Source organism: Cibotium barometz, chromosome 51, assembly GCF_041138505.1.
Source record: "Cibotium barometz isolate CiBa-2024 chromosome 51, ASM4113850v1, whole genome shotgun sequence".
Lineage (NCBI taxonomy): Eukaryota > Viridiplantae > Streptophyta > Polypodiopsida > Cyatheales > Cibotiaceae > Cibotium > Cibotium barometz.
The window spans coordinates 21,915,765-22,059,943 of record NC_141096.1 but is presented as its reverse complement, the minus strand read 5'-3'; positions in this window follow the sequence as shown (position 1 = coordinate 22,059,943).

The following is a 144,179-nucleotide window of genomic DNA, read 5'->3' as shown; positions in this document are numbered from 1 at the left end:
AGTCATAAGTATAGTTCCTATAATGAACTCTCATCTTTCACATTGTTCCACATCCGTCCACATTACTTAATCCATATCCAATTCATATGTATACCCATTCTCATTTAATCACATCATTTTTTATCTCATCACATCTTTCTGCATTTATTCTCATCACATCTCATCCACTCGCATCAACCCATATTCACATCCCATCACACCTCATTCATTTCACATCAATCTCAATTTACATCTCATTCATTTCACATCTCATCTCATTCATTCTTATCCTGATTCACATCTCATCCATTCACATCCCATATCATACATTCACATCCGATTCGCATGACATCACATCTCATTCATTCTTATCCTGATTCACATCTCATCTCATTCATTCTTATCCTGATTCACATCTCATCCATTCACATCCCATATCATACATTCACATCCGATTCGCATGACATCACATCTCATTCATTCACATCCCGATTCACATCACATCACATCACATCTCATTCATTCACTCACATCGATATCACATCCTTTCACATACATATCCACATCCATTCTTCCACATACACAACCACATCCATTCTTCCACAACCACATCCTTTCACATACATATCCACATCCATTCTTCCACATACACATCCGCATTCATTCTTCCACATACACATCCGCATCCATTCTTCCACATACACATCCACATCCATTCTTTCCACATACACATCCACATCCATTCTTCCGCATACACATCCACATCCATTCTTCCACATACACATCCACATCCATTCTTCCACATACACATCCACATTCATTCTTCCGCATTCACATCCACATACATTCTTCCGCAACATACACATCCACATCCATTCTTCTACATTCATTCTCATTACATCACATCTTATCACATCCTATTTTCATCTTATCACATCCCATACACATCTTATCACATTCATTCACATTCTATCACATCCCATACACATCTTATCACATCCATTCTCATCCTATCGCATCCCATTTTACATCTTATTACATCCCATACACATCTTATCGCATCTTTTTTTCACCTTATCTCATCCATTCACATGCTATTCCCATTTAATAGCTTTTTCTAGGTTGATCCCGATAATGGGACTTTTTTTCTAAATTTATGCCAACTGCTTGGCCTAATTAAAGGTTCTTTTTCTCGACGACTATTTCCATATTCATTCTCAATTTCTCAAATGAATTATATTCAATATTCCTCTTTTGAATAAAAGAATTCATGGGATTTACAGAATTCAATTCTACCCATATTTCCACTTTTGATAATTAATCCTAAATTGAATTATACTAAGAATTTATTTTCTTCTCATTTAATTTCTTGGATCTCAAATACCATGGGAATTCCTCTTTTTGCATTTTATTAATTGCATTCCAATGTCATGGGTATTCCTCTTTTAGCATCAAATATTTCTCATAAAGTAATTTAATCTAAAATAAAATACCCATTAATTCAATACGCTAGGAATTTCTCTTTTCCCATCTAAATGATGGAATTTCAAATTTCATAGGAATTTCTCTTTTAACATTTAAATATTTCTCATAGAGAAAATAAACTTATCTAAATTTTATCTTTGAATTTAATTAAAATACTCATTAATTTCAATATACTAGGAATTTCTCTTTTCCCATCTAAATGATGGAATTTCAAATTTCATAGGAATTTCTCTTTTGACATTTAAATATTTCTCATAGATAAAATAAATCTATCTAAATTTCATCTTTGAATTTAATTAAAATACTCATTAATTCCAATATATAGGAATTTCTCTTTTTTCATCTAAATAGTTGAATTCCAATATGGTGGAAATTCCTCTTTCATCAATTAAATTTATCTATGCCAAAAGATAAATTAAACAAAAATCCTTCTTTAATTTTTAAGTAAAATACACATTATTTTAGCATCCCAATTTTTCTCTTACTTCATGGGAATACATGGATTTCCATTGTCATGGGGATTACTCTTTTAACATAAAAATGGGTTACTAGAAATTTCTCTTTTTCCTAATTAACTATTTATGCATAAACATAAAAATTAATTTTTCCATGATTATAATGAGAATCATTCAATTAATCTAGGATGATTAATCCTAGAATATGGTAGGAAGTCCTCTTTTCATATTATGAATTAAAATGATAGAAATTTTACCACAGCTCCGCTGCTATTACTGATAATTCTCAAATAATTTGAAAGCATAAAGTTTAGTAATATCCCTATGATTAGAATAATCAATAATTGGATCATTATCCAATTATGGATTGATTCTTAATTTTACTACATAAATTTAATAGCATAAAAGTATTAAAAAGCCATTATTTTGGCCTCCAATTAAACAAGCATAGAAATCACTTTTAGATTAGAGAAATGCTTCATGAGAAGCTTCATTCGAATTGAGAAAGCCATTCAATTTAATGCTTCTCAAGCTTGAGAGGGGTTAAGAAGAGAAACATTTGGAGATTTAAGAAAAAAAAGATAATAATCCACACTTTACCTCCTAAATTACTTGATTCTTTGATCACAGTAGAGGCCCCCAACCAATCAATTGGTTTGGTATGTTGATGAAGTCTCCAAGGAAGATTGAAGAGAGAGAGAAGCTCCAATCTCTTCAATTTGTAGAGGATTTTTAGAGGATAATAGAAAATATCATTATTTCAGTATAATACTAGCATGGTATAGTTCTCATATTTTTTTACAAAGGGCTAAGGATCTATTTATAGGTGAGGGAGGCCTCTAACCAAGTCCAACTAGTTTCTAGAATTTTCTAGGTTCAGTTTGGCTGAACCTAGAAAATTCTGCCAAATTTAGTTTGGCTGAATTTGGACAAGATTTGGACCTAGTTTGGCTCCCTTTTGATTTGGTTTGATCTAGGAGAGAGGAGAGATAAAAATATCACAATATTTTTGAGTTTAAAACTCCACCACACATGTGAAATAGGCGCCTCCTTGAAGAGCTCCCTTCTCCTTACTAAGGTGTCAAAATTGAATCATTATACCCAAAATATCTCATTTTTTTTAGTAATACTCATAGTTTTTTACTAATAAACCTTGTCCTTAGTCAACTCTTCATCTTATGTGAGTATTTACTCATTTTTAAGGGTTTTGATTTTAATTCTTCAATTTATCTCCTCCCTACTATTAAAGTCCATAGGAACCTTAATTGGACCATAATCCAAAAATTTCTGAAAATCTAGACCCTTAGGCTAAGGTCCTTTATACTTATTTTCAGTTAATTCCAAATGCACATTGGAAAGTTCTTTTTGAATTTCTGTTTCAGGGGAAACCATTTTAGACACTAGGAGGATTTTTATATCCAAAAATATCTCAATTTTGGATTATCTCTCTCTAGATATTTTCTCTCTCTAGGTCAAAACAGGGTAAAATAAAATCTTTCTTTTATTTCAAAGAGGGAAATAATTACAAGATCAGAAGGGGAGGTTCTTACACCTGTACACCTCAAAAGATGGAGGGAGGAATCTTACATCCTACCCCACTTAAAAAATGCGAGATGTCCTCATCTCGTAGGTGGAGTATGATCTCGTTTGTCCTCTTCTTCTTCTTCAATCACTTCCAACGTTACTGCCTTGGAAGTGGATGGCCAATTTGGGAACATCACTCTTTGACTTCCCCTATTCTGAGGTAGAGGTCATGCATTACTTTGGATTAAAATTGCGGGTTGGTTAGACGGTCTACCTTTGGGATTTCTCTGATTTTGGCGGAAAGAAACCTGATTACTCTGGAAGGAAGAAGCTGGAGTCTCGAATCTTGATCCCTGATTTTACCGCCCTGAAAACCTTGTTCCAAAAGGTGTGGGCAATCCATATTGCGATGTCCAAATCCTTGATAGTTATAGCATTTCACTCCCTTGTTCAAGGGTGGAATTCTGAAGTTGAATTCCAAGGGATTGAGTTCCGGGAAAAGGACATTTCTTCCATTCTGGAACTTACCATATCCTGGGCTTGACCCTTATATCTCTTAAACGGTGGAAGGTTGGAATCACCTTCTAGAGCTAAAAACCTTTTGAAAGGTGATGGTGCCGAAAGACTCTCTCACTTGTAGCATGAGTAGTATGATCCGTGTGTAGCTCAATCCAATGGGATTTGCATCCCTTTCGGAGCTAGGGATTCAACCCGTACCGGTGCACGAAAGCTTATCCACGAATGGAGAAAATGCTATGAACAATATTACCTTGACATAGACTTTACACACACAAGCTCAATCTTGCCATAACTCATTCACTCATCATCCCACTCATTCATGCATCCAATACAAGAAGAAAGCTAAGCTAATGCATACACAAGCTCAAAGCATACTTCATTCTCAAGCTCTTACTTCCTTAGCATGCACACAAACCTTGAAGCTTAATGGGACTTGAAATAAACATGCATTCTCAATCACTACTCAAGCAATGCCTTGCCCATGGATAAGCTACAAGCTATGGATAAGCTTAAGCTTGAATCCACTACCACACAAAGCCTAATAGAGAATCCACAAGCATCCACAAAGAAGCATGCATACTAGAGAAATAGAGATGAGAAGAGAGACAATCATCATCTCATTGCATTGAATTAAAAAGAGCATTGCTCATACAATAGTGTAGATGGGGAGAGAGAAGAGCTTGCACCTCTTTGAAAAAGAGGGAGAGCTAGTCTCAAGAGAGCTCAAAGATGAGTGTAGCCCAATGTGTCCCTAAGCTCTCAAATGAGCCACTTTTTATACTAAAACTCCTAAAACTCCCAAAACTTCCCATGTGGGATTATTCTTAAGCCCACTCCCACACTCATCTACAACTTGGAACTCTTTACAAGAGCCCTAAATAACAATGTCAAGTCTCTTGTTTTCCTGCTTGCATCTTTGTGTTGCATCCTTGCATTGAACAATTGTAGAACATTGAGACTACGGTCATAACCTGCGGTGTACAAGCACACTTGCCTTTGCATAGCACTATCTACCACCTAGTCTCACTTTGACTAGTCTTTACTCACCTCTTTTAGCACTCTTTAAAACTCTAATCAGCCTTTCACTTGTATGCTCACGTGTGAGATTGTCATTGCTCGTTTTTTTTTAAATAAAAGGCTTTACTTGTATCCATTGTTTTTTGCTTTTGCTTCTACCGCGCTCGAGGACGTGCGCAAAATAGGAAGGGGGGAGTGTTGCGTGACGAGTGGTGATCAATGCAAGGATGCAACACAAAGATGCAAGCAGGAAAACAAGAGACTTGACATTGTTATTTAGGGCTCTTGTAAAGAGTTCCAAGTTGTAGATGAGTGTGGGAGTGGGCTTAAGAATAATCCCACATGGGAAGTTTTGGGAGTTTTAGGAGTTTTAGTATAAAAAGTGGCTCATTTGAGAGCTTAGGGACACATTGGGCTACACTCATGTTTGAGCTCTCTTGAGACTAGCTCTCCCTCTTTTTCATAGAGGTGCAAGCTCTTCTCTCTCCCCATCTACACTATTGTATGAGCAATGCTCTTTTTAATTCAATGCAATGAGATGATGATTGTCTCTCTTCTCATCTCTATTTCTCTAGTATGCATGCTTCTTTGTGGATGCTTGTGGATTCTCTATTAGGCTTTGTGTGGTAGTGGATTCAAGCTTAAGCTTATCCATAGCTTGTAGCTTATCCATGGGCAAGGCATTGCTTGAGTAGTGATTGAGAATGCATGTTTATTTCAAGTTCCATTAAGCTTCAAGGTTTGTGTGCATGCTTGCTAGGGAAGTAAGAGCTTGAGAATGAAGTATGCTTTGAGCTTGTGTATGCATTAGCTTAGCTTTCTTCTTGTATTGGATGTATGAATGAGTGGGATGATGAGTGAATGAGTTATGGCAAGATTGAGCTTAAGCTGTGTAAAGTCTATGTCAAGGTAGTGATGTTCATAGCATTTTCTCCATTCGTGGGGATAAGCTTTCGTGTGACCGGTACGGGTTGAATCCCTAGCTCCGAAAGGGATACAAATCCCATTGGATTGAGCTACACATGGATCATACTACTCATGCTACAAGTGAGAGAGTCTTCCGTCTCTCCATTAGCACCGCTGCCGGGGAGAAGACTCAAAACCGATTGAGAAGCTTGCATTACTACCACTAATTCTTTTTGTTTTTAGGTTTAGGGTTAGCATGAGGGTGGAATCTCGGAGCTAGTGATTAGAAGAGAAAAAGTAGATTAGTACTTACTTGTGCGGTTGAGATCTACTCCCACTAATGTTTTCTCATTCATGTTTATGCTTTCCATGGTTGCTTTCATCGTTGTGTTCATGTTTTGTTCATAGATTAGAAACGAAATTTGAATAATACATTAAGCTCAATGCAGTATGTGTGAGCTTATTTATTATGCATTAAACTTGTGCTTAATGCAATATTATATAATGCATAATGCACTACCCGCAGTAGTGGAGGCATGAAGGAGAGGCCGGTGCGAAGGTTGGCCGGAGGTGGTGAAGGTGGCCGAAAAAAAGAAGCGCTCAAGGGCTGCAAGGTGGTGAAGAGGCCTAAAGACAAGGTGAGGCTTCACCCGCAGAGCAAACGAAAGAAGGGTGGAGGGAGCAGGTCAAAGCCGATCCGCAGTCCCATTCAAGATCGTGACGGAGGAGGTGAGAGGAGGTCACCGACGAAGTTCACTGGCTGCGGATGCGCGAAAGGCAGGGGCGACAGAGAGGGCCATCTCTGCGGGCAGAAGTGGCGCCATAGGGTCACGTCCACGGCGGCTGCTCTCTGCCCATAGCTTGCAGGTAAGCGCACAACTCACAACGCCCGCAGGGCTCAACTGCACGAAGATCTTCACCAAAACATCCAGGCACTCCAGGCTGTGGCAAGCATAGGCAGCGATTGCCATTGCCACGCTGCCTCCCTGTCCCTCCTGTGTGAACTCTCTGCTCCAAAGAAGAAGAGGGCGAGAAGGTGAGGGGCTGCAGCTGAGAGCAAGGAAGTTGGTGGCATCAGCTCAACCGTGGGTGGTGAAGGCGAAGCAAAGGGCAGCGAAGGCGATGCCAAGCTGGTGAACTGGCCGAAAAAAGAAGGCGAAGGAGGTGGCCGAAGGCCGACAGAGCAAGAAGAATGACTGGCTGCAAGGAGGCGTAAAGAGGAGGCGAAGAGAGGCCGTGTGGCTAAAGGCAGCTGAGAGCGTGGAAGAGAAGGCGAAGTGTCGCGCCTGGCAGCTGAATACAGCTGAGCGAAGGCGACGGAGAGGTGGTTGGCTAGATAAGGCTGCAAGCTGGCGAAGGCTGTGCGCTGCAGAGAACGCAAGGCTGTGAAGAAGATAAACTCCGACAAATCCGCAACAGAGAGAGCGCGTGGCTGTGAAGAAGATAAGGTGGCCGGCCCAAAAAGGTAAGTGTTCTATTTTTTTTATTTTTTTATTTTATTATTTTTTTTGGTTTTTTTGTTGTGTTAGTCTTTAGTTTTTTTAAAAAAATCTACAATTTCTGCATACTAAGTAATTTTTATTTTTTTTGCATTTAAAAAAAACAAAAATAAAAAAACATAAAAAAATAAAAAAATAAAAATAAAAACAATAAAAAAATAAAACTAATTTTAAAAAAAAAGAAAAGAAAAGAAAAGAAAAGAAAAAATTCTGTAAATTATGTGTTTTATTTTGAGTCTCCATTTTTTGCATAATCTGTATTTTTTTAAATTTTTTATATTTTTTTTGCATAATTAGTGTAACTTGCATTTTTTTAAATTTTTGTAATTTTATGCATAATTAGTATTTTTGTGTAATTAGAAAAAAATAAAAAATAAAAAAATAAAAAAATAAAATATGTATTTACACACATATTCATGTTAGTTGCATTTAGTGATTAGGTAGGGTTTAAAAATATATATATATATAGATATTTTAAAAAAAAACCTTAAAATTTAACCTTATGCACTTGCGGTCGGGACGTCTTATAGACACTGCCATAGGGCCTAGGGCACCTTCTAGAGTACCTACGCAAGAAAGTGGGACCCAATCGGTAGGAAATTTGGCAAATATTGCTGGCAGATATTGTTGAAACCTTTTTCGAATCCCAATCTGATACCCTTTCCAGAACAACTAGCCCATTTTCCATGGACAATCTAGGGCCGTCAAATAGTCATCCCTTAGCCCCAAATAGGACACCCACAAGATCTTTTAATCCATTTGAAGTCGACACCATGGGGTTACCACTCAATGTGAGACTTCAATATGTCTACAGGAATGCTCAAGGAGCTGAGATCTTTAGGGATCCACAACAACGGTATCTTGTTAAGATCGCAGATTTTTTCTCAGAGCTTGATAGAGCACCTCTAGTCAATGACCAGGGTAACATGTACATGGGTGGAGATGGTGTTCGCTACGAAGTCACCTATCATCCAGAGAATGTAGACAAATTAGGGGAGCTCTCTAAAAGCGAGTTCTTAGACTTATCAAAGCTTTCCAGAGCAAGGGAGTCTAGAGATGATTGGCTCATTGAGCCGGACATGCTTGGACCATCCAATTCCCAGTCCTCAAAGCCATCCATAGATGATTTACTTTTTGTAGATCTAAATTTAGAAAGGGATAGGAAAGGCAAGAGCAAAATGGATCAGGGGGCTGAGAACCAATGGGAGTTTGTACGACAAATTCTAGTGACAAAGGTCTTACAGGATGACCCACTTCAAAAGGTCTATAAGGACTCTTTAGAAGGATATTATGCCACAACTAGATTGCCAGAGCTAGATCTTCCTCTAGCACTTGTGGTGGTAGTCGAGAAGCTTGCAGAATACAAGAACCGAATCGTTGTTGTTGATAAATGGGCCAATGAATACCGAACCTTAGATTGGAAGGAGATTCGGGAGCTCATGTGGAAAGGACAACCATTATTCATGGAAGTGTTCTCAACAAATACAGATAAACCAGGAGAGACAGCCTTTCTTGGAGAAACTGCTGCTCCTCCCCTACGAGAGCTCATTAGAGAGGGACCCTCAACATCGAAGTGGACCACTGCAAGTAGCCCAACTCTAGCACCAAGATATTATCCTACACCAAAAGTGTGACCACAGATCACACCACAACAATGTTTCTCTCACTATGACAATCGGAGGGTAGGGGGGCCAACTCGGCCTCCCATAAATGCACCTCCTGAAATGCAGGTAACAAGATCTTTGGAGGGGGTTGGTGAGGCAGGTAATAGGGGACCCACACCAATTTGGGATGCATGTGGACCATCTTACCAAAGAGAGGAACAATTCCCACTGAGAGTGAGAGGCCGTAGGCCCTATGATGAGTATTCAAGACAAGTAAGGCCTTCAACTCTTCAGAAACTGGTAAAGAAGTACGAAGGGTCGAGAGATCCATATGACCATGTAGTAGCATTTAGGCAAGCAGTTCGAGCTGAGCAAGTGACTGACAAGCATACGCAAATTGAAGGATTTGGGTTCACTCTTGAGGGAACGGCCCTTGCTTGGTTTCAAGCACTAGAGGCTTCAGACAAATCTCCTTATTACGAGTTCTGGAAGAGAGATTCATTGCTGCTTTTTCCTTGATGGGGATTCAACATGACAGGGTAGCAAACATCTACTCTTTCAAGTAAGGCAAGACCGAGAGTGTTAGAGATTGTGTAAATAGGATGAAGTAGTACATTAATCGTTGCCCAGAAGATGAGAAGCCCACCCAGAGTCGATTAATTTCTCTCTTCTTAAAAGGACTCAAAAATTCAACACTGCATACACATCTCTATGCAAAGAAGCATACAAATTTCAATGAGTGTTGCCGTGATGCTATGGATTTCACAAATAACTTCAAATTCCAAGATGGTTCTGGCACTGAGGTGCAACCTAGGGATCAGTGGGGTGATGACCAAAGTTCAAGGTCTAGTGCGCTAGTAAATCCAGACCAGATAGCTAACCTAGTACTAAGGAGATTGGGACAACTCTATCGCGCCCACCCATGCAGCCACAACAACAGCAGCAGTGTACTACCTACAGGTCCTCATCTTTGTGGAGCATGTGGCGGTAACCATAAAACCGAAGAATGTAATACCTTTTCTCCTCTAGTCACAAACCAACCCACAAAGAAGTGGTGCCAGGCCTGTGCTTGGAACTTTACCCACACCACACAGGAATGTACTCACATTGCAAGAATGAGATAGGAGCGTGAGCAGCAAAGGGGTGGAGTGACTCCACAAATGCATCAACAGTATACTAATTTTGAACGTAAGCCACCGATGGCACAAGAGCAAGCATAACCTGTTCTTGGAGCTCAACCTCCTGCTCCTGGGACTGCTCCTCTGACGGTTCTTGACTACGACAATTCAAATATGTGTAGAGACTTGGTAAACCCAGGCTATGTGGAGGAGGAATATGCATCATATTCATCTAAGGAAAATCTCTTTGAAAGTCCCGCATATCCAAGCTAAGCACTGGAGGCCCAGCGGAACAAAATTCTTTGATGTTGCTAGGCGGCTACCAACCTAGGACTCCAGGCCCCTCAGGTCAATGGCTGCAAAGGAAAAAAGAAGCCTGTAAGATCCCTGTTCCCACCGAGCAATAGATTCAGGATACTAGCAGCGGAAGTAGCACTTCTCGCGCGGGACAGGGGTCCCACATATCCGGATAAGAGACTAATCCGTCGGTTGTTCCAAAACCGAACCCGGAAAAACTTCCTTTACCGGAAAGCACGGGCAATTCCACCAGGATAAATTTATACTCTAACGTAGTCAAGATCATTTCTGATCGAGCTGATCCAATTACATCTATAAGATACTTGGTCAGATCAAGGGAGAAACTTGCACTTGGATCATTGGGATCAACGCTTTTTTCCCATTCAAGAGGCACAGCCGTTGATTCCTATCCATAGAACAGTTACTGTCCGGGATTTATTTTATCTAGCATAAAAACAAAAGTTTGAGTCTCGATTTACGGATCCATCAGTCCAGCCTAACCCCATCCGATCCCATGGGTTAGCCAACCGCCCAACCACTGTCGTGATGGGATCCAATTAAGAATTTGGTTAGGTTTTGTCCCGGGTACCAAGGAAAAGAGTTCCAAGGCCCCCTAGCCGGATGTTTATGCAAAAATAAAACTAGTCACACCACTCACACACCCAATATGAAATTGCCTTTTCACAGATTCAACCAGTTTAAAACAATCCTTTAATAAAACCATAGTATCACTGATCACAATCTTCCAATTTATCTGGTTGATTCTTAATTTTCCCAATCATTCCTTCATCAGAGTATCTATGGCCTCATTGGCAACTAGGACGCTCACCACCTGTCCACACAGGGGCCGTTTCCTAATCCCTACCCCATAATACTCGACAATATAATCTCTTATCAAGATGGACTCTCGTTGAAGATCAGCAAGATCAACCAACAGATCCATATAAAGAGCCATGGACTCATCCATTGAAGACCAGCAAGGTCAATCAACCAGATCCATGCCCGATTTCAAAAAACAACTCCTACTCTTGTTCCAATATCTTCCTCGACGCACGCGTGGGTATCCTAGGCGATCGAGAGCCCGAGCACCGTATGGTCAGCACCCTCTAGGATCCTTCGCAGTTGACCTAGCGCTTCACTCATAGGCCGCTTCCTTGGCCCCTCATCCACCGTACCGAAAGCTCACCATTTTAATCGCACCGAGGCTGGTCAAGACCTCGGCCGACCTTGCTACGCGAGACGTCCTTCATTGACTCTCTGTCAGCAGTTACAACTTTTTCAGTTAGGTCTCCACGACCTTAATCACAAGATGGTCACAATGCTTTCCCAGTAATCTTGACATAAAACAGTCATTTACAAACAGCATTTACAAACAGTCACAAAATACAGTTTCTATATTAACTCTCATTTTTCCACATTATCCCTCATCAATCCACATTACTTATTCCACATTCCAGTTATATGTGTACTCATCCCATCACATCATTTTCCATCTCATCACTTCAGATTCCTTCACATCACATATCATATATTCACATCCATACATATATCTACATCCACATCCACATTCACATCCATACATCCACATCTACATCCATACATCTATTTTCACATCCACATCTACATGCACATTCATGCATACACATCCATACATCCACATCTACATGCACATTCACATCCATACATCCACATCTATATGCATACATTCACATCTACATGCATACATCCACATCTCTATGCATACATCCACATCCACATTCACATTCACCTCCATACATCTATATCTACATGCATACATCCACCTCCACATTCACATCCACATCTATACATTTACATCTACATGCATACATCCACATCTACATCTATACACCTACATCTACATGCATACATCCACATCTCCATTCACATCTACATCTTTACATCTACATCTACATCTATCCATCCACCTCCACATCCACATCTACATCTATACATCTACATCTACATGTATACATCCACATCTCCATTCACATCTACATCTATACATCTACTTCTACATGCATCTATCCACCTCCACATCCACATCTACATCTATACACCTACATCTACATGCATCCATCCACCTCCACATCCACATCTACATCTATACATCTACTTCTACATGCATCTATCCACCTCCACATCCACATCTACATCTATACACCTACATCTACATGCATCCATCCACCTCCACATCCACATCTACATCTATACATCTACATCTACATGTATACATCCACATCTATACATCTACTTCTACATGCATCCATCCACATCTCCATTTACATCCTCATCTACACATCTATTTCTACATGCATACATCCACATCTCCATGCATACATCCACCTCCACATTCACACTCACATCCATACCTCTACATCTACATGCAAACATCCATATCTCCATGCATAATAATATTCTTTTAATTAATCTAGGATGATAGTTCCTAGAATATGGTAGGAAGTCCTCTTTTTATGCTTTGAATGAAATTATTTTATGCGTAATTTCTATAAAAATTTTGCCATGGCTCCGCTACTATGACTGATAAATCTCAATTTTTTTCTAAGGGATAAGCCTCATTATTAAAGAAATAATTAGAATGGTCTCTAATTGGATCATCAATCCATAATGGTCTCTAAGTGGATCATTAAGAAAATAATTAGAATGGTCTCTAATTGGATCATCAATCCATAATGGTCTCGAATTGGATCATTAAGAAAATAATTAGAATGGTCTCTAATTGGATCATCAATCCATAATGGATTGAATCATCAATATACATAAACTAAAAGCATAGGAAAAAGCCATTAATTTGGCCTCAAGCATAGCTTAATCTTGGATTAAGGAAAAGCCTTATGAAAAGCTTCATTTGGATTGAAGAGGGTCATGAGTATGACCATTTCTTAAGTGAGAAAGAGAGAAAAACCATTAGAATTAAATATAAATAGAATTTTATGTAATTCTTTACTATCATTAATTAATTAACTTCAATAGCATTTCAAAAACCATACCAATTAAGCTTCTCAAGCTTGAGAGGGGTTGAGAAGAGAGAATCATTAAGAAATTATAGAAAAGATCATAATTCACTATACTTATCTTATAATTTGCTTGATTCTTTGTTCACGGTAGAGGCCCCCAACCAATCAATTGGTTTAGTATGTTGATGGAGCCACCAATGGGGATTGAAGAAAGAGAGAAGTATCAAAAAACTAGTGAATTATTAAAGAATTCACAGTTCTTGGCTTAGGTAGAGTAGAGTAACAATGCATAAGACATTCTATTTTTTTCAACAAGGGGAGGCTTTTATTTATAGGAAAATTTGAGCTTCTAACCAAACAAACTGATTCTAGAATTTTCCAAGTCAGTTAGGTCACTTTTTGACCATTTTTAGGTCAGTTAAGCTAACTTTTTGGAACTAGACTTGAATGAGAAGAGAGGAGAGATGAAATATCTCAATTTTTATGAGTTTAAAACTCATTCAAGCATGTGAAATATGCACCTCCTTTAAAGAACTCTCCTTCCTTACATATGTGTCATAGTTTTTTTTTACTCATAAACCTTGTACATTTTCAACTCTTCATCTTATGTGAGCATTTACTCATTTTTGGGTACCCAAAATATCTCATATTTTTAATATTGCTCATAGTTTTTTACTAATAAACCTTGTACATTTTCAACTCTTCATCTTATGTGAAATATGCACCTCCTTTAAAGAACTCCTCTTCCTTACATATGTGTCATAGTTTTTTTTTTTTTACTAATAAACCTTGTACATTTTCAACTCTTCATCTTATGTGAAATATGCACCTCCTTTAAAGAACTCCCCTTCCTTACATATGTGTTTTTTTTTTACTAATAAACCTTGTACATTTTTAACTCTTCATCTTATGTGAGCATTTACTCATTTTTGGATACCCAAAATATCTCATATTTTTAATATTGCTCATAGTTTCTTACTAATAAACCTTGTACATTTTCAACTCTTCACCTTATGTGAGCATTTACTCATTTTTGGGTATCTTCTTTTTACAAATTGGATTTATCTCCTCCCTACACATGTATTGATGCTATTGGCCCATAGGAACCTTAATTGGACCATAGTCTAAAGATTTCTGAAAATCTAGACCCTTAGACTAAGGTTCTTTATACCTATTTCCAATTAATTCCAATTGCACATTTGAAAATTCTTTTTGAATTTCTGTTTCAGGGGAATTCATCTTAATTATATGAGATATTTTTCTATCCAAAAATATTCAAAATCTGAATATTCTCTCTCTAGAATATTTTCTCTCTCTAGGTTAAAACAGTTAGAAACAAGGTCTTTATATTTCTGAAGAGGGATTGATTACAGGGGAAGATACTAGACATCAAAAAGGGGATTGGGGGAGGAATCTTACATTCTACCCCACTTAAAAAATGCGAGATGTCCTCATCTCACAAACTGGGATAATTTCGCAAGATGCACGAATATGAGACTTAGAGAAAAATTTTAATCAAGATTAACCACCAAGAAAAGTCTTAAAGAGAGCAAGATTCAAAATAAGAACAAGATTTAAACTTTTTCATTCTCGGAACTTATACAGTAAAGATAGAAGAACTCTTTACACTTCCATAAGCCCGTCCATCATATGGTCACAAAAGCAGTCCTCACAAGCTGCACAAGTATAGGGTAACTCATCTATGGGAATGATTCTGCTGGTTATTGCCGCACCTATCTCAGTGGTATGAGGTGATCTAACAAAAGGACCTCTGAGAGGCAAGCCAAAAACGGGGTAAAGGCATATCTTCTCATGAGGAAGAAAACACGCCAGTAAGAAGACCCGCTCAGAAAACCCAAGATGCCTTGATCTCATGACGCAATAGTATCGGGGACCCAAACCCAAAGCTTCAATAACCATGGCCAAGCAGACATTATTATGAAAGTGCTGCTGACCCCAGGGTGTTACCCTAGTTATGTCTTGATAGGTTCGCCATTTGGTCTACGCTACAGAAGTTCCCAAGTGAGGAAAAAGTGAGCGCTCATACTGTTCTATAAAATCTTTCTCCACAGACTCTCTTGCATCTTGAAGGTGAGAAATCATCATGGATAAAACTAATTCCTGTTGCCAAGCCATGAAGGAGATTAAGAAAGAAAGGAGATTGATGGGAGTAAGATTACTGTGAGCGACAAGTAAAAGTTATGACTTATATAAAGGAAGGAGCTAGCGTAACCTAGAAGCCAACGGTAACTTGCCACTGAAGTTTTACCGTCTTTCCATGATTTGTGTTTGACACATTTTTCTATAGAAGGCATTAAGAATTTTGAGATGAGGAGATAAAAGAAGCTTGTAGGCTAAGTCACCTACTTTCATATTGAATTCAGATATAAGGGTCACAATATCTGGGGGATAACTTCTTATACTCCCCAAGAGATAAAGAACTTCTGGCCCCTCATCCACCGTATGGAAGTTCACCATTTTAATCGCACCGAGGCTGGTCAAGACCTCGGCCGACCTTGCTACGCGAGACGTCCTTCATTGACTCTCCGTCAGCAGTTGCAACTTTTTCAGTTAGGTCTCCACGACCTTAATCACAAGATGGTCACAATGCTTTCCCAGCAATCTTGACATAAAACAGTCATTTACAAACAGCGTTTACAAACAGTCACAAAATACAGTTTCTATATTAACTCTCATTTTTCCACATTATCCCTCATCAATCTACATTGCTTATTCCACATTCCAGTTATATGTGTACTCATCCCATCACATCATTTTCCATCTCATCACTTCAGATTCCTTCACATCACATATCATATATTCACATCCATACATATATCTACATCCACATCCACATTCACATCCATACATCCACATCTACATCCATACATCTATTTTCACATCCACATCTACATGCACATTCATGCATCCACATCCATACATCCACATCTACATGCACATTCACATCCATACATCCACATCTATATGCGTACATTCACATCTACATGCATACATCCACATCTCTATGCATACATCCACATCCACATTCACATTCACCTCCATACATCTATATCTACATGCATACATCCACCTCCACATTCACATCCACATCTATACATCTACATCTACATGCATACATCCACCTCTACATCCACATCTACATCTATACACCTACATCTACATGCATACATCCACATCTCCATTCACATCTACATCTTTACATCTACATCTACATGCATCCATCCACCTCCACATCCACATCTACATCTATACATCTACATCTACATGTATACATCCACATCTCCATTCACATCTACATCTATACATCTACTTCTACATGCATCCATCCACCTCCACATCCACATCTACATCTATACACCTACATCTACATGCATCCATCCACCTCCACATCCACATCTACATCTATACATCTACATCTACATGTATACACCCACATCTCCATTCACATCTACATCTATACATCTACTTCTACATGCATCCATCCACATCTCCATTTACATCCTCATCTACACATCTATTTCTACATGCATACATCCACATCTCCATGCATACATCCACCTCCACATTCACACTCACATCCATACCTCTACATCTACATGCAAACATCCATATCTCCATGCATAATAATATTCTTTTAATTAATCTAGGATGATAGTTCCTAGAATATGGTAGGAAGTCCTCTTTTTATGCTTTGAATGAAATTATTTTATGCGTAATTTCTATAAAAATTTTGCCATAGCTCGGCTACTATGACTGATAAATCCCAATTTTTTTCTAAGGGATAAGACTCATTATTAAAGAAATAATTAGAATGGTCTCTAATTGGATCATCAATCCATAATGGTCTCTAATTGGATCATTAAGAAAATAATTAGAATGGTCTCTAATTGGATCATCAATCCATAATGGATTGAATCATCAATATACATAAACTAAAAGCATAGAAAAAAGCCATTAATTTGGCCTCAAGCATAGCTTAATCTTGGATTAAGGAAAAGCCTTATGAAAAGCTTCATTTGGATTGAAGAGGGTCATGAGTATGACCATTTCTTAAGTGAGAAAGAGAGAAAAACCATTAGAATTAAATATAAATAGAATTTTATGTAATTCTTTACTATCATTAATTAATTAACTTCAATAGCATTTCAAAAACCATACCAATTAAGCTTCTCAAGCTTGAGAGGGGTTGAGAAGAGAGAATCATTGAGAAATTATAGAAAAGATCATAATTCACTATACTTATCTTATAATTTGCTTGATTCTTTGTTCACGGTAGAGGCCCCCAACCAATCAATTGGTTTAGTATGCTGATGGAGCCACCAATGGGGATTGAAGAAAGAGAGAAGTATCAAAAAACTAGTGAATTATTAAAGAATTCACAGTTCTTGGCTTAGGTAGAGTAGAGTAACAATGCATAAGACATTCTATTTTTTTCAACAAGGGGAGGCTTCTATTTATAGGAAAATTTGAGCTCCTAACCAAACAAACTGATTCTAGAATTTTCCAAGTCAGTTAGGTCACTTTTTGACCATTTTTAGGTCAGTTAAGCTAACTTTTTGGAACTAGACTTGAATGAGAAGAGAGGAGAGATGAAATATCTCAATTTTTATGAGTTTAAAACTCATTCAAGCATGTGAAATATGCACCTCCTTTAAAGAACTCTCCTTCCTTACATATGTGTCATAGTTTTTTTTTACTAATAAACCTTGTACATTTTCAACTCTTCATCTTATGTGAGCATTTACTCATTTTTGGATACCCAAAATATCTCATATTTTTAATATTGCTCATAGTTTTTTACTAATAAACCTTGTACATTTTCAACTCTTCATCTTATGTGAAATATGCACCTCCTTTAAAGAACTCCTCTTCCTTACATATGTGTCATAGTGTTTTTTTTTTTACTAATAAACCTTGTACATTTTCAACTCTTCATCTTATGTGAAATATGCACCTCCTTTAAAGAACTCCCCTTCCTTACATATGTGTTTTTTTTTTACTAATAAACCTTGTACATTTTCAACTCTTCATCTTATGTGAGCATTTACTCATTTTTGGATACCCAAAATATCTCATATTTTTAATATTGCTCATAGTTTCTTACTAATAAACCTTGTACATTTTCAACTCTTCACCTTATGTGAGTATTTACTCATTTTTGGGTATCTTCTTTTTACAAATTGGATTTATCTCCTCCCTACACATGTATTGATGCTATTGGCCCATAGGAACCTTAATTGGACCATAGTCTAAAGATTTCTGAAAATCTAGACCCTTAGACTAAGGTTCTTTATACCTATTTCCAATTAATTCCAATTGCACATTTGAAAATTCTTTTTGAATTTCTGTTTCAGGGGAATTCATCTTAATTATATGAGATATTTTTCTATCCAAAAATATTCAAAATCTGAATATTCTCTCTCTAGAATATTTTCTCTCTCTAGGTTAAAACAGTTAGAAACAAGGTCTTTATATTTCTGAAGAGGGATTGATTACAGGGGAAGATACTAGACATCAAAAAGGGGGTTGGGGGAGGAATCTTACAAAGCCAAACTAATGGGTCCCTGTTATGAGTACGGAGAACCCCATTAGGCTCGTGATTGTCTACATTGCTTAAGGCAAGCAGCTCGATCCAATACAATAGTACCACAGTTTCCACTAATTGAAAGATGTTGTCTAGGGTGTTGTGTAGAACACTTCCCAAAGGATTGTTTGCTGAAACCACATGAGGAAGGTACCTCTCAACCAAAGGTCTCACTCAACTTTGTAGGGGTAGTTCCATCGCCACCTTCATCAGAGAATGAGGATGTCGTGCCACTTAGAGTCATGACTAGATCACAGACACAAAATGCCGAAATGCAGACTGATGAGACACCTCGAACTAGGGATGCAAAGGCAAATCTAGTGGACAAGACCCTACATTCCAATAGAAAAAGGACCACTAGGAGGAAAAAGAACCGCAACAAGCGAACTAAGAGTGCATCCACTAGTTCTCAAGAAGTCTCTAAACAAAACATGAGGGATCAAGCTTTTACATCCCAAGAAGTGCATGAGGAGCATCAACCTCTAGTGCTAAACAAGATAAGGCTAGTACGACCGAGGATAGTTCTGGGGGTTCTATTTTTGTGGATAAGGTGAACGAGACTCTAGATGCCATCATTGATGCTCATAGAAGTCGCATTGCAGCTTTATCTGAGCTACCCAAGAAGCTTCAAGAATACCCAACCCCTCGTGAGTGAGGAGAAGATCAATCTAGCTATACATCAGCAACTCATTAGGGAAGCTCAATCAATACTTGAGGAACCACCTCCACCTATCCCTCGGGGCCCAACCTCTCTTAAGCCAACATTAGAAACCATACCAAAAGTGTCATCAAGTTGGGAAATGAAAAGTGAGCTCATCTCACAATCTCATAGTGAGAAGTCTGCACCAATTGCCACCCCATTGAAAGAAGGTATTCTGCCACCACCCCATTGAAAGAAGGTATTCTGCCACTACCTAGCCTTGCCTTCCCATGCAATGATGAAGTTATTGATGCTAATGAGGACATGGCAAATGAGATGTGGGCAGCAGTTCATGAGAAAGTTAATGAGAATATGTCCTCTATTATTTCACCTCCATTCTCTGAGGTGGATTTTACTAGGGGCACAGAAAACAACTTTAGACACCCAAGCATCTAGGAGGAAGTTCAAACAATTGTTTCTCCTAGAAGTAAGCATATAATGAAAACCTTACCATCATATTTGGGAGAATATGAGAACTGTTCTCAAACCTTGAGGATACCCTCCATGCATAGAAGGTTGACAAAGGAGATGGATATGGGTATCGTGCAAGCTATTTTGTCGGCACCAGTGGCTTGTACCTTACCTTTTCTTGATTTGATAAAACTTCGACTTGAGTTGTGGAATGATATTGCCACATGTTTGTCAGAGCAGGTATTGCTACAAAAGGGTCACCATCATTGTACTATACACCCTGAGACAAAGCATGTTATGCCAGTTCCTATCAACAAAGTAGGAAAATTTTGTGAGGACGATCAGGGAAATGCTACCCTCCCATTAGAAGTGCGAAAAGTAGCTTCAACTGCAATACTTGATAGTGGTGTAGGAGTGGGCATTGTGACAAGGTCCATTTGGGAAAAGTGGGGTAAACCAGCTATTAGGAGTACCAGGATGTGCTTGCAGCTAGCAGATGGAAGCTTAGAACATCCCCTTGGGCTGCTTGAGAACATATTGGTCACCACTTGTGGGATTGAATATGAGCACACCTTTGCAGTAGTTAAAGCTACTTTTCACACTTCTAATGGGAGGGTAGCATTCCCTGATCGTCCTCACAAAATTTTCCTACTTTGTTGATAGGAACTGGCATAGCATGCTTTGTCTCAGGGTGTATAGTACAATGATGGTGACCCTTTTGTAGCAATACCTGCTTTGACAAACATGTGGCAATATCATTCCACAACTCAGGTCAAAGTTTTATCAAATCAAGCAAAGGTAAGGTACAAGCCACTAGTGCTGACAAAATAGCTTGCACGATACCCATATCCATCTCCTTTGTCAACCTTCTATGCATGGAGGGTATCCTCAAGGTTTGAGAACAGTTCTCATATTCTCCCAAATATGATGGTAAGGTTTTCATTTTATGCTTACTTCTAGGAGAAACAATTGTTTGAACTTCCTCCTGGATGCTTGGGCGTCTAAAGTTGTTTTCTGTGCCCTTGGTAAAATCCACCTCAGAGAATGGAGGTGAAATAATAGAGGACATATTCTCATTAACTTTCTCATGAACTGTTGCCCACATCTCATTTGCCATGTCCTCGTTAGCATCAATAACTTCATCATTGCATGGGAAGGCAAGGCTAGGTGGTGGCAGAATACCTTCTTTCAATAGGGTGGCAGTTGGTGCAGACTTCTCGCTATGAGATTGTGAGATGAGCTCACTTTTCATTTCCCAACTTGATGACACTTCTGGTATGGTTTCTAATGTTGGCTTAAGAGAGGTTGGGCCCCGAGGGATAGGTGGAGGTGGTTCCTCAAGTATTGATTGAGCTTCCCTAATGAGTTGCCGATGTACAGCTAGATTGATCTTCTCCTCACGAGGGTTTGGGTATTCTTGAAGCTTCTTGGGTAGCTCAGATAAAGCTGCAATGCGACTTCTATGAGCATCAATGATGGCATCTAGAGTCTTGTTCACCTTATCCACAAAAACAAAACCCCCAGAACTATCCTCGATCGTACTAGCCTCATCTTGTTTAGCACTTGAGGTTGATGCTCCTCATGCACTTCTTGGGATGTAAAAGCTTGATCCCTCATGTTTTGTTTAGAGACTTCTTGAGAACTAGTGGATGCACTCTTAGCTTGTTGCGGTTCTTTTTCCTCCTAGTGGTCCTTTTTCTATTGGAATGTAGGGTCTTGTCCACTAGATTTGCCTTTGCATCCCTAGTTTGAGGTGTATCATCAGTCTACATTTCGGCATTTTGTGTCTGTGATCTAGTCATGACTCTAAGTGGCACAACATCCTCATTCTCTGATGAAGGTGGCGATGGAACTGCCCCTACAAAGTTGAGTGAGACCTTTGGTTGAGAGGTGCCTTCCTCATGTGGTTTCAGCAAACAATCCTTTGGGAAGTGTTCTACACAACACCCTAGACAATATCTTTCAATTGGTGGAAACTGTGGTACTGTTGTATTGGATCGAGCTGCTTGCATTAAGCGATGTGGACAATCATGAGCCCAATGGGGTTTTCCGCACTCATAACAGCGGCCCATTAGTTTGGCTTCTACTTTCCTTTGCTGCCATTGACCTGAGGGGCCTGGAGTCCTAGGTTGGTAGCCGCCTAGCAACATCAAAGAATTTTGTTCCGCTGGTTGAGCCTCTAGTGCTCGGCTTGGATATGCGGGACTTTCAAAGAGATTTTCCTTGGATAAATATGATGCATATTCCTCCTCCGCATAGCCTGGGTTTACCAAGTCTCTACACATATTTGAATTGTCGTAGTCAACAACCCTCATAGGAGCAGTCCCAGGAGCAGGAGGTTGAGCTCCAAGAACAGGTCGTGCTTGCTCTTGTGCCATCGGTGGCTTACGTTCAAAATTAGTATATTGTTGATGCATTTGTGGAGTCACTCCACCCCTTTGCTGCTCACGCTCCTGTCTCATTCATGCAATGCGAGTACATTCCTGTGTGGTGTGGGTAAAGTTCCAAGCATAGGCCTGGCACCACTTCTTTGTGGGTTGGTTTGTGACTAGAGGAGAAAAGGTATTACATTCTTTGGTTTTATAGTTACCGCCACATGCTCCACAAAGATGAGGACCTGTAGGTAGTACACTCCTCATTCGCTGCTGCTGTTGTTGTGGCTGCATGGGTGGGCGATAGGTTTGTCCCAATCTCCTTAGTACTAGGTTAGCTATCTGGTCTGGATTTACTAGCGAACTTTGGTCATCACCCCACTGATCCCTAGGTTGCACCTCAGGAACCATCTTGGAATTTGAAGTTATCTGTGAAATCCATAGCATCATGGCAACACTCATTGAAATTTGTATGCTTCTTTGCATAGAGATGTGTATGCAGTGTTGAATTTTTGAGTCCTTTTAAGAAGAGAGAAATTAATCGACTCTGGGTGGGCTTCTCATCTTCTGGGCAACGATTAATGTACTGCTTCATCCTATTTACACAATCTCTAACACTCTCAGTCTCGCCTTGCTTGTTGAAAGAGTAGATGTTTGCTACCATGTCATGTTAAATTCCCATCAAGGAAAAAGCAGCAATGAATCTCTCTTCCAGAACTCGTAAAGAAGATTTGTCTGAAGCCTCTAGTGCCTCAAACCAAGCAAGGGCCTTTCCCTCAAGAGTGAGCCCAAATCCTTCAATTTGTGTATGCTTGTCAGTCACTTGCTCAGCTCGAACTGCTTGCCTAAATGCTGCTACATGGTCATATGGATCTCCCGACCCTTTGTACTTCTTTACCAGTTTCTGAAGAGTTGAAGGACTTACTTGTCTTGAATACTCATCATAGGGCCTACGGCCTCTCACTCTCAGTGGGAATCGTTCCTCTCTTTGGTAAGATGGTCCACATGCATCCAAAATTGGTGTGGGTCCCCTATTACCTGCCTCACCAACCCCCTCCAAAGATCTTGTTACCCGCATTTCAGGAGGTGCATTTATGGGAGGCCGAGTTGGCTCCCCTACCCTCTGATTGTCATAGTGAGAGAAACGTTGTTGTGGTGTGATCTGTGGTCGCACTTTTGGTGTAGGATAATATCTTGGTGCTAGAGTTGGGCTACTTGCAGTGGTCCATTTTGATGTTGAGGGTCCCTCTCTAATGAACTCTCGTAGGGGAGGAGCAGCAGTTTCTCCAAGAAAGGTTGTCTCTCCTGGTTTAGCTGTATTTGTTGAGAACACTTCCATGAATAATGGTTGTCCTTTCCACGTGAGCTCCCGAATCTCCTTCCAATCTAAGGTTTGGTATTCATTGGCCCATTTATCAACGATTCGGTTTTTGTATTCTGCAAGCTTCTTGACTACCACGACAAGTGCTAGAGGAAGATCTAGCTCTCGCAATCTAGTTGTGGCATAATATCCTTCTAAAGAGTCCTTATAGACCTCTTGAAGTGGGTCATCCTGTAAGACCTTTGTCACTGGAATTTGTCGTACAAACTCCCATTGGTTCTCAGCCCCCTGATCCATTTTGCTCTTGCCTTTCCTATCCCTTTCCAAATTTAGATCTACAAAAAGTAAATCATCTATGGATGGCTTTGAGGACTGGGCATTGGATGGTCCAAGCATGTCCGGCTCAATGAGCCAATCATCTCTAGACTCCCTTGCTCTGGAAAGCTTTGATAAGTCTAAGAACTCGCTTTTAGAGAGCTCCCCTAATTTGTCTACATTCTCTGGATGATAGGTGACTTCGTAGCGAACACCATCTCCACCCATGTACATGTTACCCTGGTCATTGACTAGAGGTGCTCTATTAAGCTCTGAGAAAAAGTCTGCGATCTTAACAAGATACCGTTGTTGTGGATCCCTAAAGATCTCAGCTCCTTGAGTATTCGTGTAGACATATTGAAGTCTCACATTGAGTGGTAACCCCATGGTGTCGGCTTCAAATGGATTAAAAGATCTTGTGGGTGTTCTATTTGGGGCTAAGGGATGACTATTTGACGGCCCTAAATTGTCCATGGACAATGAGCTAGTTGTTCTGGAAAGGGTATCAGATTGGGATTCGGAAAAGGTTTCAGCAATATCTGCCAAATTTCCTACCGATTCGTGCGTAGGTACTCTAGAAGGTGCCCTAGGCCCTATGGCAGTGTCTATAAGACGTCCCGACCGCAAGTGCATAAGGTCAAATTTTAAGGTTTTATATATATATATATATATATGTGTGTATGTATGTATGTATGTATGTATGTATATATATATATTTAAACCCTACCTAACCACTAAATGCAACTAACATGAATATGTGTGTAAATACATATTTTATTTTTTTATTTTTTTATTTTTTACTAATTACAAAAAATACTAATTATGCACAAAATTACAAAAATTTAAAAAAAATACAAGTTACACTAATTATGCAAAAAATATATAGAAAATTTAAAAAAAATACAGATTATGCAAAAAATGGGGACTCAAAATAAAACACATAATTTATAGAATTTTTTCTTTTCTTTTCTTTTTTTATTATTTTTATTATTTTTATTGTTTTATTATTTTTTTTCTTTTTATTTTTATTTAGTTTTTTAATTTTTTGTTTTTTTTTTAATGCAAAAAAACTAAAAATTACCTAGTATGCAGAAATTGCAGATTTTTTTTAAAAAAACTAAAGACTAAGACAACAAAAAAATAAAAAAATAAAAAAATAAAAAATAAAAAAATAGAACACTTACCTTGTTGGGCCGGCCACCTTATCTTCTTCACAGCCATGCGCTCTCTCTGCTTCGGATTCGCCGGAGTTTATCTTCTTCACAGCCACGCGTTCTCTGCAGCGCACAGCCTTCGCCAGCTTGCAGCCTTATCTAGCCAACCACCTCTCCTCGCCTTCGCTCAGCTGTATTCAGCCGCCAAGCGACACTTCGCCTTCTCTTCCACGCTCTCAGCTGCCTTCAGCCACACGGCCTCTCTTCACCTCCTCGCCTTCGCTCAGCTGTATTCAGCCGCCAAGCGACACTTCCCCTTCTCTTCCACGCTCTCAGCTGCCTTCAGCCACACGGCCTCTCTTCGCCTCCTCTTTACGCCTCCTTTTCAGCCAGTCAATCTTCTTGCTCTGTCGGCCTTCGGCCACCTCCTTCGCCTTCTTTTTTTCGGCCAGTTCACCAGCTTGGCACCGCCTTCGCTGCCCTTTGCTTTGCCTTCACCACCCACGGTTGAGCTGACGCCACCAACTTCCTTACTCTCAGCTACAGCCCCTCACCTTCTCGCCCTCTTCTTTTTTGGAGCAGAGAGTTCACATAGGAGAGGGACAGCAAGGCAGCGTGGCAATGGCGATCGCTGCCTGTACTTGCCAGAGCCTGGAGTGCCTGGATGTTTTGGTGAAGATCTTCGTGCAGTTGAGCCCCGCGGGCGTTGTGAGTTGCGCGCTTACCTGCTGCAAGCTGTGGCAGAGAGCAGCCGTGGACGTGACCCGTGGCGCCACTTCTGCCCGCAGAGATGGCCCTCTCTGTCGCCCCTGCCTTTCGCGCATCCGCAGCTAGTGAACTTTGCCAGTCACCTCCTCTCACCTCCTCTGTCTCACGATCTTGAACGGGACTGCGGATCGGCTTTGACCCACTCCCTCCACCCTTCTTTCGTCTGCTGCGGGTGAAGCCTCACCTTGTCTTCAGGCCTCTTCACCACCTCGCAGCCCTTTAGCGCTTCTTTTTTTCGGCCACCTTCACCACCTCTGGCCAACCTTCGCACCGGCCTCTCCTTCATGCCTCCACTGCTGTGGGTAGTGCATTATGCATTATATAATATTGCATTAAGCACAAGTTTAATGCATATTAAATAAGCTCACACATAATGCATTGAGCTTAATGTATTATTCAAATTTCGTTTCTAATCTATGAACAAAACATGAACACAACGATGAAAGCATAAACATGAATGAGAAAACATTAGCGGGAGTAGATCTCAACCGCTACTTTTTCTCTTCTAATCACTAGCTCCGAGATTCCACCCTCGTGCTAACCCTAAACCTAAAAACAAAAAGAATTAGTGGTAGTAATGCAAGCTTCTCAACCGGTTTTGAGTCTTCTCCCCGGCAGCGGCGCCAATGGAGAGACAGAAGACTCTCTCACTTGTAGCATGAGTAGTATGATCCGTGTGTAGCTCAATCCAATGGGATTTGCATCCCTTTCGGAGCTAGGGATTCAACCCATACCGGTGCACGAAAGCTTATCCACGAATGGAGAAAATGCTATGAACACCACTACCTTGACATAGACTTTACACACACAAGCTCAATCTTGCCATAATTCATTCACTCATCATCCCACTCATTCATGCATCCAATACAAGAAGAAAGCTAAGCTAATGCATACACAAGCTCAAAGCATACTTCATTCTCAAGCTCTTACTTCCCTAGCATGCACACAAACCTTGAAGCTTAATGGAACTTGAAATAAACATGCATTCTCAATCATACTCAAGCAATGCCTTGCCCATGGATAAGCTACAAGCTATGGATAAGCTTAAGCTTGAATCCACTACCACACAAAGCCTAATAGAGAATCCACAAGCATCCACAAAGAAGCATGCATACTAGAGAAATAGAGATGAGAAGAGAGACAATCATCATCTCATTGCATTGAATTAAAAAGAGCATTGCTCATACAATAGTGTAGATGGGGAGAGAGAAGAGCTTGCACCTCTATGAAAAAGAGGGAGAGCTAGTCTCAAGAGAGCTCAAACATGACTGTAGCCCAATGTGTCCCTAAGCTCTCAAATGAGCCACTTTTTATACTAAAACTCCTAAAACTCCCAAAACTTCCCATGTGGGATTATTCTTAAGCCCACTCCCACACTCATCTACAACTTGGAATTCTTTACAAGAGCCCTAAATAAGAATGTCAAGTCTCTTGTTTTCCTGCTTGCATCTTTGTGTTGCATCCTTGCATTGATCACCACTCGTCACGCAATAGTGCTAGCTTCGGTGGGACCTCCCAAACCTATGGTTTGAGCTCTCACTTGCCTAAAAACACCAAGAAATGAGTGAATTAGAGGCCTTTTATAGAGATGGTTTTTAAGAGCAGAGCCAATTTTAAAATTCAATTTGCAGCTTTGATTAGCTCACCAAATGGGGTGAAACTTGCACTAGAGGGATACTCCAAATATACTCATCTAAACAATGGAATGCTCAATTGTTACCAAAGGTGTTGAGAATTTTTAGAACATACTCTCTCCTACTATAGTTTTCATCTCACTAGTAGCTACTATAGCTACTATTGAGATTTGGAGCTTTGTAAGATGAACATGAACTTTCAAAACATACTCTCTCCTAGTGCAATTTTCATCTCACTAGTAGCTACTATTGAGATTTGGAGCTTAGATGGTACAGTGCTGGTGAATCTGATCAAAACAGTTTGTCAATCTGAGTTCTGAGTCAAAAGTTAGGACAGTTCAGGCAAACTACATCTAAAACAATAAAATAGGTTCTTTGTGAGAGCAAACAGGTAGTTGTCTCTGAGTCGTAAGCAGGATTTGATGGTCAAAGCTTTTCATGAAAGCTTCAGACGGATGCTTGCTGTACAAGCTACAATTAGATACAAAACTTGCCGTGCAAGTTGCGTCATAACATGGTGCTTTTTCTTTTTATTATTTTTGTTTTTTATGGAACTCTAAGTTTTCTTACGTGTATGAGACATGGATCTCCTCTTTTAGAGTTCTAATTTTGGTTCATGTTCTATTCTTTACATGATTACTTTATGCTCGTCGTCTGGTGCATGCCTATTTTGGCTACGTTTCTCATATCTCGTACATGGTCTTCAAGTTTTACAATCTTATCTTGTACGTGTTCTCATAACGTGACATGGCAAACACCATACTTGTTAATGGATTTCCTTCTCGGTAGTGTTCTGTTCCTCTTTTCCAAGGCCAAGCATTCCCTAGTTGGAAATACAAGAAGCTATTAATTTTGGAAGGAGACAAATTGGCAGATAGTGTTCTTGGTATTCTTGCATGCCCTCCTCAACCTATTGATCCACTTCAGAATGATGTTATTATTATCGAAGGTCCTATTTTTGAACAGTGAAAAATTGATCATGCACACTGGATTCGTTCATGATGATAAGGCTACTCGTCGGTATATACTTTCTGCCCCTTAACGATTCACTCATGCTAGATGTTTATCCGTTCTCCATGTCATATGCTATATGGGACTATCTTCTCTATGTTTGAGAAGAAAACTATTACAGAGATTCTGTATCTCCATAATCTGCAAGTTTCAATTCAAGGTAGGTACATCCATGTCTAGTCACATTGAATCATTCAAAGGTATAATGAATCAACTTTCAGGAGGGGATCCTATTCCTCGAACTCAATTGGTTACACACCTTCTTGATATGGTGAAGGATCCTTTGTATGATAATATTTTCACTATATTATCTAACAAGGATTGAATTGACTTTGAGCATACATGTATTTCTTTGATTGAATATTGAGCATACATGTATTTCTTTGATTGAATATTCTCAACGTCATGATCGTCAGATATCAGTAACTCATAAAACGGTCATGATTGCCCAAGAGTACCTAGAATCAGAGACAGCCTTTGCTATCCAGAGACGTCCATTTCAGCAACGCCCTTCTTCCTCCTCCCAATTTACATCTCGTGGCTTCCAAAGAGGAGGTAATTCTTCTTGTTTGAGATTTCCTCAAAAGAGTTGTTCTTATTGTGACAAAACTAGTCACTTGGTATCTGAGTGTTGGGCGCGAGAGTACAATGAAGAACACGGTATTACAAATAAGCAACCTCGTTTATCATGGGTTTCTTCCTCTTTTGTAACCTATGAATATTGTGGGAGCATAAGGCATTCATCCAGTCGATGCTTCAATCAAGAGGCTAATTTGGTTCATTATAATGTCTCTCTAGAAAAGGTACTACATGTTCGTGATGGTTCTCTCTTTATTGTTGATTGTGGTGCTACTGGTAACATGACATATCAATTGCAATGGTTACACAATTATCATAAAATTCCTATCAAGAAAGTGGTTTATCTTGCTGCTGCTGATAATACAACTTGCCAACAAGTAATGGGTATTGGCGACTTATATTTGGGAACTTCTTCCTCAACCAAAATACTGCGAGGAGTTTTATATGTTCCTGATTTACAAAGAAACTTACTTTCTATTGTGCGGCTTGTGGATCTTGGTCTATTTGTTGAATTTGATAATACAAAGTGTCGCATCGAAAAGAATGGCACCACTATTGTAGTTGCTCCTCGACATGGTAATCTCTCTAAACTTTCATTGAATGAGGATGTTGCAAATGTTGTTACAGCTCTAGGAGATCTGGATTGTAAGCTATGGCATCATCAGTTTGCTCACTCAAATTTCTCAAAGCTTCTTGATATTCATCATCATAATCTTGTGAGAGGTATGGACCTCAAATCTCACCTGCATATGGGGATATGTGAATATTATGCTCTAGGCAAACATCATCATAATCCATTTCCAATGTCTACAGATATTCATTCAAATAATCTTTTGGATCTCATTCATACTGATATTTGTGGACCCTTTCCTCCATCCAAGTCTTTCTGTTGTTACTTTATTACTTTTATTAATGATTATTCATGGTATACAAATGTATTTTTGCTACGACATAAATCAGAAGCATTGGACACATTTAAGAGGTACCAAATATCTGTGGAGAATCACATTGGTTGAAGAGTTAAAATTCTACGAAGTGATAATGGTGGTGAATATATTTCCAACTTATTTCATGATCATTGCATCAACCACAACATCCACCATGAGTATACCATTCCATATTCTCCTCAATAGAATGGAGTTGCAGAGCGAAAGAATCGTACAATTTTGAATGCAATCAGATGCATGCTTATTCATTTTGGATTATCTCGCTCTTTTTGGGCAGAAGCAGTATTGACACCGTTTTTGTTCAAAATCATCTTCCAACTACTGCACCTTCTGGTAAGATTCCAATCATAGCTTGGACAGACCAAACTCCTTCTCTTGCACATTTCAAAGTAACTCAAAGGGTTACAAGTTTTGCGATCCAAGTTCTCAAAAGGTAATTGTTAGTCAAGATGCTATATTCAATGAGCAATTGATGGGAGGCTCGTGGTCCGCAAATGATGCTGATGATATAAAAACATTACTCACTTCTTTTCCTTTTCTACTTTTGGACAATGATTTGCATGATGACAACACTCCTTTTGATGGATATTGGAGACAAGTCTATTAATGTTCATCCTACGGTTTCAAAGGAGACTGCTACAGATCTTGATATCTATGTTGATCTTCCTACTTGAGCATAGTGCAAATCATTTATATGGTGATGATCTTGAAACCTTTAATCATGTATTGGCTGTTTGTGAAGATCCTTCAACTTATGCAGAAGCTATGTCCTCTCCACAAAAGGAACAATGGAAGGAAGCCATGGAAGCTGAATATGAGTCTATGATCTCGAAAGGTACATGGGTTCTTACCAATCTACCTTCTGATCATACTCCTATCAAATTTAAGTGGGTTTACAAGACTAAAACAAAGGCAGATGGATCCTTTGATAAATTCAAAGCTCATTTAGTTGCAAAGGAATACTCACAAATTGCAAGGACTGACTATCATGACACTTCTTCACCCGTAGTTCGTAGTACAAGCATTCGAGTACCTCGGGGGGGTCACTATATGTAAAATATCCCTATCGCGTGCGTTCAAGGCCTATATTTTAAATCCCTTATTTGTGAATTTTTAAATCTATATAATATCCCCTTTTCTTTATGAATCTGTAAATTTTTTTTAAAAAAAATTAAATCATACCCTTATGTAAATATATTTCTGTAAGTTTCATAAATTAAAATTATGCTTCTGTTGAACGCACGTGATATTCACATTTTTTTGTGAGTGACCCCCCCCCCCCCCCCCCCCGAGTCGAGTACTACTAGCTTTTGCAACTTAGTTTGATCTCGAAATATATCAAATGGATGTTAAGAGGGCTTTTCTTAATGGAGACTTATAGGAGGAAATATATATGGAGCAACCTAAAGGATTTACAGTCCTGGAAAGGAACATCTTATATGCCAACTTCACCGTGCTAATTTGTATGGACTAAAACAAGCTTCACGGTCATGGTACATCAAGATTGATCAATTTCTCACATCTCAGGGGATTGTTTCTTGCTTCTCTGATCCAAATCTTTATATCAAGCGCAATGTAGATAACCATTTTGTGATATTGGCCCTTTATGTTGATGACACTATACTTATGTCTAATAAACTATCTTTCATGCAACAAGTAAAAAAGGTTTTATCCTTAGCCTTTGATATGGTGGATCTTGGAAACATTGTTGGTATTCAAGTTCAAAGGTATCGTCACAATGGTATTTTGCTTCTTTGTCAAACAAAGTTTATCCAAGATATTGTTCAAAAGTTTGGATTGGCTAATGCAAACACTCCTTGTCTTGCAAGCTCTACTAGGAGTACTTCTACAAATATTGAGGCTGAATCATTAGCTTCAAATCAACCCTATGCTAATCTTGTTAGTTGTCTTCAATTTGTGGACATGAGCACTCATCTTGATATTCTATTTGTAGCAAATCTGTTAGGACAATACTTGTTCTCTCCATCTACAAGACATTGGTCTCAAGCTAAATGTGTTTTGAAGTACTTGAAGGGCACTACAGATTTCGGACTTGTATATCGACATTAAGAAGACATATCTTCATCAACTTCTCTTAATCTTTTGGGTTATTCAGATGCTGGTTGGGCAAGCTCTAACTTGTCCATGCAATCCACCAGTGGTAATTGCTTCTTTATCAATGGTTGTTTGGTATCTTGGGCTAGCAAGAAACAACGTTGTATTGCAGTTTCTACTAGAGAGTCTGAATATGTAGCTGCATTTTTAGCAGCTCGTGAATTTGTTTGGCTTCGACAATCGGTTGTTGATATTGGTCATTCTCCTTCCTCAAGAACTCCTCTTAGATGTGACAACCAAAGTGCTATTAGTCTAGCCAAGGACTACGTGGAACATAGCAAGTCCAAGCATATTGCAGTTCATTATCACTATGTTCGACATGAAGTAAGGAAAGTAGCAATAACGGTAGAACATTGTCCAACTGATCAAATGATTGCAGACATTCTCACCAAAGGACTCCATGAAGCTCGGTTTTACACTTTTGCAATCAGAACTTGGAGTTACGGGCGGCCTCTCTTTTTGGAGATTAGCACATCTCACGTCATGTCAATTTTGTCTAGACTTGTACATAGCCTATAGACTTTAGGACGCTTCACACATTACTTCACATCATGCACATTTATTCTTTGTACTTTGTATGTAGAAGCACATTGCACATGGACTTTAAGGTGGCATTGTACATTTATATGTAGGAGCTCGGGTTTTTCCCTTGTGCTTTCAAGGGTTTTTTTTAACTCGCAGCTCGAGACCTTTATTTGAGTGGGGGTGTTGGAGCTATATATAGCTAGCTCTAACTCACTCTAGGTCTTGCCTATATATATGTTACTTGTTTGTGACTAATATGATTCATTCTTGTGGAGCGTATGTGGTGTCTCTTGTCTCGTGTCTCTCCCTCTCTCAACATGCAATTCTACTGAGTGTCTTCCTCATCTTCCTTTCCACGCTCTTCATTCAATATCACTTTAGGACGAGCGACCAGGACTTCTAGATTGTATCTCTGCACAATCCTCTCAAAATCCACCGCAAATAGTGACAACAAATCTGGATTTTCTTTCAGGATCAAGTCTCTTCTTCGTTGTCTTCTACCCCTTCCAGGTAATTTAGGCCTTCTTCATGTAGCGCTTGGTGGCCCTAGCCAAATTCACATTTCCTGTTGGGATGTAGACCTTCTTTCCCCCCCTCCAGATTATGATCCTATCCGTATCCCAATTGTGCTTGGTCCTTCCACTTTTGAGCCATGGTCCTCCTAATAGCATGGGATATGCACTCGCTATCTTAGTCATTTTGAGGACTATGAATATAGCAGTGAACATGCAACATGACACCAACCTTTTATGGGTATCTTCCTGCTCCCCTACCTGGCATACCAGTTCTCGAGAAGGATTTCCATAAGTGTGTTGAAATATACAAGTGAATAGGGTGTGTGCAAGAACAAGCCCTTGGCAAAACAAGAGGCTGTAAAAGAGAATCTGTAAATGTGAGAGAACCTGTGAAAAGGTGAGAAGTATCTACTAGGAGAGAGAATAAAGGGTAGCATGAGGAGATTTAGGAGGTGTGGAGATATTCTGGGAGAGGTGGAGAGAATCAAGAAAAAGAGGTGGAGTGAACCAAGGAGAAATAAGTGGGATTGGATGCTTGGATGTAAACTCTATAAATTGAGGAGAGAATTAAGAAAAAGAGGTGGAGTGAATCAAGGAGAACTCAGTGGGATTGGATGATTGGATGCTTGGATGTAAACTCTATAAATTGAGAATTTGCTGGTTTTTGATTATCCATGCGTACATTAAGCTATCAGTTAATTGCTCACTAATCACATCTTAATTATCGTCTAATCTCTTTGTTAATGATGTTGATTCTAGCATTTGATCCACCATAGCTCATCACATTGCTACAAATTTAACATGGTATCAGAGCCTAGCCTAGAATCCATTAATCTTATGAGCCCATTATCTTGCTAATCACTTAGCTAATTAGGATTAGTAGATAATTAATATGTTTACCTCTTTTTCAACAACAAGCTCTCTGCACCCCAAGCTAGTGGAGGAGCTTTCTCTCCCTTCATACATAAAATTGGCCCAAACCACTTTAGCCACACATAGCCACAAGCCTTGTGCTTTAGCCCATCAAGACAAATAAGCAAACCGCCAATGCAAGCAACAGAATTTTGCAATTTTTTCAATGCCTCTTTTTCTGAAGAAAATGGAGATCTTGTCTTCCACAGATGCAATGGGTCTAATTCCTCTTGGCCCTAGGGGTTTTCAAGGTGCTCTACAAGCTGGTGAAGAGAGTTTTTTATTTGATCAAGTGTACAGTGAGATCTAAGCTCTTCATCAAATCTGCAGGTGACTTTGGTAAAATAGAGATTAAGCATTCAATGTTTGGTCAAATCTTGTGTTTCTTGGCTTAATCCTCTACTAGACTAATTGCTATTGATGAAATTGAATGGATTTGAGCTTATTTGAACTCTAAGGCCTTAGATCTAGACTCCCGCATACTCTATTTTTTGCACACAAAATAGAGGATTAATTTGCTAATCAATGAAGATTAATCAATACTAATCACTCTATTTTGGTGCAACTGAGGGTTCAAATTAACCATTAGGTATCTGATACAAATCCCTATAACTTCATATTACAATTCGGAGATGGTTTGATACTCCAACCATTCCGTACAAATTTGTTACCGTTGGTTTAATGTAATTTTTTGTAAATTTATGCTGATAAATCTGTTGTAGAAGAGAAATCAAGCTACGAGAATGTAGCGGACTGATAACTTAGTTTACGAGCTAGAATCATGGGAGAATATGGAAACATCTCATTAGTGTCTGGAGAAAGATTAGGGTAACCTAATCATATGTACCCAAAGTCTATATAATGATGCTCATATTCATGAATACATAATCCTCACACTTTATGTTATTATTCTAGTTCTCTGTTAATTACTTTACTTATTGTTAATCACTTGATCATGTTCTTACTTAGGATTAATCCTCTATGATTATGCTTGTGTTTGATCCACCATGAACTTTAACAATGTTAAGGCATTCTTTGGCTAGGATAAGGCAATCTTCTCCAAAGAAGATTAACCACGTACAAGCTTCTAAAAAGCATAAGATTTAAGCCCCTTGACCAAACTCTTTGTTATTTATCCACCTTAGGGTTTGTCGGGTTCATTTCTTGAGTTTTTTTGGTCTTTATTACTTATGCATTACTATTATGCATAATGCATTAAGGTTATTCCATTATGGATTCATATATTAGGCTTCTGTATTATTGCATAAAGCTTAATGCATAATGAGTTAATGCATTAAGCTTATGCTTAATTCATTATTGGAAAAGCTCTATGTAGTTATGCATTAAGATTTATGTAATAATAGATTAAGAATAAGCTTAATACATAATGCATTCATAAGCTTAAACTTAATGCATAGTGCCTAATGCAATAAAGGTTATGCTTAATGCATAATGCATTCATAAGCTTAAACTTAATGCATAGTGCCTGATGCAATAAAGGTTATGCTAAATGCATAATGCAATCATGTATTAAGCATAAGCATAAGCTTAATGCATACTGCTTATGTTTAATGTATTGCATTATGCATTTATGCATTAAGCTTATGGTTAATGTATTATTGTATAATGCACTAAGTTTAATGCATAATGCATTAAGCTTATGCATAATGCATTAGCTTAGTTCTTTATGATTTATTCTTAATACATAATGCTTATACTTTTAATGTATTAGTGTTTTAATGCATTATTGCATAATGCATTAATCTTTGGTGACCAAACGGGCTGATTGGCGACCAACAATTTTTAGAATCCATATTTAATTTTTATAAGTGGAAAATACTTGGGGGACATAAAACATTAATTTTGTTCACAAATTGAGTGATTTTAGAGATGTCAATTTTTGGTCAATTTTGGGGTTTTTCTACATGTTTTGTGCTATCATTTGTAAGTGATTTCTATAACATACCTAACCATGCTAGATAATTTATAAGAGGATCATAGTGGGTAGTTTAGACTACAAGAAAATCGTATGGGGATCTATATAGTAGACATAGCGCAACCAGCATAACTGAAACAGGGCCCGGACAACAAATCGACCCTTAGTTTTTACTAATGGCTTCGTATAAGGGGTAAGATAACTTTATTGTTGTTAGAGACAAGAACTAAAGAAATATAGATCATCAGGAACAAAGTCTGCCATTGGACCATTTTGAGATTCTATGCGGTTTGGATGGTATTCACAAAACAAATCCAACACCACTTTCCAATGTTATAGATAAAAAAACGCATCATCTCTATTTTGGTTAAAGGATGTGTTTTTAAAAAAGATTGCTATCTTTATCTTGTTTGTGCATGGTAATCTAACTAATTATGTGGGATTTTTTTGGGCTATCTTTTCAGAGCCTTGATGTGATTCTATATAGAAGAGAGAGAGAGAGAGAGAGAGAGAGAGAGAGAGAGAGAGAGATTCGGGCCGCTTGGTATTGTTTACCTGCTAGACAGTAAACGAGATTCAATCCCTATGGGAGCCTTATGGTGGAACCTAGAGAGGAGGAGATCGAGAAGGAGGCATACTCGAGAGAGCGGGCGACGTCCAGTGCGGAGGTTGGGTGGACGGGCATCTGAGAAAGCCCTAGATTTTCTATTGGTGAATATCTCTCTAGATTTACATAATTGTACTAGCGATTTTTTTTATCAAACTTAGAAATGATTATGGTTATTTTTTATAAATATCTTCTTTCTCATGAAGTGTGATGTAATTTCTAAATATTTGAGAAATATTGTAATTTTTTATGATTAATTAAATGGAACAGCATATGGGGTACCTTACACCAACCAATCATTCCACCAAGGTAGAGAAGGGGAAGGCAGCCTAGGATCAAAGAAATCTAGGAGATATGAAAATATAAAAAAACCACAAATTTGTTATTGCTAAAGGCATCTTTCATGAGAGTAGTAAAAGAGGTCATGGACAAGGTAGGCTTGGAAGACCACAAAGTCTAAGAAAATTCTCTAATGGCTCTTCATGCCTCTTAAGAGATTTGATAGGGATATTTGAGGACTCTGTCTTGTGCCACATCCATGCTAAGTGGGTCTCTCTAATGTGCAAGGTTCTATAGCTGGCTAGGTGACTCCATGGTGATAGGTCTTTAAATCCTAGTACTTAGTCTTTCTAGTTGTAATGTAGATATGGCTTGCTTTGTAATCACTTTTTGAATAAAAGAATCAATATTGTGGTTTTAATATCTTGTGGAATACTATCTTAAATTTTTTGTTTTCTCAAATTCCTATCTGGTTTGTGTGTTTAAAAAATACCATCACATAAAGCATTAGTTTTTTAAATATTATGGTATATAAAATGACAAATATAGGTGCAGACAATCAATCATGGAATGTTATATGCACCTAGGAGGCCCGAGAGAAGCAGTCAACATTTTTTAATGAAACAAACGCTAGTTTGGCCCATTTTGAGCCCAATAAGTACCAGGGAGGGTTGTAGGGGCTAAATTATGGAGCTAGGAGCCAGGACGATACAACGCGACTTCTTGTTGTTTGATTAGCCCCACAAATGTTGCATCATACCAACCCGACTCTCGGATACATAATATGGCCCCTTCAAATCTCCTTGGTTAAACAACTAGAAGTTACATCGCACTGGTCGGGCTATTGGCTACATAAGATAGCCCCTCCAACCCTCCCTAGTGCTTGTTGGAATCAAAATGGGCCAAACTGACCTTTGTTTTATGAGAAATTATACCTAGTTCTTTGAGGCGTGGCAGGTGTGTTGTCTAGTACGCCATGGGCTTGCAAATGTATAGAACTAAGGGATGTATACATGGAACAACAGACATAAGAAATATGCTTTAACATTGCTAGGAATATGTAAATGGTGCGACATACGCAATGATTACTATGAGTAGTACTTGTCTGGTTGAAGAGGGACAAAGGGGGATTAGTCCGTGTGTCTTAGAAGATAGAGAAGACTTGATCTACCCGGTTGAGATTATAGGAAGAGTTAATTTTTACTTGGATAGTTCAAGAATCATGCAGGTCTACTTGATCTCAAAGGAGACGAATATTTACGGAATAGGAAGATAGGAGAGTTGAGTGAGCAATTCATGAGAAAAGCTCTTGCTAAGGCATTATATTATATTGTTCAAACTATTACTCAAGAATGATACATGGGTTGGACTTTGTCTTGTTTCTGTTTCTGTTTCCTTTTTCAAATCTTTTTATATCTTGCATTCACTCTTAGGTTAAGTGTAGTACTATCTGGATGTGGACTCATGTCTAGATTCAGGGGACGACAGACCCATAAACTAGTCTGCTTGTAGTCATGATGAACTCCCTAAGCTTAGGCAGATAGGTAGCTCAATGTCCTAGTGTTGGCTTATTGCATTGGGCGTAGTTGCATTAGGTGTCGCTCTTCTGGAGCTAACTAGGTGGTCTGAAAACACATAAGTGCTGAGTCTTGTTGACCGGACACCAACACTTTGTTAAATTTTCAGCAATGTGATGAGCTATGGTGGATCAAATGCTAGAATCAACATCATTAACAAAGAGATTAGATGATAATTAAGATGTGATTAGTGAGCAATTATCTGATAGCTTAATGTATGCATGGATAATCAAAAACCAGCAAATTCTCATTAGGCCAATGCCTCAATTTATAGAGTTTACATCCAAGCATCCAATGCCACTGATTTCTCCTTGATTCACTCCACCTCTTTTGCTTGATTCTCTCCACCTCTCCCAGAATATCTCCACACCTCCTAATTCTCCTCATGCTACCCTTTATTCTCCCAGTAGATACTTCTCACCTTTTTACAGGTTCTCTCACATTTACAAATTCTCTTTTATAGCCTCTTGCCAAGGGCTTGTTCCTGCACACACCCTATTCACTTGTATATTTCAACACCTCCCCTCAAGTGAATACTCCTAGCACACCTGGACCCTATACCAAGTTTCCCTCTTACTTGATAGTCCGTGACGAGCGCCTCATCCCTAAACTCATAGTCCTTGACACTCTCTCTCTCTCTATGTGTCCAAGGCTACTACAAGTGTCCGTGACCTTGACTAAAGTGCTCACACATACATCTACCACATGGCCTACATCATCAGTGGCTAAGAGAGGTGGTTTTACTCTGTTGGGGCAGGTTACACTCTCTCTCTCTCTCTCTCTCTCTCTCTCTCTCTCTCTCTCTCTCTCTCTCTCTCTCTCTCAGAAAAGATGATCTGACTCCACTTCCTTGGGAGCCTCCATGAAGTTTGCTTATGTCGTTCCTTCTCCACTGGGTTTGCTGTAGAGCAGTCTCTTTCCATGTGTCCTGGCTTTCCACAGTTGTGGCAAGTGAAAGTCCTTCCTCCTACTCTACCTCTTCCTTGTCCTCGTCCTCGAGAGAATCCTCCTTGGGTGAAGAATGCTTTTTCTTCTCCTGCTGTTGAGTCCAGCCATTTCTTCTCTTTTCCTCTAGTCTCTTGCTCTAGTAGAGCTCCTTCTATCTCGTGTAGCTTCAATTCAGGTACATTCTTTAGTGTTGCTACAATGTTTTCATATTCACCTTTGTCCACACTCTTCAGAAGCACTGCTAGTGCCTCATCATCTTCTACCTTTTTGCCAATAGCTGCCAGTTGTTACTTAATGCTTTTATATCTGTTCAAGTGTGTGATTAAAGGTTCACTTTCCTTCATATCCAATTTGTAGAATTGCATTAACAAATTTATCTTTGAATTTTTAGCTTGTGAGCCAAATAATTTATTGAGTTCATCCCATGCATCTTTTGCCCATTGTATCCCTGTGATGTGATGAATGATTTCATCATTTAAACTAAGTGCGATAAGTCCCAATGCTTTTTCATTCCTTCTCTTCCACTCATTTTTCCCTCTCATCTCTGGGCATTCATCTCTTCCCTTAACTAGCCCCCACATATTTTTCCTCATGAGCAAATACATGGTTTTTGTCTGCCATGTGTAAAACTGCTCCCCATTAAATTTGGCTCTCTTGTGCCGTACTCATGATGATGTGAAGGGGGTCTTACCTCTTGATCCAATTTCAAGATTCAAGGGCAATCTATTGATTGCATCCTTGTATCTTCCAATCCTCTTCTCCATGATTGGACTATTTAGAATCGAGAATGTATTCACCTTTTAGCATAATGCTTCACCCCATCTTCATTGCCTTCCTTTTCCTTGTGGCACATTAGTAATTATTCAATCATCCTCCTCATTGCTCCACAATCGTGGCATGGAAGGATCTATGCGAGAGAGATGTTTATAGATATACATAAGAGACTTACATCAACCATGTCTCTCCATTATTACCTCTAGCCTTGCTCTTTGTCTCATAAAGTCCTTTAAGGTTTTCATGAACCTTTCAAGAAAAACATCCATTGAGCATGAACAACACCACTTCATCACACAACCAAATGCACCAGAAAATGCGATTTGCTAGTGAGAATTACTCTAGGAAAGTTTTCCTTGATCATACACACTACCTCAATAGCATTGATATGAGCCATCTCAATGGATATAGGATCTATATCCTTTAAGTATATGTACCTACATACATAGCAATCATGTGTACTACTTATTATACATAACTTGTGATTGCATGAGAATACCAAATATTAAATAATGTGTCGCCTTTTGTGAGTACCCTCCCTAGCTTCATTCTTTGCCTTCTTCCAGTCCTAAACGGTGTAATTAGTGGACATTTGTTTCCCAATCTTTCATGCAACTCCTTGCGCAAGACCCCTATTATTACTAGTAGATCTCCTGTCTGAGATGCTACCTGCCCAATCTACATCTGTGTACCCATATAGCTCCAATGGTACACTTGCTGCATAAACAATGCATAATCAACAATGGCCCTCAAATACCAAAGTGTGCATCGCACACTGTGAAGATGTGGTTTGTGCGGAACCTCCATAAACTGGCTCTCTAAGCCAATAGTGTAGCTCAAATCTGGCCTACTAATCGTGACATAGATCAAACTCTCCACAATTTTCCTATACATAGTGGGATCCTCCAACACATAACCTGCATCCACACTAAGCTTGCCATTTTGATCTAATGGCACCAAGATTGGCTTACAAATCAACCATCCCATACTTGGACAACATGTCCAATGCATACTGTCTCTGTGATAGCCAAATACCCTCAGGTGTGTGAATGACCTCAATTCCCAAAAAGTAGCACAGATCTCCCAAATCCTTCATCTCAAACTTTTGTTTGAGAAGACTTTTCACATGCTCAATCTCATCCAAGTTGTCATCCCCAACAATAAGATCATCTACATATATTGTGATGATCACAATACCCTTATCACTCTTGCGCACATACAAAGAGTGATCTGCATTTGCTATATGAAAATCAATAGTTACAAGATACTCAGCAATCTTTTCATGCCATGCTCGTGGAGCTTTCTTCAGCCCATAAAAGGCCTTACGAAGCTTACACACATACTCTGGGTGACCTATATCCTCAAAACCTGGTGGCTGATCCATATACACCTCTTCTTGCAAGTCACCATGCAAGAACACATTTTTTACATCCATTTGATGTAAAAACCAACCTTTATCTATAGCTATCGCAACAATCACAACTCTCATAGTAGTTGCAACTGGGGAAAATGTCTCCTCATAAATCAATCCCATGTGTCTATTTATATCCTTTGGCTACCAATCTAGCCTTGTACATGCTTATGCTACCATCACTATTATGTTTCACCTTATACACCCACTTATTATTACAGCCAATAGCTTTCTTGCCTTTAGACAGTGGCACCAAATCCCAAGTCTCATTTCCATACAATGTATCCATCTCCTCATCCATAGATTTCTCCCAACATACATTTTCAATAGCCTCATCAAAACATGTGGGTTCTACAACCTGCACAACTTTTTCCATATAAGCATAGTGATGTACCACATAACCATCATAAGTCAACCTCTACATAGGGTTTGTGACTTTTCCAGATCTTCGTAACTTTGCATTCATGGCTTCCATCATAGGGTTTTTGACTTTTCGAGATCTTCGTAACTTTGCATTCATGGCTTCCATCATAGCCTTCTTCACACTAGGTGTCCTCATTGTTGGAATCGCAAGCTCCTCATCATGGTTTATCTCCAAGCCACTAGAATCTCCATCAATAAGAGAATGCCCTACACAAATATCAGGCATACCAAGGGGCTCAACCACTTTCTCTTTGCCTTTATGTAATGTACCAACTACATTTTCAGGACTGGTATTATGACGCTGGTCTATTAACAAAACCATTGGATGAGGACTCTCCTAGTCCACTCAATGACTGTGATTGCTGACTTGCATTCTGTGCAACCACATTTCCACTTACATCAGTCCTCCCATCATCTTTTTTAGAAGCATACCAAGCTACTCATCTCATCAAATACAACATCCCTGCTTACCCTCAATTCATGTGAAGCATGATTATAACATCTATATCCCTTTTTCTCAAGGGAATACCCAATAAACATATATTTTTCTGCTTTTGGATCTAGCTTGGTACGTAACTCATATGGCACATGCACATATTCAATACATCCAAATGCTTTCAAGTGAGACAAATCACGTTTCTTGCTAGTAAACTTCTCCTCTGGCGTTACATCATGTATGGCTGCAGTAGGAGTCCTGTTCATGATATAAACTATTGTAGACATAGCCTCAACAGCCCAATGGCTATGTGGCATATTCTTTTCTGCCATCAATGCTCATGCTATCTCTGTAATGTGCCTGTTTTTTGCTTAGTAACTCCATTTTGCTGCGAAGTGTATCTACATGTAAATTGTCTCTAAATGTCATTCTTTCGCAAGAATTCAGAGAACTCATTGGAGAAGTATTCTCCTCCTCCATCTGACCTTAGGCACTTCACATGTTTTTGTGTTTGTTTCTCCGCCCATAACTCTAAAATTCTGAAAATGAGTGAACAATTCACTCTTCTCCTTCATGAAATACACCCACACTTTCCTTGTGTGGTCATTAATGAATGTTACGTAGTACCTACAGCCACCCATAGACATAGTCTTCATAGGACCCCATACATCTGAATGCACTTATTCAAGGGATTCCATAATGCCCTTGATCTTCAAAGCATAATCATTCACAGACATATTCTTCTTCTCCATAGTATGAAGCTCATTCTTCAACTGAATCTTTCGTGACTTGGTGTAGGTTTCATACAGCTTTGCCAAGGTGTCCCATGCCTCCTTAGGTGACTTGGCATCCTGTATATGCCCAATCATAGTGTCCTGTATGCTGGTAGAAAGACAATACATGACTTTCCTTGATCCTTGATTCCAATCCTTGAACTCTTTTATATCCGCACACAGCAGTTGGATTAATCTCTGGTATCTCCGGTGCCTCCTCATGTTCACCTTCAATGTAGTCCCAGTAACCTTTTTCCATCAAAAAATTTGTCAATCTAATCCTCCAAGCATGGAAGTTGTTCTTGTCAATCTTCTCTGCAACAATATATTTTATTCCATCATTTGACATCTTTTTTACAACACAAATTTACCAACAATAGCACTCTTGCGCTTGACCTGCACAAAATGATGTATTCTCTATATAGCGGTACTATACTACACCCAAATTGTCACAACAAGTGACTTCAATTTGCATACATACACCTAATGGCAACTTTGAGCCCTCTTTGCAGTACACACAGTGTCTAGACAACCAATCGCCCTTCCTACAGTTCCAAAAATAGAGTTCTGCAGAGAATTGAAACTTACCCGTAGTGCTTGCGAATTGAAACTTACCCGTAGTGCTTGCGAATGCATGCAAACTGAAAAACGGAGGTCCAGATGCGCACAAAATGCATTTTTGGTCCAAAAATATTTTATCCAATGGATAGTATAGTTGCACTGTGTAAGCTATCCTCTCGTGAGAAGAAAGCTCCTCAATCAGAGCTCGTTTGCCGATGCCTCCTGAAGAGCTCCCGACAAGGGGGTAGTAGAAGCCAACACAAAGGGGGAAGAGTAGATAAAGCTCTTACCCTTGTACCGCTTCCTATGCTTATCTTGATTGCCCCTCATACCTTAGCATGAACTGGGCTCTGATACCATGAAAAGATGCAGGGGAGAAGAGAGCTTGAGCTCTTGCAACACACACTGGCACAAACCCTAGAAGAGAACACACAAGGTGAGAGGCTGAAAATTCTTCTTCTTCTTGACATAACAAAAGAGGTCTACAAAGAAGATAAAGTGACTAACACACATAATAGAGTATATACAAGCGTTCCATAATGTGAACACACTAAGAGGAGTGAGTAGATGTGGACTAGTCGTGTATTCCAACATGTCGAATCTCTGGTGAAGATATGTTGGTGCGAGCTACCAACCCCGCTAGTGATATAAATGTCGAACGGTCATGCAAGTGCCTTATAAGTGTCAGCACATGTTGAGCTTGACATCTCAACATAGAACACTATGGGATTAGAACTAGAGGATGCTGAAATCCCAACTCCAAAGGGCACTGACACTTATCATCCCACCAACTATCCCCATACCTCTAGCTGACTCATTTGGACGCTTCAAAACCCTCCCTACTACCTTATTTGGCCCAATTAGATCCTCATTCTATCCTCCTAGCTCACACAGGTCACCAAAAGCTTTGATCTTCCTCAGAAAGGCCTCTTTTGACTTTAGTTGACACCTAGAACCACTCCCAGCTGACACAAAAAGGGTTGATTCTACCTCTAAAATGTCCCCTTTGGTTCCCAAGAAAAAACTTGTCCTCCAGGCCTCCAAAAATGTCCTCTAGCTCTCAAAGCTCACCATATATTCTCAACCCCAGGGGCTTCTTGGACCCCCTCCCAACCCTCTTGTGATCCTTTAGCTGACTGGACCCAACTTGATTCTGACTCACAATTTTGACGTAGAATTCTTCTTCTGAAGCCTTCATAAAAAATAGATCCTTCCTTCGGGTTTCCTCTGACATCTTCCAACCCTCAGGCTTCACTTGTATGGTTAATATATCACTACAATAGCTGACTGCTTATCCAAAGCTGCCTCTGAATAACTATTTTCTTTTAGGCTTGTTCAACTGACCTTGATGAAGCAAATTATCTCTCCTATGTGTCATCTAGCAACACTAAACCATTAAGCCACTCAAACCTAACACATTTATGGCCTTATGAGCACCTAGCTGACAAACAGATAGCTCACAGCTGCCTCAAAATAGACTACACCTAAATTATCATTCAACTCTTCTGGTAGTTGATGAAAGTATTCTTTCCTCTACATCAAGTAACTCTTCTAGACTCTGATAACACACTATTTATACATGAATCCAGCCTTTTGGACACCTGGCTAACCATAGATAACGTAGAGCTATCACAAAAGCCCGTCAGACTACCATGTCTTACGTCACCTAACTCTGTTGTTTGATAGACTAAATTGTCTGCTTTGAGCCATACTCACTACTCTCAAGAAAAAACAAGTTAGAAAAATATCCATACACTATCATTTGATTGTTCTAAGGTCTAACTAACACAAAACTTACCTGCATCTCTTCAATCTATTTTGAGCCAGATGGAAACTACCCAGTCATCAGACTGGCACACACAAAATCTTCTTTTTCATGGATTCAAAGAAAAACACTTATTCACCATAGTTTTAACAACAAAACAAAAGAACTAGTTACAATCCCTCTACCTGCCTGCTTTAGATAAACCAAAAACCTCTTCAAGGTCTCCACAACCTTGAGAATGAGCGCAAACATTAGAGAAGAAATCTCTACAAAACTCAGTGGTCTCCCACAGGTAGACCTCGGTGACATCACTCGTTGACATAGGCTCCAGCATCTGTAGTTGAGGAAGAATTGAAATGGATCATGTCTCTAAACAAAGGTATTCCTCTGAAGTCCTGGGGACACACCACCTTGGCCGACTCCGGTATCTATACTTTGTTGAGATTCAAGCTCGATGTCAGTGTGAGCTTGCTATGCTATGTGCTGGCAGATTAGGTAGGAACATGTGTGAGACATAAATGACCGCGTGTCCAGCTGGTCATAGTGTGTGGACATTAGCTAGGGTTAGTAGAGTGTGGACACAACTTATTGTGTGTTGTGTGGATTATGGATTAGTGCATTATGCTTTGTGTGAGAGTGGACATGGCTTCCCTCTATGGTTAGGGTTTGCAATATACATTAGGGTTTGCTCCTGTGTGTGTGTCTCCTCCTCCTCTACCGTTCTTTCAACATGGTATCAGAGCCTTGTGCTGTTTATTAGGGTTTATGAGTGAGTGAGTGAAGAGGGAGAAGAAGCTGTGAAAAGAAGCTATGAAGCTTGCCATTGGAGCTGTGAAGCTTGGAGCACACCAAATACTATCAGATCTGAAAGCTTGGCCTACCGGGTAAGGTCTTCTAAACATCCTTGAGCGGATTGCAGGTGAAACAGGCAAAAGCAAAGCAAAATAGAGCAAATCAAAGCAAAGCAAAATTCTGGTTTTTGAAGCTTTCCATTAAAGCTTGGGAACATTGATGTATGGTGGAAATACATGTAAATCTGGCAAAGCAAACATGTATCTGACAATGAGAGATGTAATGGCAACTCTTATGCAAGCCCTATTGTGATTTTGGAGCATTTTGGAAGCATTTGAATGTGTGAAAATTCTGGTTTTTTGAGCTCTTACAAAACAGAGAAGAGGAAGCCCAAAATTAATGCATTTGGAGTGAGATTTTGGCAAAAATTGAACCATTGGTGGATTGCACATGTACCTAGGTGTGTTGGGCACCTATAAACATCATCAAACAACTTTATAAACACTCCCAAATCCCCTAATTGCAGGCGGCGCAGCTCAACTAGTGAAAACAGAGCAGAATTCTGGTTTTTTGCATACGAGGAGGTCAATTTAGCATTGGGTGCTTGGTTCCTTCCACAACTTCCTTAGCAATTGGATGCTTTACACTTTGGAGAAGAGGGCTATGTGATTTTTTTGGCCAATGATGCCTAATTGAGCTGGGAATGAGCTGATTAAAACAGGCTGTCCACTGGTTGCAGAGAAACAGAGCATTTTAATCGAGCAATTAATCTTTGGTGTTTTACAATTGGACAAATTCTTCTTACATGGAGTTGATGGACACTATTGCTAAGCCAATGAATGCCTGTTTGCTCAATTTGGTGAAATATTTAAGGAATTAGAGCAAATTTTCTACTGGTTTTTCTGGTTTTTCTGGTTTTTCCAAAAACAGAGAAAGGGGTTTTCAAAAATTGATAATTACACATGTCAGATGGAGTTGATACTCAACATTGAGGTTCATTAGGTGTCAATGCAAGTTGCCTTGACTTGATTGCACCATTACATTGTGATTTGGAGCCTTGAAAGGCGTGTCAATTCAGGGTATCCCGCACTGAGTGAGTCAGTTCATCTTGGATGATTACAGGTTGATTTCCTATATCAAATTTGGAGTTTGTTGGCTATCTTGGAGTATCTGGAACATTCATTGGAGTGTGGTTGAGCTGAGGAAGGCTCATTTACAGATTTGAAGTGTGCGGAAGGTGTACGCATTGAGCAACATGTCGCACAATCCAGTTCAGATTGTTGGTGAAAAGCTGGATAGGAAGAACTTCCAGGCATGGAAGTACAGGATAAAGAGTTTCTTGAAAGGAAAAGGATTTTGGAATCTCATTACAGGTGCTGAGCCAGAGCCTGAGCTACCTCGGCAACCTACACAGCAGCAGCTTATTGCTCATAAGCAATGGTCAGAGAGAGCATTCAAAGTGCTGTATTATTTGTCTATATGCGTTTCTGATGCTATGCTCATACACATTCAGGATGCTGAGAATCCCAAAGATGCATGGGATACTTTGGTCAAGATGTTTGATACAGATACGAGTGCTCGCAAGTCTCAATTGCGACAGCAAATACACAATGTGAAAAGGAATAAAAGGAGCATCCATGATTATGTGCAAGAAATCAAGAAGTTTGCAGATGCATTGGCCACAATAAATGCCCCCATGCCTGATGATGATTTGGTGGATATTACCTTGCGTGGTCTTGGCAAGGAATACAAATCTTTTGATACATCTATCTCAGTGAGGAGTACAGGTCTACCCGACTTCGATGAGTTGGTTTTCCTCTTGCTGGTTGAGGAAATCAAGCTCAGTGATTCATTTCTGGATGCATCTACTAGCCATGATGATGGCAGAAATCAGGCTTTCTACTCGCAGAGAGGCTTTAGAGGCAGGGGGAGATTCGCATCACGTGGACGTGGTGGTAATGGTCGTGGATGGCAGGATAGGCCTCCACAACAGAATTTTCAGCCTTCATATGGTGCTCGAGGTGGTCGTGGATATGCACCTCAAAGAGGTCGTGGTAACCCCCGTGGCAGAGGACGTTGGCAAGGCCAACAAAATTCAATGCAAGATGTGGAATGCCATTATTGTGGCAAATATGGTCATATGGCGAGAGATTGTTTCCGCAAACAGAATGATTTGAGAGGGGGAAGAACACAACGTGGTGGTCATTTTGGTGGAAACTATGCACAACATGGTGGCAACTATGCATCAAGTAGCAATGATGGAACTGCAAATCATTTGTTTGCCATGAAGCATGTTGTGGGTTCTATGACGACAAATGCTGAGAATGATGATACATGGTATATGGATTCTGGAGCATCAAACCATATGACGTGTCATGGTGAATGGTTTGAGCACATGAAGCCTATGGATGTAAAGGGCTATGTGGAAACAGGTGATGATACCCAGCATGTCATTACACATGTTGGAAGTGTACCATTGGTCATGCACAATGGTCAGACAAAGTCTATGTCAGATGTGCTGTATGTGCCTTCGATCACTAAAAGCTTGGCCTCAGTTGGTCAAATGGTGGAACAGGGATTACAGGTTCGCTTCAATGAGCATGGATGCTTCGTTGAAGATTTTAAACATGGATGTAGAGTGATTGCTAAAGGCAAGAAAGAATGAAGATTGTTTAAGCTGGATGCTGGAATTCCTGAGCTAAAATCAGCCATGTTCTCAAAGAGCAGGAATGTGGTACAGGACATTGATATGTGGCACAAGAGGATTGGACATGTCAATATACAGAGATTAAAGAACATGCAAACAAGAGGCATTGTCAATGGATTGCCTAGGTTCAAATATGATGGACATATGCATGTTTGTGAAGCCTGTCAGTTTGGGAAGCAGGCAAGATTGAGGTTTCCTAGAGAAGGAAATATGAGTAACAGGCCACTTGAGATCGTACACAGTGATGTATGGGGTCCTGCACAAAACCCATCTATCAAAGGCAGTTTATACTATGTTACATTCATAGATGATTTCAGCAGGATGACATGGATATACTTTCTCAAAGAGAAGAGTGAAGTGTTGGAAAAATTCATGGATTTCAAAGCTTTTGCAGAAAAGTAGTATGGCTGTTGGATTAAATGTCTGAGGACAGATGGAGGTGGTGAATACACCTCAAAAGCTTTTGAGCATTTCTTGAGGAAGCATGGAATAAGGAGACAGCTGACTTGCAGGTATACACCTCAGCAGAATGGTGTGGCTGAGAGAAAGAATAGAGTCATATGTGAAGTGGCAAGGGCAATGCTCAATGAAAAGAGCATGCCAGATTACTATTGGGCAGAAGCATGTGCTACTACAGTATATATATTGAACAAAACACCTGAAAAGATGCAGGGGGGAAGAGAGCTTGAGCTCTTGCAAGCACACACACACACTCACAAACCCTAATAGAGAACACACAAGGTGAGAGGCTGAAAATCTTCTTCTTCTCTACTCAACACTCAACACACCATATACAAGATAAGAGTACACATAATATGAAAGGTACTCAACCAAATACATACACGGGTTCTCTATAGTGTGAACCCGACTAAATGAGCTAGCGCTATAACTATGCCAGTCTCTAGAGTGGCTGTCACACAGCCTGTCATCCCACTGGCCGCGTATCACCCAAGATCTCACCAACCATGCCAGTGGTGTAAGTGCGGGGCCTATCCCCCAGGCGGGTCATCAGTGTCCACCGCCTCACTAGAGCTCGATATCTCAACACTCCCCCTCGAGCTCAACTCCATCTCATGTACACCAAGCGAAGCCCTGAATCTGCGGAGCTTCTCTGTACCCAATGCTTTGGTGAAGATGTCAGCTACCTGATCCTCTGTGCTGACATAAACAAGGTCAAGGTCTCCTGCCAAGACCTTCTCTCTGACGAAGTGGTAGTGGACCTCTATGTGCTTCGTACGAGCATGAAAGACTGGGTTCCTGGCCAACTGTATACTGCTAATGTTGTCACAGAAAATGACAACTTGTCTATCCACTGATAGACCCAAATCTGCAAGTAGCTTTCTCAACCAAGCTACCTCACATGCTGCCATAGCAGCTCCTCTGTACTCGGCCTCTGTACTCGATAGAGCAACCGTAGGCTGCTTCTTGCTGCTCCAAGTCACAGCAGCACTCCCCAAAGAAAACATGAATCCACTGGTAGATCTTCTGTCTGAGATACTACCAGCCCAATCTGCATCTGTGTACCCATGTACACATATCTCTGTCCCAGTCTCATAGAATAGTCCACAATGTAAAGTAGACTTCACATACCTCAGTATGCGTCTCACAGCATCCAAATGCGGTTTCTGTGGAACCTGCATAAACTGACTCACCAACCCAACAGCATAGCTCAAATCTGGTCTGGTGATCGTCATGTAGATCAAACTTCCTACTATGCTCCTGTACATAGTAGGATCCTCCAAGATCTCTCCTGAATCTGCACTCAACTTGCCATTCTGATCCAATGGCACAGAAATAGGCTTACAGCCTGTCATACCATACTTGGACAACATGTCCAAGCCATACTGTCTCTGCAGTAATCCAATACCATGTGGTGACCTAATCACCTCAATGCCCAAGAAATATCTGAGCTCCCCCAGATCCTTCATCTCAAACTTCTGTCTTAGCAAGATCTTTACATCAAAGATCTCTGCATCATGGTCCCCCATAATGATCAAGTCATCTACATAGATGACAACAAGCACAACCCCTCTATCACCATGTCTCACATACAATGAGAAATCTGCATTGGCTACATGAAAGCCAATAGTGACAAGATATTCAGAAATCTTGTCAGACCATGCTCTTGGTGCTTGCTTTAAGCCATACAAGGCTTTCTTCAACCTGCAAACATGCTCAGGGTGACCCACATCCTCATAACCAGGTGGCTGCAACATATACACCTCTTCTTGCAAATCCCCATGCAAGAATGCATTCTTTACATCCATCTGATGTAAAGACCATTGCTTTGACGCAGCCACTGCTATCACAACTCTCACCGTTGCCATCTTGGCAACTGGGCTGAAAGTTTTCTCATAATCAATCCCATATGTCTGCGCATATCCTTTGGCTACCAATCTAGCCTTGTACCTGTTTATGCTTCCATCACTGTTATGTTTAACTTTGTACACCCACTTGCATCCAATGGCTTTCTTGCCTTCAGGCAATTGCACTAAATCCCAAGTTTCATTTCCATATAGTGCATCCATCTCCTCATCCATAGCTTTCTCCCAACACACATTTCCAACAGCCTCATCAATGCATGTGGGCTCAACAACCTGCACAACCTTTGCCATATATGCATAGTGATGTGCCACATAACCATGATATGTAAATCTCTGCACAGGGTTCTTCACTCTCCCTGATCTTTGCAGCTTTTCATTCATGGCTTCCATAGCCTTCTTTACACCAGGTGTTCTCATAGCTGGGATCCCAAGCTCCTCATCAAGGCTCATATCTGAGCCACTAGACTCTCCATCAACATGAGAATGCCCTGCAGAAATGTCAGGCATACCAAGGGGCTCAACCACTTTCTCTTTTCCTTTACGTGATGTACTAATCACATTTGCAGGGCTGGTATTATGACGCAGCCTGCCACTCCATGGTCTATCAACAGACCCACTAGATGAGGACTCTCCTGGTCCACTCAAAGACTGTGATTGCTGACCTGCATTCTGTGCAACCACACTTCCACTCAAATCAGCCCCAACAGCTTCTTTTTCAGCAGCATACCAGCTGCTCATCTCATCAAAGACAACATCCCTGCTTACCCTCAACTCACGTGTAGCAGGGTTATAACACCTGTATCCCTTTTGCTCAAGGGAATATCCAATAAACACACATTTTTCAGCTTTCGGATCCAGCTTGGTTCTCAGCTCATCTGGCACATGCACATATGCAATGCATCCAAAGACTTTCAGATGAGACAAATCTGGTTTTCTGCCAGTAAACCTCTCCTCTGGAGTTACATCATGTATGGCTGCAGTTGGAGTCCTGTTCATGATGTATACTGCTGTAGAAACAGCCTCAGTCCAATAGCAATGCGGCATATTCTTCTCTTCCATCAATGCTCGCGCAATCTCAGCAATGTGCCTGTTTTTCCGCTCAGCAACTCCATTTTGCTGCGGAGTATATCTGCATGTGAACTGTCTCCGAATACCATTCTTCTTCAAAAATTCAGAGAACTCATTGGAGAAGTATTCTCCCCCTCCATCTGACCTTAGGCACTTAACATATTTCCCTGTTTGCTTTTCAACCAAAAACCTGAAATTCTGAAAGTGAGTGAACACCTCACTCTTCTCCTTCATGAAATATACCCACACTTTCCTTGTGTGGTCATCAATGAAAGTGACATAGTACCTGCAGCCTCCCATAGACACGGTCTTCGTAGGACCCCATACATCTGAATGCACAACATCTAGTGCATTTCTGCTCACATATCTGTTACGTGGAAACACATGCTTTGTTTGCTTCCCAAATTGGCATGCTTCACAGATTTTCTGCATACCTTCCACTTTAAATTTTGGCAGCCCTGTCACAATTCCTTTTGTCTGCATAGACTTCAATCTTTGAACATTTACATGTCCAATTCTTTTATGCCATATGTCTGTGTCTGCAACAACTCCTGAACCATTTGCATACATTGCAGCACTCATTTCAGGCATGTCTACATTCAACGTAAACATTCTGCCCACTCTGTTGCCTTTTGCAACCAACCTGCACTTGTCTTTAAAATCTTCAACATAACACCCATCAGGGTTAAACCGAACCTGCAAACCCTGCTCAATCATCTGGCCAACTGAAACCAGATTCTTTGTTATGTTCGGTACATGAAGTACATCTGCAAGGTACTTCACTTTGCCATCCTGCATAGACAATGGCACATCTCCAATGTGGGCAATTGGATGAGCAGTGTCATCCCCTGTTTCCACAAAACCTGGTCTTTCCGGGTTTTTCATCTCCTTGAACCACTCCCCATGACTCGTCATGTGGTTCGAAGCGCCTGAATCCACATACCATACATTATCTTTTTGTGCTGCATCAGCATTTTCAGACATGGCATTCACAACATGCTGCATAACAAACAACCTTTCATTGTCCTCATTATTTCTGCTTGAGGATGCATAGTTGTTTTGCTGCAGTTTCCCATTTTGCATGTCAGCCTGCTTCTTATAACATTCTGACTGCACATGTCCTGGCTTACCACAATAGTAGCATTCACGTGCATCATTATATTGCCTTTGCCAATTTCTACGGCCTCTTTGACTCCCCCTGCCTCTGAATTTGCCTCTTCCACCTGCGTGTTGTTGTTGTTGTTGATTCTGGGACTGTTGTTGATGCTGCTGCTGTTGGCCATAATTCTGATTACCTGTTCGGCCACCTCCTTGACCGCGTCCACGACCTCCTCTACCTCGTCCTCTTCCTGAACTTGTGTAGAAGGCCTGTTGCTCTGAACTGTTTTTGCTTTGTGAAGACTGTTGGTCTTCACCCAAGTTCTTCTCTTCGATAATCAGCATAGACACCAAATCTGTAAAGTTGGGAATGTTTTCCCGAGTCTGAATAGACGTCTTAAACGCCTTGTATTGTGGCCCGAGACCACGCAGACAGACTTCCACCTTGTCATCATCATCTACTGACACACCAATGGATGCAAGGGATTCGACAATGCCCTTTATCTTCAACGCATAGTCATTCACAGACATGCTCTTTTTCTCCACAGTATGAAGTTCATTCTTCAACTGTATCTTACGTGCCTTGGTATTTGTTTCATAGAGCTTTACCAAGGTGTCCCACGTCTCCTTGGGGGACTTGGCATCCTGAATGTGCCCAATCATGGTGTCCTGTATACTAATGGAAAGCCAATACATAACCTTCCTAGCTCCTTGGTTCCAGTCTTTAAACTCTTTCACATCTGCAGCAGTCGGATTTATATCCGGTATCTCCGGTGCCTCTTCATGCTCACCTTCAATGTAGTCCCAATAGCCTTTTCCCATCAGGAAATTAGTTAGCCTGAACCTCCAAGCATGGAAGTTATTCTTGTCCAGCTTCTCAGCCACAATCTGTGTTATGCCATCGTTAGACATCTTGCCAAACACACAATTTTACCAGAAACTGCACTCTGGTTTTTCTGCACAACTGCTGTATTTTTTGCACAGCGGTACTGCAGTACTCTCAAATGTCACAACCAGTGACTTCAATGTGCATACATACACCCAATGGCAACTGTAGACCTCTTTGCAGCACCCACAGTGTCTGCACAGTCAATCTGTCTTCCTGCAGTTCTTAAAACAGAGTTCTGCAGAGAATCGGTGACTTACCCGCAGTGCTCGAAATCGCCTGCTTTCTGAAAAACGGAGGTCCAGACGCGCCCAAAACGCGTTTTCGGCCCAGAAATTGAAGTCCAAAGGACTGTATAGTTGCCCTATAGCTTCACTCCCGCGAAGAAAGCTCCTCAATCGGAGATCGTTTGCCGGTGCCTCTCGTAGAGCTCCCGACAAGGGTGTAGTCACCAACACAATAGGGAAGAGTAGTTGTAGCTCTTACCCTCGTACCGCTTCTTGTGGTTCTCTTGCTTGCAGCTTAGCCCTTAGCACGAACCAGGCTCTGATACCATGAAAAGATGCAGGGGGGAAGAGAGCTTGAGCTCTTGCAAGCACACACACACACTCACAAACCCTAATAGAGAACACACAAGGTGAGAGGCTGAAAATCTTCTTCTTCTCTACTCAACACTCAACACACCATATACAAGATAAGAGTACACATAATATGAAAGGTACTCAACCAAATACATACACGGGTTCTCTATAGTGTGAACCCGACTAAATGAGCTGGCGCTATAACTATGCCAGTCTCTAGAGTGGCTGTCACACAGCCTGTCATCCCACTGGCCGCGTATCACCCAAGATCTCACCAACCATGCCAGTGGTGTAAGTGCGGGGCCTATCCCCCAGGCGGGTCATCAGTGTCCACCGCCTCACTAGAGCTCGATATCTCAACAACACCTACAGCAGCCATTCATGGAAGCAGGCCAGAGATGCGGCTTACAGGTTACAGGCCAGACATTGGACATCTTAAAGTTTTTGGATGCATAGCTTATGTGCATGTGCCTGATGAAAGAAGAAGGAAGTTGGATCCTAAAGCAGAGAAATGTGTATTTGTTGGATATGCACAGGATCGAAAGGCCTACAAATGTTATAACCCTCAAACTAGACAAGTGGTCATCTCACGTGATGTGGTGTTTGATGAGCTTGCTAGTTGGTATAAAGCAAAAGATGAGGGTGTTATTGAGTCACTTGAGGCCGATGTTCATGTGAACTTGCCACCACAAGCAAGTTCTAGTTCTACTACTATGTCTGGGCCAGCAGCAGAAGCTGAGAGTAGCAGTGTACGTCCATGGTCAAGACGTTTGAGGCATGAGAGTGTAAGCACTGGGAGTAGTGCTATGGATAAAGGCAAAAAGAAAGTCGAAGGAATTGGAATCACAGGATATGAGTCATCTAGTTCTGAGAGTTTGGATGAGGAGCTTGGCATACCTATTTTACGCACACCTGGTGCGAGGCAGGACAGATATGTGCCACCACATGCTAGAGTTACAGGTGTACAGAGTGACCCGCATGCATTGCGGAGATCCCAGAGAGTCAGATATCCTGTTGACAGATTGACATATAGAGATTTTGCTATGCACTATGCATATATGACATCTATGGTGAAGCATGTGGAACCTACATGCTATACAGAGGCTATTGGAGAGCATGTATGGGAAAAAGCAATGGATGTGGAGATGGACGCATTGGTCCATAATGATACATGGGACTTGGTTGCATGACCAAAGGACAAGAATGTTATTGGATGTAAATGGATTTACAAAGTAAAGTGCAAATCTGATGGTTCTATTGAGAGACATAAAGCAAGATTGGTAGCAAAGGGTTATGCACAGACCCAAGGATTGGATTATAATGAGACGTTTAGTCCAGTGGCTAAGATGGGCACAGTGAGAGCAGTCATTGCTATGGCTGCAGCTAATGGCTGGGAAATGCATCAGATGGATGTTAAGAATGCATTTTTGAATGGAGATCTACAAGAGGAAGTGTACATGGCACAGCCAGAAGGGTATGTACACCCTAGATATCCCACTCACGTATGCAGGTTGAAAAAGGCATTATATGGTCTGAAGCAAGCACCACGTGCTTGGAGTGATAAGATGAGCAGATATCTTATCTCACTTGGTTTTCAGATTTCTACAGCAGATTCTTCACTCTATGTGAAGAAGACACGGCATGGGATTGTTTTACTAGTCATCTATGTGGATGATTTGATTATCACAGGTGATCATGGTGCAGATGTGATGCATGTCAAGAAAGCTTTGAGTGGGCAATTTGACATGAAAGATCTTGGTGAGTTGAGATATTTCCTTGGCATTGAAGTGGTGAAAGATCATGCAGGTACTTGGTTAGTACAGCGCCAATATATGTTGGCAAAGTATGGCATGACAGGGTGTAAGCCTATGAGTACACCATTGGAGCAAAATGTGAAGTTGCGGGCTGATTATGGCGAGGAATTGGATGATCCTTCTATGTACAGGAAGATGGTTGGTAGTCTCATATATATGACTATCACACGCCCGGATTTGAGTTATGCTGTGGGGCTAGTCAGCCAGTTTATGCAGAGCCCCAGGAAACCACATTTGGATGTAGTGAGACGCATCATGAGATATGTGAAGACCACAGCACATTATGGTTTATTTTATGAGAGTGGTAAAAGCTTGGACATACATGGCTACACAGATGCTGATTGGGCAGGTAGCGCATATGACAGGAGGTCTACTAGTGGATATGCTTTTACACTTGGAAGTGCCGTGGTGAGTTGGAGTAGCAAAAAGCAACCTACAGTTGCTTTATCCAGTACAGAGGCTGAGTACAGAGGTGCAGCCATTGCTACTTGTGAGGCTATATGGTTAAAGAGTCTCTTGGCAGATTTATGTGAGCCTATTGATGGCAAAGTTGTCATTCATTGTGACAACATGAGCAGTATACAGATGGCAAAGAATCTAGTGTTTCATGCGAGGACCAAACACATAGAGGTCCATTATCACTTTGTCAGAGAGAAGGTGCTGGATGGTACAGTTGATCTTCACTATATGTGAAGACTAATGAGCAGGTGGCAGACATCTTTACGAAGCCACTGAGCAGGGAGAAGTTTGAGTACTTCCGGACTATGTTGGGAGTACATGGGATGAGCTTGAGGGGGAGTGTTGAGAGTCTTGATATCCCAAGCTCATCTACATCTTCATCGGCAGTACATCATGAGCTTGAGAGGGGCTGTTGAGATTCAAGCTCGATGTCAGTGTGAGCCAGCTATGCTATGTGCTGGCAGAGTCTTGATATCCCAAGCTCATCTACATCTTCATCGGCAGTACATCATGAGCTTGAGAGGGGCTGTTGAGATTCAAGCTCGATGTCAGTGTGAGCCAGCTATGCTATGTGCTGGCAGATTAGGTAGGAACATGTGTGAGACATAAATGACCGCGTGTCCAGCTGGTCATAGTGTGTGGACATTAGCTAGGGTTAGTAGAGTGTGGACACAACTTATTGTGTGTTGTGTGGATTATGGATTAGTGCATTATGCTTTGTGTGAGAGTGGACATGGCTTCCCTCTATGGTTAGGGTTTGCCATATACATTAGGGTTTGCTCCTGTGTGTGTGTCTCCTCCTCCTCTACCGTTCTTTCAACATACTTCACCCTTGCTCTAATCCAAACAGCTCCCTTCAAACTGCATTGTCTTCCCTCTAAAAAACTTGGAAAAAATCGTAGGTATTCTACTTGCAACCCTCATCCAACGATGACAGAAGCTACAGAAGACACACTTCATTGTAGATTCTTCATTGGTGGTCTCTCGAGCCCACCACCCCTTTGGATCTCTCCTTGAAAATCTACTTCCCCATGTGGAGCCCGTCACTGCCTCCTTGCCTTATTCCAAAAAGTAGCACCACCCATCACTTTCATTCTTCCATACTGTTTCTATTTCAATCTCAAGCATGAGCTCTTATATCTGTTTTGATGCCACGTCGCTTTTTACCACCTTTGTACCTTCTCACACCATCTTATCCAATCTTCTTTCATCACTATACCATGTTTGGGGGTCATGGATTTGCCTCACATATAGCCCTCCCCCCATGGTGAAACACATTCATGTGTTTCACTATCACCTTGGCATTTCAAACTTCTCTCTTCTGCAAACTGTATAGACATGATCCATTTCAATTTTTCCTCAACTACTACAGATAAGAGTGGTCAAACTATCACCAATCTATACAGTTCTATTTACAGTATCAATAGCAACATCCAACTCTTCTATCCCCTCCTGGATCAAAGGGGAAAAAAAGTACCATCCAATTAACTTGATCCATCCACCTAGATCAAAAATATGCAAGCATCCTGAAATCACCCCCTTGGCCTTATCCCTATATCAAACAACATCATCAACCAAGCAAGCTTACCATTGAGCCTCCTGTCAATTCTAATACCTACATGTAATTCAAAAAATTATGCAACACTTTGTACCTGCATCAAACCTTCACACCCATTTCTTCTCAACGCATCCTCATCCACATAGAAAACCTCCCCAACTGGATCATCCTTGAACACTACCCTTCAAATCCTCTAAACAACCCAAGTCTGTAACCTATAGCACTCTCTAGACATTATCCAAAGACTACTCATGCCACAAACTTCTCGCAGCTTCCAAAACCTCATCATCATTGGCATTCACTACACCACTCTCATCAGCATCCGCCTGTTGATCACCTATACCCACAAATTCTTTAAACATAGCATCAACATCTTCCAAGGCGTTATTTATCAAGACATCCTTGGCACTAACCTGGATATTATCATGCACTCTGGGTTGTTGGACCATGCTAGCACTGTCATCACCTATATCATCATAGAAAGGCATTTGTAACAAACTCTCATCCTCACATTCTTCCACATCACCAAACCAACCGGCAGGCTTCTCCACACTATCCCCAATACACTCTCCTGTATTCACTTGGGCATCCACGAGTTTGACATCATCTAAATCTAGAGAGGCTTCAAACAAAGCAGAGATGTCTTCCAAGACATCATCCACATATGGAAGCATATTCTCAACCATGCGAATACCATCATCCATTGTATCATCATAGAATGGCAACTCTACCAAGAACTTCACCTCCTACTCTACCACATCATATAAGGGTGGTTGCAAGATGAGGGTACTCACTTTCGTTCACTCTCTCTAAAATTGGGACATCCATGCATCTCGGGCGGAGTACCTCGATCGTGATAGTGCCGCGAATTAAAACACGACACGTGCCTCCCAAGCCTAAATCGACATATCTCGATCGAGATGCCAACTAATGCCACGCTAGCAAGTCCGGGGTTCCAGGCGTCATCCATGTCACCAATACATGTCACCGCCACCACATTATCTCGATCGAGATATCTATGCCACTCGGATCCACATCAGGGCCACGCTGTATCCCCCTAGGCATATTTGACTAGCACATCTCCATCGTCCACGTATCTCAAACGAGAAATTAACATCAAATCGCGACCATTCATTGTTCGAGGTAATGGGATACAATCTCCACCGTCCCCATATCTCGATCGAGATACTGAGATCAAATCTCAACCGTCCAAATATCTCGATCGAGATACAGAGATACAATCTGCACCGTCCAAATATCTCGATCGAGATACGTAGATGCAATATCCACCGTCCAATTATCTCGATCGAGATACGTAAACGCAATCTATACCGTCCATTCACGTACGTTGGAAGATGCGATCTCGGCCGTTTAAATATCTCGATCGAGGTATATAATGAATCTTGACCGTCGACATACCTTGTCGTGGTAATGACTTTAAATCGTGGCCGTCCATGTACCTCGAACGAGATAGTAATATCAAATCTCAGCCGTCGATCCTTCCCCAACCCTAAAATTAAGTGTGTATCTTGGCCGTATGTTGCACTAACCCTAATATCCAGAGCGTTAATCTTGCAAACCCTAAATTGCATGATGTTACCGAACCTCGATCGAGGTTATAAAACCGGAAAACTTCTTTTTTGCCTCATTGTCACAAGTCGTTTTCACTCTCCTTGCTCTCTTGATTTGGATTAGCATTAGTGAGCCCATTAGCATTGTTTTATAGCTTCATTAGTGCTACTTAGCATTAAGCATTAGACCCTTCACATTAGACCCTTCACATTGGACCTTTGTGTTTGGCTTAGGTTTTAGCATGGAGTCACACGAGGAGGTCCACGAGGAGGGCCGCTCATCTATTGCGAACCTCATCGCGGAGATAGACCGCGAGTTAGCGGCTATCCGTAGGAGTGCTAGAGACACACCGTCTACATTACATATCGTGGCAGACTTGGAGGCGATGCTTGCGTCCCTTCGTAGCCTTCACGATATTGTTTATGTAGATGAGTGGATAGCCCACCATCGCACTGCTCCTGTGTCACATGGCCTGACATATCGTCAGGTCTGTGATCTTGCTCCTATTAGGGATGGAGCCTACCTAGATCTTTTCCTCGAGGGATGAGGCCTGGGGCGGGCAAGCCCCTTACTATTTCGCAGTGTTCGCATCCTCGTATGGCGGCACATATCTATAGTCGATATGTTGCCGCATATGGGATGATGCCGAACAACCGCCAGATTCCCATATACTTCGCAAAGCAATTATATGCGGAGTTTATCTTAGGGGAGGAGGTGGATTACACCAGTCATCGTCCGGGTGGTGGTGCTGGCCGAGGCCGTCTCCAGGACCAGGGTAGGCGGCCTCCACCAGCCCTTCATGTAGCACCTACCACAGATCCTTCATTTGTGCCATTGTCGACAGTAGAGGCTCTTGGCACCCAGGTCGGCATTGACGTACGGAGTACCACGGAGAGCATCCAGCACGTGGTGCGCCTGTTCTCACGATCTATACCGACGACAAATGTCGAGGTATTTACATATATATTACGTCTTAAGTTTTTTTGGTCATTTATCTACATGTTTGTATATACTTTTCTATATTTTTACATGAGCAGCATGCTCGGGGGGGTCACTCGTATAAATATGTAAGTATCACGTGGGTTCAACAGAAGGACATTTTAAATATTTAAAACTTACAGAAATATATTTACAGAGGGGATTTATTTATTGTATTTTAAAAAAAAAATTACAGATTTGAATAGGAAAGGATACATTATATTCACTAAAAAATTCACAGATAAGGGACTTTTTAAATAGGCCTTGAACGCACGTGATATAGAGGATTTACATATAGTGACCCCCCGAGGCAGCATGGTTGATTGTGTCACGTAGGTTCCCACACCTACCACTGAGAGACTCACGTGTGGTAGAGGCAAGAGCGGAGATTGACCACCTCAGAGTTGCATTACAGATGGCAGAGGCAGCTACTGCAGAGGCACAGCATCTGAGAGAGTCTGACATCCAGCAGGTAGGTTTCTCTTGCACGTAAAAGAGTTATAATTAAGGTCCTAAGTTATAAATTTCTTTAAGTAATACCTAATGAGAGACTAATCAATTATTTTAATGCTTTACTTTTTTGCATAGGCTCGGACCGAGGTAGAGAGCTCTAGAGCTGAGGCACAGCATCATCAGATTATGGAGCAGATTGCCCAGCATAGGGCAGAGCAGTTGATGCTGCATGTTCGAGAGTTTCGTAGATCCTCGGACGTGACAGTGCCTTACCTACCTTTATATCCACGGCCTGTCTCACAGAGGTTTTTCGACGACCTCTCCCGCAGGATGCACCACCCTTCCTACGTGATGCGTGCTGCGCTTTATGTATCGAGGACATTGATAGTACAGGTGGATATGCCCTGGGATGTGGACATATTTTCCACTTGTCTTGCATCACCCAGGAGCTAGTCCGGTTCTCAGCATGCCCCTCCTGCCATGCAGCACGCGTCGACCTAGCGACGTACAGGGTTTTGGGCATCGATGATCTTCACCCAGGCCTCGTTCGAGTAGATGCTAGGACTGGCAGGCCTATTGATTTTACATCAGCTATTGACTTGGGACTCGACGCCTTCGATGATAGAGCCCAGGAGCCTGAGGTGCCTCCTGAGATAGAGTGGAGCTCACATGAGTTTGATGCTTACCAGAGAGTCCTACATGAGAGCCAGATCACAGCATATGAGCGCGTGGGTGGTGCTGGTCCTAGTAGCACCTCGGGTGATGGTGCTAGGCAGCAGTGCTGCTTCTCATGAGCAGCGTGTCCTTACAGCAGAGGAGCTTACACGAGCAAAGTGGCAGACACGTACCATTGCAGATTATAGATTTTGGGTTTACAGACAGAGGCGTCTTGCATTAGCACGACGTAGAGAGAGAGAGAGGGCCATAGCAGCTTTTGGGACTCGTGAGCTCCCGAGTACACCGGCACCAGCTCACGATCCTGCCTTTGAGGCAGACCTCCCCGCAGACATTCGACGACCCCCGCAGCCGGCACAGCCTCCTCGACGTGCACAGCAGCCTCGACGCGCACGTCGATCGGCAGTTAGAGATGACGATTTTGATTGGGTTGCCGTTGATAGTGACTAAACTCAGACTAGCTGGGTTAGCTCACTTACATTGTACTTAGATTTTTGGGCAGTGACTAACCTCAGACTAGCTAGGGTAGCTCATTTTCATTCTGATGTACTTATTTGATGTTTATATCATTATGAGGTTTTTAATTATTGAGTATCATTACATTTTAGTTGATCTTCTTGATTTTATTATATTTTTTAACACTTTGGCTATCATATTGTTTGTTGAAAATCTCCATGCCATCGTACCCAAACATGCTCTGATGGGGACCAAACTTTACAAGCACGGGGCGGGCACCCACCCCCACATGCTTGCAAAGTTTGGTCACAATCAGAGCATGTTTGGATTGGTAATTAGCGCCCAGTGCGGGTTTTTGAAGTCTCTTGGTGCTTAAGAGGCCATGGAAAATCCGGGCCTTCCCCATACCATCGTACCCAAACATGCTCCGATGGGGACCAAACTTTGCAAGCATGTGGGGGTGGGTCCCCCCCACATGCTTGCAATGTTTGGTCACAATAAGAGCATGTTTGGATTGGTAATTAGCACCCAGTGCGGGTTTTTGAAGTCTCTTGGTGCTTAAGAGGCCATGGAAAATCCGGGCCTTCCCCATACCATCGTACCGATGGGGACCAAACTTTGCAAGCATGTGGGGGTGGGTACCCCCCCACATGCTTGCAAAGTTTGGTCACAATCAGAGTATGTTTGGATTGGTAATTAGTGTCCAGTCCGGATTTTTCAAGTCTCTTGGTGCTTAAGAGGCCATGGAAAATCCGGGCCTTCCCCATACCATCGTACCCAAACATGCTCCGATGGGGACCAAACTTTGCAAGCATGTGGGAATGGGTCCCCCCCACATGCTTGCAAAGTTTGGTCACAATCAGAGCATGTTTGGATTGGTAATTAGCGCCCAGTCCGGATTTTTCAAGTCTCTTGGTGCTTAAGAGGCCATGGAAAATCCGGGCCTTCCCCATACCATCGTACCCAAACATGCTCTGATGGGGACCAAACTTTGCAAGCATGTGGGAATGGGTCCCCCCCACATGCTTGCAAAGTTTGGTCACAATCAGAGCATGTTTGGATTGGTAATTAGCGCCCAGTGCGGGTTTTTGAAGTCTCTTGGTGCTTAAGAGGCCATGGAAAATCCGGGCCTTCCCCATACCATCGTACCCAAACATGCTCCGATGGGGACCAAACTTTGCAAGCATGTGGGGGTGGGTCCCTCCCACATGCTTGCAAAGTTTGGTCACAATCAGAGCATGTTTGGATTGGTAATTAGCACCCAGTGCGGGTTTTTGAAGTCTCTTGGTGCTTAAGAGGCCATGGAAAATCCGGGCCTTCCCCATACCATCGTACCCAAACATGCTCCGATGGGGACCAAACTTTGCAAGCATGCGGGGGTGGGTCCCCCCCACATGCTTGCAAAGTTTGATCACAATCAGAGCATGTTTGGATTGGTAATTAGCACCCAGTCCGAATTTTTCAAGTCTCTTGGTGCTTAAGAGGCCATGGAAAATCCGGGCCTTCCCCATACCATCGTACCCAAACATGCTCCGATGGGGACCAAACTTTGCAAGCACGTGGGAGTGGGTCCCCCCCACATGCCTACTCTCCTTACTCTCTTGATTTGGATTAGCATTAGTGGGCCCATTAGCATTGTTTTATAGCTTCATTAGTGCTACTTAGAACTAAGCATTAGACCTTTCACATTGGACCTTTGTGTTAGGCTTAGGTTTTAGCATGGAGTCACGCGAGGAGGGTCACAAGGAGGGCCGCTCGTCTATTGTGGACCTCATCCCTCATCGCAAAGATAGACCGCGAGTTAGCGGCTATCTGTAGGAGTGCTAGAGACACACCGTCTACATTACATATCGTGGCAGACTTGGAGGTGATGCTTTCGTCTCCCTTCATAGCCTTCACAATATTGTTTATGTAGATGAGTGGATAGCCCACCATCGCATTGCTCCTGTGTCACATGGCCTAACATATCGTCAAGTCTGTGATCTTGGTCTGATTAGGGATGGAGCCTACTTAGATCTTTTCCTCAATAGTTGTGGGATGAGGCTTGGAGCAGGCAAGCCCCTTACTATTTCGCGATGTTCGCATCCTCATATGATAGCACATATCTATAGTCGATATGTTGCCGCATATGGGAGGATTCTGAACAACCACCAGATTTCCATATACTTCGCAAAGCAATTATATGCGGAGTTTGTCTTAGGGGAGGAGGTGGATTACACTAGCCATCAGCCGGGTGGTGGTGCTGGCCGAGGCCATCTCCAGGGTAGGCGGCCTCCACCAGCCCTTCGTGTAGCTCCTATAGATCCTTCATTTGTGCCTATGTCGGGAGTCGAGGCTCTTGGCACAGGTTGTTATAGACGTACGGAGTACCACACAGAGACCATCCAGCACGTGCTGCGCTTGTTCTCATTATCGATACCGACGATAGATGTCGAGGTATTTACATATTTATTACTTCTTAAGTTTTTTTAGTCATTTATTTACATGTTTATATGTACTTTTCTAAATATATTTACATGAACGGCATGGTTGATTGTGTCACGTAGGGTCCCACACCTACCACACTGAGAGACTCACTCAGAAGTTGGTAGAGGCGAGAGAAAAGATTGACCGCCTTCTTAGAGCTGCATTACAGATGGCAGGGGCAGCTACTGCAGAGGCACGACATTTGAGAGAGTCTGGCATCCAGTAGGTAGGTTTCTCTTGCATGTAAAAGAGTTATAATTAAGGTCCTAAGTTATAAATTTCTTTAAGTAATACCTAATGAGAGAGACTAATCAATTATTTTTATGCTTTACTTTTTTGCGTAGGCTCGACTAAGGTAGATAGTTCTAGAGTTGAGGCGCACGATCACATGATTATGGAGCAGATTGCACAGCATAGGGCAGAGCAGTTGTTTGATGTTGCATGTTCGAGAGTTCCGTAGATCCTCAGACGTGACAGTGCCCTACTTGCGTTTATATCCACGGCCTGTTTACAGAGGTTTTTCGATGACCTCTCCCTCAAGATGCACCACCATTCCTCCGTGATGCATGCTGCGCTCTCCGTATCGAGGACATTGACAGAACTGGTGGATATGCTCTAGGATGTGGACATTATTTCCATTTGTCTTGCATTACCCAGGACTGGTATGCTTCTCAACATGTCCCTCTTGCGCCATGCACGCATCAACCTAGAGACATACAGAGTTTTGGGCATTGATGATCTTCACCCAAGCTTCGCTCGAGTAGATGCTAGGACTGGTAGGCCTCTTAATTTTACCTCGGCTACTACTGACTTGGGACTCGGCGCCGCCGCGATGACAGAGATCAGGAGCCTGAGGTGCCTCCAGAGATTGAGTGGAGTGCACATGAGTTTGATGCATACCAGAGAGTCCTTTATGAGAGCCAGATCACAGCATACGAGCATGTGGGTGGTGCTGGTCCTAGTGGCACCTCGGGTGATGGTGCTAGCAGTAGTGCTGCTTCTCATCATGAGCAGTGTGTCCTTACAGCAGAGGATCTTACACGAGTAGAGTGGCAGACACGTACCATTCTTGATTATAGATTTTAAGTTTACAGACAGAGACGTCTTGCAGTAGCATGATGTAGAGAGAGGGAGAGGGCTATAGCAGCTTATGGGACTCGTGAGCTCTCGAGTATACCAGCACCAGCTCATGATCCTGCCTTTGAGGCAAACCTCCGCGCAGATATTCGACGACCCCCTGCAGCCGCGGCGGGCACAGCCTCCTCGACATGCATAGCAACCGCAACGCCCACGTCGACCAACAGTTAGAGATGATGATTTTGATTGGGTTGCTGTTGATAGTAGTGACTAAACTCAAACTAGCTGGGTTAGCTCACTTACATTGTACTTAGATTTATGGGCAGTGACTAACCTCACACTAGCTGGGGTAGCTCATTTTCATTCTGATGTACTTATTTGATATTTATATCATTATGAGTTTTTCATTATTGAGTATCATTACATTTTAGTTGATGTTCTTGATTTTTTTAAAATTTTTAACACTTTGGCTATCATATTGTTTGTCGAAAATCTGCATGCCATCGTACCCAAACATGCTCCGAGATTGGGGGAACCAAACTTTACAAGCATGTGGGGGGGAGCCCACCCCCACATGCTTGCAAAGTTTAGTCATGATCCGAGCATTTTTGGGTTAGTAATTAGTGCCCACCAGTGTGGATTTTTCAAGTCTCTTGGTGCTTAAGAGGCCATGGAAAATCCGGGCCTTCCCCATACCATCGTACCTAAACATGCTCCGATGGGAACCAAACTTTGCAAGCATGTGGGGGGGAGCCCACCCCCACATGCATGCAAAGTTTGGTCATAATCGGAGCATGTTTGGATTGGTAATTAGCGCCTAGTGCGGATTTTTCAAGTCTCTTGGTGCTTAAGAGGCCATGGAAAATCCAGGCCTTCCCCATATCATCGTACCCAAACATGCTCCGATGGGAACCAAACTTTGCAAGCATGTGGGAGGGGCCCACTCCCACATGTTTGCAAAGTTTGGTCACAATCGGAGCTTGTTTGGATTGGTAATTAGCAGCCAGTGTGGATTTTTCAAGTCTCTTAGTGCTTAAGAGGCCATGGAAAATCCAAGCCTTCCCCATACCATCGTATCCAAGCATGCTTCGATGGGGGACCAAACTTTGCAAGCATGTGGGGGAGCCCACCCCCACATGCTTGCAAAATTCGGTCACAATGGGAGCATGTTTGAATTGGTAATTAGCGCCCAGTGCAGATTTTTCAAGTCTCTTGGTGCTTAAGAGGTGATGGAAAATCCGGGCCTTCCCCATACCGTCATACCCAAACATGCTCTGATGGAGACCAAACTTTGCAAGCATGTGGGGGGGGGCCCACCCCCATATGCTTGCAAAGTTTGGTCACAATCAGAGCATGTTTGAATTGGTAATTAGCACCCAGTGTGGATTTTTTATGTCTCTTGGTGCTTAAGAGGCCATGGAAAAGCCGGGCCTTCCCCATACCATCATACGCAAACATGCTCCGATGGGGACCAAACTTTGCAAGCATGTGGGAGGGGCCCTCCTCCACATGTTTGCAAAGTTTGGTCACAATCAGAGCATGTTTGGATTGGTAAATAGCACCCAGTGTGGATTTTTCAAGTCTCTTGGTGCTTAAGAGGCCATGGAAAATCCGGGCCTTCTCCATACCATCGTACCCAAACATGCTCCAATGGGAACCAAACTTTGCAAGCATGCAAAACAATGCGTAAATGGGATCAAGCATTAAATTTTTACCTTAACTCCGCGTAATTACAACTTTCTACCAAAAATGATGTGTGGGCCCACCCCCACATGCTTGCAAAGTTTGGTCACAATGGTAGCATGTTTGGATTTGTAATTAGTGCCCAATGTGGATTTTTCAAGTTTCTTGGTGCTTAAAAGGCCATGGAAAATCCAGGCCTTCCCTATACCATTGTACACAAATATGCTCCGCTGGGAACCAAAGTTTGCAAGAATATGGGAGGGTCCCACCCCCACATGCTTGCAAAGTTTGGTCGCAATCGAAGCATGTTTGGATTGGTAATAAGCGCCCATTCTTCAAGTCTCGGTGTTTAAGAGGCCATGGAAAATCCGAGCCTTCCCCATACCATCATACCCAAACATGCTCCGATAGGAACCAAACTTTGCAAGCATATGGGAGGGGCCCACCCCCACAGGTTTGCAAAGTTTGGTCACAATCGGAGCATGTTTGAATTGGTAATTAGCGCCTAGTGCGGATTTTTCAAGTCTCTTGGTGCTTAAGAGGCCATGGAAAATCCGGGCCTTCTCCATACCATCGTACCCAAACATGCTCCCATGGGGACCAAACTTTGCAAGAATGTGGAAAAAACCCACCCCCACATGCTTGCAAAGTTTGGTCATAATCGGAGCATGTTTGGATAAGTAATTAGCGCCCAGTGTGGATTTTTCAAGTCTCTTGGTGCTTAAGAGGCCATGGAAAATCTGGGCCTTCCCCATACTATCCTGCCCAAACATGCTCCCACGGGGACCAAACTTTGCAAGCATGTGGGGGGGGACCCACCCCCACATTCTTGAAAAGTTTAGTCACAATCAGAGCATGTTTGGATTAGTAATTAGCGCCCAGTGTGGATTTTTCAAGTCTCTTGGTGCTTAAGAGGCCATGGAAAATCCGGGCCTTCCCCACACCATCATACCCAAACATGCTCCGATGGGAACCAAACTATGCAAGCATGTGGGGGTGGGCCCTCCCACATGCTTGCAAACTTTGGTCATGATCAGAGCATGTTCGGGTTTGTAATTAGCGCCCAGTGCCGATTTTTCAAGTCTCTTGGTGATTTAGAGGCCATGGAAAATCCGGGCCTTCCCATACCATCGTACCCCAACATGCTCCAATGGGGACCAAACTTTTCAAGCATGTGGGGGGGGCTACCCCCACATGCTTGCAAAGTTTGGTCATGATCGGAGCATGTTTGGGTTAGTAATTAGCGCCCAGTGCTTGCAAAGTTTTGTGATTTTCAACAAACAATATGGTGATGGTGATTTTCAACAAACGATATGATAGCCAAAGTGTTAAAAAATCAAAAAATCATGAACATCAACTAAAATGCAATGATCCTCAATAATGAGAAAACTCATATGACCCTTTGTCCGTAAGGTTCTCCTCAAGTAAGGAGTATTGGAGGATCAATAAGTGACAGGTGTATGACTGTTTGACCATAGGGTCTCTCAAAGGCATGAAGTTTTAGAGTCTCATAAAAAAAAGAGTCTTAGAGATCACGATTGAGTGAGGCTTACATTATGCAAAAGGCTACGGATGTTAGCAGTTATTCTTTTCATGAAAGTAGTCTTGGAGGATCACTAGTGAGTGAGGACTTTGAGAACTTGGCCATAGGTATCTCCTCAAGCCATGAAGTATTGGGGAGGCTCACTAGTGAGTGAGGATTATGATTGTTTGGCCATAGGGGTCTCCTCAAGCCACATGGAGTTTTAGGGATTACAGTGATTGAGACCTATGACTATTTGGCCACATGAGCCACAGAGTCTTGGGGATCACTATGAGGGAAGGGATATTTTTGTAAAAGGCTATAGATGTGAACAATTATTCTTTAAAAGAAATTAGTGTTGAGGATCACTATTGAGTGAGGCCTATGGCCGTTTGGTCATAGGGTCTCTCTAAGCCATGGAGTCTTGAGGGAGGATCACTAATGCTGAGGCCCATGATTGCTTGGCCATAGGGTCCCCCAATCTATGGAGTCTTTGTGGATCACTGAATGAGGCCCATGATTGTTTGGCCATAGGGTCCTCCATGGAGTCTTGGGGATCATTTTTGAGTGAGGCCTATAACCGTTTGGTTATAGGGGTCTCCTCAAGCCACGGAGTCTGGGGGATCACTATGATTAAAAGGACATTTTGCAAGAGGCTATGGATGTTGGTAATTATTCTTCCAATGAAAGTAGCCTTGGGAATCACTATTTAGTTATGTATATGGCCATTTGACCATAGGTTCTCCTGAGTGAGGCCTATTATTGTTTGGAAATAAGGGTCTCCTCAAGCTACAAACCTCAAGCTACAAAGTCTTGGGGATCACTATGAGAGAAGGGATATTTTGCAAAAGGCTATGGATGTTAACAATTTTTCTTCCAAATAAAGTAGTCTTTGGGATCACTAATGAGTGAGGCCTATGGTTGTTTGGTCATAAGGTCTCCCCCCAAGCCTTGCAGTCTTGGGGGATCATCACTAAAATGAGTGAGACCCATGATTGTTTGGCCATAGGGTCCCCAAAGCCATGGAGTTTTGGGGATCACTAATGACTAAGGCCCATGATTATTTTACCATAGGGTCCCCGAAGACATGAAGTCTTGGAGATCACTATTGAGTGAGGCCTATTACTGTTTGGCCAAAGGATCTCCTCAAGCAAGCAATATAAGGATCACTATTGGGGAGGCTTATGACTATTTGGCCATAGGGTATCCCAAAGCCATAAATTCTTAGGGTCTCATCAAACAAAGAGTCTTTGGGGATGACTATTGAGTGAGGCATATGTTATTCAAAGGGCCATAATTGTTAGGAATTATTCTTGCAATTAAAGTACTCTTAGAGGATCTCTAGTGAGTGAAATCTTTGACCGTAGTCTTGGGGGATCACTAGTAATTGAGGCTTGGGGATCACTATGAAAAAAAGGCGTGCTATGCAAAACAATATGGGTTCGCATGGATCACTAGTAAGTTAGGCCTAAGGACAATTTGATTATATGTATCTCAAGCCAGGATCACTTTTGAGTGAAGCCTATGATGGTTTGGTCACAAGGGTCTCCTCAAGCAAGGAGTATTAGAGGATGAGTATGTTAAAATGCAAGCAGGATGATGAGCTATGGTGGATCAAACACAAGAATCAGCATAATTAACAAACCCTTAGATGATGATTAAGATGAGATTAGTGAGAAATTAATCTAACAGGGTAATGTAGGCATGGATACTCAAAAACCAGCAATTTATCATTAGGCCAATTCCTCAATTTATAGGTTCTACATCCACAAGATGCCAAGCATCTAATCCCACTAATTTCTCCTTGATTTGTGCCACCTCCCCTACATCTGGGGGCACCTTTTCCTAGAATCTTTCCACAACCCTATATTCACTCATGCTACCCTTGATTATCTCATCACTAGATACCTCTCACCTTTTGACTACTACCCACTCAATTACAGACTCCCTTTTATAGTCTCTTGCTACTACTAAAGGGCTTGTTTCCACACACACCCATTCACTTGCATATTTCAACACCTCCCCTCAAGTGAATAACTCGAGCACACCTGAACCCTATACCATGTTTCCCTCTTACTTAGTAGCCTGCGACCAATTCCTCAAGTCCCTAACTCATAGTCCTAGACACACTCTCTCTATGTCTTTATGGCTACTACAAGTGCCCATGACCTTGACTAAAGTGCTCACACATACATCTACCACATGGCCTACATCATCGGTGGCTCAGAGGTGGTTTTACTCTGTTGGGGCAGGTTACATTCGGTTGTGGGGTTTCTCTCTCTTTCTCTCTCAGAAAAGATTTCCTGACTCCTCTTTCTTAGGAGTCTCCATGAAGTTTGCCGATGTCGATCCTTCTTCATTGGGTTTGCTATAGTAGTCTCTAGCCATATGTCCTAGCTTCCCATAGTTGTGGCAAGTGAAGGTCCTTCCTCCTCCCCTGCATCTTCCTTATTCTCGTCCGCGTGCAAGCCTCCTCTGTTGTAGAAAGCTTTCTCATTCCTGCCCTTCCACTCATTCTCTCCAATCTCCTCTAGACATTCATCTCTTCCCTCAACTAGCCCCCATAGATTTTTTCTCATGAGCAAATACATGGTCTTTGTTTGCTATGTATGGAATTGCTCCCCGTTAAGTTTAACTATTTCTTGTTCCGTGCTCATGATGATGTGAAGGGAGTCTTACCTCTTGATCCAATTCAAGATTCAAGGGTAGTGTCTACCCTTTTACAACTCAAATATGGTGTTTAATGGATGATTACAACAAGTTTATTAGCATGAATTCACCAAAATTTACATAAAGCCAAGGGTGACTAATCTGTACTGAAAGGTTGAATTATCAAACCATCTCCAAATTGCAATCTGAAGTGATAGGGATATGTATCAGATACCCAATGGTAAACTTGAACCATCAATTGCACCAAAAAATAGTGATTAGTACTAACTAATCACTGATTAGAGAAATAATCCCTTGTTTTGCGTGTGCAAAAAATACATTGAGTTGGAGGGATTAATCAGGGTAGCGATTGTGAAGGAAAATGCAATTTGAACACATAGAAATGTGTAGCACCTTCCCAATGTTGGATTAGATCCACCAATGTCTAATTAACACCTTGATTAGGTGGATTAATTAAGCAATTTGCCAAGATAATTCACTGTTCATGTGCAGAAGACTATCCCAACTTGGAGTCTTCAATTGATCCAGTTGCACAAATTTAATCTCAAAATGCTTCAATATAGTAATAGATAAATGTGTCTAGATATGTTTTGAGCTCACCACAAACATCAAGATTGAAGCTTTAATGAAGAATTAATCAAGTGATTAATAGAGTCACTTCCCTGACTATGCACAGTGCTAGATCGCACTTTTTAGACTTGATGTAGCTTGTAGAGCATGCTCGAAACCCCCATGCCTAGTTAAAATTAGACGAATTCAAAGTGGGTGTGTTGCATGGAGCTTTTCCCTAAATCTACTAGCGCTTGCAAATCACTTTGCCGCCACTGTTCTGCATTGAAATCGGCCAATTCCTTGGAGCCGAGTGGAGGGCCTTGAGTCTAGTATGTGCCTCTAAGGGCTTGGGCAATGGGTATGTGTCAAGGGAGAGAGAGCTCCTCCACTAGTTGGGGGTATAGAAGGTAGTTGAAAGAAACTAAAAAAATATGATTAACTCTTAATCTTGATTAGCAAGGTAATTTATTGCTTAAAAAACTAGATGGATCCTAAGCTACAACTTTGATACCATGTTAAAATGCAAGAAGGATGATGAGCTATGGTGGCTCAAACACAAGAATTAGCATAATTAATGAAAGATCCCTGTTCCCACCACGCAACGAATTCAGGGGCTTCTTGTGCGGGGCAGGGTCCCTCACTCGGGGCCTCACCCACAAATATCCGGACAAGAGACTAATCCATCGGTTCTTCCAAAACCAAACCCGAAAAAACTTCTCTTGCCCAGAAAGCATGGGCGATTCCTCCAAGATAATTTTATTCTAACGTAGTCAAAAGCCTTAACTAACTGAACTGATCTAACCGAACCCGTAAGTCCCATAGCCAGATCAAGAAAAAGATTGCACTTGGATCATAGAGACCAACACTTTTTTCCTCATTGAGAGGCACAGCCGTTGATTCTTTTCTATAGAATAATTTTTATCCGGGATTTACTTCATCTATCGTACCATAACAGAATTGAGTCTCAATTTAGGGATCCATTAGTCCAGCCTAACCCCAGTCCCATGGGTTAGCCAACCACCCAACCACTGTAGTGATGGGATCCAATTAGGAATTTGTTTAGGTTTTGTCCCGGGTACCAGGAAAAAGAGTTCCCAGGCCCCCTAGCCGCATATTCATGCAAGCTTAAAACTAGTCACACCACTTACACACCCAATATGAAATAGCCTTTTTCACAGATTCAGCTATCTTTAAAACAATCATTTAATGAAATCATAGTGTCACTGATCATAATCCTCCAAAATCTCCGGTTGAATCCTAATTTCCAATCATTCCTTCATCGGTGTACCTATGGCATCATTGGCAACCAGAACGCTCACCACTTGTCCACTCAGGGGCCTTTTCAATGGTTCCTAGCTCATAGTACTCGGCAATATATTCACATATCAAAATGGAATCTCCATTGAAGATCGGCAAGATCAACCAATGGATCCATATAAAAAAGAGCCGTGGACCGTTGAGAACCATCAAGGTCAATCAACCAGATCCATACACGAATTCAGAAAACAACTCTTACTCCTTGTTCGAATATCTTCCACGATGCACGTGTATGTGAGATCCCTGTCCCCACCATGCTTCGGATTCGAGGTACTAGCAGAGCGGAAGTAGCACTTCATGCGCGGCGCAGGGACCCACACTCGGGGCCTCGTCCCCACGGATATCCGGACAAGAGACTAATCCGTCGAACCCGGAAAAACTTCCCTTACCCAGAAAGCACGGGCGATTCCACCAAGATAACTTTTTACTCTAACGTAGTCAAGATCATTACTGATCACGATGATCCGATTGCACCTATAAAGATAATCGGTCGGATCAAGGAAAACTTGCACTTGGATCATTGGGGTCAACGCTTTTTTCCCCATCAAGAGGCACAGCCGTTGATTCCTATCCATAGAACAATTACTATCCGGGATTTACTTTATCTATCGTAATAACAGAAATTGAGTCTCGATTTACGGATCCATCAGTCCAGCCTAACCCCATCCGATCCCATGGGTTAGCCAACCGCCCAACCATTGTAGTGATGGGATCCAATTTGGAATTTGGTTAGGTTTTGTCCCGGGTACCAAGGAAAAGAGTTCCAAGGCCCCCTAGCCGGAAGTTCATGCAAACATAAAACTAGCCACACCACTTACACACCCAATATGAAATTGCCTTTTTCTTAGCATCAGCTAACTTTAAAACAATCCTTTAATGAAACCATAGTACCACTAATCACAATCTTCCAATTTATCTGGTTGATTCATAATTTCCCATCATTCCTTCATCAGAGTATCTATGGCATCATTGGCAACTAGAACGCTCACCACCTGTCCACACAGGGGCCTTTTCAATAGTTCCTAGCCCATAATACTCGGCAATATAATCACTTATAAAAATCAAGATGGACTCTCGTTGAAGATCAGCAAGATCAACCAACAGATCCATATAAAGAGCCATGGACTCATCCATTGAAGACCAGCAAGGTCAATCAACCAGATCCATGCCCGGTTTCACAAAACAACTCTTACTCCTTGTTCCAATATCTTCCTCGACGCACGTGTGGGTATCCTAGGCGACCCAGAGCCCGAGCACCGTATGGTCAGCACCCTCTAGGATCCTTCGCAGGTGACCTAGCACTTCACTCATAGGCTGCTTCCTTGGTCCCTCATCCACCGTACCGGAAGCTCACCATTTTTAATCGAACCGAGGCTGGTCAAGACCTCGGCCGACCTTGCTACGCGAGACGTCCTCCATTGACTCTCTGTCAGCAGTTGCAACTTTAACAGTTAGGTCTCCACGACCTTAATCACAAGACGGTCAAAATGCTTTCCCAGCATTCTTGACATAAAACAGCCATTTACAAACAGCATTTACAACAGTTTACAAATACAGTTTCTATATTAACTCTCATTTTTCCACATTATCCCTCATTAATCCACATTACTTATTCCACATTCCATTTATATATGTACTCATCCAATCACATCATTTTCCATCTCTTCACTTCAGATTCCTTCACATCACATATCATATATTCACATCCATATCCACATCCATACATCCACATCCACATCCACATTCACATCCATACATCCACATCTACATGCTTACCTCCACATCCATACATCCACATCTACATGCTTACCTCCATTTTCACATCCTCATTTATACATCCACATCCCGTATCCACATTCATACATACACATCCATATCCACATCCACATGCATACATCCACTATCACGTCCTCATTCATACATCCACATCCACATACATACATACATCCACATCCACATTTTCATTCACATCTATACATCCACATCTACATCCACATACATACATACATCCACATCCACATACATACATACATCCACATCCACATCCACATCCACATTCACATCTATACATGCACATCTACATCCACATACATACATACATCCACATCCACATTCCACATTCACATCTATACATCCACATCTACATCCACATTCACATACTTCCACATCCACATTCCCATTCACATCTATACATCCACATCTACATCCACATACATACATACATCCACATCCACATTCCACATTCACATCTATACATCCACATCTACATCCACATTCACATACATCCACATCCACATTCCCATTCACATCTATACATCCACATCTACATCCACATACATACATACATCCACATCCACATTCCACATTCACATCTATACATCCACATCTACATCCACATCCACATTCCCACTCACATCTATACATCCACATTCACATCTATGCATATACATCTTCATGCATACATCTACATCCACATTCACATCTATGCATATACATCTTCATGCATACATCCATTTTCACATTCATACATCCACACTCCCATCTCCACATCCACACATCCACATACATACATCCATTTCCACATTCCCATTCATATAACCCCATATGCCTTCACATCTAATCTTTTATATCACATCCATTCTCGCCCTATCACAACCCATATACATCTTATCCTATCACATACACTTCTTACCTCTGCTGAGAGTCTTGATACCCCAAGCTCGATGTCAGTGTGAGCCAGCTATGCTATGTGCTGGCAGATTAGGTAGGAACATGTGTGAGACATAAATGACCGCGTATCCAGCTGGTCATAGTGTGTGGACATTAGCTAGGGTTAGTAGAGTGTGGACACAACTCATTGTGTGTTGTGTGGATTATGGATTAGTGCATTATGCTTTGTGTGAGAGTGGACATGGCTTCCCTCTATGGTTAGGGTTTGTAATATACATTAGGGTTTGCTCCTGTGTGTGTGTCTCCTCCCCCTCTACCGTTCTTTCAACATGGTATCAGAGCCTTGTGCTGTTTATTAAGGTTTATGAGTGAGTGAGTGAAGAGGGAGAAGAAGAAGCTGTGAAGCTTGCCATTGGAGCTGTGAAGCTTGGAGCACACCAAATACTATCAGATCTGAGAGCTTGGCCTACCGGGTAAGGTCTTCTAAACATCCTTGAGCGGATTGTAGGTGATACAGGCAAAAACAAAGCAAATCAAAGCAAAGCAAAGCAAAGCAAAATTCTGGTTTTTGAAGCTTTCCATTAAAGCTTGGGAACATTGATGTATGGTGGAAATACGTGTGATTCTGGCAAAAGACATATGTATTTGACAATGAGGGATGTAATGGCAACTCTTATGCAAGCCCTATTGTGATTTTGGAGCATTTTGGAAGCATTTGAATGTGTGAAAATTTTGGTTTTTTGAGCTCTTACAAAACAGAGAGAAGGAAGCCCAAAATTGATGCATTTGGAGTGAGTTTTCTGCAAAAATCTAAGCATTGGTGGATTGCACATGTACCTAGGTGTGTTGGGCATCTATAACCATCATCAAACAACATTATAAACACTCCCAAATCCCCTAATTGCAGGCGGCGTAGCCCATACAGAGGAAATAGGGCAGATTTCTGGTTTTTTGACTACAAGGAGGTCAATTACTCATTGGATGCTTGACATATTTCAAGTTTTCTTTAGCAATTGGATGCTTTACACTTTGGAGAAGAGGGCTATGTGATTTGTTTGGTCAATGATGCCTAATTGAGCTGGGAATGAGCTGATTAAAACAGGCTGTCCACCACTGGTTGCAGAGAAACAGAGCATTTTTAATTGAGCAATTAATCCTTGGTGTTTTACAATTGGACAAATTCCTCTTACATGGACTTGATGGACACTAATGCTAAGCTAATGAATACGTGGTTGCTCAATTTGGACAAATATTGAAGGAATTAGAGCAAATTCTCTACTGGTTTTTCTGGTTTTTCCAAAAACAGAGAAAGGGGTTTTCAAAAATTGATATGTACACATGTCAGATGGTGTTGATACTCAACATTGAGGTTCATTAGGTGTCAATGCAAGTTGCCTATACTTGATTGCACCATTACATTGCGATTTGGAGCCTTGGAAGGTGTGTAAATTTAGGGTATCCCGCACTGAGTGAGTCAGTTCATCTTGGATGATTACAGGTTGATTTTCTACATCAAATTTGGAGTTTGTTGGCTACCTTGGAGTATCTGGAACATTCATTGGAGTGTGGTTGAGCTGAGGAAGGCTCATTTACAGATTTGAAGTGTGCGGAAGGTGTATGCATTGAGCAAACATGTCGGACAATCCAGTTCAGATTGTTGGTGAAAAGCTGGATAGGAAGAACTTCCAGGCATGGAAGTACAGGATAAAGAGTTTCTTGAAAGGGAAAGGATTTTGGAATCTCATTACAGGTGCTGAGCCTGAACCTGAACTACCTCCACAACCTACACAGCAGCATCTTATTGCTTATAAGCAATGGTCAGAGAGAGCATTCAAAGTGCTGCATTATTTGTCTATATGTATTTCTGATGCTATGCTCATACACATTCAGGATGCTGAGAATCCCAAAGATGCATGGGATACTTTGGTCAAGATGTTTGATACAGATACGAGTGCTCGCAAGTCTCAATTGCGACAGCAGATACACAATGTGAAAAGGAATAAGAGGAGCATACATGATTATGTGCAAGAAATCAAGAAGTTTGCAGATGCATTGGCCACAATAAATGCCCCCATGCCTGATGATGATTTGGTGGATATTACCTTGCGTGGTCTTGGCAAGGAATACAAATCCTTTGATACATCTATCTCAGTGAGGAGTACAGGTCTACCCGACTTCGATGAGTTGGTTTCACTCTTGTTGGTTGAGGAAATCAAGCTCAGTGATTCATTTCTGGATGCATCTACTAGCCATGATGATGGCAGAAATCAGGCTTTCTACTCGCAGAGGCTTTAGAGGCAGGGGGAGATTTGCATCACGTGGACGTGGTGGTAATGGTCGTGGATGGCAGGACAGGCCTCCACAACAGAATTTTCAGCCTTCATATGGTGCTCGAGGTGGTCGTGGATATTCACCTCAGCGAGGCAGAGGTACCCCCCGTGGTAGAGGACGTTGGCAAGGCCAACAAAATTCTATGCAAGATGTGGAATGCCATTATTGTGGCAAATATGGTCATATGGCGAGAGATTGTTTCCGCAAACAGAATGATTTGAGAGGGGGAAGAGCACAACGTGGTGGTCATTATGGTGGAAACTATGCACAACATGGTGGTAACTATGCATCAAGTAGCAATGATGGAACTGCGAATCATTTGTTTGCCATGAAGCATGTTGTGGGTTCTATGACGACAAATGCTGAGAATGATGACACATGGTATATGGACTCAGGAGCATCAAACCATATGACATGTCATGGTGAATGGTTTGAGCATATGAAGCCTATGGATGTAAAAGGCTATGTGGAAACAGGTGATGATACCCAGGATGTCATTACACATGTTGGAAGTGTACCATTGGTCATGCACAATGGTCAGACAAAGTCTATGTCTGATGTGCTGTATGTGCCTTCGATCACTAAAAGCTTGGCCTCAGTTGGTCAAATGGTGGAATAGGGATTACAGGTTCGTTTCAACGAGCATGGATGCTTCGTTGAAGATTTCAAACATGGATGTAGAGTGATTGCTAAAGGCAAGAAAGAAGGAAGATTGTTTAAGCTGGATGCTGGAATTCCTGAGCTAAAATCAGCCATGTTCTCAAAGAGCAGGAATGTGGTACAGGACATTGATATGTGGCATAAGAGGATTGGACATGTCAATATACAGAGATTAAAGAACATGCAAACAAGAGGCATTGTCAATGGATTGCCTAGGTTCAAATATGATGGACATATGCATGTTTGTGAAGCCTGTCAGTTTGGGAAGCAGGCAAGGTTGAGGTTTCCTAGAGAAGGAAATACGAGTAACAGGCCACTTGAGATAGTACACAGTGATGTATGGGGTCTTGCACAAAACCCATCTATCAAAGGAAGTTTATACTATGTTACATTCATAGATGATTTCAGCAGGATGACATGGATATACTTTCTGAGAGAGAAGAGTGAAGTATTGGAAAAGTTCATGGATTTCAAAGCTTTTGCAGAAAAGCAATATGGCTGTTGGATTAAATGTCTGAGGACAGATGGAGGTGGTGAATACACCTCAAAAGCTTTTGAGCATTTCTTGAGGAAGCATGGAATAAGAAGACAGTTGACTTACAGGTATACACCTCAGCAGAATGGTGTGGCTGAGAGAAAGAATAGAGTCATATGTGAAGTGGAAAGGGCAATGCTTAATGAAAAGAGCATGCCAGATTACTATTGGGCAGAAGCATGTGCTACTACAGTGTATATACTGAACAAAACACCTACAGCAGCCATTCATGGAAGCACGCCAGAGATGCGGCTTACAGGTTACAGGCCAGACATTGGACATCTTAAAGTTTTTGGATGCATAGCTTATGTACATGTGCCTGATGAAAGAAGAAGGAAGTTGGATCCTAAAGCAGAGAAATGTGTATTTGTTGGATATGCACAGGATCGAAAGGCATACAAATGTTATAACCCTCAACTAGACAAGTGGTCATCTCACGAGATGTGGTGTTTGATGAGCTTGCTAGTTGGTACAAAGCAAAAGATGAGGGTGTTATTGAGTCACTTGAGGCTGATGTTCATGTGAACTTGCCACCACAAGCAAGTTCTAGTTCTACTACTATGTCTGGGCCAGCAGAAGCTGAGAGTAGCAGTGTACGTCCATGGTCAGGACGTTTGAGGCATGAGAGTGTGAGCACTGGGAGTAGTGCTATGGATAAAGGCAAAAAGAAAGTCGAAGGAATTGGAATCACAGGTTATGAGTCATCTAGTTCTGAGAGTTTGGATGAGGAGCTTGGCATACCTGTTTTACGCACACCTGGTGCTAGACAGGATAGATATGTGCCACCACATGCTAGAGTTACAGGTGTACAGAGTGACCCGCAGGCATTGCGGAGATCCCAGAGAGTCAGATATCCTGTTGATAGATTGACATATAGAGATTTTGCTATGCACTATGCATATATGACATCTATGGTGAAGCATGTGGAACCTACATGCTATACAGAGGCTGTTGGAGAGCATGTATGGGAGAAAGCAATGGATGTAGAGATGGACGCATTGGTCCATAATGATACATGGGATTTGGTTGCATCACCAAAGGACAAGAATGTTATTGGATGTAAATGGGTTTACAAAGTGAAGTGCAAATCTGATGGTTCTATTGAGAGACATAAAGCAAGATTGGTAGCAAAGGGTTATGCACAGACCCAAGGATTGGATTATGATGAGACGTTTAGTCCAGTGGCTAAGATGGGCACAGTGAGAGCAGTCATTGCTATGGCTGCAGCTAATGGCTGGGAAATGCATCAGATGGATGTCAAAAATGCATTTTTGAATGGAGATCTACAAGAGGAAGTATACATGGCACAGCCAGAAGGGTATGTACACCCTAGATATCCCACTCACGTATGCAGGTTGAAAAAGGCATTGTATGGTCTGAAGCAAGCACCTCGTGCTTGGAGTGATAAGATGAGCAGATATCTTATCTCACTTGGTTTTCAGATTTCTACAGCAGATTCTTCACTCTATGTGAAGAAGACACAGCATGGGATTGTTTTACTAGTCATCTATGTGGATGACTTGATTATCACAGGTGATCATGGTGCAGATGTGATGCATGTCAAGAAAGCTTTGAGTGGGCAATTTGACATGAAAGATCTTGGTGAGTTGAGATATTTCCTTGGCATTGAAGTGGTGAAAGATCATGCAGGTACTTGGTTAGTACAGCGCCAATATATGTTGGCAAAGTATGGCATGACAGGGTGTAAGCCTATGAGTACACCATTGGAGCAAAATGTGAAGTTGCGGGCTGATTATGGCGAGGAATTGGATGATCCTTCTATGTACAGGAAGATGGTTGGTAGTCTCATATATATGACTATCACACGCCCGGATTTGAGTTATGCTGTGGGGCTAGTCAGCCAGTTTATGCAGAGCCCCAGGAAACCACATTTGGATGCAGTGAGACGCATCATGAGATATGTGAAGACCACAACACATTATGGTTTATTTTATGAGAGTGGTAAAAGCTTGGACATACATGGCTACACAGATGCTGATTGGGCAGATAGTGCATATGACAGGAGGTCTACTAGTGGATATGCTTTTACACTTGGAAGTGCTGTGGTGAGTTGGAGTAGCAAAAAGCAACCTATAGTTGCTTTATCTAGTACAGAGGCTGAGTACAGGGGTGCAGCCATTGCTACTTGTGAGGCTATATGGTTAAAGAGTCTCTTGGCAGATTTATGTGAGCCTCTTGATGGCAAAGTTGTCACTCATTGTGACAACATGAGCAGTATACAGTTGGCAAAGAATCCAGTGTTTCATGCGAGGACCAAACACATAGAGGTCCATTATCACTTTGTCAGAGAAAAGGTGCTGGATGGTACAGTTGATCTTCAGTATGTGAAGACTGATGAGCAGGTGGCTGATATCTTTACGAAGCCACTTAGCAGGGAGAAGTTTGAGTACTTCCGCCGACTGTGTTGGGAGTACATGGGATGAGCTTGAGGGGGAGTGTTGAGAGTCTTGATATCCCAAGCTCATCTACATCTTCATCGGCAGTACATCATGAGCTTGAGAGGGGCTGTTGAGATTCAAGCTCGATGTCAGTGTGAGCCAGCTATGCTATGTGCTGGCAGATTAGGTAGGAACATGTGTGAGACATAAATGACCGCGTGTCCAGCTGGTCATAGTGTGTGGACATTAGCTAGGGTTAGTAGAGTGTGGACACAACTCATTGTGTGTTGTGTGGATTATGGATTAGTGCATTATGCTTTGTGTGAGAGTGGACATGGCTTCCCTCTATGGTTAGGGTTTGCAATATACATTAGGGTTTGCTCCTGTGTGTGTGTCTCCTCCCCCTTTACCGTTCTTTCAACAACCTCATCCCATACACATCTTAATTCATCTTATCACCTCCTAACTTATTTTATAAGCATCTTATCACCTCTTATCACATCTTATACACCTCTTATCACGTCCTATCACATCTCATTTCTATTTATAGAATACAAAAGAATTCTTATATTTGATATAAGATTTCTTCACACATTTATTTATGCATAAATTCCATTTAAGGAGATTAATACTTTCGAAGTAAAAATCAATCTGTTATGCATCTTCCTATGCATAAATTCATTTTAAATAAAAATGACACTTTTGAATTAAAATTCAATCTTTTATGCATCTTCCTATGTATGAATTCAATTTAGATGAGAATGACACTTTTGAATCAATCTTTTATGCATCTTCCTATGCATAAATTCAATTTGGTAGGAATTACACTTTTAGAATAAAAGAATTTCTCTTATGCATCTAAGTTATGCATAAAATCCCTTTATGATGAAAATCACACTTTTAGTATAAAAAGAATATCTTTTATGGATACTTCTATGCATGAAATCCAAATATGATAAAAGTAACACTTTTATAATAAAATAATCAACTCTTATGCATACTTCTATGCATGAAATTCAATTGTGATATAAGTATCACTTTTATAATAAAATAATCAATTTTTATGCATACCTCTATGCATGAAATTCAATTGTGATAAAAGTAACACTTTTATGTTAAAATAATAATCTTTTATGCATACCTCTATGCATGAAAATAAAAATGATAAAAGTAACACTTTTTATATAAAAATTTATCCATTATGCATACTTCTATACATGAAAATAAAAATGATAAAAGTAACACTTTTGATATAAAAACTTATCCTTTATGCATAATATAAAAATTTAATTTCTCCATGATTATAATGAAATTCTTTCAATTAATCTAGGATGATAATTCCTAGAATATGGTAGAAAGTCCTCTTTTTATGCTTTGAATGAAATTATTTTATGCGTAATTTTTATAAAAATTTTACCACAGCTCCGCTGCTATGACTGATAAATCTCAATTTTTCTAAGGAATAAAGCTTATCATTAAGGAAATAATTAGAATGGTCTCTAATTGGATCATCAATCCATAATGGATTGAATCATCAATATACATAAACTAAAAGCATAGAAAAAAGCCATTAATTTGGCCTCAAGCATAGCTTAATATTGGATTAAGGAAAAGCTTTATGAAAAGCTTCATTTGGATTGAGAATGGGTCATGAGTATGACCATTTCTTGAGTGAGAGAGAGAAATTACATAAAACCATTAGAATTAAGCATAAATAAAAATTTATGTAATTCTTAACTATCATTAATCAATTAACTTCAATAGCATTCATCAAATTATGTAACTCTTCACTAACACTCATCAATTAACTTGAATAGCATTCAAAAACCATTCCAATTAAGCTTCTCAAGCTTGAGAGGGGTTGAGAAGAGAGAACATTGAGAAATTATAGAAAATGATCAAAATTCACTAATTACCTTACAATTTGCTTGATTCTTTGTTCACGGTAGAGGCCCCCAACCAATCAATTGGTTAAGTATGTTGATGGAGCCCCTAATGGGGATTGAAGAAAGAGGGAAGCTCCAAAAACTAGTGAATTATTAATGAATTCACAGTTCTTGGCTTAGGTGGAGTAGAGTAACGATGCATAAACACTATATTTTTTTCAACAAGGGGAGGCTTCTATTTATAGGAAAAATTGAGCTCCTAACCAAACAAACTGATTCTAAAATTTTCCAAGTCAGTTTGGTCACTTTTTGACCATTTTTAGGTCAGTTAAGCTAACTTTTTGGAACTAGACTTGAATGAGGAGAGAGGAGAGATGAAATATCTCAATTTTTATGAGTTTAAAACTCATTCAAGCATGTGAAATATGCACCTCCTTTAAAGAACTTCCCTTCCTTACATATGTGTCAAAATGGAATCATTATACCCAAAATATCTCATATTTTTAATATTGCTCATAGTTTTTTACTAATAAACCTTGTACATTTTCAACTCTTCATCTTATGTGAAATATGCACCTCCCCTTCCTTCTATATGTGTCAAAATGGAATCATTATACCCAAAATATCTCATATTTTTAATATTGCTCATAGTTTTTTACTAATAAACATTGTACATTTTCAACTCTTCATCTTATGTGAGCATTTACTCATTTCTGGATACCCAAAATATCTCATATTTTTAATATTGCTCATAGTTTTTTACTAATAAACCTTGTACATTTTCAACTCTTCATCTTATGTGAGCATTTACTCATTTTTGGGTATCTTCTTTTACAAATTGGATTTATCTCCTCCCTACACATGGATTGATGCTATTGGCCCATAGGAACCTTAATTGGACCATAATCCAAAAATTTCTGAAAATCTAGACCCTTAGGCTAAGGTCCTTTATACCCATTTCCAATAAATTCTAATTGCACATTGGAAAGTTCTTTTTGAATTTCTGTTTTAGGGGAACTTATTTTAATAAGATGAGATAATTTTCTATCCAAAAATATTAAAAATCTGAATATTCTCTCTCTAGAATATTTTCTCTCTCTAGGTTAAAACAGTTAGAAACAAGGTCTTTATATTTCTGAAGAGGGATTGATTACAGGGGAAGATACTAGACATCAAAAGAGGGTTGGGGAAGGAATCTTACAGTGTAGGTATCTTCGGTGACCCAGTGCCCCAGCACCATATGGTCAACATCCTCTAGGATCCTTCTTAGGTCACCTAGCGCTTCATTCATAGGCCGCTTCCTTGGTCCCTCATCCACCATACGAGAAGCTCACCATTTAAATCGAACCGAGGCTGGTCAAGACGTCGGCCAACCTTGCTACGCGAGACGTCCTTCGTTGACTCTCCGTCAGCTATTGCAACTTTATCAGATAGGTCTCAACGACCTCATTCACAAGACGGTCAAAATGCTTCCCCAACATTCTTGACATAAAATAGTTATTTAAAAACAGGTCCTAAATACAGTTTATATAACGAACTCTCGTCTTTCCACATTGTTCCACATCAATCCAGATCCATTTCATATGTATTCCCATTCTCATTCAATCTCATCTTTTTCCATCTCATCATATCTTTCCTCATTTATCCTCATCAGATCTCATCCACTCCTCGCGTCTACCCATCTCCACATCTCATCACATCACATTCATTCACATCTCATCACATCACATTCATTCACATCTCATCGATTCATAACTACCCGGATCCACATCACATCACATCATATCCATTTCACCTCACATCTCATTCATTCACATCTATCTCGATTCACATAACATCACATCTCATTTATTCACATCCCAATTCACATCACATTCACTCATACCCATCACATTCATTCTTATCACCATCCCATCACATACATAACATCACATCACATCTATCCACATCATATCTCATTCATACACATCTCATCTCATTCATTCACATCCATCCACTCGTTCACCTGTACGACTACCCACATCTATTCATACATTCAATCTATCACTTCATATCCACATATATTCATGTCACATCACATCTCTTTACATCACATCACATTCTTTCACATACACATCTATATCCATTCTGTCACATACATACACTCACATCCCATATCATTCATTTACATCGTGATTGACATGACATGACATCTCATCCATTCATTCACATCTATCTGATTCACATCACATCTATTTACATCTCATCACCTCTATTCACATCACATCCATCCATCCATTCATTCACATCTATTTGATTCACATCACATCTCATCACATCTATTCACCTCACGTCTCATCGCCTCTATTCACATCACATCCATCCATCCATTCATGCACCTCTATCTGATTTACATCACATCTCATCATATCTATTCACCTCACGTCTCATCACCTCTATTCACATCACATCTATCCACCCCTTCATTCACATCTATTTGATTCACATCACATCTATTCATAGAATTTAAACATAGAATTTAAGAGAATTTTAATTTTGATATAAAATTTCTTTATGCATCTATTTATACATAAAAATCAACTTTAATGACAATAGCACTTTTGAATTAAAAATAATTCTTTTATGCATCTTTCTATGCATAAAAATTAAATTTACTGAGAATAACACTTTTGAAATAAAAATAATTCCTTTATGTATCTTTTTATGCGTAAAAATCAAATTTACTGAGAATAACACTTTTGAAATAAAAATAATTCCTTTATGCATCTTTCTATGCATAAAAATCAAATTTACTGAGAATAACACTTTTGGATTAAAAATAATTCCTTTATGCATCTTTCTATGCATAAAAATCAAATTTAATGAGAATAACACTTTTGAATTAAAAATAATTCCTTTATGCATCTTTCTATGCATAAAAATCAAGTTTAATAAGAATAACACTTTTGAAATAAAAATAATTCCTTTATGCATCTTTTTATGCATAAAATCAAATTTAATGAGAATAACACTTTTGAAAAAAATTAATTCCTTTATGCATCTTTCTATGCATAAAATCAAATTTAATGAGAATAACACTTTTGAAAAAATAATAATTCCTTTATGCATCTTTCTATGCATAAAAATCAAATTTAATGAGAATGACACTTTTGAAATAAAAATAATTCCTTTTTGCATCTTTCTATGCATAAAAATTAATTTTGAATAATTAATATCAGTGATATCCATGCATATTCATAGATGAATATACATGGAGTAAATTAGAATATTTCTTTTAGAATGCACAAACGGTGGGAATTACTCTTTTGGAATAACATAAAAACAAACTTTCTTTTCCACAAAATTCGAGAAAATTTTACCATAACCTCCTTTGTATGGCTGACCATTTCTCATTTTTAATCATTCTATTTTCAACTTATATTAACCGCAGTTAGATGTCTAGGATTCTAATCTACACAATTTTCATTCTATTATAAAGTTACCCCAGTTAGATGTCTAGGATTCTAATCTACACAATTTTTAATTTCCAAGAGAGTAAACAATAAGAAAAGTTTATTTAATCTTTTTGTTAATCATTCTAGGATAAAGAAAGGCTGAATTGTAAAGAAGAGAAGGGTGTAACCTTTTCATCAAGGCATAGCATTAGAGTTTACTTTAATCAACTATCAAATAAGAAAATTTAGAAAACCATAGATTTAAAATTAAAAAGTAAGAAAAATAAGCTTACATGGAGCTTCTAAGCTTTCCTTTGGCTTGAGGGATTGAGGGTTCTACTCTTGTTTGGAGCAAGATTGCCCACCAATTACTTTGGAGAGGATTAAGCCAAAAACAATTGAATTATCAAGAAAATTCAATGTAAATGGCTCTGGGTAGGAGTAGAGTAACAGTGCAAAAACACCATTAAACTTTAATAAAGGGGGAGGCTTCTATTTATAGGAAAAAGTGATCCTCTAACCAAGCAAACTAATTCTAAAATTTTCCAGATCAATTTGGTCAATTTTTGACCATTTTTTGGTCAGTTTAGCTTCGTTTTTGGATCTAGTTGAAACAGGAGAGATGAAAATATCTCATTATTTTTTAGTTTAAAACTCCTCCACACATGTGAAATAGGTGCCTCCTTCATGATGGGAGATCCCCACACTGAGGTGTCAAAAATACATCATTTCCTTCAAATATCTCTTAATTTTTAACTAATAAACCTTATACTCAGTCAACTCTTAATCTTATGTGAGCATTTACTCATTTTTGGGGGTTTTTCTTTTATTCTTCAATTTATCTCCTCCCTACATTTGGATTAATCTTATTGGTCCATAGGAACCTTAATTGGACCGTAATTCAAAATTTTTTGAAAACGTGGACCCTTAGGCTAAGGTGCTTTATACCTATTTTTAATTAATTCCAATTGCACATTGTAAATTTTTTTTGAATTTTTGTTTCACGGTAAACCATCTTAGACACTAGGAGGATTTTTATATAAAAAAAATCTCAATTTTGAACTACCTCCCTCTAGACATTTTCTCTCTCCAGGCCAAAAGAGGGTGAAATAGGATCTTTCTTTTATTTCAGAGAGGGGAATAATTATAAGATCAGAAGGGGAGGTTCTTACACCTACACACCTCAAACGCTGGAGGGAGGAATCTTACAATTAATAAGTGGTTAGATAATGATTAAGATGAGATTAGTGAGCAATTAATCTAACAGGGTAATGTAGGCATGGATACTCAAAAACTAGAAATTTCTCATTAGGTCAATGCCTCAATTTATAGGTTGTATATCCACAAGATGCCAAGCATCTAATCCCACTGATTTCTCTTTGATTTGTGTCACCTCCCCTACATCTGGGGGCACCTTTTCCTAGAATCTTTACAAACTCCCTTTTACAATCTCTTGCTAAGGGCTTGTTCCCACACACACCCATTCACTTGCATATTTCAATAGAGTAAGTGGAAGGCCTATGACCATTTGGCCATAGCAGGTCTCCCAAAGCCATGAAGTCTTAGAGTCTCATCAAACAAAGAGTCTTATGGATCACTATTGAGTGAGGCCTACAGTATTCAAAAGTCTACGGATGTTAGTAGCTATCTTTCAATAATGAAAGTAGTCTTGGTAGTGAGTGAGGCATTTGATTGTTTGGCCATAAGAGTCTCCTTAAGCCATAAAATGTTGGGATCACTACAGTGAGTGAGGCCTTTGACCATTTGGCCACCACAAGAGTCTCTCTCGTCGAGAGAGAACATGGAGTTTTGGGCCATCACTCTAGGAGTGAGTGAGGCCTATGATTGTAGTCTTGGGGGATCACTAGTGAGTGAGGCCTATGGCCGTTTTGGGGGGATCACTAGTGAGTGAGGCCTATGGCCGTTTTGACCATAGGGTCCCCCCACCAAGGCATGGAGGCTTGGGGATCACTAGTGAGTGAGGCCTATGATTGTTTGGCCATAAGGTCTTCACAAGCCATAGAGTCTTGAGATCTTAGCAAATAAAGAGTCTTGGGAATCATTATTGAGTGAGGCCTATGGTCGTTTGGCCATAGGTGTCTCCTCAAGCCATGGAGTTTTGGGGATCACTATGATGGAAAGGATATTTTGCAAAAGGCTTCTTCCAATGAAAATATTCTTGGGAATCATTTTTGGGTGAGGTCTATGGCCGTTTGGCCATAGGTTCTCCCTAAGCCATGGAGTCTTGGGAATCACTACAGCCTATGAGGCCTATGAGACCTATGAGGCCTATGAGGCCTATGGATATTTGGCCATAGGGTCTCCCTAGAAGCCATAGAGTCTTGGGAATCACTACAGCCTATGAGGCCTATGGATATTTGGCCATAGGGTCTCCCTAGAAGCCATAGAGTCTTGGGAATCACTACAGCCTATGAGGCATATGGATATTTGGCCATAGGGTCTCCCTAGAAGCCATAGAGTCTTGGGAATCACTACAGCCTATGAGGCCTATGGATATTTGGCCATAGGGTCTCCCTAGAAGCCATAGAGTCTTGGGTTAAATAAGGAGTCTTGGGGATCATTACTGAATGAGGCTTATGATTGTTTGGCCATAGGGGTATCCTCAAGCCATGGAGTCTTGGAGATCACACTGAGGTAAGGGATGTTTTGAAAAAGGCAATGGATGGTAACAATTATTCTTACAAATATAGTAGTCTTGGGGATCACTATTGAGATCAGTGAGGCCTATGGGGTTGTTTGGTCATAGGGTCTTCCGAAGGGCATGGAGTATCGGGGATCACTAATGAGTAAGGCCCATGATTGTTTGGCCATAGGGTCTCCAAGACATGGAGTCTTGGGGATCACTAATGAGTGGGGTCCATGATTGTTTGGCCATGGAGTCTTGGTGATCACTAATGAATGAGGTCCATGATTGTTTGGCCATAGGGTCCACAAGCTATGATGTCTTGGGGATCAGTATTGAGTAAGACCTATGACCATTTGGCCATAGGGTCCCCTAAGCCATGAAAGCTTGGTGGGGATCATTATTGAGTGAGGCCTATGACCGTTTGGCCCTTGAGGTCTCCTCAAGCCACAGAGTCTTGGGGATAATTGTAATAGAGTCATTTAGGAGGGCTTGACATTTGTGTCTCGTGTGGTAGAGAAATAAGTGATCCTATGGCTACTCATCAAGCCATGGAGTCTTGGGGTTATGGTAATAGGGTCATTCAGGAGGCCTTGACATATGTGCCTTATGTGGTAGAGCAATAAGTGATCCTACGGCCACTCATCAGCCATAAATTTATTCTTGCCATTAAGTCATCTCGAACAACTTACCACAAAGCTCCCTTCCGACTCATTAGACAATCTAGACATCGCATCGTCTTCAAAATCCATTGGCTTATTGTTAGCATTTTTGTTAGACTCCAAAGGTTGGTTAGTTGCATCATCTGGTGCCGCAACTTTTGTGAGATTTGTATTGGATGTGATAGGCAACTGCAATTGAGTGTCCTTCAACTCTAATGGTGAGGAAACTACCACATTATTGTTTGACTCTACTAGTTGACGAGAAAGTATATTTTACATTGACTTTTCACCATCTATATTATTTGGTAACTCCAATACATGGGTGGCATTTGTATCATAATCTATTGTGATCACTTCATTAATAACTATCATGGATTTGCTAGGCAAATTATTATCCTACCAACTTCATTACTAGATCATGTGGGCACATTTCTCCATTGCCATCTGTTTCTTTAACTTCTTTGATATCGTCATGCATTACTCTATCATTTGTTCGGCTTTACATTGGACAAGCTATGTAGCTTAATTTCTTTTAAATCTACGAGTAATGTCACCAATTCATTGAAAACTAATTCTACTTGCTATGACTAGCCATCATATTGACTACATAGTGTAAATCTAATAATTGACAAGCATCTCTACCATCCGTTATTGCTCCAACTTCTTTGATCTTTAGTTCAAAACCTTGTTTAACAACTCTACATTAAGAGTAAAATCTAGTCAAGCCCAAAATCCATATAGTATCCTAATTTATAAAGACAAGACCATTGGAATTTTAAACCATCTTGCTTTATCCTCCTCCTTAACCGTAAAGCCTTGTGGTCATCATGAAGGCCTATGACTCTGCAACTATAAGATCACTTGAGTTTTTGACCTTGTCACCATGTCCTCCATGCCATGGAGTCTTGGGGTTTCCTCAATCCATCGAGGCTTTGGAGTCATTAGGGACTTAGGCCTATGGGTGTTTGGCCAATAAGGGTCTCCTCAAGCCATGGAACTTGTAGTCTCCTCCAATCATGGAGTCTTTTGAGTTTATGACCTTGTCACCATGTCCTCGCACATGGGGTTTTGGGGTTTCTTCAAGCCATGGATGATTTGGAGTTATTAGGGACATAGGTCTATGATTTTTTAGCCATAGGGGTCTCTGTAAGCCATGGAATCTAGGAGTCCCCTCCAACCATGGAGTCTTTGTGGTCACTAGTAAGGTAGGCCTATGAGCGTTTGGCCATAGGGGTCATGCTATGAGGCATTAGGATTTAGGCCTAGAATTGTTTGCTCAAAGGAGTCTCCTCAAGCCATGGAGTCTTTGTGTCACTAAGGAGTGATGCCTATGACCATTTGGCCATAGGGGTCATGCTATGAGGCATTAGGATTTAGGCCTAGAATTGTTTGCTCAAAGGAGTATCCTCAAGCCATGGAGTCTTTCTGTCACTAAGGAGTGATGCCTATGACCATTTGGCCAGAGGGGTCAAGCTATGGGGTCATTAGGAGTTAGTCCTAACACCGTTTGCTCAAAGAATTCTCATCTTGCCATGGAGTGAGTGTTAGGGCCACTAGGAAGTGAAGACTATGGCCATTTGGCCATCGGGCTATCCTTAAGTCATGGGGTCTTAAGGTCTCCTCATGCTATGGAGTCTTGGGGATCATAAGAGATACATGCCTATGATTATTTGGCCATAGCGGACTCCTCAATCCATGGGATCATTAATGAGTAAGGCCAATGACCATGCAACCACAAAGATCACTAATGATGTGAGTAATTGGCTATAGAGGCCTCCTTAATCCATGGAGTATTGGTTTCTCCTCAAGAAATGGAGCCTTATAGTGGGTCACTACTAGGGACTTAGGCCTATGACTGCTTGGTTGTAGGATGTTTTTTAAGCCATTAAGTTTGGACATAAGGGTCAAGGCCATAGGGTCTAGTTAGGCTGGTATACTTAGGCTATGGAAACTTACTCTACCATTGATTTCTTGTTGGTCAAAGTTTCTTGACATGTGAAAGAAAATTTATTCCACTTACATGAAAAATATCGGCCTTCACTTAAAAGTGTTGGTAGTTTTCTTTAATGGGGTTATCTAAATGATGACTTCTTTATTTGTTAGTTTGTCTATAAGTATGATATTACTTGATTTTAAGTGGACCTACATGTCACAAAATTTAAATATCTTAAAATAATTTTGTTCCATACATGTCATACCATTAACATGTTTTCTTATGTTTGTGTATTTAAAAGTGACTTATATGTGGTCAACATCCGAACCCCACTTCAACAGTGAAAACCATTCATGTCTTTGAAAGTGTGTCACCAATATACCCACCTCACTGCCAAAATGTAAATCCTACTTCCTGTACCAAAAGTGCTTGTAGCCAGAATCTAGGACCGATGATGTACCCAAGCTCGAAATTTATCTCACCTAGAGCCAAAGTAGCATTAAGGGGGGGAAGTACCAAAGTAGCACATGGGGGCCAAAGTTGCACAGCACATAGGGGAATGTAGAAAGTAAAAAAAGTCAAAACAAAACTTTGTAACTGACATCTAACCTCCTTGAGTAGCCCAAAGATTTGGCACCAAGGGGGGGTGTTGAGAAATGTGGTGCCAAAAGAGCACAAGGAAAATATGGAGTGAGTGTGAGAAGCCACATCACCAAGTGAGAATTATCCCACATGCAAGAGAAAAACTAAGTTGTACTCTCCTCATATAAAAAGAGGACATTTCAAGCAATGAAAATATATCACTTACACTTATCTCAAGTCTCTTTATGTATCGGATTCCAAGCTAATTCATCTTGGTGTCTAATTGAGTGCATCTTAATTAGCACTCTCATTATGAGTTTTTTTCATTTCTATCCACCTCAGTTTAGCATTGTGATTAGTGTAGGATTAGTTTATCTTTAGGTAAATGTCTTGTCATTAGGAGAGCTTGATCCATGATTCTCAACAATAAAGATCACTATGGGATGGGGCATATGAGTGTTTGGCCATAAGGGGTCCAACTAAGTCATGGAGTCTTGGACATCTTCTCAATCCATGGAGTCTTGGGAATCTCCTCAATCCATAGAGTCATGGAGTCTTAGGAATTCCTTAAATCGATGGTGTCTTGGTATCTCCTCAACACCAAGGCATCTCCTTAACCCATGGAGTCATGGAGATCACAAGTGGGTGATCGTTTTGAGAAATTAACCATAGGGGTCTCCTCAAGCCATGGAGTCATAGGGGTCACTATGGAGTGAGACCTATGACCATTTGGCCATAGGGGTCTCAAAATGCCATATAGATTGGAGGATCACTATAATGTGAGGTCCATGATCGTTTGGCTGTTGAGAGATATAATCGCGGTGTTGTGTGTATGTGGGAAAGCACCCTAAAGGTGCAAGATATTATGGGGCAAGATAGGAATGCCACATGTAATATTGAATGGTGTGTGAGTGTTGACCAAAAGAGTGGAAAAGGAGTTGCCACATGGATGATGATGTGTAAAGTGGGATAAGGCTAGAAAGCCTATATCATTGTATGGTTCACTTGAGATATGATATAGAAGAGATCAAGTGTTGAGTGTGCAATCTCTCTCTCTCTCTCTCTCTCTCTCTCTCTCTCTCATGGAGTTTTTAGTGTGGTTTAATCCACCTTAATTATGTTGTGTAATCTATGTCTATCACCATGATCAATCCCATTTTAGGATTGTTAACATGGTATCAGAGCTTGGGTGGGCTCTTGGTCATGGTGAATATTTATGTATAGTTTTCATGGTTATGAGTTCTTTGATTAAACATTCTTTTCAATTATTATGAAAAAAAATTATGCACTCATATTATCATTTGGATTTGGATTTGCATTTGTGAGGATTTGAGAGAGATTTGGAGAGATTTAGAGCTGCCATTCTAAAGTTTGAGAGGAGATTTGCAACAAGGAGGTTGCATAAAAGCTGCCCAAGAGAGTTGCAAATAGCAACTTGGAAAGCATGCTTATCATCAAAGAAGCTGAAAATGAAGATTTCAGCAAGTATGAAGACTATGGAGTCTTCGGTGTCAACAAGGAAGCTACCAAGAAGTTTGTGGAGGTAATTTGTGAAGTTTTGTCTCAATGTTTTGGTTATTGAGCATGGGAGAATGCTCTTGTGGAGGTGCATACCTGTCAAGATGATGGCAAGTGAGATGGGAGACTTGCAATGGAGTTCACATGTGTGTGCATCAAGAAGAGGATGTACTTGTGGATGTTGCTCAAGGATATGAGCAAAGTTGTGAAAGCTATGGGAAATTTCACAATGATTTATGCACCTTGGTTTCTTGTGGGAACCGTGTAGTAGTTTTGACATGCAAGAGGAGAGCATGAGAATTGTGAGCACAATGGGAAGCCCATGTTGTTGGCTGTGTAAACCTCAAGGTAGGAGGTAGTTGGAAAAACTGCACAAAGAGAAGAGTGAGCATCTCCTCTAAGGAATTGATGAAGAGGCGACATGGACATTGGGTGTAAATCCACCCTCACAATCAGCCAGGAAGGGAAGCTAGCAAGAAGAGACAGAGATTGGGAGACGTCAACCACCATAGCAAACCACTCCACAATAGTAGAGATTAGCAGCCCGTAAAATAATGCTCTCGAGTAGGTCACCTCGAGTGCAAAACGCAGCTAGCAGAAAAAAAATAAAAATAAAAATGGGCAGACAGTGGTATCACTAGCATCGCAGCACATGATGATGCCAGAGGGGGACTGATGGTGATTGTATAGAATGAGGGCAGCGAGATCAGGGTCGGAGAAGAGCGTAGTTCAAGAGAGGAAGCCAAGCGAGAGCGCAGCAACATGAGCTGAAGGAGGCGTAGGCGACGGATCAGAAGCAACGTAAAAGAAGTGAAAAGTATGCAAAAGGAAATTAACAGCGTGTCAGACAGACTAAAGCAGGCTGACTGACGCCCAAGACAAGGCGGCGGGGGCTGCTGTGGGGCGACCTCAGGTGATAGTAGCGGCTTTGTAGTTTGTTGTAGAAGATGAACAAAGGCAACAAGTGTGTTCAAAGAGGTTGCAGAGGGTAGTTACAATGAAATTGTAAATAAGCGATGTGCAGTGTGCATAACTTATTGGAGTTTGGAGGATGGCAGAAGTAGAGAGCAGAAGCTCTTCGCTTTTGCCACGTACACATCTCTGCGAAATGAAAGGGAAAAAAGAAGAAGGAAAATTGGGCAGATTTCACAGGTACGTGAAGTTGAAGAAGTTGGAAGAAGCTTTGGGAGGAGCTATGGCAGGCTTGTGTGTGGAAATTGACCAGCTATAGCCACCAACAAAGAGCAGGTAGACATGCACAGGCGAATGAAGGAGACGATCAGAGGGGTAGCTGTAATCTTGGCGCATAGCGGCAGAGGTAGCCGAGGAGTGAAAGAAATTATTTTTTTCCTTCTATAAACCCTTAAATTATTTAAGGATACATTCACACCAGCAAATCATTTGTCCCTTGGTTATGCCACCATTCACATGCTTTTAAAGCATTGTTGGCAAATTATGAAATGAATTTTTAGAGTTTTTCACACACACATGTGAGTTCCCTACTAGGCTTTGGCCAAAATGATTGTATTGTTTCACCCATAATTATGAGGGTAATCGTACCCGAGTTTAAAGCTCAAAACGAGATATGTATTTTTTGTTCTCACCCATTGGTACATTGAGGGTTTCCCTACCCGAGTTCACCTAGAAGCTCGAAATGGTTGTTGCGTGATGTGTGCATGAGAGATGCACGTGTCAGGTGCATGCGCATGGGTTGGTTCCCACCCGAACTTCCATGTTCAAATCGGACTCAGTGGTTCCGCTGTGAGCGAGTCGGCTCAAAATGGACTAGGTGTCTAAGATGGTAGACACGTGCACACATGATTGGTTGATGGACACTCCAATGTATCATTGAGGGGGAGTGTTGAGAGATAGCGATTGCGGTTGTGCAATGCTACATTGATATGGGTGATGGATGATGGGTGAGTTGTGGAACACCTCGATTAAGAGGGGGTGTTGAGAGATGTAATCACGGTGTTGTGTGTATGTGGCGGCAAAGCATCCTAAAGGTGCAAGATATTGGGACAAGGTAGGAATGCCACATGTAATATTGAATGGTGTGTGAGTGTTGACCAAAAGAGTGGAAAAGGAGTTGCCACATGGATGATGATGTGTAAAGTGGGATAAGGCTAGAAAGCCTATATCATTGTATGGTTCACTTGAGATATGATTTAGAAGAGATCAAGTGTTGAGTGTGCAATCTCTCTCTCTCTCTCATGGAGTTTTTAGTGTTGTTTAATCCACCTTAATTATGTTGTGTAATCTATGTCTATCACCATGTGTGCCATGTCATCTCTGCAAAATCACAACACCAGCCGTGATGACTACATAATCACAAAAATTTATTCTTTATACACAAATCCAATTATTTACCCTTGATCCTTCTGCAGTGTTCTACTCCTAAAAAAGGGTAAAAACATGAAATTTATGAGGTGGTGATTCTGCAACCTATTGAATCATGGCCTTGTGACTGTATTTCCAAAGAGCTATAATTTATTTAGACAATTCTGTGCTAACATAAAATTCTAACAAATAAACTCTAACAAGGGAATGTGGTGCTCCTACCAATTAGTGGACGTATAAAAATTCTCTATTTTAGTATCATGGTGGGGCGCAGGCAAGGATGTCAAACCCAACCCACTTTATGAAGACCCTCCCGTCTCACCACTTTCCTCAAAAGGATATGAAGAACCCCTAGGAAGTGGTCCAAGGGAAAGGCAAAATCTGCTCCACTAAAAGACCAGCTATTTGAGACCACTCATGGATTAGTGCACAGGGGGCAGCCACATCGAGATGGTGGACAACAAGAAAGTTTACTTTCAGTATCATTCACTCCGATGCATGTAGTTAGTGAATAACATAGAGGTAAAGGAGAAGCTGGATCAAACAAGGCTCAAGAATAATGATGGTGGTTAACACAAGATGGACATTCATGTAACACAGAGAGAGATGGAATTATGCAATACATAGTAGCAACAAGAGCTTTGACCAACCCAGAAGACATTATTTCAAAATTAGCTCAGAATCTCACACATACACCACCCAAGCATCAACATATGCTTGGGAGAGTTCCCCTTTTTCCCCTTACATCCATACAGGTACTACCCGTTTCCAAGAAATTGTTACAAAGTTGTTATAAAACAAGAAGACCTGACTCATGATAAGTCTGTTACTCAAGGGAAAAACCTTGGCGACGGCGAGATGAGCTCATCAGCTCAACACCTGATGATCACGGTGGATGTTGCGTCAGCAAAGCGAAGCCCACCATTTCCTACTGGCATTCTGAAAAGTTTTTGGATCTAGACTCTATCTTGGTCTCTAGACTGTGTTGTTCAGATGCTTCATGATCGGTCCCACCCTACTTCCTCTAGGTCGAAATGAGTGGTGGTGCCTCCTCAATGGTCCTTTGTTGGTTTTCCCTAGACTCATAGGCTCTTTTTCAACTGCTCTCACTAGACCGTCCTAGCCCACCACCTCTCTCATCGGTCCTCCTGAACTGCACCTTAATAGGCCATGCATTTGAGTACTTGGCCCTAGCTCTTGTCATTGCGACCACTTCCATGTCAGCTACAAAAGCGTGGGGTTCTATGTGTTCCATAAAGACGGCATCATCTTCAAATATTTTATGTTCATGTTCTCTTATGCCCCTTCTACTGCCCTAGCTCCACTTCCTCCCATAGGATGGTATTCCAGAGTGGTTCAATTTTGGTACCCCCTTTAATGTTTCTATCAGCTTACCTTGTTGGTGAGGGGCACTAATAGTGTTTCTGTTTGCTTGAGATATTTCCTCCTCACTCAAAGTTTCTAATCATAATTTTTTCCCACTCCCACTCATAGCTCTAGATCTAGCTTTGTGTACTACACTAGGGGATGGGCTTGTGTCCTTGCGGACTAATCAAGCTTCTGAAGGTATTTCTAACTTAGTCAGGAAACTTTCTATGTTGTCAGTTGGAAGGCCTCATGGCTCCTGCTTGTTGTGTCATGTTCACCAATTACTGCATACATTGTAGTGCTATTTCCTTCCAAGCACTTAAGCTTTTCTACCCCAATTCATTTTGCAACTTTAGTTGCCACTCTTCTTTAGCCTTTTTCCTCGGTTAGCCCAACCTTGGAAATCCTGAATCATTTTTCCTTGGACTATAATTCCTCGGCATGAGCTTTCACGGAATCCATTTTTTTGCTCTCTTCTTGATCTTAGCATTAACAGTTGTCAATGCCATGTTAAGCTCATTAATACTCATTTTTCTAGTTTTTCTCCTGTTGTCACCCTTGTGGGTGTTGCTGCCTCTACCTCCATTAAAACTTTAATGGTCTTGCCATCTTTCTTTTGTTGTTCCTTATACTCCTTTTGATGAGTGCCTCCAGCTCTTCCACTTGGACCCATAGTGCTACTTCATCATTCATTTTCTCTTCAAATTTCTTTGTGGCCACCCACACATGTTCTTTTAGCTCATTTTTAGGGATTTAATCCAATGCTAAGCTAGTCCACAAAACTATTTCTTTGCCCTTTCCTTCTTCCTATGCTTGTAGTTTCTTTCCCTCTCCTTTCAGGACTACAAACTTCCTATCGCAGTTTCGCATTTTCTTTTTGCAGTTCTTCAGATTGTTTGCCTCCATTGTTGTCTCCTGCTTCCTTTTCAACTCCACTTGTGGCTAGGGCATCCAAAGCCTTTCCATATTTTGGGTCTCAAGACGATGTAGCCGGATCCGGATTTCTTGACACCCCATCCGGATTCATGTCTCCTGGCTAATGTAGAATTATCTATTTATAAGTAGGTGTGGGTGCTTCTATACTAATTTCAATTTCTCCAAGTATACCCCCCACACCTCCTTGAGGTCCTCCAATGTATGTGTCTCCAATTGCTCCATCCTCTTAGCCTCTAGCTCATAGACCTCTAGATACTCTTCAACATCTAGCATTACCAATTATGCCTCCACCTTCACTAGGTCCACTTTGTCCTTGTTTGCTCTGTTCTCGGCATCTATTATTATTCTTACGGGTTCGTCCCTGATCAACACAACATGTGCTTCAGTGCTCCTGTGAGATCCCTCTGCCCCCTCCGCGCACCAGGCTCCTGGTAGCTAACAACGGAAGTAGCCCCCTCATGCGCGGGGCAGGGTTTCTCACTTGGGGCCTTGCCCACGAATGTTCGGGCACGAGACTAGGCTGGTGGTCACTCCGAAAACCAAAACCGAGAAAATTTCCCATGCCCGAAAAGCGGGGACGATTCCACCTTTTTGAATTTTTTCCTAATGAGTTTTCTAACGAGATCAAAATCTAAACTATCCTCCACCTGAATAAACCAAGATAGAATGAAACTATCACTGATATAATTTGATCATCTGAGCAATTCAATGTTTTTTTCCTAATCAAGTTTAGGCACAACCGTTGATCCACTCAATCAAGAATTTTATCAGGGAATTAACTATCTACTCGAATCCTAGCGTAATCCTAAGATTTTTCAATTTGACTATTAAAACTCCATTGATTCCAGCCTAACCCCATCCGGCCCATGGGTTAGCCACCACCCTGCCACTAGAATCGGTAGATCCAAACAAGTACTCACCCACCCATAATTGAAATGCCTTTCTTAACTTTAGCTTTAGAAAACAGATACCCACACACTCCTCTTTAAAACTTTAAAAAAATCCATTGATAAACAATTTACTGGTTACACATGACATACTTCAAATTTTCCATTGAGTCTTTGTTTCTCACAAAACAGTATCACTCTGGACTCTCTGTTGAGACCAGTGAGTCAACAACGAGATCCAGTGATAGATTACAATAATCATTGGTCTGTCATACAATATCTTCCTCGACATACGTATGGGTATCCTTGGCACCGTGAGCCCGTGCATCACCTGGTCAAAACCCTCCAGGATCCTCCTTAGGTGTCGTGGCACTTCACTCAGGGACCGCTTCGTCGGCCCTCGCCCATCGTACCGGAAGTGCACCATTTTAACCATACCGAGGCTGGTCAAGACCTCAGCAGGCTTTGCCGCGTGAGCTGTCCCTCGAACACTCCCTGCTAGTTGTTGCAACTGAACTTCCCTTAGATAAACATATATGCCAAATGCTCCCTCTAGCATTCTGGCGTAAGACAGTCTTTTAAGAAAACAGGGTTTCTATGCAAGTTTATAGTTTTGATTTTGTTTGAATACCATGAATAAATCTTAAATCCGTATCCCAATACTTCTAGATCGAGGTCTGAATTCCAAACAGAATTTCTCAAATTGTGTTAACTTGATCCTCAAATCAAAATCAAAAGTCTTAACTAGTTTCAGATTCGGTGAGTGTTTTGAGTGCATTTTTCCTGAAATGATCACATCATCATTGACGAAGGAATTAGGTCGTGGTCAATAGTCTGAATCAGAGTTTGGGTCTGGAAAGGTTCTTCCTAAACTATCTTTCTCGAAAGGTACTATTCTAAATTTTGTTTGACGAATATTTGCTTACAGATTTCTAAAACATGGATTTCTTAAGAGGAATAAAATAATCATTTATCTCGATCTCCAACTTCGATAGTTTAATTGAATTTTCTCATTACCATCTTAGTGAATATGAAATGGTAGAATTTCCTCTCACATATTATCTACCTATTCATTTTTCTAATTTTTACGAAAATTAACAGAAGATTAAGGAGAACCCTTATTTCATTATAAAGTTTCTATATGCATCAATTTATGCATAAAATCCAATTCTGATATGAAAGTCACACTTTTATCATCATAAAAATCACTCTTTTAACATGAAAGAATTTCTTTTATGTATATATTTATGCATACAAATCATTTATGATGAAAATCACTCTTTTAATAAAAAAAATCTTTTATGCACCCAGTTATGCATGAAAATCATTTATGATGAAAATCACACTTTTAATATAAAAAATATCTTTTATGCATATGTTTATGCATAAAAATCATTTATGATGAAAATCACACTTTTAATATAAAAAAATATCTTTTATGCACCCATTTATACATAAAAACCATTTATGATGAAAATCACACTTTTAATATAAAAAATATATCTTTTATGCATACTTCTATACATGAAAATCAAATATGATAAAATTAACACTTTTATAATAAAAAAATAATCTTTTATGCATACTTTTATGCATAAAAATCAAATATGATAAAAGTAACACTTTTATAATAAAAAAATAATCTTTTATGCATACTTCTATGCATGAAAATCAAATATGATAAAAGTAACACTTTTATAATTAAAAAATAATCTTTTATGCATACTTTTATGCATAAAAATCAAATATGATAAAAGTAACACTTTTATAATTTAAAAAATAATCTTTTATGCATACTTTTATGCATAAAAATCAAATATAATGAAAGTAATACTTTTATAATAAAACTAAATTTCTTTTATACAAATAATCAAAATGCATCTTCTATGCATGAAAATGACACTTTAGATTATAGAAATCATAAGGATTACTCTTTTAGAATAATGAAAGATAATACTTATTTCCAAATTTTTGAAAAATTTTGCCATAACCTCCTTTGTATGGCTGACCATTTTTCAATTTTAAGTCTCTAAAATTAATTAGAAATGCATCAAAAGTATTTAAATCATTCTAAAGTAACATTTTTCTACTTATTTATTAAGAGAAACATTATGAATAAACTTGATTTTATTCATTAATCATTCACCTAGGATAAAGAATGGTTGGATTTACTAGAGAAGAGAGGGGAATGCCTTTTGCAATGAGGCATAACATCATTTGCAATGAAGAGAAGACAAAAATCATAAAAAACCATAAAAAACCATAAAATGAATGTTAAAGAGAAGAATCTCCAACTTACTATTAATGAATTTGAGAGCTTTCCTTTGGCTTGATGGTTTGAGGGTTCTACTCTTGTTTGAAACAAGAGTGGCCACCAATCTTTTGGAATAGGGAAGGTCAAAAAAACTAATGAATTATGAGTAAATTCACAGTTTTCTGGCACTTGGGAGAGGCAAGGTAACAGTGCAAAACACTATTGAGTTTCAACAAAGGGGAGGGCTTCTATCTATAGGAAAAAGTGAGCTTCTAACCAAGCCAACTGATTCTAGAATTTTCCAGATCAGTTTGGTCAATTTTGACCATTTTTAGGTCAATTTTGCTCACTTTTTGGATCTAGTTGAAATAGGAGAGAGAAGAGATAAAAATATCCCATTATTTGGGAGTTTAAAACTCATTCAAGCATGTGAAATAGGTGCCTCCTTCATGAGGGGAATTCCCCCATGCAGAGGTGTCAAAAATGCATCATTTCACTTAAATATCTCTCTTTTTTAACTATTAACCTTGTCCTTAGTCAACTCTTCATCTTATGTGAGTATTTACTCATTTTTGGGGGATTTTTCTTTTATTTCTTCATTTATCTCCTCCCTACATTTGGATGAATCTTATTGGTCCATAGGAACCTTGATTTAAAATTTCGAAAAAATCTTCACCCCCAAGATAATGCTTCTTGAACAGATTATGCTTAATTTCTAATGCACCTTCTGAAAATCTTTTTGAACTTCTGTTTCAGGGGAACTTATTTTAATAAGATGAGATATTTTTCTATCCAAAAATATTTAAAAATTGAATTATCACTCTCTAGAAGATTTTCTCTCTCTAGGCCAAAACTAGTAGAAACAAGATCTTTTAGATTTCCGAAGAGGGATTTGATTACAGGGGAAGATGCTGGACATCTTGAGAGCCTGGGGAGGAACCTTACATTCTCTCCCACTTAAAAAACGCGAGATGTCCTCATCTCACAAACTGGGGGTAATCCCACAACAAATCGGCTTCAATCTCCCAGGTGGCATCTTCAAAAGGATAGAACTTTCATTTTACTAATAATTCTTTGAGAATTCTGTTCCTGAGAATCTTTTCTCGAACATCAAGAATTTCTTCAGGTTGAAGTTCCATCTGTCCTTGGTTGAAGAGGTTAGGATTTCATCATCAACAAGCACATGATTTGGGCTTGGCACATATTTCTTTAGAAGGCTTACATGAAATACATTATGAACTTTGAGATGAGGAGGCAGAAGAAGCTCGTAGGCTAAGTCACCTACTTTCTTTGTATCGCATATGGCCCACAATATCTGGGGGATAACTTCTTGTACTTCCCAAGAGATAAAGAACTTCTTTTGGGCTGTACTCGAATGAAGACCATATCTGCTTCTTTGAATTCTCTGTCTGTCCTCTTCTTATCTGCATACTGCTTCTATCGATCCTGGGTAGCTTTTATATCTTTACGAATTGCCTGCATCTGCTGCTCCATGTCATCAAGCATCTATCTGGACATCTCGACCCTAATCAATGGGTCGGACCAAGTTAATGGAGTTAAGCAATCTTGTCCATACAGAGCTTTAAAATGGCTCATCCCGATACTTCAGTGATAAGAAGCATTATAGGCGAACTCGACTAGGTGCAGATAGCTTAGCCACTTCTTGGGTTCCCTGCCCACAGCATGACCAAAGTATATCTTCGATTACTTGGTTTACCCTTTCAGTTTGACCATCGGTCTCAGGGTGATAAGCTGTGCTGAGATCCAAGAAAGTTCCCACTGCTTCAAAAAATGCAATCCAAAACCTTAAAGTAAATTTGGGATCTCGATCACTTACTATTCTCTTGGGTAGGCCATGCAATTTGAAGATTTCTTTGAGGAACACTCTGGCCACATCCATTGCAGTGTAGGTTTCTTTTACTGGAATCAGATGGGCAACTTTGGTTAGTCTATCAACTACCACAAAAATGGAGTTGTAACCTGATTGCACTTAAGGTAATCCAGTAATAAAATCCATACTGATACATTCCCACTTGTCCAATGGATGTAACTTCCCAGGCATTTTTACTCTTTGAGCTTTGACTTTCTGGCATGTTAGACATTGACGTACATGATTTAGTACATCCTTTTTCAGACCAGGCCAAAAGAAGCTTTTCTTTACAGACATGTAGGTTTTGATGAAACCTGGATGTCCTGCTATAAGGCTATCATGGGCTTCATTCAGAATTTGACCCTTGGTTCCCTCATCATTGGGAATGTATAGCCTGCGATTATAATACATAATGCCATCATCCAGGCTGTACCCTTGAACTCTATTCAACTCCTGTGGAGTTTTGCTTTCCTGCATAAGTAGGGTAGCAATAGGGCCAAAGAATCTATCCTGCATGATCTTCTCTCTTGCTTTAATAATCAAAGGATTTGATATCACAGTAATTGCAAGCAAGGAGGCTTTTCTGCTAAGGGTATCTGCTACCACATTTTCTTTGCCTGGGCGATACTTGATTTCAAAATCAAATTCCTGCAGGGTCTACATCCACCTTCTATGGCGCATGTTGAGGTCCTTCTCAGTAAAGATCCACTTTAAGCTCTGATGATCTGTCATCAAAGTGAATCTTTTTCCGAGTAGGTAATGTCTCCACAACTTTAAGGCATAGACTACTAAAAGTAATTCCAGGTCGTGGACAGCATAATTCCTCTCATGCGTTCTGAGCTTTCGGGATTCATAGGCCACTGCATGACCTTCCTGCATAAGTGCACCTCCCAAGGTAAAACCACTAGCATCAGTTACCTCAAAGGGTAGAGAGACTACTGGCAGCTTCAGAACCGGACTAGTTACCAAGGTGGTCTTCAGCTTATCAAAAGCACTGTGGCACCTCGCAGACCACTAAAATGGGGTATTCCTTTTGACAAGGTTAGTCAGGGGGGAAGCTATGAGAGCATACTTTGGTATAAAAATTCTATACCAACCAGTCAATCCCAAGAATCCTCTGACTTCTTTCACTGTCTTTGGTTCCGGCCATTGGTTCCGGCCAATCTATGACTACTTGGACTTTTGCAGAATCTGGAGAAATTCCATCTTTGGATACCAAAAAGCCCAAGTATTCAACATGGTCAGTAGAGAAAGTGCATTTGCTCTTTTTGGCAAAGAGTTGGTGCTTCCTTAGAATCTCAAGAACTTTTCGGACATGAGTCTCCTGGTCAGCTGCATTCCTTGAGTAAACCAGAATGTCATCAAAGAAAACTAGAAACAAATCATCCAAGTATTCTCTAAGGATGTCCTGCATTAGGCGATTGAATGTAGCTGGGGCATTAGTTAATCCGAACGGCATGATAGTGAATTCATAATGCCCATAGCGAGTATTGATCCTGTTTTTGGTATATCTTGATCATTGATCCTGATCTGGTAATACCCAGATTTGAGATCTATCTTTGTGAAGATCTGGGCTCCATTTAGCCTATCCAGAAGCTCATCAATTCTTGGGATAGGATACTTATTCTTAACTGCCGGCGACGGCTGATTCAGACCTCTGTAGTCCACACAGAGTCTAAGCGTTCCATCTTTCTTTTTCTGAAAGAGAACTGGCGCACCCCAAGGTGAAACACTGGGTCTTACAAACCCTTGTTCTAACACAGCTGTCTAAGCTATTCCTTGAGTTCAATGGCTTCAGGAACTGGCATTTTGTACGTGCGCATTATACGTGCGCAGGGCTACTGGCTGAGCTTCGAGGGTCAATCACATGATCTACTTCCCGAATTGGAGGCATTTCAGTTAGTTCTCCTGGGAATATATCATCAAATTCATTTAACCATTCTAGTTCTTTAGCCTTAAGCTTTGAGTCTACTGGGTTCATTTTGACAACATAAATTTGTTGCTTCTTCCTAAGTCCTTTCAACAACCTGGAAGCTTTTACTAACTGAAGGTCTGGGGATCCAGAAACTCCAGTTCCTTGAACTTTGTTCCCGTGAAGGTCATGGAAGGATATGGTTCCATTGTGACAGTGTATGTCAGCTTGATTTTTGTGGAGCCAATCCATTCCAAGGATCCCGTCTCAAAAACTCCCAGAGGTAAGACTTTGAACTAACAGTCGGTTACATTACCATCTAGATTGAATTGGATAAGCTCTATCTCATGGTGAGTGAAAAGAATCTTCCCACTGGCCAATTCAACTTGCATAGGTTTCCCTGATTTCTGTTCTAAGACTAGCTTACGCAAGCATCCAGGGGAAATGAATGAATGAGAACTGCCTGAATCAATCAAAAGCTTAAAAGGCTTACCCTGATACTCTGCTAGAGTATGGATGACGAAGAACTCCTGGTTAGGCCCTTGATTTTCAATGGCAGTATAGATCTGCCCTCTTTCCTCTTCTACTACATCTAAAATTGTGACTGCTCTGGCTGCTCTGCAGTCTGAGGTGAAACTCTTTCTCTTTGGTTGCCCCAGTTCTGGGAAGGAGTTCTTAGGTTTCTCTGGACAGAGGCAGATGGTTGAGCTAGAGCTCTTCTGGGGTTACCCTCGCTTGGGCGAGACGTCGGACCCTGATTGGACTGGTATGAAGGGGTTGGTCTCTGAACTCGGGGTCCTTGACTTCCCTATCCCCTTGACATGGCAGGAGTTGGGCAGTCTTTTAACTGGTGACCAAAACCCTGGCATCCAAAACATCGGTTTTCAGTTTTGAGCTCATCCCTCTGATTTCTTGAAAGAGGTGGGGTTCCTAAGAAAGTATTCTGGGGGGGAAGGGTCTTCCTTCACTTCTGAATCTTCTTGCATCCTGATTCTAATTTGGGCCTTGCTGCCTCTTTGGGGGTGGAAAGTTTGAAGTACTTCCCTAGGCTTGGAGTCTTTTAAAGTTAGAGGGTGCAGGCTTTGGTAGGATCTTTACTACAAAGGCTTTGGCAAAATCCTTTGCCATTCTTATTGCTTCAACCATGGACACTGGCTTGGCATTTTTGACCAGTGTGTCCAAGGGTTCATTCATTCCCCGAATGAACTTGAGTTGTTCTTCATCTAGAGGTGGTGAATATTTGAGTAGAAGAGCAAAGGCCTAGTGATATTCCTCGATGGTTTTGCTCTCCTGCTTTAGCTCTAAAAATTTGTTCATTTTGGTTTCCAAATAATCTAGGGGGACAAAATCTCTTTCTTAGATAGGTTTTTAGATCATTCCAGGACACTGAGTATTTCTATCCAGACGGTTGGTATCACAGTGGTTCCTCCATGCTACCCTGGCTATTTCCACTATTTTCAGCCGAGCAAGAGCCATTTTGCTCCGCTCATTGTAGCATGTGATGTCAAAATATTCCTCCATGGCTTCCACCCATTTCTCCATAGCCTCGCCTAGGTTCTTCCCTTCTCCTTTGAAGGGTCCTGGCTGAGTCCTATGAAGAGCCTTGGAACATCAGGGTCAAGCTCGTCATCTTCAGAGAGAGGGTCTGGCTAACGGCCATGGTTTCCTCGTCTCATGATTCTGCCAAAATTTATATATTATTAAATTTTTATTTTGATATCATCCACGAGATCCTAAGACTTAAGAGGTTTGAAAAAACAATTTCTTAAACAAGACAATGATCTTATTGGAGATCTATAACATATGTCCGATAATAGATTTTTCTTTATCAGATCGTTCGTAAACAATCACTTATTCAATAGGAAATTTTTCTTCAGAAAACATTTCTATATTTATATAAAAGTTGTAATATGTACATAGAGCAGCTCGGCTCCAGAATCACCGCCTCAGTCGTAATCGCATAAAGAAGCGAAACTGCGAAGAAGACATACCATGGTATACACGATTCATTACACAAAGAGGTGCTCTAATTCTATTTCTCGGGATAAAGCGGCTAAGAAGTCTAAAAAATCGGCATGAAGTTCTGAAGTTCATGGGTGAATGATCACAGAGTAGAACGTGCTGAATAAGCCCTAGTCTTATCAGAATCATGGCCAAGGAAATATTTTGCCTGAGCCTCTGACGTTGACTGGTACTGATGTTAATACACCGTCCTCCACAGAACCACATATATCGATGTCGCTCAAGAGGATCAGAAAAGTAAAGACTCTCAAAATGGCGAGCGAGTCTCACTCTGCTCATTCGAGTCGTAGCAGAGTTGATGAGGTGATCAAATGCAAAAGCTATCATATCCTGCCTCTGAGAGAGTCCAGGAATTCCAGGACTCTGAGAGAGTCCAAGAATTCCAGATAGGTTCGGGATGTCCATCTATAAATTTCCAATTCGATTTATAAGTTTTCAATTTTTAAGGTTCATTCACATAGTATTAACAAGTGAAAAACATTTCTTTCCCAGATTTCTATAAAAAAAATTAGGTAATTTTCGCTCTGATACCAACTGTGAGATCCCTCTGCCCCCTCTGTGCACCGGGGACTCCCGGTAGTAGCTAACAACGGAAGCAATCCTCTCATGCGCAGGGCAGGGTTTCTCACTCGGGGCCTCGCCCACGAATGTCCGGGCACGAGACTAGGCTGGTGGTCCTAAATATTTTTGGATGGAAAAATATCTCTTTGTATTTAAATAAGTTCCCCCAAAACAGAAGTTCAAAAAGATTTTCATAAGGTGCATTAGAAATCAAGTATAATCTGTTCAAGAGGCCTTATCCTAGGGGTCAAGATTTTTTCAAAATTTTAAATTAAGGTTCCTATGGGCCAATAAGATTCATCCAAATGTGTGGAGGAGAATTATTCTATGCCATAATTATGCTGAAATAATGATAATTTTTACTATTCTCTAAAATTCTCTCCAAATTGAAGAAATTGGAGCTTCCCTCCTTCTTCAACCTCCATTGGTGGCTCCATCAGCATACCAAACCAATTGATTGGTTGGGGGCCTCTACCGTGATCAAAGAATCAAGTAATTTGTAAGGTAAATTGTGAATTTTGATCTTTTTCCATAATTTCTCAATGTTTCTCTCTTCTCAACGTGGACTATTCTATGAGACTGGGACAGAGATATGTGTACATGGGTACATAGATGCTGATTGGGCTGGTAGTATCTCAGATAGAAGATCTACCAGTGGATTCATGTTTTCTTTGGGGAGTGCTGCTGTGACTTGGAGCAGCAAGAAGCAGCCTACGGTTGCTCTATCCAGTACTACAGAGGCCGAGTACAGAGGAGCTGCTATGGCAGCATGTGAGGTAGCTTGGTTGAGAAAGCTACTTGCAGATTTGGGTCTATCAGTGGATAGACAAGTTGTCATTTTCTGTGACAACATTAGCAGTATACAGTTGGCCAGGAACCCAGTCTTTCATGCTTGCATGAAGCACATAGAGGTCCATTACCACTTCGTCAGAGAGAAGGTCTTGGCAGGAGACCTTGACCTTGTTTATGTTAGCACAGAGGATCAGGTAGCTGACATCTTCACCAAAGCATTGGGTACAGAGAAACTCCGCAGATTCAGGGCTTCACTTGGTGTACATGAGATGGAGTTGAGCTCGAGGGGGAGTGTTGAGATATCGAGCTCGTCTAGTGAGGCGGTGGACACTGATGACCCGCCTGGGGGATAGGCCCCACACTTACACCACTGGCATGGTTGGTGAGATCTTGGGTGATATGCGGCCAGTGGGATGACAGGCTGTGTGACAGCCATTCTAGAGACTGGCATAGTTATAGCGCCAGTTCATTTAGTCGGTTCACACTATAGAGAACCCGTGTATGTATTGGTTGTGTACCTTTCATATTATGTGTACTCTTATCTTGTATATTGTGTGTTGAGTGTTGAGTGAAGAAGAAGAAGATATTGAGCCTCTCACCTTGTGTGTTCTCTATTAGGGTTTTGTGAGTGTGTGTGTGCTTGCAAGAGCTCAAGCTCTCTTCCTCCCTGCATCTTTTCAAATCTCATCCAAGTTGTCATCTCCAACAATAAGATCATCTACATTTCTCAGAAAAAAAAAATTCTCGGAAAAAAAAGATCATCTACATATATGGTGATAATCACAATACCCTTATCACTCTTGCGCACATACAAAGAGTGATCTGCATTTGCTATATGAAAATCAATAGTGACAAGATACCCAACAATCTTTTCATGCCATGCTCGTGGAGCTTTCTTCAGCCCATAAAAGGCCTTATGAATCTTACACACATACTCTGGGTGACCTGTATCCTCAAAACCCGGTGGGCTGATCCATATACACCTCTTCTTGCAAGTCACCATGCAAGAACACATTTTTTACATCCATCTAATGTAAAAACCAACCTTTATCTATAGCCATCGCAATCACAACTCTCACAGTTGCCATGTTTAAAACTGGGGAAAATGTCTCCTCTCATAATCAATCCCATGTGTCTATTCATATCCTTTGGCTACCAATCTAGCCTTGTACCTACTTTATGCTACCATCACTATTATGTTTCACCTTATACACCCACTTACAGCCAATAACTTTATTGCCTTTAGGTAGTGGCACCAAATCCCAAGTCTCATTTCCATACAATGCATCAATCTCCTCATCCATAGATTTCTCCCAACATACATTTCCAATAGCCTTATCAAAACATGTGGGTTCTACAACCTGCACAACTTTTTTCATATAAGCATAGTGATGTGCCACATAACCATCATAAATCAACCTCTACATAGGGTTTTTGACTTTTCCAGATCTTCGTAACTTTGCATTCATGGGGCTACCATAGCCTTCTTCACACTAGGTGTCCTCATTGTTGGAATCCCAAGCTCCTGATCAAGGCTTATCTCCAAGCCACTAGAATCTCCATCAACAAGAGAATGCCCTACATAAATATCAAGCATACCAAGGGGCTTAACCACTTTCTCTTTGCCTTTATGTGATGTACCAACTATTTCAGGACTGGTATTATGACGTAGCCTGCCACTCCATGGTCTATTAATAAAACCGCTAGATGAGGACTCTCCTGGTCCACTCAATGACTGTGATTGCTGACTTGCATTCTGTGGTGCAACCACATTTCCACTTACATCAGTCCCAACATCTTTTTCAGAAACATACCAAGCTACTCATCTCATCAAATACAACATCCCTACTTACCCTCAATTCATGTGAAGCATGATTATAACATCTATATCCCTTTTCTCAAGGGAATACCCAATAAACAAACATTTTTCTGCTTTTGGATGGTACGTAACTCATATGGCACATGCACATATTCAATACATCCAAATACTTTCAAGTGAGACAAATCAGGTTTCTTGCCAGTAAACTTCTCCTATGGCATTACATCATGTATGGCTGCACATTAGAAGTCTTGTTCATGATATAAACTACTGTAGACATAGCCTTAGCCCAATAGGTATGCAGCATATTCTTCTCTGTCATCAATGCTCATGCTATCTCTGTAATGTGCCTGTTTTTTTGCTGAGCAACTCCATTTTGGTGCGGAGTGTATCTACATGTCTCTAAATGCCATTCTTTTGCAAGAATTCAGAGAACTCATTGGAGAAGTATTCTCCCCCTCCATCTGACCTTAGGTACTTCACATGCTTTCCTATTTGTTTTTCCGCCCATGACTCTGAAATTCTGAAAATGAGTGAACAATTCACTCTTCTCGTTCATGAAATACACCCACACTTTTCTCGTGTGGTCATCAATGAATGTTACGTGTAGTACCTGCAGCCACCCATAGACATAGTCTTCGTAGGACCCCATACATCTGAATGCACAACATCTAGTACATTCTTGCTCACATTTTTGTCATGTAAAAATACATGTTTTGTTTGCTTTCCAAATTGACATGCTTCACAAACTTTCTGCATACCTTCAACTTTAAACTTAGGCAACTCTGTCACAATTTCTTTAGTCTACATAGACTTCATTCTTTGCACATTTACATGCCTAATTCTCTTATGCCAAATGTTTGTGTCTGCAACAACTCCTGAACCATTTACAAACATTGCAGCACTCACTTCAGGCATATTTACATTCAATGTAAATATTCTACCCACTCTATTGCCTTTTGCAACCAACCTTCACACTTATCTTTAAAGTCTTCTACATAGTAGCCCCATCAGGGTTAAACCAGACCTGCAAACCCTACTCAATCATCTTGGCCAACAGAAACCAAATTCTTTGTAATGTTCAAAACATGAAGTACATCTGCAAGCTACTTCACCTTACCATCTTGCATAGACAATGGCACATTTCCAACATGGGTAATCAAATGAGCAGTGTCATCCCTTATTTTGACAAAACCTGGTCTTTCAAGAGTCTTCATTTCCTTGAACCACTCACCTGAACCACTCACCGTGACTTTTCATGTGGTTCGAAGCACCTAAATCAACATACCATACATCATCATTACATGCTGCTATATCATTTGTAGACATAGCATTAACCACATGTTGCATAACAAACAACCTCTCATTATCCTCATTATTTTTGCTAGAGGATGCATAGTTGTTTTGCTGCACTTTTCCATTTCGCGTGTCACTCTATTTCTTATAGAAATCTACCTAAATATATCCAGGCTTACCACAATAAAAACACCCTCGTGTATCATTATGTTGCCTTTGCCAATTACCCCACGACCTCTTTGACTCCCCTTGCCTCTAAACTAGCCTCTTCCACCCGTATATTATCGTTGTTTGTGAATCTTGGGACTGTTACTGCTAAATTGACCATAATTCTAATTACCTATTCGGCCACCACCTTGGCCACGTCCATGACCTCTACCTCATCCTTTACCTGAACTTTTGTAGAAGGGCTACTGCTCTAGACTATTTTTGTTTTGTGAAGACTGTTGATCTTCACCCAAGTTCTTCTCTTGAATGATCAGCATTGACACCAAATCTGTGAAGTTGGAAATGTTCTCCCGAGTCTGAATAGACATCTTGAATGTCTTGTATTGTGGCCCGAGACCACGCAGACACACTTCCACCTTATCATCATCATTAATGGACACACTAACTAATGCAAGGGATTCCACAATGCCCTTGATCTTTAAAGCATAATCATTCACAGACTTATTCTTCTTCTCCATAGTATGAAGCTCATTCTTTAATTGAATCTTTCATGACTTGGTGTTAGTTTCATATAGCTTCACGAAGGTGTCCCATGCCTCCTTAGGTGACTTGGCATCCTGTATATGCCCAATCATAGTGTCTTGTATGCTGATAGAAAGACAATACATGTGATCCTTGAATACAATCCTTGAACTCTTTTATATCTGCAGCAGTTGGATTAATCTCTGGTATCTCCGGTGCCTCATCATGTTCACCTTCAATGTAGTCCTAGTAGCCTTTTTCCATCAAGAAATTTGTCAGTCTAAACCTCCAAGCTTGGAAGTTGTTCTTGTCAAGCTTCTCTGCAACAATCTAGTTTATTCCATCATTCGACATCTTTTCTACAACACAAATTTACCAACAACAGCACTCTTGCTTGACCTGTGCTTGACCTGCACAAAATGATGTATTCTCTACAGCGATACTATACTACACCCAAATTGTCACAACAAGTGACTTCAATTTGCATACATACACCTAATGGCAACTTTGAGACCTCTTTGCAGTACACATAGTGTCTGGACAACCAATCGCCCTTCATACAATTCCAAAAACAGAGTTCTGGCAGCAGCAGAGAATCGAAACTTACCCATAGTGCTTGTGAACGCGTGCAAACTGAAAAACAGAGGTCCAGATGCGTACGAAACGCATTTTTGGCCCAAATTTTTTTTATCCAATGGATATTATAGTTGCCCTGTAGAGCTGGCCTCCTGCGAAGAAAGCTCCTCAATCAGAGCTCGTTTGCCGGTGCCTCTTGAAGAGCTCCCGACAAGGGGGTAGCAGCCAACACAAAGGGGAAAGAGTAGATGAAGCTCTTACCCTTATACCGCTTCCTATGCTTATCTTGCTTGCCCCTCAGACCTTAGCATGAACCAGGCTCTGATACCATGAAAAGATGCAGGGGAGAAGAGAGCTTGAGCTCTTGCAAGCACACACACATTCGCACAAACCCTAGAAGAGAACACACAAGGGGAGAGGCTGAAAATTCTTCTTCTTCTTGACATAACAAAAGAGGTCTTTCAACTTTTTAGATTTTTAATTCATCATCCCTTAACTTGATCCACTGGACAAAAGTTAACAGTAGTAATCTGCTAGCACAATCCACTAATCTCATAGTGATTTGCTGAAGTCATTAACGTCATTCTAACTACGAACATTATCACAGGGACTCATCCCATTCATCCTCATTGTGGCTTTGCTCGGCTTGTTACATTTCAACCAAATTTTAGGAATCATCATTTTTCAATCAGAATCCAAATCAATTCATCAGTTCACAACCAGAATTTAAAAATCATATCAACCACATTCGAATTCATCATCTGGATAGCATTAATGCTTATAATTTCAAGTCTTAGATTTACTCGTATATACTACCAGTAGTAAAGAGCTACAGTTATACCTCGGTATATACGGGTAGTCATGGTCCTTGGAATTATAAGGTAAAGACCATCATGTCTAGGCCTCAAGCAAGTCAGGGATTCCATACAATTGTGGTTCTTCCATCTCAAGACCCAATTACTAATTTATGAGTTTCACTTCAAATAACAATTTGTATGAATTTTATCATACAATTCTGATCTTATACTACTACTTCATAAATTTTTGACATTTTTGGCTTTTTGGTTGATCCTCATTAGTCCATTCCCTCTGATACCAACTGTGAGATCCCTGTCCCCACCACCTAACAATTTCAGGGGTGCTAGTAGCGGAAGTAGCACTTCTTACGCAGGGCAGGGTCCCACACTCGGGGCCTCGTCCACGGATATCCGGACAAGAGACTAATCCATCGGTTTTTCCAAAACCAAACCCGGAAAAACTTCCTTTGCCTGGAAAGCACGGGCAATTCCACCAGGATAACTTTTCCCTAACATAGTCAAAAGCCTTAACTAACTGAGCTCATCTGACCGAACCCGTAAGTCCCATAGTCAGATCAGGGAAAAAGACTCTACTTGGATCATAGAGACCAACGCTTTTTTCCTCATTGAGAGGCACAGCCGTTGATTCTTTTCCATAGAACAATTTTTGTCCGAGATTTACTTCATCTATCGAACTAAAGAGAAATTGAGTCTCGATTTACGGATCCATCAGTCCAGTCTAACCCCATCCAGTCCCATGGGTTAGCCAACCGCCCAACCACTATTAGTGATGGGATCCAATTAGGAATTTGGTTAGGTTTTGTCTCGGGTACCAAGGAAAAGAGTTCCCAGGCCCCCTAGCTGGATGTTCATGCAAACATAAAACTAGTCACTCCACTTACACACCCAATATGAAATTGCCTTTTTTCTCAGCATCAGCTATCTTTATAACAATCCTTTAATGAAACCATTGTATCCCTGATCACAATCCTCCAAAATATTCGGTTGAATCTTAATTTCCAATTGTTCCTTCATCGGAGTATCTATGGCATCATTGGCAACCAAAACGCTTCACCACCTATCCACAGAGGCCTTTTCAATAGTTCCTAGTTCATAGTACCCGGCAATATAATCACTTATAAAAATCAAGATGGAATCTCTGTTGAAGATCAGCAAGATTAACCAACAGATCCATATAAAGAGCCATGGACTCATCCGTTGAGGACCAGCAAGGTTAATCAACCAGATCCATGCCCGGTTTCAGAAAACAACTCTTACTCCTTGATTCAATATCTTTCACGATGCACGTGTGGGTATCTTTGGTGACCCAGAGCCCGAGCACCGTATGGTCAGCACGCTCTAGGATCCTTCGCAGGTCACCTAGCGCTTCACTCATAGGCCGCTTCCTTGGTCCCTCCTCCACCATACCGGAAGCTCACCATTTGAATCGAACCGAGGCTGGTCAAGACCTCGGCCGACCATGCTACGCGAGACGTCCTCCGTTGACTCTCCGTCAGCTATTGCAACTTTATCAGTTAGGTCTCCACGACCTTAATCACAAGACGGTCAAAATGCTTCCCCATCATTCTTGACATAAAACAGTCATTTACAAAACAGGTCACAAATACAAATTCTATAATGAACTCTCGTCTTTCCACATTATCCCTCATCAGTCCACATTACTTATTCCACATTCCATTCATATGTGTAGTCATTCTCATCCAATCACATCATTTTCCATCTCATCACATCAGATTCATTCACATCACATATCATTTATTCACATCCCAATTCACATGTCATCACATCTCATCCATTCACTCATATCGACGTCTCATCATTTCACATACACATTCACATCCACATTCATACATCCACATCCATACATTCAATTCCACATCCGCATTGATACATATACATCCATATCCACATCCATACATCCACATCCACATTCATACATCCATATCCACATCCACATCCATACATTCATTTTCACATCTACATCCACATCCATACATCTATTTCCACATCCACATTCATACATCCATATCCACATCCACATTCATACATCCACATCCACATTCCATACTTACATCCATACATCCACATCTACATCCACATCCATACATCCATATCCACCTTCTACATTCATACATCCATATCCACATTCCACATTCATACATCCACATCCACATTCACATCCATACATCCATACATCCATATCCACATCCACATTCCATATTTACATCCATACATCCACATTCATACATCCACATCTACACCCACATCCATGCATCCATATCCACCTTCCACATTCATACATCCATATCCACATTCCACATTCATACATCCACATCCACATTCACATCCATACATCCATATCCACATTCCACATTCCACATTCATACATACACATCCATATCCACATTCCACATTCATACATACACATCCATATCCACATTCATACATCCACATCCACATCCACATCCACATCCACATCCATATCCACATTCCACATTTATACATCCATACATTCACATTCACAAACATCCTCATCCATTCATCCATTTACATTTATCTGATTCATATCACTTCCATCCATCCATTTATATCTATCTGATTCTTATCACATCTCATCACATCTATTTATTGAATGTAAGAGAATTCTAAATTTTTTTTTGATAAATAGTTTGTTTACGCATCTAATTAGGCATAAAGACAACTTTAGTAGGAATAAAACTTTTATAAAAATCCTTTTATGCATCTATTTAGGCATAAGTTCAATTTTAACGAAAATAACACTTTCAAATTAAAAATAAACCTTTTATGCATTTTACTATGCATAAATTCCATTTTAACGAGAATAACACTTTCAAAATAAAAATAAATTTTTTATGCATCTAACTATGCATAAATTTAATTTCAATGAAAATAATACTTTCAAAATAAAAATAAATCTTTTATGCATCTAACTATGCATAAATTTAATTTCAATGAAAATAATACTTTCGAAATAAAAATAAATCTTTTATGCATCTTTCTATGCATAAAATCAATATTGATAAGAATAACTCTTTTGAATTAAAATAAAATTCTTTATGCATCTTTCTATGCATAAAATCAAAATTGATGAAAATAACTCTTTTGAATTAAAAATAAAATTCTTTATGCATCTTTCTATGCATAAAAACAAAATTGATAAGAATAACTCTTTTGAATTAAAAATAAAATTCTTTATGCATCTATTTATGCATAAAATCAAAGTTGATGAGAATAACACTTTTGGATTAAAATAAATTCTGTATACATCTTTCGATGCATAAATCAATTTAGTAGGAATTACACTTTTAGAATAAAATAATTTCTCTTATGCATTTAATTTATGCATAGAATCCATTTATGATGAAAATCACACTTTTAATATAAAAAATATCTTTTATGCATACAAATCATTTATGATGAAAATCACTCTTTTAATATAAAAGAATTTCTTTTATGCATTTATTTATGCATATAAATCATTTATGATGAAAATCACACTTTTAATATAAAAAAATATCTTTTATGCATATGTTTGTGCATATAAATCATTTATGATGAAAATCACTCTTTTAATATAAAAGAATTTCTTTTATGCATCTATTTATGCATAAAAATCATTTATGATGAAAATCACACTTTGAATATAAAAAAATATCTTTTATGCATAGGTTTATGCATACAAATCATTTATGATGAAAATCACTCTTTTAATATAAAAGAATTTCTTTTATGCATCTATTTATGTATAAAAATCATTTATGATGAAAATCACACTTTGAATATAAAAAAATATCTTTTATGCATAGGTTTATGCATAGAAATCATTTATGATGAAAATCACTCTTTTAATATAAAAGAATTTCTTTTATGCATCTATTTATGCATAAAAATCATTTATGACGAAAATCACACTTTCAATATAAAAAAAATATCTTTTATGCATAAGTTTATGCATACAAATCATTTATGATGAAAATCACTCTTTTAATATAAAAGAATTTCTTTTATGCATCTATTTATGCATAAAAATTATTTATGATAAAAATCACACTTTTAATATAAAAAATATCTTTTATGCATAGGTTCATTGCACTTTATAACTTTTGTAATTGCTAACTATATGTACCTTAAATTCTTGGATTTCTTGGTACTTTATTTTTCTTGCTATGTTTATATTGCAAGGTAAGCTCTCTGAGTGCAACCGATTGCATAACAATGCTAAGAATTTCTTTTATGCATCTATTTATGCATATAAATCATTTATGATAAACATCACACTTTTAATACAAAAAAATATCTTTTATACATATGTTTATGCATACAAATCGTTTATGATAAAAATCACTCTTTTATAATCAAAATAACAATTTCAATATACTTCCTTCTATGCATGGAATTTAATTCTAAAGAAAGTAACACTTTTTTAATAAAATATTTCTAGTATGCATTTTCCTATATACCTAGGATAAAAATTACCACTTTAAGAATACATATACGATGGGAATTACTCTTTTTGAATTAAAAAACTAAAACTTATTTTTCACAATTTTAGAAAATTTTGCCATAACCTCCTTTGTATGGCTGACCATTTTTTAATTTTTAATTCTCTAAAATTAACTGGAAGTTCACCAAGAGTATTTAAATCATTCTAATGTAAACATTTTCTACTTATCAAAGCGAAACATCATGAAAAACTTGATTTTATCCATTAATCATTCATCTAGGATAAAGAATGGTTGGATTTACTAAAGAAGAGAGGGGAATGCCTTTTTCAAAATGAGGCATAACATCATATTCAATTTAGAGAAGACAAAAATAAAAAAAAATCATAAAAATTAAGCATACATGGGAATTTATGTATTTCCTTAGTTCCATTCATCAATTAACTTCAACAGCATTAAAAAGCCATTCCAATTAAGCTTCTCAAGCTTGAGAGGGGTTGAGAAGAGAGAAACATTGAGAAATTATGAAAAAAGATCAAAATTCACAATTTACCTTACAAATTGCTTGATCCTTTGATCATGGTAGACGCCCCCAACCAATCAATTGGTTTGGTATGCTGATGGAGCCACCAATGGAGGTTGAAAAAGAAGGGAAGCTCCAATTTCTTCAATTTGGAGAGAATTTTAGAGAATCGTAAAAATTATCATTATTTCAGCATAATTCTGGCATAGTATAATTCTCCTCCACACATTTGGATGAATCTTACTGGCCCATAGGAACCTTAATTTAAAATTTCAAAAAAATCTTGACCCCTAGGATAAGGCCTCTTGAACATATTATACTTGATTTCTAATGCACCTTCTGAAAATCTTTTTGAACTTCTGTTTCGAGGGAACTTATTTAAATACAAAGAGATATTTTTTCATCCAAAAATATTTAAAATCTAAATAACCTCTCTCTAGAAGATTTTCTCTCTCTAGGCCAAGTATAAACAAGATCTTTTATATTTTTGAAGAGGGATTTGACTACAGGGGAGAATTTGGACATCATGAGGGGCTGGGGGAGGAATCTTACAGTCTCGGTCTTATAAGATAATTTTATTTTGTTTCTAGTTTGAATACACATGCTTTGATTGGGACAACATTATGAGATGAGATAGTGAATTGTGCAAACATTTATGTTGCAAATCATGAGGACTACTTAAAGAATCTTCTTGAGAGAGATAGGAGGTTAATAGCTCAGACTAGAAGGAAATACACTAAGGGTGCATAGAAATGATGCCCTCTTACTCACATATATCTTGGAAAGCTTGTGCACAATGTGATTTGTTTCTATGATGCCATCGTTTAACAATTTCATGGTTTTCATCTTTGTTACATACTTCAAATCTTTGACGATGTTTTGGTTCAATGTTTTCCTAGGTTCAAATCACATAATCACTGACCTGGAAGCTCAATTAGTAAGATTGTCATTGTTTGATGAGGAGGTCAATATATTTTGTGGATATTTCTCGACAATTACCTCTTTTTTTATGGTCCAAAGGTGGTGGTGGAAAGGAAATGCAAATGCAAACAGATACACTCTATGTGGATGATGATGCAGGTGTCTGAAAATATAGCATCCGGACATGGTGAGTGTCAACTATGGCCTTCCACATCTTGTGTAATCTATTTTGCATATGCCTCCAATTTGAAATATTTATTTTAGGTTTAGGTGTCGATGAGTCGAGTGGTGTTAATATAGACAGGGTCATTTCAAAGCAAATTACCACCTACGTATATCAATCAGACCATACGCTTGGAGAGGGTTTCTTGGGGGACGATCCCAAGTGTCTAGCTATAGTTGGTGACTACATTGCTATTGGCAAGGATTTTTTGGGGGGAATGAAAAATCCAACATACACGAATATTCATGAGCAAATGGAGAGGTGCCTGCCTCACATGGTTTTTTCTAGGGAAGGGAGATCCATGTATTGGGGTAGTAGATTTTGTGTTTCTGCACCTCCCCCTTGGAGGTGTTCTACATGATCCCATGTCTAGTAGGCCTCTTGGGACACTATCACATAGGACCATGTGCGATATGGAGTTTCATTGGCTGCACATTGACACTCTTTGATTCAGGTTGGTTATGGCATCCATGGGAGATACCCATGTACGACTAATGAACATCTGCACCTTCTTTTTGGTTTTCAGTGGGTGATTATGTTTTTGTGTTTTTTAGATTTTTGCTTCTCTTTCGAGGCTTTCACTTGTTGTGGATTTCACATTGGGTTTACATTGTGGTTTCCTATAATTTTGGATGTTACAATTTTGGTTGTGAATGTTACAATTTTGGTTGACTCGCTTAATGGGGTCAACATAGTTGTGGTGTTATAGCCTTATTAATGATGCCAGGTTGCTAGTCAAATTTTTGTATGTTGTGATAGTGAATTATCTGACCCTCTAATAAGAGATTAGAATGTTCAAACTTGTTTGTGATTCTTGAAACCTAGAGATAGGGATTAGAATGTTCAAACTTTTTTGTGATTCTTGAAACCTATTTTTGTTTTGATTTCAATGCGCAGTCAACTACCCCAATATGCAAAGGCGATGCCAAGAATAATGGTTAAAGACCCAAGATTTGATATGGGACATAAGAAGAGATTCGACATCCACCATTTGTTTATTGATAATGAGTGTGACTCTACGTGACTACCTTTACTGAACTTTTGGACATTGTCATCCATATTTTTGTTGAATACTTCAGAGGTTTCATGTGATTGTTCATGAGCATCGGAGGCCATTTTGGAAGTAGCTCAATATTATGGCAAATTCTCTTATAACTGCACATGTGTTTATTCATAACCTCTTCGTATATTATGTGTCCATCAATGGGTGGCTGCATTGGATTTTATTTCAAATGTCACAAATTGAAATTGAAATTAAAATTCAATGGAATAATGAGGAACCATTTCTAAATTAGTCTTCTTTTTGGGGTATCATTTGCTACATCCCACACGATTTTTTGGTTTGCTCCGAAGAAGTCTCTTGGAGGATGACTTTACTTGACTTACTTCATCGCAACAAGTAAGACTTATAAGGGATTCTCCACCCATAGTTAGGATGAATAGTATGAAAGCTATTCATTTAGCTAGAGAGCAAGGATACAAAGCTTTCTTTATCAAGCCACATGTTGTTAAGGACTACCTAAAGCGACTATAAAATTCATATGGAACTCTAGCACATAGGTTATTTATAAATTTTTAATGTGCTTTTTTAATTATTAGCATGTTTTTATTGACTAAAAGATTTTTACAAGAAGAAGTTTATTTAGTACAAATGCTAATTGAATCATCTTGACTAAATTGTTTTTGTAATAACAAGTAGTTTATTAATTACAAATGCTAATAAATCATCTCAACTCTCGAGTACTAGAGTATCATGTTTGTTTCATGTACTCCTAAAGTTTCATGTTTGTTTCAAGTTATGGTATTTATGAACACCACTAAGGTTCATGAGATGATGCTCACTCAATTAATTTTGGGAGTTGGTACAGCCCCCTCAAAATGTGAGCTTGGGGGAGTTAGTGCAAATCGCCCCAAAGTCATTATATTTATTGTGAAAACCTTTGTAAATGCAATTTTTTCATACTTTTGTGAGTGAGGATGTAGTTTATTTTGCCTATTTCTCTTGATTTTTAATGGAAAAAGATAATAATTTCTCCCAACAAGGCCATTCTGGTAATTGGGATTCTCCAAAATTATCTAATATTGTCTTAGATATTCTAAGTCTAAATTTGCAAGCTTTCCTATCCACACGGTTCCTTCCCTTGCCACTAGCATTAATTCTTGCATATCTAGCCTTAGACCTCTGCTAGTGGGGAAGGTAACATAGTTGCATGTATGTGGTTGCATAAGCTTTCGGCAGTAAGATTAGCATGGTCCGATCAAATGGTGTGATTCATTATAATGCTTGCATCATGATCTTTGGTTGTAGCATCAAATTACCAATTGGTAGGTTCTTTATTAGTAGGCTTCTTGCCATCATGCAGGATCAATCACACTTGTTGGCATATCTTATGAAAACTCCTTGAGGTCAAGAGTGTTAGCAAGAAATTTAAAAAAATAGGAAAGGAGGAGGAGGTACAATATCTTTTGGGTTGTCACTATTCTCCCTATTTTATTTTCTTTTCACAAAGAGAGAAATTAGGAGCTTGTAGACAGGGTAAGTGTGTTCATCCTTAAATCTATCCCCTATCCCTTTAATCTATCTTGTATGGATAGGGTAAGTGTGTTCATACTTTAATTTATCCCGTATCCCTTTATTTGGGTTTGGAAATATGGTTTTTGAGAGATAAATGAGTCATGCACATCTTCTGCCTCCAAAAATATAGTGTATTCTATATGTTCTTAATCAAAGTCATACACTACTAGAGTAGACGTTGAGGAGGTTAGATGTGCAGTAATAATGTCATATAACTTAAGAATACCATAAGGATGATACATGGTGATATTGTGTATTGAATGTGATAGTGGTGGGTATCCTAGCTTCAAATAATCCCTCTTTTTACATCCATTCTAAACTCCTTTTTTGGGGAGAGGAGATCTAGATATGGAGGTTTCTGTTGATGTTTTCATTAAGTCCACAAGCTCTTTCCATTCTTAAAAGTTAGTAGAATGCAATAAGACTCTACACCATGTCTAAAATTTGGCACTATTGGTTAGAGGGAGTAGTGATCAATGGACTATAGACATTTCAATTCTATTTCCCCATCGAATACTCCCATTATTATGGTGGGGCCAGTGTATTTTTAGTATTTTATTGAATTAATGCTGAATCCCCTTAGGTGAGTTCCTCACTAACATTAATGTTAAATTAGTAGAGATATAAGGTTAGTGAAACAAAAAACATATAAAGGTTTAGAGAGGGGTGACTCGAAGATCATCCAATGATGTGCCCTTTTCTTCAACTTATCGGATAGGTTACTTGTGTCTTAGGAGTCCTGGGCTAGGATATTTATCAAATGCTTTCGAAAAGTTGTAGTACGTGAGCTTCCTTTGCTTCCAAAGCTTGGGTAATCTCTATTCTTCTCTCTCTTTTTTTGGGAGTCTCTTAGTTATTTCCAATTTGTGGTTGGCCAATTCATTCCTTTCCTTTATAAGAACCTCAATTGTGTCTTCCAGACTTGACACGTCGGTCTTGGCATTTATTATTTAATTGTTTGAATGTGGCTCTAGTGATTGGTGGCTTTTGATCATGGCTTCCTTTTTGTGCATTATATCATGTATGTTTATTTTACAGTACATGGTTTATCCCTTCACATGTATTTTGGCCTAGGGTTTTCCTCCTCCATAGCCTCCAGCTACTTTTTTGTGGGTTACATTCTATTAGAGCAATGTTGTGCTTTTCATTTTGTAATATATTTTGAGCATTGATTCTTGCTTCTTTCTCTACCTCCAGTTGGTTCAATAAATGCTAAACTTTTATATGTTGGTGGCAATGTCATCCTCACGAGTTGTATAGCATGTTTGTCTTGCATGTAATGCATCTATATCTTGAGATCAAAATGAATTTTCCTATCATCATTTAAACTGTTATTTTTACCTTCTAGCTCTTTTATGAGAGAGTTCATTTGGATATGTAGTTTTCCATAATTTTCCTAGATGTTCTACAATCTACTTTGAAGCTCATATTTTCCTCCTCATCATGACTTTGTTTTTGGGCACTTAGCTATGCATGCTTTTGTTTAATAGTTTCACGCAACTTCTTGATTTTGGTAGTCTTTTCTCTCCATTACAATTACAAATAATGTGAAAGTTAATTAGCATTACCTCTAAGATACATACTTTACACTTTCCTTAATAGATAGCTTTGTATTTGTCAAAAAGGTAGGGTTCCAATCCATGTGTTCACTTTTTGTACATACGTTTTCTTGATATATATCATGTTAGGGAGTTGGTGGATGACTGGCATGCATGATTTCTTGTCGTACTTTTTGGTGCTCTTTCCATGCATGGCTGCCTTAGTAGAGTTGATCTGTCTCATCCATGGTCAGTTCCTTTCTTTGTTCTTTTGAGAGGTTGTGGATCTTCTTTTTGCTATGCGCAGTGGCATGGGAAAGAGGATGGTCAACTGCTATTGTGTATGATGTTGCATTACCTCATCCAACTCCATTATCACATTGCATTCTGATGTTGTGGCTGCTCTGTCGACATTTTTGGAGCACATCTACCTAATCAGAGCCTAATCCTAGACTAATGACAACACTAATCTAAGGTGGATGAAAATGAAAAAAACTTGTCATGAGTGTGTGCTAATTAATATGTACTCAAGTACAATTAGACACCAAGAAAAATTAGCTTAGATACATAAAGAGACTTGAGATAAGCGCAATTGATATGTTTATTGCTTGAAAATGGTCCCCTTTTATATGAGCATGTACACCCTTTGGTTTGCATTTCAATGTGGGATAATTCCCTTTGCTCATGTGGCTTCATCGCTATAATCATCATTGAATGACACTATTAAAAAATAATAGCACTGCCTATTTCTGACACTCAATGGCATTGATATTTTTTTGGGACCCAGATTGCGACATTATCCCCAATATGCCCATTTGAAACATAGTAACTCCCGAAATCTTCTTTCTGTTAAATCCAAAATGCCATAGAAGGCGAGTTACATCCAAAATGCTAAAATGCCATAAAAGGCGAGCTACATCGAGTCTGGAGTTACATAACATAAAACATAATAGGCCCATCTCTACTCATCTTCCTCCTCCTCCTCCTCCTCATCTTCCTCATTCTCGTCGCCTGTTGCATCTTCTTTATCTTCCTATATCGCCCAAGATTAAGTAATATTAAAATACAAATTAGAAAATTTTCTAAAATCTTCTAATAATAAAGGAATTTAAACTTTTAGAAATTATTCAAATAAGTAACTTATAGGGGTATATTATCATAGTTCAAAGCAACACCTTGTTGAGGCAGCCATTCAAACGTAGCCAATATCTCATTACGATAAGCATAGTTGTACTCCTGACGCGAGAAGGAGAATGGCCCACCACATTTTCCTAAATTAAGCATACATTAAAAAAGAATGGCCCACCACATTAAAACTCCGATCGATGTGAGGAATGCCATGACATGAGCTCTGCTATGGATTTGCACTTGAACATGTGTTTGATGCGAGGAATTATAGGAAAGTGTCGCAAGACTTTACCAGGTACATCAAAACTCTTCATATCTGTTCTATACCTTGCTTCACCACAAGTGGGACAATGTCGAGTCTCCTTATGCATCCCATGAAAGAGAATGCAATCATTGACGCATGCATGTATGCGATCAAATCCAATCCTCCAAGAGATGTCACATAGCGCCTCGCTATGTCTCTTGAGGTGGGTAGTCTATTTCCCTTTGGAAGCATGTTTGATAATAGCCTGCATCTAATATCATCAATTATAATTAGTCTTAAATCCTAAACCTTAAACCACTAATTCAAATTTGTAAGTTAGAATGCTTACTTCAATAATGCGTCAAGACTTGCATTGCTCCATCCATAAACTGTTTGTATATTGAGTAGTTCAAGTGAAGCACGTAAAATAGAGAATGTGCACCCTTCAAAAACCGGTGTCGATGAAGCCTTGTAAAGATGCTCTTGTTCCATATCATCGTCGTCCATACCTTTGGGATCATCCTTAAAAAGATTCCGCACCATATCATCAAACACTTCCTCTTCCACAACTTTGTGGGGTGCAGGGCTATTGTCATCCCTTTCCCACTCATCTCTGACAATAGATCCTGAAGCTCCAGCATCATCTCGTCGACGCTTTGCGTGCTCTCGTCGCGCGTAGGGCACCATGTTAGGGTGTGGTACTACATCCTGCTTCAATTAGAGTTTATATATTACAACTCTATTAATTTAATTTGGATACCATGAGTCATTTGAATACCATCAATTTACGTCTACTCACCTCTAAACCTGTTTGATTCCATTCTCCATACATGGAGATGTGATTCAAGGTAATTCGACGTGCTCGTACAATGCATCCTTGACATCGATTACACATACATTTGATCCGTTGTCCCAACCACACATCGCAATTACAATGACGCATTGTCTCATCTTTCCCAGAATTGCTTGAGGAGGTTGATGACATCATATGTACAAACCAAAAAACACAAAATCATAATATGTTTTTAATGAAAGTATAAAAATCGCGTGTATTAACGCGGCTATTTCCTAAAAATTGCGTGTATTAACGCGGCTATTTCTTAAAAATCGTGTGTATTAACGCGGGTAATTTTTACAAAACGCGTGTATAAACACAGCTAAATTATCATACACGCGAACATACACGCGTTTATAAACGCGACGATCTGTTTAAACTAAAAATAGCCCGCCTTCCCCAAATAAAGATTTTGAACTAACATATCTGTTCTTTTTCGTTTTCGCCTCTTCCAACAAAAACGAAACCTAAGTGCAAGGAGGGAGTAGAGAAGGAGCACACACGGGAGGAAACCGACCAAGAAAGAAGACTCACTTTTTCAGAGGTGAGTCAGTTTGTGCTTTGCCTTGTCTCCTTCCTCAGATTTGTTTATGCTATTTTCTCTTTGCTTTTAGGGTTTGTCTCCGTCCTTTTGCTTTTGTGCACACGATTTTGGGTGAACGATTCTGACAGGGGCGACAGTGGGCCTTCTTTAAAGACACATTGTCGGAGGTCGGTTGCTTTCAAAAAAAAATTTACGCATGTCACGTGTAGGAACGCATGTATCCTGTCTGCACAGAGTGTTCACGCGGATATACACGCGTTTCTGGACGGGCGTATACACGCATTTTTTGACGGGTGTATACACGCGTTTCTGGACAGGTGTATACACGAGACTGCGTTTCCTGTTTCTATGGTTTGCAGGCTGATAGGTGACTTGAATGATGATATTTGTGTGAGTCAAGAGACAGCCCATGATGTACATGAGGATTATTTTTACAGATTCTTTATGGATATTCCAGGTTCTTCATCCGATCCATTTGCATACAGCAATTGGCTGATGGAGATGCTAAATCATTTTGGGCACCATCCTGGTCCAGTTGAGCTTACAGAGTACATGTATGCCCATCCCCCTCCTTCCATGCCTCGTGTCTATACCCCTACCGCGAGTATCCAGGGCACTTTAGTGCCGTCTATGCCTACGAGTCCGACGAGACGGCATGTAGCTTCTCCTCTTCCACGTCCACCGAGGAGACATACCTTGTCCCAGACACACTCACGCACACCCTCGCAGCCACCATCACGTGCTCCCTCAGAGCCACCGTCACGTCAGGGCTCACAGCCACCGTCACGTAGACAATCCCCCAGTCGTGACTCCACCCGCAGCAGTAGGAAGAGTGGGAGTGGAGGATGCGGCGGGTGCTTTGGTGGGGGAGGTGGGGGAGGTAGTAGGACACGCGGTGAGAGAGGAGATAGAGGGAGAAGAGTTAGAGGAGACAGTTCGGAAGAGGAGGAGATGAGAGAGGTGGAGGGAGTGATCTGCTATGATGTGACGGATAGGGGCAGGATAGTGATGGATGCGAGGGGGAGGGAGGTAATGGAGTACATGCGTGGGGTAGTATCAAACTTGTATAGAAATTATTTTATTAAATTTAAAGATCAAAATAGCCGATTAGTTGGGGAGGTGATAGAGGCTGTACATAGTCGGTACCCCAATCCCCCACATGCTACATTCTCGGATGTATGGGGAAGGACGCGAATAAGGGAGATCTTAAGTAATAAAAGATCTCACCTTAAAAAACTCGCGTACGATGATGGGCTAAATGTAGCTGCGGGTGGCTATCCTGCCGAGAAACCTGCCACCACTGCGCACAAACGCGAGTGGAAGGAGGCAAAGAAACGAGTAGAGGGTGGCGTGAAGAGTAGGCGGCATGTGAAGGCACGACGGATCCAGAGCAGATGGAGACCATTGGATCTTCGCATTTCGGATCTAACGGCGTCGAGTCATGGGAGGCAGAGTTCGTAAGTATCTTGCCACTTTATTTGATTGTTTACTTAATTCATTGATTCTATTATTGTTTTAATCTTACAAATTATGTTGATTATGATACAGCGACGGGTTACGGGGAGGAAGCCCACAACCCATGATACTGCGTATGCTCGCCGGCATAGCAGATGTGACACGTGGGCCATCTTCAGAGCCGAGGGACGTATTACGGACGCGCAGTTTGAGATGGCCATGAGACCATACGGTCGACAGGTACTTGAAAACTCTAAACGAATGATTTTGGTTTATTGAATTACATATATATATATACTTATATACTATATATTACTTGAACTGGCACAAGCTGGTGATGATCCACCCGCCGCCACTGTGCAGAGGGTAGACGTGAGCACTACTCATCGGACATTCCGACCGATGTGAGCTCATCTGAGCATGGAGGGAGCACCGAGTCATCATCTGGGTCTGAGTAGTACTCAGACTTATAGTATCACATTCCATATTGAGGATGTGGTTGTATATATTTTTTTGTAAACTGAAGCCATGGGCTACTTCGAGATATGGACTCCCTTGTATATATGTGTGAAATTTTGATAGTAATATTGAATCGTGAATCGATAGTATTACATTCATGTCTGTCTTGAATCGTGTATTGACAATGTATGCATTCATGTCGTTTTTGTCTTAATCTTCCTCGTGGATATGTTCTTCGTGGGTGGATGGTCTAATGCACCAAAAAAAAAATCCAGAGAGTGTTATTGGGTGCTGGAATGCTGGAACAGCATTCAGGCACCAAATAGCACTCTCTGGATTTTTTTTTTGCTCGCTGTTCGCGTATATAAACGCGTCAAAACTGCTAAAAGTCGCGTGTATATACGCGGAAAATCTGTAAAACACGCGTGTATAAACGCGTCAAATCTGAGAAATACGCGTGTATAAGCGCATCTAAAGTAACAAAACGCATGTATAGATGCTTGTATCAACGCGTGTAAATGCATCTGAACTGACAGAACGCGTGTATACGCCCGTGTATGAGCACGTCTGATTAGTCCTATACATGCGCTTTTACACGCATGTCTCTGGCCGTGATGATACACACACTGATACACGGGCCCGCTACTTTTTTTCACAAGTCATTTTTAGCGGCTAGGAGCGCGGGTATGAGTTCGATCCCTTGTAGTGAGATATGGAGGTTTCTATTGATGTTTTCATTAAGTCCACAAGCTCTTTCCATTCTTAAAAGTTAGTAGAATGCAATAAGACTCTACACCATGTCTAAAATTTGGCACTATTGGTTAGAGGGAGTAGTGATCAATAGACTGTAGACATTTCAATTCTATTTCCCCATCGAATACTCCCATTATTATGGTGGGGTCAGTGTATTTTTAGTATTTTATTGAATTAAATGCTGAATCCCCTTAGGTGAGTTCCTCACTAACATTAATGTTAAATTAGTAGAGATATAAGGTTAGTGAAACAAAAAACATATAAAGGTTTAGAGAGGGGTGACTCGAAGATCATCCAATGATGTGCCCTTTTCTTCAACTTATCGGATAGATTACTTGTGTCTTAGGAGTCATGGGCTAGGATATTTATCAAATGCTTTCGAAAAGTTGTAGTACGTGAGCTTCCTTTGCTTCCAAAGCTTGGGTAATCTCTATTCTTCTCTCTCTTTTTTTGGGAGTCTCTTAGTTATTTCCAATTTGTGGTTGGCCAATTCATTCCTTTCCTTTATAAGAACCTCAATTGTGTCTTCCAGACTTGACACGTCGGTCTTGGCATTTATTATTTAATTGTTTGAATGTGGCTCTAGTGATTGGTGGCTTTTGATCATGGCTTCCTTTTTGTGCATTATATCATGTATGTTTATTTTACAGTACATGGTTTATCCCTTCACATGTATTTTGGCCTAGGGTTTTCCTCCTCCATAGCCTCCAGCTACTTTTTGTGGGTTACATTCTATTAGAGCAATGTTGTGCTTTTCATTTTGTAATATATTTTGAGCATTGATTCTTGCTTCTTTCTCTACCTCCAGTTGGTTCAATAAATGCTAAAACTTTTATATGTTGGTGGCAATGTCATCCTCACGAGTTGTATAGCATGTTTGTCTTGCATGTAATGCATCTATATCTTGAGATCAAAATGAATTTTCCTATCATCATTTAAACTGTTATTTTTACCTTCTAGCTCTTTTATGAGAGAGTTCATTTGGATATGTAGTTTTCCATAATTTTCCTAGATGTTCTACAATCTACTTTGAAGCTCATATTTTCCTCCTCATCATGACTTTGTTTTTGGGCACTTAGCTATGCATGCTTTTGTTTAATAGTTTCACGCAACTTCTTGATTTTGGTAGTCTTTTCTCTCCATTACAATTACAAATAATGTGAAAGTTAATTAGCATTACCTCTAAGATACATACTTTACACTTTCCTTAATAGATAGCTTTGTATTTGTCAAAAAGGTAGGGTTCCAATCCATGTGTTCACTTTTTGTACATACGTTTTCTTGATATATATCATGTTAGGGAGTTGGTGGATGATTGGCATGCATGATTTCTTGTCGTACTTTTTGGTGCTCTTTCCATGCATGGCTGCCTCAGTAGAGTTGATCTGTCTCATCCATGGTCAGTTCCTTTCTTTGTTCTTTGGAGAGGTTGTGGATCTTCTTTTTGCTATGCTCAGTGGCATGGGAAAGAGGATGGTCAATTGCTATTGTGTATGATGTTGCATTATCTCATCCAACTCCATTATCACATTGCATTCTGATGTTGTGGCTGCTCTGTCGACATTTTTGGAGCACATCTACCTAATCAGAGCCTAATCCTAGACTAATGACAACACTAATCTAAGGTGGATGAAAATGAAAAAAACTTGTCATGAGTGTGTGCTAATTAATATGTACTCAAGTACAATTAGACACCAAGAAAAATTAGCTTAGATACATAAAGAGACTTGAGATAAGCGCAATTGATATGTTTATTACTTGAAAATGGTCCCCTTTTATATGAGCAGGTACACCCTTTGGTTTTCATTTCAATGTGGGATAATTCCCTTTGCTCATGTGGCTTCATCGCTATAATCATCATTGAATGACACTATTAAAAAATAATAGCACTGCCTATTTCTGACACTCAATGGCATTGATATTTTTTTGGGACCAGATTGCGACATTATCCCCAATATGCCCATTTGAAACATAGTAACTCCCGAAATCTTCTTTCTTTTAAATCCAAAATGCCATAGAAGGCGAGTTACATCCAAAACGCTAAAATGCCATAAAAGGCGAGCTACATCGAGTCTGGAGTTACATAACATAAAACATAATAGGCCCATCTCTACTCATCTTCCTCCTCCTCCTCCTCCTCATCTTCCTCATTCTCATCGCTTGTTGCATCTTCTTCATCTTCCTATATCGCCCAAGATTAAGTAATATTAAAATACAAATTAGAAAATTTTCTAAAATCTTCTAACAATAAAGGAATTTAAACTTTTAGAAATTATTCAAATAAGTAACTTATAGGGGTATATTATCATAGTTCAAAGCAACACCTTGTTGAGGCAGCCATTCAAACGTAGCCAATATCTCATTACGATAAGCATAGTTGTACTTCTGACGCGAGAAGTTTTCCTAAATTAAGCACACATTAAAAAAGAACAATTTATGTAAGTTTTAATTCTTTGAAAAAAAAGTTTGAATACAAAATAAGAATGGTTTAACTACTTACAAACGTAGCAAAAGAAAGATGGCCATCCACCCGATCCAAGATGAGAAGCCCCTCCTTTATGTTGTCGTACTTGGGTTGCTTCTCTTTGTTTCTTGAATAGATAGGGGTTTTCTCGATATGTCATTTTTTCTTTCTTCCAATATTTATCTGATTCTCTTGTTAGCTTGAGGCTACCACACTTGATGGACTTAGCAATCAATGATTTCCTATGACTCACATGTCCCCGCATATGATCCAGTGTAGTCCCTCAAAAAAAGGAGTGGAGGGAAATTTTTAGGGAAAAAAGATCGGCGTTGGCGGTGCTGCAGATTCGAGAAGTTGATTTCCCAGCACCGTTATAATTAACACCCAGTGGCGCTTCTTAGAAACACTTATAGTGGTGCTTATAAAAACTTATAGCATTGCTTATAGCGACGTTGGGAAAATTCTAGAGAGCAAACCATTCCATATACCATTGACACTGCTAGATTTAGTACATGTATTCATATTCATCTTTTTAATTGCACATGTTTTTTTCCTAGTAGTACAAATGTCTTCTACTAGTTTGGATAGTGAAGGGTCACCATTAATTGGTGGTCCAAAGTGGTTGCAAAGAAGAATCCCTTATTCATGTGCAAGATGCAAGAATGTTTGTGTACGTGAATGTCGAGTCACATTAGAGCATATTAGAAAATGGGGATCCTTTGAACCAATGCCAGGTAACATGACGATGCAAGCCAATTCCTGAGTTAGTATATAAACTTATGAGATGATATTTATACTCATGGTTTGACATGTAATGTTGAGTGTCATTTTAAAAATATGGTCATTAGGATGAGGAGGGTATCGACATTAGTGCACAAATACTACACAAATCTATCATTGGGGGAAACTTCTAGAAGGAGTACAAGCATCGTATAAGAAGCACTTGGAAAGTAGAGAATGTTCAGTACATTTGGAAGACCTAGGATTTTCTCTACATGAGAGAGAGGAAGAGGATATCATGGAGGAGATGCTCACCCACTTTTTTCAAAGCAAAGGTGAGGAAGAGACACCTAACTTTCAAACTTCTAAAAGAGAGGATGTGTTACACAAGGAGGCTAACACACCATTGTATGAGGGTGCAAAGTACTCACCTTTATGGGCGTGCTTGGAAATTCTCAACTTGCAAACAACATATGGATGAAGCGATAATAGTGTAAATATCCTACTCCCATTATTAAGGAAGATGCTTCTAACAAGCAATTTGATGCCTGCAAGAAGAAGTGATGCTCGAAAAATACTTTCCAAGCTTAGTATGGATTATACTCAAATTTATACATGCTGTAATGATTGGGTACTATTTAGGGGTGTCTTTGCAATCTCATGTAATGTCCAAGTTGTGGAAAGGATCCTTTACAGGAAAGATTTATAGGTTGCAAACATATTGCAAAAGTTATTGAGGCACTTTTCTATTATATTTCATATTTAACACATGTTCCTATGTCAATCCATTATCGAGTTAATGACATGGCATGCACACCATTGTTCAACTGATGGCATGATGAGGATTCTCGCGCTGACTCAACGGCTTGGGCTCACATTGAGGATGAATGGCCAGAGTTCAAAGATGAGCCCCATAATTTACAGCTTGGATTGGGTATGGATGGGGTGAACTCATTGGGATAGAGGTCTACATCATGGTCCACATGTACCATTGTTGTTGTGAATTACAAATATTCCTCCATGGATGTACATCAAGAAGGGTCATGTGATGCTTGTATTTCTTGTGGTCGGGAAGCACAAGGCAAAGAATATGGATGTATACCTTGAGCCCTTGATTGCTGAGCTTGAGAAATTATGGAGAGGCATAAGGGTGCATGATGTTTCTCATCCTATTTCATGTCACAATGCAATGGTCAAGCATATCTTGATGTGGACTATGCATGATTTTCTAGGCTATACAGAGTGCTTAGGTACGCCGCTAAATAAATTGATTCTTATCTAAGCATGCAAAAATGATTCGTTTATAACTCTAATGTATTGTAATGTCTATTAACTTTCAATTCTTACATGCCATTTGGTAGGTCTCACAACTGCAGGATATAATGCATGTCCAATTTGTGGACCATCACTTGTATCCAAACAAGCACAGTGTAAGGTTTCCCCCCTTAAAGAAATAGAGGAAACCATAAGATAGTCTACTAAAGAAATAGAGGAAACCATAAGATAGTCTACTAAGCCTAACTCGAGAAAAATTTCCTACTCGTCGACATCTTGACCTCAAGGATGCAAGGGTACAATTTGTAGGTAAGATCTAGTTCTATCCCGTAGGGGGAGCATGGTATTCCAAATGACTCTTAAAATCAGATCACTCATAGAGTGACTGTCATTAATTCGGGCAACCTCTATTCTGATTTCTAGAAACAATGTTTTTTTCCCCATCTATGTAAGGCATAGCCGTGGGCCTATGTTTGGGACATCATAGCATAGCGGAGGCTACACTCCAACCCACACACTTTGTCAATCCGTGAATGCAACCCGGTTAGCGTATAGAGGCTATCCCGAATGGGAGAAGATTAGTTAACCACACACTAATGACTTCTAGTCCTACTCAATCCTTCTTCAACACTCAAGCAATCAATCTAACATAATCAAAGCATCAAGATTAGGCTACACTTAAGCACAAAAATGCAACTTATGCAAAGAACCTAACATGCAAAGAGCTATCACACAAGCCTCAACTACACTTCATGCACAAGCTTCATCACATGCACTCTACAACTCACAAATCAGATTTTAGCATCAAAACATCATTAAGAAATCTAGATTAGCAAGTGTGTAGACCATAACCTCATATCATTGAAAATGTAGAGAATAGAGAGTACAAGATTGAAGCATGAATGGAGATGGAGAGCCTTGGGAGAGCACATGAGATGGAGCTATGGAGCAAGCTCTCTCTATGAGCCTCTCAACCAAATGACCAAAGAGTGCTCTCTAGCTCTCAAATGGGCCACCTTTTATACAAAGACTCTAGAACTCCCAAAAGTTCCCATGTGGGATTATTGTCAAGCCCTCTCCCACATTCATCTACAACTTGGAACTCTTTTCAAGAGCCCTAAGTGTCTTTTTTGTTGCATCCTTGTATTGATCTTCATTCGTCATGCAACACTCCCCCCTTCCTATATTGCGCACGTCCTCGAGCGCGGTAGTAGAAAGAGCTGCAAAAAACAATAGATACAAGTAAAGTCTTTATTGAAAAAAAAAAAAGAAAAGAAAAGAAGAAAAGAAAAAAAACAGCAATGACAATTTCACATGTGAGCATACAAGTGCAAGGCTGATTAAAGTTTTAAAGAGTACTAAAATAGGTGAGTAAGGACTAGTCAAAGTGAGACTTAAGTGGTAGTAGATAGTGCTATGCAAAGGCAAGTGTGCTTGTACACCGCCGGTTATGACCACAGTCTCAATGTCCTACAAGTATTTAAGTTATTCCTAAGTGGCAAACCTACTCCTAAATATGAGCAAAGGTGATTGGAACTCTTTTTTTTTTTTTGATATGTGTGTAGAAGGTGATAAAGATTAAGGTTCCATCCCAATGAGACCCAAGCAATGGCCAAGAGACCTCCGCCAAGAGAATCTAAAGACGGCTAAGTATCTCAAGAGCGACAGACCCTTTTTCTTTCTTTTATGACCTAAGGAGTACCCCATGAAGATGAGGGCATCAGTCTCGAGGGTCCATAATGTACCCTAGAGTCCTACCAACATCTATCAAGGCGATAGATTCCTCGAAGGTCTTTTTCTGAAGCTTTTAGATGTCAGTGTTCACCACATGGAAACCACGGCATCGGCCCCAAGGTGCTAAGACAACCCCAGGTCCTACCAAGCATTCCTCATGGCTGTAGACACATCATGTCACAATTCACTTTGTATATATTTTTTTTAGGGTATATTTTCGTAAATTTTTATTACTCCTAGCACCTAGCTCATACCTAAGTTGTAGCTACCACTAGGGATAACTAATATACCTTGAAAGCATAAGAACTTGGCATACTCCCTTGGTATATATCCTACACTGTCTTTAGATAGAAATATCTTTTACTAAGTCTTCTAAGAATCTAGAATTCGCTCACCATATTTTAACAACTAATCAAAAACTTAAACCAGCCAACATTGTGTGAACATGAAAACCATATATCCAAAAGATAAAAGCACATAAAGAAATAAAGATTAAGATTTGAATACACCTGTTGTAGTGCCCTGTTGATGTTGTTCGTTTGCATTGATGAATTGCTGATTTTGTGCAGATTGCTCCTCCTTGATCTTTGTAGGCGTAGCATGTATACCCCCTTCCTAACTTGTGTGCACGGTAGGTGGACTATAGGGGCGTGTTTGATGCTCTTGTTAAGCTGAGATCTCTGCAAAATTTTTATTAACAAACAAGGAAGGAAAAGAAAGGAATAAAATTTACTATTGGTGCAAATCACCGAATATAGCCGAGGGGAAAAACCCAGTGGGAGAAAAGTGCCCTGGCTTGTCGATCTTATTGTTGAGTCGCTGAGCTTACCCTTGCCCTGGTGGTGGAAATTATCTCAAAAAGAACATAATCCTCTAAAGGCATAAGGAACCACTCTATTCAAACATTGATCTACCAAAGAGCTTCAATTGTAGTGTTAATGCCTTATCTTTGGTTTTAGGTATATCCTTTTTAAGAGGTGGGAACTTTAGCAATTGTCTTGGAATTTGAGCAAGATAAGAGGATTTAGGCATTGAAATGCTAGAATCTATGCTCAAATGAATCTTATTTGGACTTGTCTTAGGTACACAAGTTGATGGTTGAATTGTGTAACAAGGAGAAATTGGGACAACCGGTGTTTCAATACATGTTTTAGGAAGATCAACACAAGTAGATTTGTAGGTGCTATCACAGCCACCTATCCTATCTTGAAGAGTTTGTGTTGATTTCTTTTGCACCCACTGATATGGAAAATCAAGGGTGGCTTTTGGAATCTTTCTGAAACACTCTTTTACTCCTAGCAAACCATGGCATTTTGGAAGCCAAATTGCTGTTGCCCCCTCATAATAGCCTTGTGCTTTAAAAACATGTTTTGGGACCCAACGAGTAACAATCTGAGGTTTAGGCTTGGAAAAGATGTGCTTCTTAAGAGGCTTAGCAACTGGACTAGATGGTACAAGTTTGTACGCATCTTTGGGTAGCCAAATTGATAATTCCTTCTTGCCTGGCCTTCTTTGAGCAGCAACTAGAGTAGTTGGAACATGCCAGCCATGGCCCTCACTTGAGTACTCATCAATTATCCACATCATTTGTTTTGGAGCTTCAAGAGCAGATTTTGAAAGTGGGTTGTGTAGGGTAGAAACACCACCCTTTTGACATGATAAAGCCCGTGGATTAGCAGAGACTTCCTCTACTTGCAGTGCTTTTGTAGATGTATCCCTATAGTACAAATCATCTAGAAGGTCACATGGTTGTACCATTCGTATAGGAATAATGTCATATCCATCTGAGTCACAGAATTGAATTGGCTTAGGTAAAGCACAGGTCGATAATGTTGCAAGGACATGACTCCATTCTAATGGATCAATTAAATGCTCAGGGAAGGGTTGTGGAATGTATGCCTCGTCTGATACACTTCGATTACCCTTAAGTCTCTCAGTGTTGAAATCCCTACATGAGGCTCCACACATCCACAGATCTTCTCGCCCGTCTGACAATGTAACTCTTGAGCCCTCAGATGAAGCAGAATCAAACTCATCTATTGAAGACCTTGTTACATCACGATATGAGTGATTCCTTAGGTTGACCCTTGTGATGACAGAATCATGTCGGAGGTACAAATAATTGTATCCCCAATCTTGAATCATTTGAAATTGTCGCATGAATGGTCTACCCAATATCACTTCATAGTTTGGATGTTTTCCAAAATCCACTAATGCAAAGGTGTGCTCATATTCAATCCCACATGTGGTGACCAATATGTTCTCAAGCAGCCCAAAGGGATGTTCTAAGCTTCCATCTGCTAGCTGCAAGCGCATCCTGGTACTCCTAATCGCTGGTTTGCCCCACTTTTCCCAAATGGACCTTGTCACAATGCCCACTCCTACACCACTATCAAGTATTGTAGTTGAAGCTACTTTTCGCACTTCTAATGGGAGGGTAGCATTTCCCTGATCATCCTCACAAAATTTTCCTACTTTATTGATAGGAACTGGCATAACATGCTTTGTCTCAGGGTGTATAGTACACTCATGGTGACCCTTTTGTAGCAATACCTGCTCTGACACACATGTGGCAATATCATTCCACAACTCAGGTCAAATTTTTATCAAATCAAGCAAAGGTAAGGTACAAGCCACTGGTGCTGACAAAATAGCTTGCACGATACTCATACTTTGTTGATAGGAACTGGCATAACATGCTTTGTCTCAGGGTGTATAGTACACTCATGGTGACCCTTTTGTAGCAATACCTGCTCTGACACACATGTGGCAATATCATTCCACAACTCAGGTCAAATTTTTATCAAATCAAGCAAAGGTAAGGTACAAGCCACTGGTGCTGACAAAATAGCTTGCACGATACTCATATCCTTCTCCTTTGTCAACCTTTTATGCATGGAGGGTATCCTCAAGGTTTGAGAACAGTTCTCATATTCTCCCAGATATGATGGTAAGGTTTTCATTGTATGCTTACTTCTAGGAGAAACAATTGTTTGAACTTCCTCCTGGATGCTTGGGCATCTAAAGTTGTTTTCCGTGCCCCTGGTAAAATCCACCTCAGAGAATGGAGGCGAACTAATAGAAGACATGTTCTCATTAACTTTCTCATGAACTGCGGTCCACATCTCATTTGCCATGTCCTCATTAGCATCAATAACTTCATCATTGCATGGGAAGACAAGGCTAGGTGGTGGCAGATTACCTCCTTTCAATTGGGTGTCAATTGGTGCAGACCTTTCGCTATGAGCTTGTGAAATGAGCTCACTTTTCATTTCCCGACTTGATGACACTTCTGGTATGGTTTCTAATGTTGGCTTAAGAGAGGTTGGGCCCCGAGGAATAGGTGGTGGTGGTCCCTCAAGTATTGTCTAAGCTTCCCTAATGAGTTGCTGATGTACAGCTAGATTGATCTTCTCCTCACGAGGGTTTGGGTATTCTTGAAGCTTCTTGGGTAGCTCAGATAAAGCTGCAATGCGACTTCTATGAGCATCAATGATGGCATCTAGAGTCTCATTCACTTTATCCACAAAAACAGAACCCCCAGAACTATCCTCGGTCGTACTAGTCTCATCTTGTTTAGCACTAGGCCCAGGTTGAGGTTGATGTTCCTCATGCACTTCTTGGGATGTAAAAGTTTTATCCCTCATGTTTTGTTTAGAGGCATCTTGAGAACTAGTGGACGCACTTTTAGTTTGCTTGTTTCGGTTCCTCTTCCTCCTAGTGGTTTTTTTTCTATTGGACTGTAGGGTCTTGTCCACTAGATTTGTCTTTGCATCCCTAGTTCGAGGTGTCTCATCAGTTTGTATTTCAGCATTTCGTGTCTGTGATCGAGTCATGACTCTAAGTGGCACGACATCCTCATTCTCAGATGAAGGTGGAGATGGAACTGCGCCTATAAGGTTGAGTGAGACCTTTGGTTGAGAGGTGCCATCCTCATGTGGTTTCAGCAGACAATCCTTTGGGAAGTGTTCTACACAACACCCTAGACAATATCTTTCAATTGGTGGAAACTGTTGTACTATTGTATTGGATCGAGATGCTTGCCTTGAGCGATGTGGACAATCACGAGCCCTCCAATGGGGTTCTCCACACTCATAACAGGGGCCCATTGGTTTGGTCTCTACTTTCCTTGGCTACCATTGACCTAAGGGGCCTGGAGTCCTAGGTTGGTAGCCGCCTAGCAACATCAAAGAGTTTGGTTCCCCTGGTTGAGCCTCCCAGTGCTTGGCTTGGGTATGCGGGACTTTCAAAGAGATTTTCTTTGGATGAATATGATGCGTATTCCTCCTCCACATAGCCTAGGTTTACCAAGTCTCTACACATATTTGAATTGTCGTAGTCAACAACCCTCACAGGAGCAGTCCCAGGAGCAAGAGGTTGAGCATCAAGAACAGGTCGTGCTTGCTCTTGTGCCATCGGTGGCTTACGTTCAAAATTAGTATACTGTTGATACATTTGTGGAGCCACTCCACCCCTTGGCTGCTCACGTTCCTGTCTCATTCTCGCAATGCGAGTACATTCCTGTGTGGTATGGGTAAAGTTCCAAGCACAGGCTTGGCACCACTTCTTTGTGGGTCGGTTTGTGACTAGAGGAGAAAAGGTATTACATTCCTCTGTTTTATGGTTACCGCCACATGCTCCACAAAGATGAGGACCTGTAGGAAGTACACTCCTCATTCTCTGCTACTGTTGTTGTGGCTGCATGGGTGGACGATAGGTCTGTCCCAATCTCCTTAGTACTAGGTTAGCTATCTGGTCTGGATTTACTAGCGCGCTAGACCCTGAACTTTGGTCATCACCCCACTGATCTCTAGGTTTCACCTCTGGGCCAGAACCATCTTGGAATTTGAAGTTATCGGTGAAATCCATAGCATCATGGCAACACTCATTGAAATTTGTATGCTTCTTCGCATAGAGATGTGTATGCAGTGTTGAATTTTTGAGTCCTTTTAAGAAGAGAGAAATTAATCGACTTTGGGCGGGCTCATCTTCTGGGCAACGATTAATGTACTGCTTCATTCTATTTACACAGTCTCTAACAGTCTCATTCTCGCCTTGCTTGAAAGAGTAGATGTGTGCTACCGTGTCATGTTGAATTCCCATCAAGGAAAAAGCAGCAATGAACCTCTCTTTCAAAACTCGTAAAGAAGATTTGTCTGAAGCCTCTAGTGCCTGAAACCAAGCAAGGGCCTTTCCCTCAAGAGTGAGTCCAAATCCTTCAATTTGAGTATGCTTGTCAGCCACTTGCTCAGCTCGAACTGCTTGCCTAAATGTTGCTACATGGTCGTATGGATCTCCCGACCCTTCATACTTCTTTACCAGTTTCTGAAGAGTTGATGGCCTTACTTGTCTTGAATACTCATCATAGGGCCTACGGCCTCTCACTCTCAGTGGGAATTGTTCCTCTCTTTGGTAAGATGGTCCACATGCATCCAAAATTGGTGTAGGTCCCCTATTACCAGCCTCACCAAACCCCTCCAAAGATCTTGTCACCCGCATTTCAGGAGGTGCATTAATGGGAGGCTGAGTTGGCTCCCCTCTCCTCCGATTGTCATAGTGAGAAAGATGTTGTTGTGGTGTGACCGGTGGTCGCACATTTGTAGGACGATATCTTGGTGCTAGAGTTGGGCTACTAGCAGTGGTCCACTTGGATGTTAAAGGTCCCTCTCTAGTGAACTCTCGTAGGGGAGGAGCAACAGTTTCTCCAAGAAAGGCTGTCTCTCCTGGTTTGGCTGTATTTGTTGAGAACACTTCCATGAATAATGGTTGTCCTTTCCACGTGAGTTCCCGAATCTCTTTCCAATCTAAGGTTCGGTATTCATTGGCCCATTTATCAATTATTCTGTTCATGTGTCTTGCAAGCTTCTCAACTATCACCACAAGAGCTAGAGGAAGATCTAGCTGTGGCAATCTAGTTGTGGCATAATATCCCTCTAACGAGTCCTTATAGACCTCTTGAAGTGGGTCATCCTGTAAGACCTTTGTCACTGGAATTTGTCGTACAAACTCCCATTGGTTCTCAGCCCCCTGGTCCATTTTAATCTTGCCTTTCCTATCCCTTTCTAAATTTAGATCTACAAGAAGTAAATCATCTATGGATGGTTTTGAGGACTGGGCATTGGAGGGTCCAGGTATGTCCAGCTCAATGAGCCAGTCATCTCTAGACTCCCTTGCGTTGGAAAGTTTTGATAAGTCAAAGAACTCGGTTTTAGAGAGCTCCCCTAATTTGTCTACATTTTCTGGATGGTAGGTGACTTCGTAGCGAACACCATCTCCACCCATGTACATGTTACCCTGGTCATTGACTAGAGGTGCTCTATCAAGTTCTGAGAAAATGTCTGCGATCTTAACAAGATACCGTTGTTGTGGGTCCCTAAAGATCTCAGCTCCTTGAGCATTCGTGTAGACATATTGGAGTCTCACATTAAGTGTTAACCCCATGGTGTCGG